The sequence below is a fragment of the Jaculus jaculus genome, chromosome 18, assembly GCF_020740685.1.
Source record: "Jaculus jaculus isolate mJacJac1 chromosome 18, mJacJac1.mat.Y.cur, whole genome shotgun sequence".
In the NCBI taxonomy this organism is placed as follows: Eukaryota; Metazoa; Chordata; class Mammalia; order Rodentia; family Dipodidae; genus Jaculus; species Jaculus jaculus.
The window spans coordinates 58,007,081-58,151,259 of record NC_059119.1 but is presented as its reverse complement, the minus strand read 5'-3'; the positions used below and the strand labels follow the sequence as shown (position 1 = coordinate 58,151,259).

At 46.6% G+C, this 144,179-nt stretch overlaps 1 protein-coding gene and 1 pseudogene across 2 annotated transcripts; one reads left to right on the top strand and one right to left on the bottom strand.

The window, feature by feature from the left end:
• Positions 1 to 44,624: 44,624 nt before the first annotated feature.
• Positions 44,625 to 48,407, bottom strand: Tmem17 (transmembrane protein 17). 2 transcript variants are annotated; one of them, XM_004660096.2, is made up of 4 exons: positions 48,268 to 48,407; positions 46,783 to 46,886; positions 46,566 to 46,679; positions 44,625 to 45,762 (listed from the first exon to the last, which is right to left on the bottom strand). In XM_004660096.2, exons 1-4 carry the CDS (start codon positions 48,365 to 48,367, stop codon positions 45,487 to 45,489), a joined length of 594 nt encoding a protein of 197 aa, XP_004660153.2. In that variant the 5' UTR covers positions 48,368 to 48,407; the 3' UTR covers positions 44,625 to 45,486. The 2 variants fall into 2 exon arrangements, with proteins under 2 accessions (XP_004660153.2, XP_044993467.1); XM_045137532.1 differs by lacking the exon at positions 46,566 to 46,679.
• LOC101607254 lies at positions 48,366 to 138,084 on the top strand (annotated as a pseudogene).
• Positions 138,085 to 144,179: the final 6,095 nt, after the last annotated feature.

Genomic DNA, 144,179 nt, shown 5'->3' with positions numbered 1-144,179 from the left:
CCACGTGTGAGAGATGAAGCATAAGAACCAAAAGATCCTCTGGTGTAAAAGACCAGAGATGGTTAAGAAACAGTGAAGGACTCAGAGATCAAAGGCCACACACATAGCAGAGCGAGCCAGCACCCCAGAGGGACCAGGAGACTCAGACACCAGAAGGATGGTGGTTAAAAAAGAGAGCCAACAGAGTGACCACCCGTGTGGTAGAACCAGGGTTTAAAGGAAAACCATATGTGCCACAGGGCAAGAAAGCACCTGGAAACAAAACACTTGTGGGGAGAAAAGAGATACAGGCAGGAAAATACTCAGGCAAGGAACAAGAGCCTTCCCTTTGTCCAGCAGAGAGGGGGGAATCTTCTACACTGGTGTTCAGGCAATAAACCAGTGGACGAAATGGGAGAACTTGTAATTCCCTTTCTCACCCTCCCAACAAGGCTGGGGAAGAGCAGGGACCAGGAGAGCCAATTCCAGGAGCTGTCCACCAAGAGAGCCAAGAGAGTGGTTGCCCAAGCCCTTTCCTAGCTGGTTAGGGTTAGAGCTTGTCTGATGGTTACCCAAGCCCTTTCATACCTTTCATAGCTGGTTAGGGTAGAGCTTGTCTGATGGTTACCCAAGCCCTTTCATAGCTGGTTAGGGTAGAGCTTGTCTGATGGTTACCCAAGCCCTTTCATAGCTGGTTAGGGTAGAGCTTGTCTGATGGTTACCCAAGCCCTTTCATAGCTGGTTAGGGTAGAGCTTGTCTGATGGTTACCCAAGCCCTTTCATAGCTGGTTAGGGTAGAGCTTGTCTGATGGTTACCCAAGCCCTTTCATAGCTGGTTAGGGTAGAGCTTGTCTGATGGTTACCCAAGCCCTTTCATAGCTGGTTAGGGTAGAGCTTGTCTACCGACTCACGTGTGTACCGGAGAGACCTGTTTGATCCGCCCACTCTATGACCTTCCTCAGGAAGGGCCAGACCACCTAGGTGTGTCAGACTGGAGAAAAAGTAGGAGGTGCTGTTGACGTGGCATGTCCTCCTCCTCTTTTACCCCTTTTCGACTGCCTATAAAAAGGGTTGTCTTGGGCTGGAGAGATGGCTTACCAGTTAAGCGCTTGCCTGTGAAGCCTAAGGATCCTGGTTCGAAGCTCAATTCCCCAGGACCCACGTTAGCCAGATGCACAAGGGGGCACACGCGTCTGGAGTTCGTTTGCAGTGGCTGGAGGCTCTCTCTCTCCCTCTTTCTCTGTCTGTTGCTCTCAAATAAATAAATAAAAATAAATTTTTTTTTAAAAGGCTGTCTTGACTGGAGGGATGGCTTAGCAGTTAAGGAGTTTGCCTGCAAAGCCAAAGGACCCAGGTTCGATTCCCCAGGACCCATGTTAGCCATATGCACACGGGGGCACATGCATCTGGAGTTCGTTTGCAGTGGCTGGAGGCCCTGGTGGCCCATTCTCTCTCTCTCTCTTTCTCTTGACCCCCCCTTTCTCTGTTAAATAAACAAATAAAGGCTATCTTATTCCTGTTTCTCCTTCAGAAGGAAGGAAAGGAAAAATAAGTCTTAGTAACAGTGAATTTCCCACCTCTGAAAGCATAGCTCCAAGTCTGGGATCGCATTGGCTCTTGAAAAGCCTGCTTGGGCCTGGGGAGGTTGCCCAAGTAAGTCAAAAACGCTTGCTACACCAGCATGGAAAACTGAAGACCCAGTTAAAATGTTTTTCCTCAGTGACTTTGATAAGTACTTAGAAAGAAACACTGGGTATGGTAGGCACTGTGACTGGTGTGATGTGTACAAACAGGATAATTCGATAAAGCAAAAAGTAAGGTCTGAGTGGCATGATTTCTCTTAGTAAACACACTGACAAATAAATGCCAACTATAGTTCTAAATATACTTAGAAATCAAAACATGGGGAAAGAAAAAAAGATCCAAATGCATTTTTAGGGCTGGAGTGACACCTTAGTGGTTAAGGCGCTTGCCCGCAAAGCCTGATGGACCCAGGTTCGATTCCCCAGGACCCACGTAAGCCAGATGCACAAGGGGGCACATGCGTCCAGAGTTCGTTTGCAGTGGCTGCAGGCCCTGACACAAACCAATCTCTCTGTTGCTATCTGCTTCTTCCCTCCCTCCATCCAACAAATAAAATTGTTAAATGCATTTTTAAGTTTGTTTATTTATTTATTTATTTGAGAGCGACAGACACAGAGAGAAAGACAGATAGAGGCAGAGAGAGAGAATGGGCACGCCAGGGCTTCCAGCCTCTGCAAACGAACTCCAGACGCGTGCGCCCCCTTGTGCATCTGGCTAACGTGGGTCCTGGGGAACCGAGCCTCGAACCGGGCTCCTTAGGCTTCACAGGAAAGCGCTTAACCGCTAAGCCATCTCTCCAGCTCCAATTTTAAGTTTAATAGACATATTCAGAAGCCCAAAGTCAGAATAAAACTTTCCAAATAAAAAGATACAAGAATAAGAAATAAAAAGCAAATATAAGCCCGGCAGCTGACCTTGTATCAGAGCTAATGTAAACTGAGGTCATGGTCTACCTTCTTTTGGTAAATGAAAGAAAATGTTTACCAACTTGGAATTTCATGTCCAGTAAAAGACCCTCCAAGAGAAAGTAAAGAGAGGAAGAAAGAGAAAGTGTGTGGGGGGGGAATCAAAATAGTAAAGGGAGCAGTTGAAGGAAGGGAAATAGGGGGACTGGTGTTGGTGAGCGCGAGCAAGGGAGAGGAATAGGAGGGAACTATAATCAGAATGCATTTGGGGGGCTAGGGAGGTTGCTGAGTGGTTAAGGCGCTGACCTACACAACCTCACAACCCTTCTTGATTCCTCAGTAGCTACATAAAGCCAGATGCACAAAGCACTGTATATGTCAGGAGTTCGTTTTTCACATGCACCTGGAATTTGTTCGTAGCAGCGAGAAGCCCTGGAGTCCTGTTCTCTCTCTCTCTCTCTCTCTGTCCCTGCTCTCTTCTCACTCTCTCTCTTTCTCTCTCTCTCTCTCTGCTTGCAAACAAATCAATAAATATTTTTAAAATGCATTATATATATATATATAATATAAATATATATATATGATTGTCAATAAAAACATTTTTAAAAACATTCCTTCAAGAACGAAAGCTAAAGACACTTCAGATGAGGAAGAAAGGAAATGCTTTAAAAATCTGAGTGTCTGTTTCTAAGAAACTGACATTGCAACGAAGAAAATTCTAGCCCTAGAGAGAAGTCCAGCAATGTAGGAAGAATCAAAATAATAGGGCAAAAAGCAAGGTAAATATGAGTGTTAGCAGAATACAATAATAGTATATTGTAGCGTTTTCACTATATTTTGAATTAAAATGTGCCAACATCGCCCCTGCCCTTGGCCCTGTAGCTGATGCAGCTAGGAGAGGCCAGAGCCTAGCCGGCAAGGCGCGCTGGCAGTGTGCAGGGGTGTTGTCAGGTGCGTGGGGAAGTGTAACGGCCTCTTCCTCGGGACTGGAAGATCAGCTGGGGAAACAAGATCAAGACAGATTCCAGCTAGAACACCTGAGGGCTGCCAGCTCTCGGTGACCTCGAGTGATGCTCTTCACCTCTCATGGCTCCATTAACTCTTTTATTTTATTTGCAATCAGGAAGAGAGAGAGAGAGAGAGAGAGAGAGAGAGAGAGAGAGGGCACACCAGGGCCTGGAGCCACTGCAAACAAACTCCAGATGCATGTGCCCCTTGCGCATCTGGCTTACGTGTGTCCTGGGGAATTGAACCTGGGTCCTCTGGCTTTGTAGGCAAATGCCTTAACCTCGAAGCCATGTCTCCAGCCCTCCATTAACTCTTTTATAAGTGAAGGATAATATTGATGCAAGCCAAATCGGGATGACTTTGTGCTGGCTAGTTGTTTTGAACCTGTTGTTTAGTGCGTGCAGGAATGGAGTGGTCAGAGTGATACGGGATGCTGGGGTGTCTTTGTGAGCACTGGAGCCTTATCTCGGCTTCTCGGTGGGCAATGACTCAGAAGCCGGGGTGCCGGGAGCTCAGCAGTCACACAGAGCTTGCAGTGGGTCAGTGTCTTCTGGATTCTCGTCCTACAGACTTCAAGGAATGTAAGCCACAGACCAGAGGATAAGATTTAGAATGATTTTATTAGACTATCGACAAAATTTAAGAGGAGGCACGAATGAAGAGCTCTTGCCCGAGAGGAGAGAAGGGGGGTTCTGGAAAATGGAAAAGGCTGCCTACAGACCCAGGTTGGGGTCTTAGAACTCAAGCGAAGGGAGGAAAGCAGAGCTCCTAGAAAACAGGGGTGGTCCCGGGTGGGTGATCAACCTGGTGTCTGTTGCAGTTAGCTTTGAGCTGCTGGCAGAAAACACCTGTCCAAGGGAAGCTTATGGGAATAAAGGGTTTATTTTGGCTTAAAGACTCGAGGGGAAGCTCCATGATGGCAGAGGAAAACAACAGCATGAGTAGAGGGTGGACATCACCTCCTGGCCAACATCAGGTGGACAACAGGAACAGGAGAGTGTGCCAAACAGTGGCAAGGGGAAGCTGGCTATAACACCTGTAAGCCCGCCCCCAACAATACACTGCCTCTAGGAGGCGCTAATTCCCAAATCTCTATCAGCTGGGAACCTAGCATTCAGAACACCTGAGTTTATGGGGGACGCCTGAATCAAAGCACCACAGTGACTTTCTTTTATGGACTAGATGAGGGCCAAACTAACCATCCCCCACACCAGGTGTCTAGGAAGGGAATCACATTTTTTTTTAAACTTTTTTGTTTATTTATTTATTTGAGAGCGACAGACAGAGAGAAAGAGGCAGATAGAGAGAGAGAATGGGCACGCCAGGGACTCCAGCCACTGCAGACAAACTCCAGATGCGTGTGCCCCCTTGTGCATCTGGCTAACGTGGGTCCTGGGGAATTGAGCCTCGAACCGAGGTTCTGAGGCTTCACAGGCAAGCGCTTAACTGCCAAGCCATCTCTCCAGCCCGGGAATCACATTTTAATCCTCCAGAAAAGGGAATTCTCTCTCTTATCTCTTCCTTAAGAAGGAAAATAGCTAGGGAAGGACTCCAATTTAAGGAAAAAGAAATCTAGGGAGGGAACTCCTTTAGGCCAAAGAACGGCCAGAACATTCTGATGTTTCTGACCTCTAGCAAGTGGAATGATCAGCCCAAGGCCATTTCCTTGCTCTCATTTTATTTTTTTGGGGGGGATTAGGGGGTGGGGGACAGGAGAGTGCTCTGTTACCCCTAAAGTGCCTCAAGAGGAGGCTCCCTACACTGTGAGCACATGGTCAATAAGTTCAATGATGAGGAATAAATGTAGGGTGCGGAGCTTGGGCTGCATCTGGAAGGATGGTAGGAGAAGGCAGGACCCTTCAGGCATGCATGGTGGGTGGGGACTGAGTTTGCTGCTGTTTCATGACAGCTTGCAGGACCTGCTTCCGGGAGCTGCTCTCGGCAGCCATTCCGTAGCCTGTGAGTCCGTTCTGGCAAAGGGACTGTTGCCCTCGGGTCTCAGAGTCCAGGGTGCCACGCCCTGGGAGAGCATTCTCAGGCATTTGACACAGAAGCAACAGCCGAAGCCCAGCTTGGTGAGGTCCTAGCCTCAGCTACTGGTCACAGAGAGGATGGGCGAGAATACAGATATTTTGTTCAGGAAAAGTAGGGTGGAATTCAGAGTTCTTTATGGAAAATATGATAGAGAAAACTACGGCTGATCTCTTTCAAAATCCTCCACATCTGATTTATTATCCATGCAGTCTTCTCGAGGATAACCACACTTACTGCTAACTTACATGCGTGGTTGTGCGTGGTGGCGTAGCGGACAGCCACGCGCTGCTGGGATGAACTTCCAAGCCAGGCGCAGCTATGAAGGAAGGGATTTATTTGAAGCTTACAGATCCAGGGGAAGTTCCATAATGGCAGAAGACGCTGACCACTTTCACAGGCCCATGCTGAGAGAGAAGAGCCACCACCAACACCATAAGTAAGCACACGTAAGGGTCTCCAGGCAAAGTTCATTCACTTTGCCTATCTTTAGACTGGAATTCCAAATCCACCCCCGCACCTTAGGGCTGGACCTTAAGACCTGCCCACAATGACGCCTCTTCCATCCAGGTGGCCTGAAATCCAAATTACAAGCTTTTAGTCAACTCTTGAATCAATAGGGCAGCATTAATTCAAGCCACCACAGGTGGCTTATGCCTGTAATCCCAATATTTGGGAGGCAGAAGCAGGAGAAAGTTCAAGACCAGCTTTTTCTACAAGGTTTGTAAAAGTCAGGGTTTCTGGAGAATCTGTTTTATTTTACAGATAGCAGAGAATACTGGGGAGATCCAGGATCCACCAACACAATGAGAAAAGATAGCTGGCTGCCTGTCATGAGACATGTCACCTCCACCTCATCTGCTGGGGTCCAGGAGACATTGCCAAGAAAGTGGCAATGCAAGTACTGCTCTCACTGCTAGCCTGACAACCAGCTCCATAAGATGGCGACAGACACTGTGGCCACTCAAAAATCACCAAAGCAAAGATGCAGAGGCTGCAGAAAGCTCAGCGCTAAGTCAGACTGCCCACAGGCCTGCGAAGGCTCAGGATCATGGCAGCAGAGAAGGAAGAAAAAGTATACAGGCCATAGGGTGGGTAGGAGTATCCTGAGGCACAGCCCTCTCCGCCACAGAAACTGCCTAAGGTTTGAATTACACCACAGAAAATATCAACAATCCCACTGAGGAGGGCTCTCAGGGAAGTTGGGGTGGGGAGAGAAGAAACAAGGGTATAAACTTTGTGAAAATAAATATATACATACATAAATAAATGAAAATAAATTTAATTTAATTTTAAAAAATACAAAGCAGGACTAGGGAGATTGCTTAGTGATTGAAGCATTTGCAAAGCCTAAGGACTCAGGTTCAGGTTCCTAGTATCCACCTAAAGCAGATGCACAAGGTAGCATCTAGGTCTGGGGTTCATTTGCAGTGGCTGGATGCCCTGGCATGCCCATTGTATCTGACCCCCCCATGAATAAATAAATAAATAAAATATTTTTTCAAATACAAAGCAAAACAAATTGGTACACGAGTCTTGAATTCATTTGCAGCAGCAGGAAGCCCACACAAATTTCTTTCTCTCTCTCTCTCATAAATATATATATTTATTTATGTTGATTTGGTTTTTTACTTTTTCAAGGTAGGGTTTCACTCTAGCCCAGGCTGACCTGGAATTCACTCTGTAAACTCAGGTGGCCTCGAACTCACTGTGATCCTCGTACCTCTGCCTCCCAAGTGGGATTAAAGGCGTGTGCCACCACGACCGGCTAAATAAATAAAAATATTTTTAAATTTAATTTAATTTATTTATTTTTAAAGCGAGAGAGAGAAAGAGAGGCAGAGAGAGGGAGAGAGAAAATGGGCGCGCCAGGGCCTTCAGCCACTGCGAACGAACTCCAGACACGTGCGCCCCCTTGTGCATCTGGCTTACGTGGGTCCTGGGGATTCAAAACCAGGTCCTTGGGCTTTGCACGCAAATTCCTTAACCACTAAGCCATCTCTTCCAGCCAATAAAAATATTTTTAAGAAAGCAAAACAATACAAAACAAACAAATGAAAAACACCCTACATGCATTAACTAACATAGGCTCTAAAATGTCAGTGGAATCCAAGAGATGTCTCAAAGTTCCCTTTCCAATAAAAGAAGAGTGGCCGTGGTGAGCGGCTCGAGAACCTTGCGGCTCTCCCTGCAGCCAGGGAGGATGCTCCTTGTGTGCTTAGCACAATAGACTCCAGGCTCAGCATCGGTTCAGTGTACCACTAGTGAGATAAAACTGGGGGACAGGAGACTGTCTATCGACTCTGGCTGGAGTATCCCCCATCTTCCTCCCAGATAAAGCTGTCTGGCTTTGTTCCAAGTTTCACAGAGCAGACAGAGGTTAGAGCTCGTGTCACGGTCTTCTCCCAATTTACCAATTTTGTGGTCTCAAGGATGTCGGGCAGTGGATGGTGAATTACTTTTGGGCTCGCCCGGTTTCTAATGCACCACCCAACCAGTGCTTAGAACTATGCTAGGCAGAACTGGCAGATACAGAAAAAGCACATGACAGAATTCTTGGCACACAGAGCTTTGAGAGGAGATCCAGGCTCACATATCAAAACAATTAAATCCAGATTAGAGCAGAGTAGTGATTTGCTTGTGGTGCTGGAGGCCAAACTCTGGGCCACGTACATACCACACAATCACTCTGAGACCCTGCCCGAGCGGCGCTTAACATCAACCTCCTTAAAGCCTGGTCACAGCTGGCCTCTTGGGGGGCAGACACACTATTGAATAGAAAGCAATCTCGGAGCGCCTGGGGCCATCATTGCCTCCAGCAGTCAGAACCAAACTGGGACAGGAAAACTCACACAAATCAGGTAGAAGATCCGAAGAGGTGACTGACTTTTTCTTCCACTAAAATGACATTAGATAGAATGGCCATCATTATTGTAAGACACTAAATACTTTAACAGAAGTATGGCCCTTGATTTTTTTAATAACCTTATGAGAGTTATCAACCCTTCTTCTTTTAATATTTTATTTTTATTTATTTGAGAGAGGTGGGTGAGAGAATGGGCTTGTCAGAGCCTCCAGCCCCTGCAAACGAACTCCAGACACATGTGCCACCTTGTGCGTCTGGCTTACATGGGTCCTGGGGAATCGAACCTGAGTCATTTGGCTTGGCAGGCAGGTGCCTTAACCGCTAAGCTGTCTCTCCTGCCCCAACCCTTCTCTTGTGAAAGAAAAACCAAGGCCCAGCAGTATCTAGCCCCAGAGCCAGAACTCAGCTGGTTAGCTCCAGGTTCAGCTCTGACTGCACGAAGCTCCACGCGGGCTTAAGCGGAGGACCGAGCTAGTCCAGGCAGCTGAGGACACAGGAGACCGCAGTAGAGATGGTGGACAGTGTGTGCCCCTGGAAGTTCTGGGAGCATGTCTGGAGCACAGCACCGGGGAGAACAGCCACACTGGGACACTCACCCAAGGGCTCAGGGCAGCAGAGCCACCACCCCCACACACCCCTGTCATGTCACGGCAGCTGCTGGGGCTGAGGGGCATGGGGAAGCACTGCAGCCTTCTGGAACCTTCCCTGGCTAGATGTCAGGACCACACTTTGCTACTTCATGGGGAGCAGGTGGGCAGACCATGGCCACCCACTTTCACACAGTTCCAAGAAGTAAAGGACCGAGGCCAGAGGGCAGAGAACATATGAACACGGGAACTAAGGTAGAACTATCACCTGGTAACCCGTAGTGGGATAGACTGTGCTTGCTTAGGAAACTTCCAGAAGAGGGGAGGAGTCCACACTTAAGCTGAATATTTCAGGAAGCATAGCAGTGAGAGAGGCTGGATGGGAGTATGATAGGAATTTGGAAGGAACCTGACTCCACATGCCCAGGGCAGTGCCCGGAGCTGGGCGCCCTCACTGAGCCCTGGGAGGCGCGGTGGAAGGGGCGGGCAGGCTGTCACTGGGATCTGTGGAGAAGTTTCCTGTCTTACTTTAAGAGTCCCGCCCACTGCTGTGCTTGCCATAGATCCCCTTGATTTCCTCCATATGAAACTGAAGCAAAAAGAAAACAAAATTATTCAAATCTTCCTTTTATAATAGTCAACACTTTCAAAATAGCTATTCAGGGGCTGGAGATACAGCTTGGTGGTTAAGGCGTTTGCCTGCAAAGCCAAAGGACCCAGGTTCGATTCCCCAGTACCCATGCAAAGCCAGATGCGCAAGGTGGCACAAGTGTCTGCCATTTGTTTGCAGTGGCTTGAGGCCCTAGCATGCCCATTCTCTCTCTCTCTCTTTTTCTCTCTCTCCCTCTTTTTCTGTCAAAGAAATAAAATAATTTTTTAAAAATTGTGTGTAAGAGATATTTATTTGTTTAATTATTTATTTGGGGGGAGGTTGAGGCAGAGTCTCACTCTAGCCCAGGCTGACCTGGAACTCACTATGTAGCCCAGGCTGGCCTCAAACTCATGGTGTTCCTCAGCCTCCCAAGTGCTTGTATTAATGGCATGTATTAATGTATTAATTAATGCATTAGTGTATTAATGGCACCTCCATGCTAGGCTCACAGTGATATTTAAATGAGAACTATATCTTGTGAGAACCGCTCTGTTTCTCTAAAATAGTTGTAGCCCAGTGTTCTGTGTCCACAGGCTTGTAAAGTCCTCCCCTAAAGCACAACCCACCGCCTTCTCTTCCAGCCACACTGAAGTTGCTTCTAGAACAAGTAATACTGCTGTGGTCTCCCTCCAGGCCACAGGAGCACGGTAACATCCCAGCACAAGATACCAGTGAGGGGGTCTCTGTTAATTAAACAAAACATAGCAAACCAGTAACAGGACAAGCAGATCCCTGGGGCTCCCATCTTCAGAAAGCTCTGCAGTTCGGGACAACCGGGCTAAGGGCCAGTGAGGGTGTTCTGGGAGCTGGTACGGTGATAGACATTCCCACATCCCAGGAACACCCTCCCAAGCCCCGCACCCCAGGGTGTCCAGGGCAATGGGCACCTTGGTCATTCAAACTAGCAGGAGGCTTGAGCTGGAAATTTCTTTCTTTGTCTCACTCTTTGCCTTCATTCCACCCCCTCAAAAACAGGCTTTTGAAATCGAGTATTTAACGTAAAATAATGCTAAGGAAATCAGTAGCAACCAATCATTCTTATTGTTTGTCTGTTTTGAGGTAGGGTCTTGCTCTAGCCCAGGCTGATGTGGAATTCACTATGTAGTGTCAGGGTGACCTTGAACTCACAGCGATCCTCCTACCTCTGCCTCTCAAGTGCTGGGACTAAAGGCGTGCCCGGCTCCATTCATTCTTTAGAGCAATTCAACCCTGTTAGAATTAGAGTCTGAATTAGAATTAGTGTAGTGAATTAAGTGTCTGGGTCCCCCCTACGCGGATTGAGGTCTGTCTTTCTGCAGGTGTCCTGTGCAGTAACCAGTGCCTAGGGTTTAGGATGTCAGTGGAGGTTGGTGGGGGATGAGCAATAGAAGGGGCTGCCTGGCCCTGGCCTATTTCCTGGATGGTTTCAGCAGTGAGCCAGCCCCAGGCCGCTGGCTTACGGCTGGTGATTCCCCCCAGGCCCTAAGCAATGCAGTGGGCTTCAGAGCTTTACCACAGGCACCGGGCAGCCTGTCTCGCAGGGCGCACATGTCACCAGCTCAGGGCATCTTTCCCGAAGGCCAGCCAAACAAACACAGGCGACCTTTCCTTTGGGCCTGGGAACCCTGAGAGGGCCCCTGCCTGCCCAGTTCCAGCCTCTTGGCCTTACTTCAACAAGTCAGGCCTGGGCTGTTTGCTGGGCTGCAGTGCTCGGGGAGGGCCTGGATTTCTCATTTGTCACCTCTGTGGGAGAAATTAACAGCTTTGCCAGACCTCGGATAAACAGGAAGGCAAGCTGTTAATGGGAGCCTAGTTGCCAAGCCCAAGCTCAAGTTCCTTCTCCTGAGCCTGTCAATTGTGAGCAGTAAAAAAGAAAAAAAAAAAAAGGGCTGGAGAGATGGCTTAGCGGTTAAGCACTTGCCTGTGAAGCCTAAGGACCCGGGTTCGAGGCTCGGTTCCCCAGGTCCCACGTCAGCCAGATGCACAAGGGGGCGCACGCGTCTGGAGTTCGTTTGCAGAGGCTGGAAGCCCTGGCGCGCCCATTTTCTCTCTCTCTCCCTCTGTCTGTCTTTCTCTCTGTGTCTGTCACTCTCAAATAAATTAATTAAAAATTAAAAAAAAAAAAAAAGGAGGAGAGTAGCATTCTCTGGGCACTTCTTGGGCTCCCTTGCAGCCCCTTGCATGCCAGTGTCGGGGGCTCACTGACAGCAGATCCGTAGCTGTCTGGCATTGCCTGCTTACCAGAGACAGCCAGGGGTTAAAGGAGAAGCAAAGAGGGATCACAATTGCCGCTGTGCCCACCGACGTGGCCGAGCGCCGGAGAGCAGTCCATGGCTGCGTGGAGGAAGGCGTGGGCCCGGGCGGAAAGGCAGCTGGAAAACGGAGGGGAATGTCAAGAGCGTGCCTGTCTTCACGGAAAGCTGGGCAGGGGGCGTCACCACGCAGGGTGCGTTCCCGGGGTGGCGGAGCCCAGGTCGGCCCTGGCACTGTCTGGCACGCCGATGAGCTACAGATCGGTCACACGTTGCCAGCAAGAGAGGAAGCCTCGGGCGCGAGGGAGGGCTGAACGGTTGAGGCACTTGCCTGTGAAGCCAAAGGACCCAGGTTCGATGCCCCAGTACCCATGTAAGCCAGATGCACAAGGGGGTGCATGCATCTGGAGTTTGTTTGCAGAGGCTGAAGGCCCTGGTGTGCCCATTCTCTCTCTCTCAAAATAAATTTAAAAGATTTATTGTTGAGGCCATTACTGAGCAAGGAACTTGAGCTTAATTAATCTTAAGCTTTGAGGAGTAAATAAATAAATAAATAAATAATCTCAGGCTTATCTTAGCAAGCAGCCAGCAGAGGCATTGAGCCAAAGGCTCCCATTATTTTAGGCCTATACTGGGGACGTCAGTCTCCCTGACAGGTCAGAGATGAGCATGTATGAGTTCTCAGTGTGTTCGTATGAATGTCCATGGAATTGTAGAAAACCAAACTAGTCAACACAAGACAGGCCTGATTTGGATCTAAGGGTCTGTCAAGGCTAGGGCTATGGAAGAGAAAATGCCAAGGCCTACTTATATCCCATTATGCACTCTTACCATGAGGAGCCCCTGCCCCCTGCCCCATGTCCCATGCCCCGTGCCCCGTGCCCCGTGCCCACTATGGCAGCTGAGGCCCTCCTGTGATTGCAGCTCTTGCACCTTCACCACATCTGTTCCTGTCTTCAGGACTTCCCTGCCCTCCTTGGATCTTAGAACTACCTCTGTTCCTACTTCACCTCCAAATAGCCCTGCCAACCTCCATTAAACTTCCCATTTCTTCCTGGGAGGATTTATTTTTTAAATTTTTTTTTATTTTTAATTATTTGAGAGGGACAGAGAGAGAAAGAGGCAGAGAGAGAGAGAGAGAGAGAGCGAGCGAGCACCAGGGGCTCCAGCCACTGCAAATGAACTCCAGATGTTTGCACCACCTTGTGTATCTGGCTTATGTGAGTCCTGGGGAATGGAGCCTCGAACTGGAGTCCTTAGGCTTCACAAGCAAGCGCTTGACCACTAAGCCATCTCTCCAGCCCCCTAGGATGATTTTTACTTACAGTTTCAAAGAAAATAAAAAAGGAGAGAGGGGGGATTAACTTATCTCCTATGTTTGTCACTTGGGCCCCAGATAAGCAAGCTATTGAGCTTCCTGTCCTGAGATACACCTCCACGGAGCCTCCATCTGGAGTCCTGTCCTTCTAAATCTGCCTTAACCCATGTGACAGGATGGGACTGCTTCCTCTCTCGGCCAGTGAGTTCTGCTCTGCCGTTTCCAGGACAGAGAGGACAGGAATGAGGAAATCCAAAGAACACTGACCCTGGCCACCGGTACTGGGGACCCAGCCAAGTCTCTGAGGGCACAAGGCAGTGAATTCCCGCCCTGTGGGGGGGGGGGGTCGGGGGGCTGATGGGTGCACTCAGCCCCTGAATTTAACCACATGGGCATCTAGACTGAAAAGGAAGTATGCTTGACTTAAGCGACCACACTTCTCCCCGGGCCCAAGTATCTTGTTGCCACTTGTATGGGCCTTTACCTGGGACCTAGGAAAGTCTGGGGGAATGCTGGAGCAATCACAGAAGATTCTCGTCTCACTTGTTTTCATTTCCTGTGCTTCTGGCAGGGATATCAAAATGTCAGGGTTAGGGTTATGGTCTTTTCCCCATGGCTTCATTTAAATATATATATATTACAAATGATTTTATTAACATATGTTGCAGTCAGGTTTACATTGCTGACATAAGCCACTCAACCAAGAGCAGCTTGGGGGGGGGGGGAGAAAGGCTTATTTTGGCTTACAGCCTCGAGGGGAAGCCCCATGATGGCAGGGGAAAACGATGGCATGAGCAGAGGGTGGACATCCCCTCCTGGCCAACATCAAGTAGACAACAGCAACAGGAGATTGTGCCAAACACTGGCAAGAGGAAACTAGCTATGACACCCATAAGCCCGCCCCCAGCAATACACCGCCTCCAAGAGGCATTAATCCAAAATCTCCATCAGCTGGGAACGTAGCATTCAGAACGCCTGAGTTTGACAGGGGGGACACCTGAATCAGCATACATCATTTTTCACATTATACACAGTAACGATTTTCCTGATTTCCTTTTTATTTTTTGAGACTGGAGTTCGTGTGGCCCAGGCTGTCGTCGAACTTGTTACGTGGTTGAGATGTACTTGAACTCCTGATCTTCCTGCTTCTGCTCCCCAAGGGCTGAAATGGCAGCCACGAGTTGCCGTGCCAGGCTGATGATACTTCCACGCATATGCAGAATATATTTTGACCATAGTGACCCTCTGTTGCCCTGTCTTGTCCTCCTCTCGGTCTTACTGTTCATTCTCCTCTTCCCTACTTGCCTTCCCTATACTTTCATGGTGTGTGTGTGTGTGTGTGTGTGTGTGTATGCATGTGTGTGTGCTCCCGTGAGTTTCATTAGGGTTACTTAAAGAAGTGTGGGAGCAAGTGGGTGTTTACAAGAGTATGGTCATCTTACCCCTTGATACGCCACTGAGGAAAATGTCTCTCTCTTTCCCCAGCGACCATTAAATGTGTATAAACCCTTGCGGAGGGCATGAGCCCCTCCTCTGTAAATGACAGGACATTGATGATCTTGTGCAGATAATCACAGCCATGGTGAGTTAAAAAAAAAAAAATCAGACAACTAAAGCAGGATAAGACCTGGCATCTCTTCTATTTATTTTTAAATTTATTTGAGAGAGAGAGAGAGAGAGAGAAATAGGCACAGAGAGAGAGAATGGGCGCACCAGGGCTTCCAGCCACTGCAAACGAACTCCAGATGCGTGCGCCCCCTTGTGCATCTGGCTAACGTGGGACCTGGGAAATTGAATCTGGATCTTTTGGCTTTGCAGGCAAGTGCCTTAGCTGCTATGCCATCTCCTCTCTCTCTCTCTCTCTCTCTCTCTTTCTCTCTCTAAGAATATTTTATTTATCGGTTTCAGACAAGAACATCTTTTTTCTTCCTGTGTCAGGAGCCACCCTGTTGGAAGTAATGCATATGTCCACAAAGGGTCCATTTTTTTTTTTCCTCTTGGGAATATTTGGGATGTATTCTCTCTAGAACACCTCCACAAACTAGGTGTGCCTCTGTTAGCTTTGAGGGAGGAGGATTCTTAGCAAGTGACCTTGGAGGACTGTTCAGCTAACTTGCAGGAAAGTCCCTTAAACCGCTCAGCCATCTCTCCAACCCGATCTTTGGTGTTAAAGTAGTGGCCCGAGCAGGGAGGACCAGGGTGGTGCATTTAGAATCAGTGTAAACATCAACCCTCTGATCCTGACTTGGCTCTCATGCTCTGGTAAGAACCGTCAGTTTTGATTGCTGAGTATTTTTTAAAAATACTTTATTTATTTATGTATTTATTTATGAGAGATGGGGAGAAAGAGAGAGAGAATGGGTGCACCAGGGCCTTCAGTCGCTGCAAATGAACTCCAGACACATGTGTCATCTTGTGCATCTGGTTTACATGGGTCCTGGAGAATCGAACCTGGGTCCTTTGGCTTTGCAGGCAAATGCCTTAATCACTAAGCAATCCCTCCAGCCCTGTTTGATGAGTATTTAAAGGTGTCTCTTGAAGATCCTCTCAGGCTGCTTAATGCTGAGAGATTAACTTTATGCAACTATGTTTTGGGCTTCCTCTTTTTCCTTCTGGGAGGAACGTAGCCAAATTTAGTGAGAAACAAGTTTTCATCTGAGTAGCAGCAACCAAGCCCCCTCCGTCAGGGCCCCATGCAAAGGTAACCTGACATCTTAGGAGGCAGTTATAAATTAGTCAGAAATTTTGATTGGAGGATAACAGACCACTGTGTCATGAGGAGTGTGTGCCATCAGGTCCTTTTCCAGTGTTAATTTGGCCCCTTTGGGAATTAAGAGAGCTATTGCTACCATTGTCCAAATTCTCCCTGGGTCTGGGTCTGGACTCTTAAGGCCAGCCTGTGCTTTCTGATATGTAAGGATTAAATACTTTTCTAACAGGAAGCCTCCAGGATGTGGCCTCCAGCAGAGCCTGTTTCAACGGACTAAAGGCATGTTGAGCCTCTGGCTCCCAGGTCAGGAAGTGTGTTCTTGATGCGTGGGCATGTGTTACTGACATAGGGGTGAGTTGCTTTTCTGCATTCAGAGATGTGCACCCAGGAAGTTGAGTCCCAAGAATTCCCTAAGTTGCTTGAGGGCCTTAGGAAGTGAGTTAGGAGACAGTGGGCTCTATCTTTCTTTACTTAGCTCCTTAGTCCCTTCGGACAAAATCAATCTCAAAATATGTTAGTGTCCTGGCACTGATGAGCCTTAGATTTGCAACTCCATCCCCTCTGTCTGCAAGGAAGTGGAGAAGCGCCTTACTACTTTCCCGTACTTAGCCTCCTCGGTAGGGGAACAGAGAAGGATGGCGTCTACCTAGGGGAACCTGAACTTGGGTTAACAGTTTTCATTCAGACAGTTGGTAAAATGTGAAAACTTGCTGGAGATCAGTTTTGAAGAGGCCAACAGAAAAAAAAAAAAAAAAGAAAGAAAGAAAGAAATCGTCCAGTTGCTCTCATCCTCCGGCACAATGAAATTATATCCGTTTCTATGCTCACGTCCACCTGCTCAGAGGATGACTCTCTCAGAAGCCCCGCTGGTCCCCATGCCTCCTTTCTTCCCAGCCAGTGCCTCTGTGGCATCTCAGGTACACTAGCATGACATTGACCTCACAACCTTAACGTTTCATTTTAAAAGCTGCGCTTTTTTTTTTTTTTTTTTCCTGTTTCCACTTTGGCAAGCAGACCAGATGTTTGGCCATATTTACTCCCAGCTAATTACACGTAGCTCCATGTCCTGAACTGTGCTCTTCTTTGCACCTGCTGAATTGCAAAAGGGGGAAAAAAAAACAAACCACGTAGTTGTGGGACGTGGGTCACGGTGAACCTCAGGTGGGGGTGCGAATCATTCAGGAAGCGTCCGTGCGGGCCTGCCTGGGACACCCCTGGGGTGTGTGCCAGTCTGCAGGACTGGAGGACTCTTCAGGACGGTGTTTCCATCACAGCGGCGAGGCAGAGGAGGAAAACTGGGAGACACGGGCAGAAGTCGGCTTGGCACTGGCGCAGCTCTGGAAATCTCTCAAGCTTTTCATCTTAATCTCCTCTGGGTCGAGATTGACATAAAATATCGACGGATAGCCAGAGGAAATAACTTTGAAATCTGGCCTTTTCTTTTCCCCCACCTCTGTCCTGGAAGGCTCTCTGATGAGACGTACGTGAAGCAGGCTCTGCAGTGAGAACAGTCAAGCGGGAGCTGTGTAGTAACCTTCCCTTGTCTGTGGACCTGGAACCCGAGGGCCAGCGGTGCTCCTGGAGGTTCACTTGGCTAGAGACAGATCACAGAAATATAAAAAGAAAAAGAGACAGATCACAGGGCTCTTGGCCAGCTGCAATTCAATGTGAAAGGAGATTGGAGGGAACTGAGAAAAGGAGATGCTGCCCCGGTCAAGGTGACGGCAGGGGAGGAAACTTGCAAGGTCTGTTCATCCTCGTGACAGTGTGAGGTCTTCCCGCTGGTCAGGCGGCACAGGTGTGAGCCTCCTGTCATTACAAATACCACGTAACATTCTGGGTGTGACCTAGGCAAGCTTGGTGGGCTTTTTATTTTTTAATTGATTTTGAGAGGGAGACAGAGAGAATGGGCAATCAAGGCATCCAGCTGCTACAGACGAACTCCAGACACGTGCGCCCCCGTGTTCACATGTGCGACATTGCACGCTTGCGTCACTGTGAGTCTGGCTACGTGGGACCTGGAGATTCAAACAGAGTTCTTAGGCTTTGCAGGCAAGTGCCTTAACTGCTAAGCCATCTCTCCAGTCCTTGCTTGTTTTTGGACTCCTATCTCCACTTCTCCATCAAAGGTATGTTCCCACTCACTCATCTATCTCATATATTTTTTTAAATTTATTTTTGTTTATTTTTATTTATTTATTTATTTGAGAGCAACAGACAGAGAGAGAAAGAGGCAGATAGAGAGAGAGAATGGGCACGCCAGGGCCTCCAACCACTGCAAATGAACTCCAGACATGTGAACCCCCTTGTGCATTTGGCTAATGTGGGTCTTGGGGAACCAAGCCTCAAACTGGAGTCCTTAGGCTTCACAGGCAAGCGCTTAACCACTAAGCCATCTCTCCAGCCCTATCTCAGATATTTTTTAAGAAGTAATTTTAAAGACTTTATTGTTATTTATTTATTTGAGAGAGAGAAAGAGAAAGAGGCAGAGAGAGAATGGTGCACCAGGGCCTCCAGCCACTGCAAACAAACTCGACACGTGCGCCACCTTGTGTGTCTGGTTCACATGGATCCTGGGGAATGGAACCTAGGTCCTTTAGCTTTGCAGGGAAGAGCCTTAGCCGCTAAGCCATCTCTCCAGCTCATCTGTGACATTTTTTAAGGTCAGATGAGGCCTTGAGAAAGGTGAGCATTTGCTATCATGGAGAGTAGAGCATAGGTGAGAAACAGGCCACCGTGCGCGGCAGATGTCAAGCTGTCGTTCTGGACGACGGGCAGCAGCGGGTGCGGGGAGATGGCAGTGGCTTGGGTTCTGTGCCCACTAAGGTTCTGTGTACCTACAAACTTGATCTGCTCACATAATGTCCTCTTCTTAAGGCGTGCTCTCATTTCTGCTTTTCCTCGTGGCTTTGACGGTGACTAAGATGACTGTCCTCACACAAACACCGCAGCATAAGGGTAGGATCCAAGTGTCAAACCAGTGTGCATATTAAAGTCAATTCCACAAGGAAGATGCTGAAGGCAAAATAGGAACTCTGGCCGTCATTCACCACAGTCAGTTTTCCATGAAAAGGAACACGTTACAATGAGGAGATAATATATCTTAAAGCAAGGAGTTTTGAGAGAAAAGTTTAGAAAACCCATGATACTTGAGTTTTTTTTTTTTTTTTTTTTTTGGTTTTTCAAGGTAGGGTCTCACGCTGGTCCAGGCTGACCTGGAATTAACTCTGTAGTCTCAGGGTGGCCTCGAACTCATGGCAATCCTCCTACCTCTGCCTCCCGAGTGCTGGGATTAAAGACGTGTGCCACCACGCCCAGCGATACTTGAGAATTTTTATAGCAACCAGTAAGGAAGAATTCTCACTGCTATCCCATCACTACAGTTCAGATAGGTAAGTCCCAACAACGTGGCTTTTGTGACAAGCTCAGTGTCCTCTTCCATTTGACTAGGAGACTTAGGAATTGGATCCTGAGTCTAGGGAAATCAAGAGAGAAAGAGACCAGATTCTCAACCCAATAAGAAGCTGGGTTTAGGGTTGGAGAGATGGCTTAGTGGTTAAGGTGCTTGTCTGAAAAGTCTAAGTACCCATGTTTGATCTCTCTCTAGATCCCACATAAGCCAGATGCACAAAGGTGAGGCAAGCACAAGGTCGCACATGCCCACTAGGTGGTGCAAGCATCTGGAGTTTAATTACAATGGCTGAGGGCCTGATGCCTCAATTCTCTCTCTCCCTCTGTCTTTCTCTCTCTAGCAAAATAAAAGAAAAAGAAAAAAAAAGAAACTGGATTTTAAAAGGTTTATTCTGAGGCTGGGGGCTTAGCTTGTCTATCAAGCCAGAGGGCCTGTGTTTATTGTCCAGTTCCTCCCCACAGCTCTTGTGTGGTAGCGCTGTCTGAGTTTTTGTTGTTGTAGAACTTAAGACCTCCTCAATCTTAGCACAACTTCCCTGATCAGAGGCCAGATTTTAGAACAGCAAAATAAGGGTCTGGAGAGATGGCTTAGCATTTAAGGTGCTTGCCTGAGAAGCCTAAGGACACAGGTTCGATTCCCCAGGATCCATGTAAGCCAGATGCACAAGGTGGCACACGCGTCTGGAGTTCAGTTGCAGTGGCTGGAGGCCCTGGCATGCCTGTTCTCTCTTTATATCTTCCCCTCTCTCTCGCTTTTTCCCCCTCTCTCTCGCAAATAAATAAATAAATTAAATATTTGAAAAAAAAAAAAAACAAAAAATCCCTACACACAAACTAGTGTAACAGCTAAGATCCAGCCATCCTGGCTTGGGATGCAAGGCTAACTAGGCCCTGACTCCATTTGTTGGGGGAACCAAATCGCTGATGCTTTGGCCGGCCCAGCCTGAGGAGCTTGACTGCTAATCCCCCAGGCGGGCCACATCTGCATCGATAGCACTTTGAAGACTTCCTACGTCCCCAAACACGGCTCAGGTATATAAATAAGTTAACTCCACGATGAGTGAGGCAACTACGGTCCCGTGGTTGCCCAGATCTACATCAGACACTAAAGTCATTATTTTTATGGTCTTTTGCCTTTAAAAACCACTGTACCCCTGAGCTTCTTCGTGAAGAGCATTTTCTGGCATGAGCCTGCTCTCAGTCACCGGCTTGATAAAAAGGACACCTAGTTGGCTACAGAAGCACGGTGGTCTGCACGTCTCTCTCTTGGGCTGCAGCACTAGATTAGCCTACTGTGGCACTCAACGAGTCAATAGGAGGAGGAGTCGACTCTTAAACCAGAAATCAAAAATAATGATGCCTTTCATAGAAACCTTTACCAGCTGACTTGAGGTAGGCACTATAAATCACACACTACCTACCCTCCACCCCCACCTAACAGGTATTCCAGGGTGCCCTAGCATCTAGAAAAGCAATTATGATAAAATATACCGAGGGCAGGTTTCCCCAAGGATGAGTGATGAATTTGCTTCTTCCAGCTCCAGAGCGTAGCTGCCTCAAATAATTAAAATGACAAGGGAAGGAATGTTTTTGTTGGAGAGTCGCAATGCTGTTTTCCAACATTTTTTTCCACTTGTATAACTTTGCTCTTGGCCCTGAATGAAGCAGAAAGTAGTTTTCTTTAGTGAAATCATAATAATCTCTTTACTGGCATGGGTGTATTCAGATCGGCTCCTGATATTTCCTGGGTTATGAACTGTAGCTGGGTTTGCTGTGTGCTGTGAGCAAAGTGGGTTATTTTTTCCTTATTATTTAATTTATTTGACAGTGAGAGAGAGAGAGAAAAGGAGAGAAAGAAGAAGAGAGAGATAGAGGTAGATGGGGAAAGAGAGAGCATGGGTGTGCCAGGGCCTCTAGCCACTGCAAATGAACCCTAGATGCATGTGCCATTTTGTGCATCTAGCTTACATGGATTCTGGGGAATCAAATCTGGGTCCTTATGCTTTATAGGCAAACACCTTAACCACTCACTAAGCCATCTCTCCAGCCCCAAACTGGTTTCTGTCTTTGGGAATATCACAGGTGGACTCCTGATGGCCCCAGGAATGGAATTGGCATTTTACCGTAGGCTTGAGAATTCTTGTGCCTTTGTCATAGCTTTTTCACTTTTCAATTTGATTTGGGTTTGTTTGCAAAAGAAAGAACTATTTGGCAAATTCCAGATCGTACAATAAAGGCAGGAGTTTACCAGGGCTGGTGAGATGTTTTTATAACCTAGGGGACTGTTTTTATAGCCTAGTCGACTAAAGTTTTCAAAACAAATTTGACACCAGTTAGATGTGACTGAGAGTTCGCATGGTGAGGAGCCATATACAAGCCCCTGAGGCATACTTATGCCTCACTCTTTATTATAAGCAAAACATAAAAGGATAAAAACAAAACGAGGTAAGCATGGTGGTTCAAATCTGTAATCCCAGAATCTGGGGGGCTGAGGCGGGCCATCAAGGTCTGCCTGCTGTATATAGTGAGCTCAGGATCGCCCGGGCTACCGAGTGAGGCCTCACCTCAAAGCAGCAGCTGCACCCACGCGACAGTGAAATGTCATTAAGCCTGTACGCTGGCAGCTCCGTCGCCACGTCTATGAAATCCCAAGTCGGTGAGTTTCTTAATTTTTAGGACCAAAGATTGATTTCAACACATGTTTATCTGCTTTTCTGAAAAATTTCATTGCCAGGAGTGTGGTGGTGCACATCTTTAATCCCGGCACGCGGGAGGCAGAGGTAGGAGGATTGCTGTGGGTTCGAGGCCCCTCTAAGACTACATAATGAACAGCAGGTCAGCCTGGGTTAGAACAAGACTCTGCCCTGACAAAGAAAATTTATTGTAAATGCTGATAAAGATCTGGCATTGTGGGCTGGAGAGATGGCTTAGTGGTTAAGTGCTTGCCTGTGAAACCTAAGAACACTGGTTTGAGGCTTGACTTCCCAGGACCCACGTTAGCCAGATGCACAAGGGGGCACACACGTCTGGAGTTCGTTTGCAGTGGCTGGAGGCCCTGGCGCACCCATTCTCTATCTATCTCTATCTGCCTCTCTCTCTCTGTCACTCTCAAGTAAATAAATAAAGAATTAAAAAGAAAATTTAAAGATCTGGCATTGTTTTGTCTTCCAAATACTACACATGTAGAAGACCTTGGCTCATAGATGCATAGAGCTGGAAAGGGTTAAAGAAGTCGTGAGTTTGTAGCAACAGTTTTCTTTGTTTTTTTAACAACCAGGTCCTTTTCTAGAGAAACCGGGGCTGGTGAGATGGCTTAGCGATTAAGGCACTTGCTTGCAAAGCTGAAGGACCCATGTTCAATTCCTCAGGACCCACATAAGCTAGATGCACAGGGTGGCCCATGGGTCTGGAGTTTGCAGTGGCTGGAGGTCCTGGCATGCCCATTCTTTCTCCCTCTCTCTCTCTCTCTCTCTCTCTCTCTCTCTGCCTCTTTCTCTTTCAAATAAATAAATAAACACATATAATATTTTTTTAAGGTGGGGGAGATGGGCTGGAGAGATGGCTAAGCAGGTAAAGCATTTGCCTGCAAAGCCAAAGGACCTCAGTTCAATTCCCCAGGACTCACGCAAGCCAGATGCACAAGGTGGTACCTGCGTCTGGAATGGCTAGAGGCCCTGGTGTGCCCATTCTCTGTCTCTCTCTCTCTCTCTTTGCCTCTCTCTCTGTCTCATAAATAAATAAATATTTTTTTAAAAAAAGATTAGAGCTGGGTGTGGTGGCACACGCCTTTAATCCCAGCACTTGGGAGGCAGAGGTAGGAGGATTGCTGCGAGTTCGAGGCCACCCTGAAACTCCATGGTGAATTCCAGGTCAGCCTGGACTAGCGTGAGACCCTACCTTGAAAAACCAAAATAAATAAGTAAATAAAAAGATTAGAATATTTTTTTTAAAGGAAAGAAAAGAAAGCCTGTGGGCATGTTCACTGGCACAGAGCCGATAATGATGCAGTGGTCTTCCCGGGACCCCCGTCTGACCACCACCGCACAGGATGGGTTTCTTAAAAGCTCCCCGTGGGTTCTCAGCTGAGAGTTCTTCAGTTCACACTTGCGGGTTTCCAGCTCTGCAGGGAAATGGTTCTCCGTCTTATTCCAAGGGAAGAGGGAGGCAAGTGTTTACGCCAGCCTTCTGTCAACACCCCACTGCTCCCCGTGTTCTGGACTCCATAGCACAGTTTGGCCCAAAGAGGCTCCCCACCAACCACCTTTGTTTTTCCTACGCTCCAAGTTTAAGCTTTAAGCGCATGAGCAGCATTGTTCTCGTCCCTGAATCTCTTGTGCCTGCCAAGCCAGAGGGCCTCGATTACCGCACAGAGCCGCACTAAAGGAAAGCCGTGGGTGTCTCAGTGTGAATCCTGGTTCTGCCAATTACCAAGTGCACGATCTTATTTAACCTACTGATGCTCGGTTTTCTCTCATTTGCAAAGTGGGAAATGACATAATTACAATAGAAACATAATACCACAATAACACAATTGTAGCTATGCACTGCATTGATCACATTTCAGCCAGTGATAGACTGTATATACAAATGAAGTCCTGATGTCAGGGTGGGGAGAGAGATTCTAGAGCGCTTACAGGGTTTTGTGTTCGCAACAAGCAGCTGAGCAAGGACACGCAGTTGTAGCAGAAGCAGAGACAGCTTCAGAGACAGTAACCTCCGGAGGGAGGAAGTGGGATGGAGCAGAGAAAAAGTACCAAAAGTTGAAAAGTTTCTATGACACATAGGATTTTGGATCCTTTGTGTAGCACAAGCTTTTCTATACATTTTCTGTGTGTTATGTGTAATCATGTGTATGTATGTATGTGTGTGTGTGTGTGTGTGTGTGTGTGTGTGTATATATAAAAAACACATAGAGCCACACTAAAGGAAAGCCGTGGGTGTCTCAGTGTATATATATGTTTACTTTATTTATTTAAGAGATAGAGAAAGACTGGGAGAGGGAGAAGGAGAGACAGAAAATGGGGCCTTCAGCCTCTGCAAACGAACTCCAGATGCATGTGCCACCTTGTGCATCTGGCTTACATGGGTCCTGGGGAATCAAAGCTAGGTCCTTTGGCTTTGCAGGTTAGCACCTTAACCACTAAGCCATCCCTCCAGCCCTGTTACAGGTAATTCTATAAACAACTCCTGTATTGCTTATCTCAGCATCTTGAATCTCCCCCTTGGGGGAGGTGTTTTTAGTGTTATAATGAGCAATGACTCATCTTTGGACAGTCTGTAGTGATCTGGCCTTGGATGATGGCCTGGTTTTAGTAAGTTTCTTGGAGGCGGGAATGAGGGGGTGTTCCTGCCTTCTACTTGGCCAACTTTTTTTTTTCATATGATGATTTTTTTAAAAGTTTTTTTCTAAGCATTTTCCTTCCTCCTTATTCCCTGCCTCAGGCCCATGAGGTTATATTGCTTAGTGATGTTCTAGCTATCTTGGTTTGGTTAATTGCATGCTGTGTTTGTAGGATGGTGAACCAGCATGTCTCAAGATGTATCTTATCCTTAAGACAACTGAGGACCACTAAGGACTCTGGAGGTGACAGCTCTCAGCCCCGAGTACCCAGTAGAGTATGCTGGACAGCGCCTAGGCAAAAGGACCCCCACATGGGTGCAATCTTTCACCCCACTTGCTGGGATTGGGGATCAGCTAGGCTTGGCTCTGGCCTCACTTCTGGGCCTGTACCCCTGAGCCTCCACCAGAGGAGAGACTCCAGAGCTAACTGTACTCCAAAGCCCAGGCAGTGAGTGAACACGGTAAAGGGACCAAGGCCCAGGTGAAAACATACACGCATGCGCGCACACACACACACACACGCACACGCACGTACAATCCCAGCCCATGCTTGCTAGAATCTGCAACCATCCACACGAGGTCCCTTTCTGCCTTGCCCCGCGGAGCCTCCACCTCCAGTAGGGACTTAAGAGCTGACCACACTGCAAATCCCAGGGCACCTAAACAGAACTCAAGTGTGAGCCTAACCCTGGTGTACCACCCCAGCCCTCACCTGCAGGGATTTGTCTGAGACCTTCCTTCTGGGCCTGCGCTCTGAGCCTCCCTGCGGCTACCACCGGAACAGGGACTCCAGAGCTAGTTGCGTTCCATTGTCTGGGCCAGTGGGTGAGGTGAGCTGACCAGGACCCAGGTGAGCTATGCCACAGCAAGGGTCCAGCCTGGGGCCCTGCTTGCTGAAGTTGTGACTCAGCTCGATCTGTGCTGATCTCACTCTCTTGCCCGAATGCTTGTGTGCACCTCCCTGGATAGAGACCCCATAGCTGATCACACTTAACTGCTTGGGCACTGAGTAGGCCAGGCCTCCCAGGCTCCAGTCCACACCCACCTGGAGACTGCATACACAAGGAGACCTTACTAAGACTCAGGTGTACCCAGCCTGAAGCCGAGAATAGACTACCATCTGACACCCATCTACATTCCTAGCAAGGACAAGGGACTATCTTGGGCTGGAGAGATGGCCTAGCGGTTAAGGAGCTTGCCTGCAAAGCCAAAGGAGCCTGGTTTGACTCCCCAGGACCCACATAAGCCAGATGCAACAAGGGGACACATGTGTCTGGAGTTCATTTGCAGTGGCTGGAGGCCCTGGTGTGCCCATTTTCTCTCTCTCTCTCTCAGTCTCTTTCTCTCTCAATAAATAAATAAATAATAATAAATAAAATTGATATATTTTTTAAAGGGACTCTCTTGAGATGGGCAATCCCAAAAGCAACAAACCACAGCAAGGTATTTTTGCCTGGCCCCTAGTGGAGCCCTCCAGTGAGAACCTAGAGAAAACTGCAGATATAGGACCCAGAATGAAGTGACAAGAAGCACAGTAAATGAACAATGAACAAATGACTGGATGAAATGGAAGATGAACAAAACAAACAAACAAAAAAAAAAAAAAACAGAGCAATAGATGGCTGAATAAAATGGAAGAAAATCAAAAGGAATTCAAAATATGGCTAAAAGACATGGATGAGAATCAACAAGAATACGAGCTCATTGGTCAGTGCAACAGACTCAGTGAGAACATGATCCAAAGCAGAAATGTATTCCAAGAGACATCAAGGAAGTTAAATCAAGAAATAAAAATTGACGTCGAGTGTGGTGGCTCCCAGCACTCGGGAGGCAGAGGTAGGAGGATCACCATGAGTTCGAGGCCACCCTGAGACTCCATAGTGAATTCCAGGTCAGCCTGGGCTAGAGTGAGACCCTACCTCAAAAAACAACAACAAAAAAAAAGTAAAGAAAAAGAAATGAAAATTGAATTCAATAAAGAGATGGGGGGATGGAGAGATGGCTTCATGGTTATGACACTTGCACTTTAAGGTAAAAGGATGGAAAAAGATATTCCATGAAAATGGAAATAGAAAACAAGTGTGGCTGTACTAATATCTGACAAAATAGACTTTAAAAGTAATCAAAAGAGATAAAGAGAGCCACTCTATACTCATCAAAGGAACAATTCAACAAGAGGATATTCTAATCATAAACATATAAGCACTGAATACATGTGCATCAAATTTTATAAATCAAAATCTGCCAGACATTAAGTTAGTAATAAACCCCAGCACAATATTAGGGAGAGACCTTAGTAAACTACTATCATCAATAAACACATAATCTAAACAGAAAGTAAACAGATAAATAATTGAGCTAAACACCACCATAGACCTCGTGGATTTAACAGATATCTACAGAACATCCCAAACCCTACAGAATACACATTCTTTTTTTTCAATTTTATTTATTTTCATTTACTAGGGGGAAGGGAGACAATGGGCATGCCAGGGCCTGTAGCCACTGCAAACGAACTCCAGACACATGTGCCACCTTGTGCATCTGGCTTTACATGGGTCCTGGGGAATCGAACCTGGGTCCTTTGGCTGTGTGGACAAGTGCCTTAGCCACTGAACCATCTCTCCAGCCCAAAATACATGTTCTTTTAGCAGCTCATGGAACCTTTTGTAAAATAGCTCATATATTTACACATAAAGGGAGTCTCCACAATTCAGAAAAATTGATATAAGTCCCTGTGTTGTTGTTATTTAAGTCCCTGTGTTATTGTTTCGAGTTAAGGTCTCACTGTAGCCTGGGCTGACCAGGAACTTGAGAGGGAACGAGGTAGTTTTGTTAGGCAGTTAGGGCGACTGGACCCTTGAAAGTAAAAAAGTGGGACTGTCCGTGGGCCTATCTGTGCAAGTTCCCTTTGTGCTAGAGATCAAAGTGTGATCTAACTTCTTATCTCTTCCAAAATCTGTTTTTATTCCCCCTATAAATAACCTGAGCCCCTCCTGGGAGGGAGGACCCTTTTCCTAGAATTTAGATCTAATCCTGACAATCGTGGTTGCTCAACTTCAGCCTCCAGAACTTGGCGTCATGGCTACCCACCATCTGAGCCAGGAGGAAAAGCCCACTCCAGTAAGGCTATAAGTGCGTTTACAAGGGGAGGGCAAGCTCTCTTGGTGGCCCGTTCACCACTGGTGAACCACCAGGTTCTGGTGAGTCTCCCCTTTATTTCAGCCTAGCTGAGCTGAGAGGAGGGGAGACCCTCCTGACCCATGCCCCCCCCATGCCCCCTCACCCCTCCTGCCCTCCGTGTGGTAGGAGCTCTTTGCACTTCCTTTACTTTCCTCTTAACTCCCTTTTCATGTTGCCTCCAGGCTCATCTTGTGGGCTCTCAGACCACACAGGTGTATCTCTTTTCCTCTTCTTGATTTTGTGCTTCCCCAGATAAATATAATAATTTAATATCCTTCTCAGCCTTATTTTATCCAATTCTTTCATTAAAAGCAGACATGAACTAAAGGTTTGGGGTTCAAGGACTCTATTCCTGAACCTCCAACATCCAATTTCAAATTCACTATGTATTCTCAGGCTGGCCTCAAACTCATAGCAATCCTCCTGCCTCTGCCTCCAGAATGCTGGGATTAAAGACGTGTGCCGCCACGCACTGAACATAGCATGGGATCTGCAGGACGGGGGAGGCTCAGGGCTGGCAGTGATGAACGTCCCTGATAATTTCTGATCAGTTTGCTGTGAGAAGATGGCATGTGGGCAGGGCAACCAAGGCCAGTGTCAGCAAAAGTGGGAAACAGACATCTTCATAGCGGATCCCAGAAACACCTCCATCCAAGTCATGTTAGAAGTCAAAAACAAAGGTCCTGGGGTCATGCATTTGTTGCTATTTAAAGATTATTCAGGGGGGCTGGAGAGATGGCTTAGCAGTTAAGGCGCTTGCCTGCAAAGCCAAAGGACCCAGGTTCGATTCGCCAGGACCCATGTAAGCCAGATGTACAAGGTGGCACATGCATCTGGAGTGCATTTGCAGTGGCTGGAGGTCCTGGCATGCCCATTCTCTCTCTCTTTTTCTCTCTGTCTCTGCCTGTTTGTCTCTGTCAAACAAATAAAAAAGAAATAGTTTTTAAAAAGATTATTTAGTATTGGGAAGTCAGAATGGTGCCGTTTACGAGGGAGGGGCCAGGCAGAGCGGGGACGGCGCTTGGCTGCAGATGCACACTGACGGCCCAAGTGCTGGCAGCTGGCGCAGATGGCTGAGGTGGGCTGCTTCAGGAGGGAGGGGCCAGGAAACCAGGAGCCTCTTGGCAGGTGCCATGCTGCCAGCCCAGAAGTGGAGCCTGGCGGTAGACTGGCAATCAGCACCAGAGAGGGAAGGAAAGCGAGAGACAGCTCAGAGGAGCCCCAAAGCCTCGGCGGGCTGCCACAGTGTGCTCAGAACTGGCATGTGCTGCGGCTAGCAAAACCTAGAGCCCGTGAAGAGGAGACCTGTGTAGGGGAGCAGGGTCTCTAAGCAGGGAAGGGAGGGAGAGAGAGAAGGAGAGGGGAGGGAGGGGGAAGGGAGGGGAGAGGAAGGCCCATGTGTAGAGAGAGAGGAAGGTGAAACAGAGATGCAGTCAGAGATGGAGAGCATGCATCTCACTTTAGGAAAGAGGGCCAGAAAAAGGAAGAGAATGGCTTCTGGGCGATTTTGTGTTCATCCTCTTAGGGAGAGGCCACTGCCAAAGCCTTCCCTCCCCACGGCCAAGGGGCAGGGAGGAGGAGATTGGAGAGCACTCTGAGATGTTGACATAAGATAGCACTTAGCGGGCTGGAGAGATGGCTTAGTGGTTAAGCACCTGCCTGTGAAGACTAAGGATCCCGGTTCAAGGCTTGACTCCCCAAGACCCACGTTAGCCAGATGCAAAAGGGGGCGCACATGTCTGGAGTTCGTTTGCAGTGGCTGGAGGCCTTGGTGGGCCCATTCTCTCTCTCTCCCTCTCTCTCTCTCTCTCTCTCTCTCTCTCTCTCTCTCTAGCTGCCTCTTTCTGTCTCTGTCTGTCTGTCACTCTCAAGTAAGACAGCATTTCACAAGGGCTGTGGTGGTCGGAGTCACATGGGTTCTGAATGCTTGTGCCCAGTGACATGCTAGAGCCTTGCTGGAGGAGATGTGCTTCTAGGCAGGGCTTAGGGGTGTTTAGTCTGCTCCCCCTTTCCAGAGCTCAGCTCACTTCCCGCTGCCGTTTTCCACATGCTGTGGCGGAGGTGATGTCCAGCCTCTGCTCATCCATGCCATCGCGAACGCCCTCCAGCTTATAGGCCATAATTCCGACCGTGTGAAGAGAGGAGTCAGGGAAATTTCCCAGAAGCCCTCGGCAGCTAATGTAGAAGAAAACCAGAGATGGGATGGCAGGGACTCACTTTAAAGTTGTCCTCAGACCCCAGCACACGTTGCCTGTACTCTCACATGCACACGAAACATTCACACACTCACACGACCACACACAAAACCTGAGCTTCTGACTGAAAAAAACCAAGAACCAAACTGTTAAACCTGCCCATGCAGATAAAAGTAAGCTGGCCCCGACACGTCGTATCTAACTCTCTTCTCTATACCAGCGATGATTTCTAGAGACTTCATAATTTACGAAAAAGTGGCAAGGGGACAGGGGTGGGACTTGGATATGATGTATTCTCGTTGGATAGGTCCTTAATGCTTATTTATATATTGCCTTATTAAAAAATATCTGGGCTGGAGAGATGGCTTAGTGGTGAAGGTGTTTGTGAAGCCTAAGGACCCAGATTCGATTCTCCAGGTCCCATGTAAGCCAGCTGCACATGGGGGCGCACGCATCTGGAGTTCCTTTGCAGTGGCTGGGGGCCCTGGCGCGCCCATCCTCTCTCTTTCTCTCCCCCTCTCTCTGTCACTAATAGATAAATAAATAAAATCTTTAAAAATATCCTTGTATCAATGCACAATTCCTTTCTTTTAAAGCTTTGCTTTTCAAACATTTTCATAAGTGAACCTAGCCCCTTAAAATGAGCACGCTGCTTTTCCTGTGAGCATTGCCAGTGTCTCTAGACCCGATATCCTCTACATTGTGAATGAGCCTCTCAGTGGTTTAGACAGAGATAAGCAAAACCTGCCTGCTCAAGTCTAAGGGCCAATTCTTTTGGACTCATAGGTGAATTTAAATACTTGGAAGGAATTGAACTGCACGAGAATTACAGGATATAAAATTATGGTAGGAATATCACTTAAAGGGGACAGGGGAGATGGCTGCAGGTAAAGGCACTTGCCACACAAGCATGAGGGCCTAAGACATCCTGAGTTTCAGTCCCACCCACCCTGGAAAAGCACACACCTGCGCCCCCAGAAACGGAGCAGAAACGGGCACACGGCTGGCGTCAGCCAGTCTGACTGAAAGTGGCAGCCTCAGCTCAGTAAGCGTCTTTGGCTCAGTGAGCGTCTGTCTCAAGGAAACAGCGCAGGAGGGTGCCATGGGAGGCCACCCACCACTCCCCCGGGGCCTCACATACACGCACGTGGGACGTACACAGTGGTACTCACACATGCACCACACATACTGCACACGCACACACACACAAGAATATCAGGTGGAGAGATGTCAGTGCGTAAGAGCACTATCTGTGCAAGTATGAAGGCCTCAGGAAGCCTAAAAGTCCACTCAAGTTCAACACCCTGAACTCACATAAATAGCTGGACGTAGCCACACTCATGTGAAATGCCAGTTTTGTGGGAAGCAGAGATCAGGGGCTTGCCAGGGCTTGCGGGGGAGGTGGGCAGGGGGGAGGGAGGAGGCAAGCTCTAGGATCAGGTAAGACCGTCAGAAAAGCAATGGAGGGAGACCCCCAACGTTTCCCTCTGGCCACCACAGGTGAGCCCACCTTACTGCAGGTGAGTACACAGGTCGTATGAGTGCACACACAAGAACACACGACACACACCACACGTACCACCCCCACATTGCGCATGCACATACAAAAGAGAACACCAATGACAGACGCTCACCATACGACGTTCCTTTCACTTAGCTCCTGCAAAGCCATACGAGTCCCCACTTTAACGCGGGGGTGCATGTTGCATGGGCGCGGATGCACATGTGAGAGGCGGCCAGAGGGTCTGGGGGGCTATCCTCTATTGCTCTGACCTTGCAGCGCTCCCTTCTAGGCTAGTCTGGCTGAGCAGCGAGCACCAGTGGTTCTCCTGTGCCCACCACCCTTCAGTGCCATCCCCCCCGCCCCCAGCACTCACTGTGAAGATAAAGACATTAGCAACCAGGTAAGTTACCTTGGCCAAGCTGACAGATTCAGCAAGGATTTGAGCACAGGTCTCTCTTCCTCTAATGCCAATGCAGATTAGCCCATTATGTTACTCCCACTCCTTTGTTCTAAGTATATTCATTTGCTCGCCAAAAATTCACCACTCAGTTAGTGTGTGCTGAGCACTGGAAATGTAAGAATAAATAAGACAATTGTCATGAAGCTCTTATAAGTAAGCACAAGGAGTCTAACAAAAAATATATATTAAAAAAAACTGTTTTGAGATGCAGTAATGTGCAGCAGAGACGATGGGAAATTTTCATAAAGGCTGTGACAGTTGGCCTGGGTATTAAATAATAAGCAGAGTTTAGGGGCTGGGGAAATGGCTCAGCGGTTAAGGCATTTGCCTGCGAGCCTAAGAACCCCAGTTCGATTCCCCAGGACCCACGTTAGCCAGATGCATAAGGGGGCGCATGCGTCTGGAGTTCGTTTGCAGTGGCTGGAGGCCCTGGTGCGCCCATTCTCTCTTTCTCTCTGCCTCTTCCTCTCTCTCTCCCTCAATTAAATAAATAAATAAAATGTTTTTTAAAAAATAAACAGAATTCATTATGTGGATATGATTGCTTCTTACAGAGGGCGCAATAAGGAGGGGGAGTTAAGAGGGCAAAGCTCAGAACAGTGTAGTGGGAACAGCCGAGTGACACAGTGTTCACTGGAGGGATGCGTCACAGCCAGATGAGGCCAGCTAGGGGCAAAGCAGCAACGGGGTTTGGGCCTGTGCTTTCGTAGGTCCTGGGGAATCGAACCTGGGTCCTTTGGCTTTGCAGGCAAGTGCCTTAACCACTGAGCCATCTTTCCAGCCTAAACAGGTAACTTTCTAACGATGCTTGGGAAATGTTTATTGACCCTAGGGAGCAATAATTTTTGTAATAGAATAAACTTTGACTTTTTGTGTTTTTTTTGGGGGGGGGGGTAGGATCTCACTCTAGCCCAGGCTGAGCTGGGATTCACTATGTAGTCTTAGGGTTACCTAGAACTCATGATGATCCTCTTAACTCTGCCTCCCAAGGGCTGAGATTAAAAGAGTATGCTACCATACCTAGCCTAAATTTTGACTTTTTAAACAAATAATTTTTTTTTTAGTTTTATTTATTTATTTGAGAGCGACAGACAGAGAAAGAGGCGGGGGGGGGGGGGAAGGGCACGCCAGGGCCTCCAGCCACTGCAAACGAACTCCAGATGCGTGCGCCCACTTGTGCATCTGGTTTACGTGGGTCCTAGGGAATCGAGCCTCAAACTGGGGTCCTTAGGCTTCACAGGCAAGCGCTTTACCGCTAAACCATCTCTCCAGCCCCAATTTTGACTTTTTAAAAAAGATTTTATTTATTTATTTGTGAGAGGAGAGACAGAGAGAGAGAAGAATGAAGATATCAGCATGCTAGGCCCTCTAGCCACTGCAAATGAGCTCCAGACACGTGTGCCACTTTGTGCATCTGGCTTTACGCAGGTACTGGGAAACTGAACCTGGGCCAGCAGGCTTTGCATGTGCCGTAATGCTGAGCCATCGCCTGAGCCCAGGCTTTTTTTTTTTTTTTTTTTTTTTTTCCTGAGGAAACAGCTCACTGGAGAGGCCAGGTACACCTGGAACTTACTGTGCAGCCTGGATGGATTCGAACATATGCTCCCCCTGCCTCTGATTCCCTGAAGCTCTCATAAGCCGCGTGTGGGGAGGCATACTTAGAACGCTAGCTCTCAGGAGCCAGGAGCAAGACAACCAGAAGCTCGAGAAGACTCTTGGCTATGTAGTGAATTTGAGGCCAATTTGGGGTACTATGAGGCCCTGTCTCGAGAAGAAAAGCAAAAACAACAACAATAACAAAACCTATCATTCTTTTTGGCCCAGCTATTAACCTGAAGTCTAAACCACTACTGCCTCTCTCTGGTGATTATTTTAGTATTTCTTGGCACTAGTGAAGGAAGCATTTATAAAATTGTTACTAAATGTGTATGCCACTGAGTAAGCATTCTTCTCTTTAAGACTGTACCATAGAACAGTGCATCTGAACTTTTTTTTCAATTAGAACATAAATAACTCAAGATCAGGAACTGAAAACCTTTGAGGATGAATTGATAATGCTACTCTCCTACGAACCAAATATCGTGCTATTAGAGTTCCGAAAAGTTGAAGACGAGGCTGCCATCCTCCTGTAACGGGGACATAGATGCTCTTGAGTCTGACTGAGGCCAACTTGTAAGGGTGTCATCTAGTGTCCACATCAGAGGTATCCTGGAGGCAATTCATCCTATCCGAAATGAAGGGCTGCCAGGCATGGTGGTGCATGCTTTTAATCCCAGCGCTTTGGAGGCAGAGGTAGGAGGATCACCATGAGTTCAAGGCCACCCTGAGACTACATAGTGAATTCCAGGTCAGCCTGAGCTAGCGTGAGACCCTACCTCAAAAAAAAAAAAGTAAAATGAAGGGCTAGAGAGATGGCTCAGCAGTTAAGGCACTTGCCTGCAAAGCCTAATGACCCAGATTTGATTCCCCAGGACCCACATAGCAAAGCCAGATACACAGTGTGGGGCATGCGTGTAAGCTCATTTGTGCCTGTGAAATGAGACAGAAGAGGAGCGCAGGGGAACCTTGGGCCAGGACGAGCCAATCCTGGCCCTGGTCGTCCAGCAGGGGGTGCGGCAAATCCAGACAACACGCAGCATGGTCTCTGCGGGTCCCCCAGTCAGACAGGCCCAGACAGTGGGGTTTCTGTGCTTCCCCCATGACCCAGCACCCCAGCATGGGTGATGGCTCATGGACACCGCATCTCTGCAGCTCGCTGCCCAAGTCATAGGCAACACAGGCCAATTGACAGACTCCCCACAAGCAGTTGTAACCTTGATATAACCTTAGGGAGGAGTCGTCCCAACTTTTCCCAGCCTTGTTGACCACCCGAATCTCTTGAGCTACACTCTCCACTCAGGAGAGGATGGTGCAGTTCAGGGAAAATTGCTACACAACCCTGGACAGGGTTTTCGCCTTACCAAGCCGTTCAATCTTCTTATAACCTTGGTGAGTGGTGCTGTGACCTTTCAAGTTTCAGCTCTCTTAAGACTTGACTTCCTGATTCTCTGAGCTTCCCTCCTCTCTTCCCTCCTCTTTCAATTTGGAGTAATTTACTAGACATGTACTAAGTATTTTGTTTGTCTGCTGAAATAGAAAACTACTATACATATCTCCATAACAAATTAGTGTTAGTTGAACTTAACAAATATAGTAAAGTCTTCTGATAAGCCTTTTCTATGACCCAAATCTAACACATTACATGCTGTTAAGCTTTACAGCCTAAAGTGTTCTATTTACATCATTGTTTTTCTGTCTCTATGCCTATTCTTCTATGCAAAAGCTTTATGTCAATTTACTTTTTAAGCTGTTTAAGACCAAACCAAATTTATTCCTTCAGCACATTTGAAACAATCCCTTAAAGACCTCTTTTCCTTGGCTATGTTTCCAATCTAGGCTTAACTATAATATTTCATGCTGTATGCTTCTGAAAAAATTCAATATTCAAGAATAAAGTAATCCAGAGCTTTACTTCATCACAGTCTTTTTATGTCCCAGGGCTGTCCCAACTCAATGACCCAGTTTTTATTGTCACATCTCACTGTGTGTTGCTGACTGTGACCAGCTTGCCTAATGCTTTCCTCGTCCCTTATCAGTTTTCCTTCAATTCAGATATCTATTTAAAAATGGTTTTGCCCTTCTGTAGGCTGTTTTTAAATTTTTATTTCTTATTTTTGGCTTCCCGGGATACTCAGTATTCCTATGGCAGGTACTCAACAATACAAAGACTAACAGACAACTAAAGTCCACAGGTCAGCTCTTATCAAAATTTTCATTGTATTATTTTTAGAATTACCAACAGTGAAAAGTGGATACTGCCATTTGACAATGGAAGGAAAAAGTTTCAGAAGTGAATTTGAAAGGAAGAAGCAGACAGACATCTCCCACAAGGAGTAGGGTTTTGTTCAGAGGTTACAGAGGGACACCTCAAATTTCAGCAGTCCTGAGACTGGAAATGTAAGGTGTGTTGGTAGATTATTGCTGGAGGCTTTTATCTAGCAAGGAGGGTGGATGGAGGGGAAAGTGAGGGCATGCAGGCTGCAAGCTGGAATGACAAGTCAGCAAGTAGTTTCTTGTGGCCTAAGACAGAGGGAGCGGCTGCTTATCTCCGGGCGGACTTGGACTGGCGGCTCAAGGGTTGTCTGCAAGTCTGCAACTTCTGGACAAGTCCCCTGGCGTTTGTCTGGGGTCTGCTTACTGACTCCTTCATTTGCAGACTCCTTTTATGTATGGAAAGGGGGTTATGGGCGCTCTGGCTACTTCCAGCTGACAAGTGGTATCGTGGTGGGGGCCTGGCATCTGGGGTGACTGGAGGAGCAGCATCATTTTCACTGCATCCTGAAGAGTGGACTGAGAGATAGCATTAAGATGTTCCAGAAGAAACCTCCTGCGTGTAGACCGCTGACAGAAAGCTGGAAGAAGCAATTCTGCATGCAGTTCAATGGGAGAAAGAGATGCCACCAGTGAAGATACCCAACAGTGGACACTGCAAGCCTTATAATTGGCTAGCCAGGCCAAATGAGCCAACGGGTGAAATAGTGGCACATCTGTCATGGTGGAAACCAACTGCCTTCCACTTGGACTGAAGGCCCATTCCATGGGAGGGAATGCATCCCTGATACTGAAAACTTAAAACAGGGGTAGTCATGAGCCCTAGGGGTGTAACATCTGCTGATGTCTGGCTAAATGTATATACTATGCTTATCAAACTGCCCAGTAAGCACTTCTCTTAATATTTATACCCTTATATTAATGCTACTCTCACTTTGGGTAGAGAATCTTCTCTTTTCAGATGGCAGTGACCCTGGGATGACTCAGAAGGTATCATAGTGCTGGAAAGAAGTGACTGGAATACTGAGTAACACCTCAATCACACCTTCCAAGATTCAGGGTCTAATGCGGAAGAGGTGGCAGAAAGAATTTAAGAGCCAAAGGAATGGTAGGACTCCTTACAACATGCTCCCTCCACACATAAAATGGCCTGGATATCCATGACCTCACAGTGCCTGACACTACCTACACAAGACTACAAGACTGTCATAAGAGGAGGAAAAGAGCATGGCATCAAAATAAAAGAGAAACTGATTGAGATGCAGAAAGGATATGATAGAAAATGGAATTTCAAAGGGGAAAGTGGGGGGAGGGAGGGTATTACCATGGGATATTTTTTATAATCATGGAAAATGTTAATAAAAATTGAGGGAAAAAAAGATGTTCAGGAAGAAATTTCTATTAAAAAAATTGAAATACAACGTGTGGTTGTTTGGATGTTCCCCCAATAGATCAGGAGTTTTATTCAAGCTTATAAGTTGGTATCACTGTGGGTGGATCCTAGGGTTCAGCCCTAAGGTGTTGGGGGTGGATCTGGAATTCCAGTCAAAGGTATAAGGAGTACTTGAACTCTTCCTGGAGTTCCTGGAGTGTGTTTGCTTATGGTGCTTGCTTTTGGTGGTGGGTTTCCTCTCTTGCCATTATGGAATTTCACCTGGATCTATAGGCTTCAAATAAATCCTGTCCCTCCCATAAACTATGTCTGGTCTGGTTCATCCCAGCAACATGAAGTTGACTGCAATGAAATTGGTACCAGATGTGGGGTATTGCCACATAATGAATCTGACCATGTGGATTTTGATCTTTTGGAACTTTTGTTTTGGAGAAATGGACATGGACTTGGTACTTGCAACTGAAGATGCCTTCCAGAGCAGTAAACCAAGTTTCATGAATTATTCTGGTGAGAGTTTTAGAATGCAAAGTGCAGGGAGAAATTATATTTGGAGGCTTGGCTTATGAACTTTCAAATGGGAAGGAAAGACCACAGGGAATTTTGTTGAATCTGGGCTACTGCAATAAAGGCTGGCTGCATTCTATTGCTTATGTCCAGAGAGTTTGATTAAGGTTAAGTTTGTAATGGACTGATGTACTTGGGCTAAAGATGTGGAACTGGCAGATATAAAATTTACTGGCACAGAGAATAGCTTTAGGCTACTGAAGGATGTCCTTAGGCTTCACAGACGAAGGACAGAAGTAAGAGCCCTACATGCAGCGGCTACCAAGTCCGAGTCTGAAATGTCCCCCACGTGCTTGCACTCACGCACGTGTTTTAAATTTAGACACACCAAGAATAGCAATTTTAGAACACAAGAAGTTTCAAGAATGTAAAAAGGAAGCCGCCCCAGGTCTGCTACTTAGTTATTTTCAGAAATTCTTTGAGAAGATTTAGTTTGGCCCCTGCTGTCTTGAGACTCATTTGACTAGAGGCTTATCTTGGGGGAGGGGGGAATTAGTGCTGGAGAAGGGCGCTCACCCCGATTCCTGCCCAGAGCGTCGCAAATAGGCCAGATGCCGCTGTTAGGTTCTAGGAAGCCCCGATACCAAGGAATGTTTGGCCATTCAAGGTGATGGAAGATCAGCCCTTATGTCCAGCTCCTGGATAAGTTGTTAGAGTTTCTTCCAACCCACTAACAAAGGAGGTTCTTATGAAAGCATGCATGTTCTGGGGTCATATTCCCTGACACCTCTGTTAAGACCCGTCACCTCCAGTCATCCATAGTGGGCTGTAGGAATGTTTGCCTTTCTCTTCAGGGTACAGGAAATGCTCATATAGACAAGTGTCCAGTGAAACTCCTGATACAGCCAACGGATTTTCAGCTCATATAGATAAGTGTCCAGTGAAACTCCTGATACAGCCATCAGATTTTCAGCTCGTATAGACAAGTGTCCAGTGAAACTCCTGATACAGCCATCAGATTTTCAGCTCGTATAGACAAGTGTCCAGTGGGATTCCCGATACAGCCATCGGATTTTCAGCTCGTATAGACAAGTGTCCAGTGGGATTCCCGATACAGCCATCGGATTTTCAGCTCGTATAGACAAGTGTCCAGTGGGACTCCTGATACAGCCATCGGATTTTCAGCTCATATAGACAAGACAAGAGTCTAATGGTACTCTTGATACCGCCATCAGATTTACAGCCTCCATCAAGCAACATCACGGACACAGACTTGTAGACCGACCCACAAAATAACATATAAATACAAATATTGATTCGGGGTCCACTTAGCCAAGTCCTCTTATATAAGACTAGTCAGATTTTCTCCTGAGATGACACCAAGATGATAGACTCAGTATTTCCCACGTTTTCACAAATTATTCCACAGCTCTCAAGCATCCTTGCTTCTCTGTGCACCTTAGATCTCTTCTCTGCTTGTTAATAAAATAAAAATACTGAATTTGAGTTTCTCTAACACACTGGCAGATGTCCAAATAGTTCAACAGAACTCCATTTGGCTCAAAAGAGCCCCAAAGACAAGGCCTGTCAGACAAACGTTAGTGAACCCAAAAGGTTCAAAAGAACCCCCAATAAACCAGAACAGCCCCAAAGACAAGAACTCAGACTTAATGTCAGACAAGTTGCTGATATTTAAATTAGCTCAAAAAGAACCCAAATGCTGGATGTGGTGGCGCACACCTTTAATTCTAGCACTTGGGAGGCAGAAGTAGGAGGATCGCCGTGAATTCGAGGCCAACCTGAGACTACATAGTGAATTCCAGGTCAGCCTGGGCTAGAAAGAGACCCTATCTTGAAAAACAAAACCAAACAAAAAAGAACCCAAATGGCTCAAAAGAACCTTAAAACCGACCAGGAAAAGGAAGAGAAGGGCCTGAGGTGCATTGATTGTGACCAACATAGGAATGGTCAGATTTGGGTGCACCTGTAAATTCTGAATTTTTATTTCTCTGCCTTTATCAAACAGCCAATTGCCTATTGAAATGGAATAAGAGTGATCCCTTGATGGGAGAGGTGGCTCAGTGGGTGAGTAAAGTGTTTACTATGCAAGCATGAGAACCTGAGTTCAGATTCCTGGTCCCATTGTAAAATGAAGGCACAGTGGTGCACGATTTTGACCCCAGCAGTGGAGAGGTGGGTCTCACTGGCTACCTAGTCTAGACGAATCAGTGAGTTCCAGGTTCAGTGGGAGACCACATCTCACATAATAAAGTGGACAGCAATAGAGGAAGTCTGTGCAGCGATTTCCTCCGAATTAAAACATTCCCTCCTGCATGGAGGATCTGGAAGTAGTTAACTCTGAGGTCTTACAGAGTTCCTGGAAGGAGAGTCCCATTGCTAGGGAGAGCAACTCTGACCCGCAGAGCTACTGGCAAGTTGTGCATTGAGCTCCAGGGACAGTTTTCCCCCATGCCAGTGTGAGTGTTGTTTGATCTGTTGTCTATCTCAAGTGAGCAGAAATATATTCCCTGGAAAAGTCATGTGACACTCCTCTACCTCAATTGCATATACTGACATTGGAAAATAGGCATACTCGAACAGAGAATATTGGTTCTGCCTTATAAGAAAATGGGGCACATATTTAAATGAACAACTTGGTCACGATCTCAGCAAATATTTTTGTTTCTTTTTAAAAAAATATTTTACTTTTATTCATTATTTTTTCATTCATTATTTTATTCATTATTTGAGACAGAGAGACAGAGAGAGAGAGAGAGAGAGAAATGGGCATGCCAGGGCCTCCTACCAATGCAAATGAACTCCAGATGCATGTGCCACCTTGTGTATCTGGCTTACATGTGCCCTAGGGAATTGAACCTGGATCCTTTGGCTTTGCAGGCAAGTGCCTTAACCACTAAGCCATCCTTCCAGCCCCCAAATATTTTTCTTTCTTTTTCCCTACCTAAGTGAATCTGCACTTTTAAGCAATGTGCTTGTTGAAACACAACGGAACATTATATTGAACTGTGTTGAACATTTTAATACGTCAAATCCATTTTCTCAAAAATTGTACCATCTTAAAAATTTTACAATGGGAAGATGGCTCAGCGGATAAAGTGCTCACCACCCAAGCTGGAGTACCCAGCGTTAATGCCTACGCCCCATATGAAAAGCCAGAAGCCACAGTGGGCTTCTATCATCCCAGCACACTGACACTGTGGGGAAGTGGGAGGTGAAGACGGGAGCTTCCCCAAGACATGTGGGAGCGCAGGAAAGACCACCAGCCCGAGAACACAGCCTCACAGACCCTGCCTCAGATGAGGACAGGTGAGGAGCAACCCCAAAGCTGTTCTCTGACCTCCTCGTGTGCACCAGGACACATACCTGCTCACATTCACATGTATACCAACACGCACAAATAAATCATTTTTAAAAAAAATTTAAATTGTGGGCTGGAGAGATGGCTTAGCGGTTAAGCGCTTGCCTATGAAGCCTAAGGACCTCGGTTCGAGGCTCGGTTCCCCAGGTCCCACATTAGCCAGATGCACAAGGGGGTGCACGCGTCTGGAGTTCGTTTGCAGAGGCTGGAAGCCCTGGCGCGCCCATTCTCTCTCTCTCCCTTTATCTATCTTTCTCTCTTTGTCTGTTGCTCTCAAATAAATAAATAAAAAATTTTAAAAAAAATTTAAATTGTGATAACGATTACCACTGTAGCTTTAATCTCTTAATCCTAAAGTAAAATTTAAGCTTGCGGCTCTGCTATTGGAAATAGAACTCTAGAGATAATCTTGAAGTAAAAACATCTATCTTGATCATCCACTTAATTTATCTGCATTGTATATTTAGTTTTTATATACACCTACTGTATAATACACATACTCATAATATGCTTTTTCTTAAGATCAAATAAATGTTCCTGAGGATTGTAGTAGTCAGGCAGACATTAAAGGAAAAAAAAAAAAACTTTAGAAAGTATAATATCAAGTGCTTGACCATAAACCATGATGATCAAGACTCTTTATGGCAAATCTTCAGTTAAGAAGAAGAATGTATCTAAGGAAAAGAAATATTCAAAAAGATTACACATATCGTGCAGTATTATGAGTAAAGATTATAAAATTTCTTTACTGTTTCTTGTTTATAAAGGATACTCTTACTGTGGAAACACCATTTATTATATTTAAATAGCTAGGTTTTCTGTTTGCTTTCAATGCTCTACTTTAGAATGAAGCTGAGACTTAAATCTTACTAGTTCTATTGTTATACAATGATGTCTGGTGACAAGATGTGATTCATCTGTAAGTGGAACTGTGTGATTCAAGCTTTTCAAATGTTCTTTTGTTTTTTAAATAACAAAACTTTTAGAAAGTCCCATCTGTGTAATGGGCAATATGTAAATAAATAAATAAAATATTTCATCTTTATTTTCAAAAAATGTGGCTTATCACAATTGCCCCTCCATATGATTTAAGATCCATATGAAGGGGAACAGGACGGATATATCAGGGCTTGGTCAGGACCATTAAGGGAAAAGCTGCTTCCTCTTTACCAAAAGAGCTAACTCCATGTTCCTACCTGAATGGAAATGGAGAATATTCCCTTTCTTAAGAGGTATTCCAATGGAGCCTGCCACTAACTCACCTGGTTAAGGGACCACTCCTCACCTAAAGACGTGCCAAGGAGGTGGGGCACCGTTCATGGGAGAAAGCGCTCAAACCCGGCGCTGCTCTCAAATCTTCACTGGTGAGCCTGTCTGCTTCTCTGAGCTCTAACTCAGTGTAACTTCTCTTTCTTTCTTTCTTTTCCTTTCTTCTCTCTGGATGCCGGCTGAGATCCTAAGAATGCTTGCTCTAACGCTTTGGGGCCTTTCCCACCTTCTTCCTTATTAAATCCCCTTTGCCTGAAGCCTTATCATCTGTTTACCTCCTTTCTCATGGTTGTGAACCACCACTGAGCAACGTTAAAACCTGCAGCAGAATTGCCTGTTTCTATCCGGGAAGTAAATGTGGACAAAATGCAAGTCTCAGAGAAATGCTCAAAGATCATCCTATTCTGCATTTAAGATTGTCACAGTACACCTGATGTATGGTTTGGTATAGGAAAGAACTCTCTGGATGAAGTTTGTATGTAGAATAAGACTTTAGTCAGGTACAATCAGAAGCATGACGTTAAGAATAGGTTTAAAAGAGCTATAAGAATTAATAAGGCAGATCATGGAAATCATAAGATATGCATAAATTACAGTAAAAGGAAACTGAAAAAACACTTTATGTAGCTACAACTTTTCCTTCACTAATATATGTCATTTCTGAAGGTATGTTTCCTTATAGAAAAAAAGAAAACCGGAGGGAAAATAGTGTCCCTTAAAACAATCCAAATAGCTGGGCATGGTAATACATGCCTTTAGTCTCAGAACTTGGGAGGCAGAGGTAGGAGGATCACTGTGAGTTCGAGGCCACCCTTAGACTACATAGTGAATTCCAGGTCAGCCTGGGCTAGAGTGAGACCCTGCCTTGGAAAAACAAACAAACAAAAAAGATATTAAAGATAATGTATGGAAGGCTGGAGAGACGGCTCAGCAGTTAAGAACTTTGCCTTCAAACTCTGTGGACCCAGGTTTGACTTCCCAGAACCCATGTAAGCCAGATGAATGAGGTGGCACATGCGTCTGCAGCTTGTTTCCAGTGGCTAGAGGCCTTGGTGCGGCCTTTCTCTATCTGCCTTTCTCTCTCTCAAATAAATATTTTAGGGCTGGAGAGATGGCTTAGTGGTTAAGCACTTGCCTGTGAAACCTAAGGACCTTGGTTTGAGGCTCAATTCCCCAGGACCCATGTACAGATGCTCAAGGCGGCGCATGCATCTGGAGTTCATTTGCAGTGGCTGGAGGCCTGATGAACCCATTCTCTCTATCTGCCTCTTTCTGTCTGTCACTCTCAAATAAATAAACAAAATTTTTAAAAATGCATAGATCTATCTAAGCATATTTGTTCTTAACCAAATCTCCTTAAGTATATTAGTTAGGGTTCTGTATGGAACAGAACCCATAGACGAATTGTATTAAAGGGGAATGCATTAGATTAGTTTATAGGAGTCCAACAATAGCAGTCTGCAGGCTCAAGAGTCAAGTAACCCCATAGCTGCTCAGTCCACGAGGCTGGACGCCTCGGCAGTCCCCCATCCAGCACTGGAGGCCTGGAGGCTTCCGGGGGAGCTGCTGGTCTTCAGTCCAGGATGGAAGGCAGCAAGCAGCTCTGGCAGTGGGGGATGGGGGGTCGGGGGGGGGGGGCCGGGGAAGGGATTCTTGTCTCCATGGCATCCTTAGATAAAGCCCCTCTCCGAGAGGGGCCACCCACTCTGGAGGGGGGTTCGACCTGGGGGAAGGACTTCTTCCTTCAGTCAGTCCTTCCTGGAAGCAACCTCGGAGACCACTCAAGGAATGTCTGTGAATTCCTCTGTAGATCAAGCTGACAACAAACTTCACCACCACAGTAGGGTCCTACTCCGTAGGGAAATGTGTTCCTTGAGGATCATGAGCAGAGAGCTCCTTCGGCCACCTTAGGTCTCATTGGTAACAGGCACCTTGGTTTTCAAATCAAGCCTCGTGAGAATTTAAGGGATACGTAGCAGTTCTTCAGTGGATAGTGACCTTGTAGATGAGATCACAAGGGTTAATTTATTGGGCCTTATAATACCTGCTATAGAGACGGCTCCCTCATATTTTCTTTCCTTCCTTCACTTCCAACTCTGTAATTAAAATGAACCCATAGCCCAAAAGAATTGTACAACTATAATCTGTTGCTGGTACTTTAACACAGAGTACATAGTTTATAGTTTAAAAAAAAAAAGAAAAAAGAAAGTAACACATTTTGCACACAACCACAAATACTGAACATGGTTTTATGAAAGTTGTATTTTATAACAAAAATATTCTAAACACAATACATGATATTCCACTTGCCTTTTTTTTTTTATCTTACTATAACAACTGACAAAGATTTAGAATACTAGTACCCATGAAAATTTGATTTATTGCCCGGCATAGTGGCGCACACCTTTAATCCCAGCACTCGAGAGGCAGAGGTAGGAGGATCGCCGTGAGTTCGAGGCCACCCTGAGACTACATAGTGAGTTCCAGGTCAGCCTGGGCTACAGTGAGACCCTGCATCAGGGGAAAAAAAATTATTTCTTGGTTTATAATACACAAGCATACTGACTAGGAGGCATTTTCATATGTTCCAAGAAACATGGCCAGCTGAATAGCTAAGATACAGATAACAGACAACTTTAAATGAAAAGTACACGATTCTAGTTATAGATCCTAACCAAAAATATTACAGAAAAATAGGTGAGCTACAACCAACAATAGATAGACTTGTAAATAAGTAAAAAGCTGCCAGGTATGGTAGCACACGCCTTTAATCCCAGCTCTTGGGAGGCAGAGGTAGGAGGATCACTGTGAGTTCGAGGCCAGCCTGAGTCTACATTAGTGAATTCTAGGCCAGCCTGGGCTGGAGTAAGACCCTAACTCAAAAACAAAATTTAAAAAAAATAAAGCAAAAGGTAAAAAAACATAAGAAATAAACATCAGGTGGACAACATCTAGGTTGCAAGTTCAATACACTACTTTGATGTACTGCATGAAGTCATTGTTGCTTCCAACTGGAAAAGCCATGTTTGCATGCTTGGTCTCAGATATTCTGTAATGCTTCCAGTCTTCTAGAACCATCTTCAAGCTTTTCAGTCATTAGTACTCCTCAAATCTCTTCTACACATGGCCTCCTCCTTACATCCCCTCTATTTGCGGAAAGCCGGTCAAAATCCTGGAGGCGAAAATGCGCTGCCAACTGATTAACCATTTTCTTCAAGGTCAGAAATGCTGAAACGGCTTGGAAAGCAAGGAAGACCGTGAAGATGATATGTATTGCTTTTTCCAAAGGCAGATTTGTTAGTCCTTCATTAAGGAGCAGAAAAAGAATTAAAGGCAACTGAAGGAGAAGACTCAAAAGCCAAAACCCAGCCAACTCCGGGACCTGCAGTGCATAAGAGGAGGGAGATGAGTAAAATACAGTCTTTCTTAAAATTTATTTATGCAAACAAATACCTAACCTTACTTTGAGCCTACAGAGTGGGCTCTGTGAATAATTCAAAAAGATAATGACATGGTCCTTGTCCTTACAGAACCATCTGGAGAACTGGAGAAAACTAAATATAATGCAATTACCACTTTAGTAAATAACAAAATGTCACAAGAAGCAAAAGGCTAGAAGAGGTGAAAGAAACATCTCAAGGTATACAGGCTTTTAGAGTTGTTCAAGGAAGAAAGGGAATAAAAATCCGTAAAGAAATGGCAAGAAATATAGTAAAATATGTTAGGGAGGGCCTAACGATGAAAGACCTAAAGAAAAAGAAATCACAGCATTATTCTAAGGCTTTAGAAACTGTTCGTGCTTAGGCAGGTCGATAATTCAGAAAACATGGGCTTGACAGAGAGAATGAATTTATAATATGCCCCTGTTTTCTTAGTAAGGACCCAAAAGGACAGATTTCAGTGCCGACGCTCTCCAAGGAGACAGAAAAAGTTATTAAGTGCTTACTGTGCTTAGGAACTTTAGATAAATGATGTTGCTTCCTCTCATAAACTTGCGAAGCACAGTCTTCATTTTATATTGAAAGAAACCAAAGCTCAAACGATTAAGCAGACAGAGTACAGTGACGTGAGGTCTCAGGAGGGAGCTAGACCTTTAACCCCGGGCCTGAGCTTCCAGCACTGCACACTGCTTCGCTGAAAGACTCACTGAACCTGCCGCAGAGCTGCGGGCAGGGAAGAGCCTACCTTCTCCTGTAGGTTGCCCACGTAGCCCAGGTACAAGCGAATGCCTTCAATCAGGGTCACTAGGACAATGACAGTGATCACAATGAACTTGTAGTAGTCAGGCAAGACCGAGTACTGAAAACAAGAGGGATACACGGGCCTCTGAAACGTCACGGGGAAGAGTGGCAAGGGCTTTTGACTGGCACTGCGGTGCTGCCCGCGGCGAGTGGAGATTTACCTTCATGTGAAGCATCGTGACGCAGCTCACCCACCACAGGGGGAAAAAGTAAGTGTTAAAGTAAAGTGACATCTGCAAACCCAGACTGGAGACCGTTTCATTATCTACAGAAGAAACAGAAGAGAAACAAACTTAATCCTGGTGGATGCCCCATAAACCTTTATGTTCCTGAGAAGTATAATGCTGTCTCCATAAAATTCTCAATCTCAGACCTTTATTTATTTACTAACTTGTTTGTACGTAATCATGGGCAGTACTACCGTTTACTTCACGTGCTGAACACTTGGGGATGTGTCTCACATTAATCACTGCTTGTTAGTGTAGTCTCCTGTCTTATTTTGCGCATTGCCTGTTTAGATTAAATAGGGTATTTCAGTTGGGGGTGCTGGTACACTCCTGTAATTCCAACATTTAGAGGCTGAGGGCAAGAGAATAGCAACTTTGAGGCCAGCCAGAATTACATATAAAACTTTCTCTCAAAAAAAGCTGGGCATGGTGGCGCACGCCTTTAATCCCAGCACCACGGAGGCAAAGGTAGGAAGACTGCCGTGAGTTCAAGGCCACCCTGAGACTACATAGTGAATTCCAGGTCAGCCTGAGCTAGAGTAAGACCCTACCTCAAAAAAACCAATCACATGGGTTTGGTTGACATGATAAGTAAAGAGGTGAACCTGTTTAGGATTAGCACTCATCATCATATTGAAAGCAGCATCGAGGTATTTCCTTACCAGGGTTAGGGGACTCAATATATATAGGTATAGATATAGATATAGATATAGATTTGTGTGTGTGTGTGTGTGTGTATATATATATATATACATATATATATGGAAAAGAGAGGGAAGTGGCAGGGCAGGGTAAGGGAGGGAGAATTTGGATGAAGGTACTGAGAAAGAGTACGGCAGGTGCCACTGGGGTGGATACCAGACTTTAAAACGACTTAATTAAGATATTTCTCCCCTTCTCTCTTGCTCGTGGGGAATGCAGTTGGTCGGCTCGGAAAGAGACAAAGCAAACCCATCAAACTGTCCGACCATGGTGGCGCCTGGCAGGAGCAGCAGCAGCACAGGACCTGGCGGACCTGGTGCCCACCCAGGAGGCTCTCCGGGCTTGCACGACGAACGCCCCAGGCCACGGTTGGCACCACCTCAGCGCAGAGACCCGACGGGCCTGGCACCGCCTCTCACCGCGCAGCCGGCGCCCGCCTGCGCGCACCGCATCCGCGAAGCCGACGCCGCCATTTTACATCAGGGCAGGCTCCCGGCCGGCCCCCCCCCCCCCCCCCCCCCGAGGCCCGCTGCGCACACCGCCACCGTGAAGCTGATGCCGCCATTTTACATCAGGGCAGACTTCCGGTCGGTCCCAGTGCGCAGCCCGCGCACACCTCCGCCGTGAAGCCGAGGCCGCCATTTTACGTCAGGGCAGGTCGCGGCCGAGTCCCCGAGGCCCGCACCCCGCGTTAGGTCCCCGGCCCCGGCCACTCACCGGGCGCCTCGCCGTACTCGGGCCCGGTCCGGCTGGAGTCACTGAACACGGTCCGGCTGAAGTCTCCCAGACGCTGACGAACGGGACCCGGGAGCTCCATGCCCGGGGCCGAGGGGACACCCTCCACCCCGGCCGGCGCCGCCTGCTGGGCGCGCGCAGCCGCCGTTCGTTCCCACGGCAACCGCGCGGCCCCGGATGCTCGGAGCCTGCGGCTGCTCGGCTTGGCAGGGTAGAGAATCCAGAATCTTCTACAGGGAGCCCCAGCCGGGGTGGACAAGGCAGATCCCCCAGGCCTTGAGCCCCGCGGTCTCAGTGAGGCCGGTCGCCGGCAACGACGCCACGCGCGCTTCGGCGCTTCTGCAAGGAAGCCGGGGACGAAGGCAGAACTTTGCAAGGACGGGTTGTGGGGCTGGACGGATGCCCCAGCGATTTAGGCGCCTGCTTACAAAGCCCAAGGACCTAGGTTCGATTCCCCAGTGCCCACATGAGCCAGCTGCACAAGGTGGCGCATGCATCTGAAGTTTGCTTGCAGCCGCTGGAGACCCTGATGCGCCCTCCCTCTCTCTCTTTCTTCTTTCTTTCTCTCTCTCAAATAAAGAAAAATAAAATCCCGAGTGCTGGGATTAAAGACCTGCACCACCACGCCCGGTTTATTTATTTATTTGTAATCAGAGAGAGGAGAGAGACAGAGTGAATGGGCACTCCAGGGCCTCCAGCTGCCGCAAATGGACTCTAGATGCATATGCCACTTGGTGCATCTGGCTTTTACATGGTTTCTGGGGAATCGGACCCTGGTGCTTGGGCTTTTCAGGCAAGTGCCTTAACTGCTGAGCTGTGGGTACTGGGGAGTTGCAAAACTCATCCAAGCGTTGAGGAAAGAGGCTCTTGAAAATCCAGTGCTACACGTGACATCTCTATCGTGCCCTCCAGGGCTCAGGAGAGAATGCAGAAGAGGAGGCAGGAAAAATAAAGGAGCGCGAGAGTGGGGCGGAGGAGGAGTACTTTGGGACACTGTCCTCCAGACATAAGAGGACTAATGCACTCAAGACCTCACAGTGGAGATCACTACCTCCATAAAACCTGCACGATACTGATCCAGTCCACACTTTGACTCAGAGGAGGAGGGGCAGCATGGGCAGAGAGGGTGGTGAGAATGAGCCATCAAGATAGCAGAGGAGCTGCTTCGAAAGAGCAGCAGGTTCACTGAAATTGGGGTGGGGAGGGAGGCCAGTGAGGGTAATGGAAGGGGCTTCTGATCAAATTATACTTTACTCATGTATTAAATTCTTAATAAAGACATACTGAGAATATAAGTGTCTCTGCTTTTATTTTATTTTATTTTTTAATGGGCGCACCAGGGCCTCCAGCCACTGCAAACGAACTCCAGACGCGTGCGCCCCCTTGTGCATCTGGCTAACGTGGGTCCTGGGGAATCCTGGGTCCTTCAGCCTTGCAGGCAAACGCCTTAAACGCTAAGCCATCCCTCCAGCCCTGTGTCTCTGCTTTTAATGAAATAATCCCAATTTTTAAGCTCCGCTTGAGCAAAATAATCATGGAAAGTTTATTTGATCTAGATGTTACTTTCAACATTCTCGGATGGAGGAAGGAGTGGGGATTTGAAGCGTTCACCCCAGGAGCTAGCTGAACAGGTTATGATGTTCATTCTGGACTACCAGGCCGTCATGGGAAGAACGTTCTTGGAAGCTGGGAGGGCAGGGTTCAGGTCCCCTAAAACTCAGTGTTATCACCGAACAGCTCTATGATTGATTCTAGACCTTGTTTTATACAGGAAGAACAAGGATATCCTACTATGGCGGTTACTGTGAAGAGTACATCATTAAATACGGCTCTCTATACATGGTGGGTATCATTTTGCACATTATTAAAACGGTATTTATAAAGAAGAAAGGGAAAAAAAAGAAGAAAGGGCTGGAAAGATAGATCAACAGTGAAGGCACTTGCCTGCAAAGCCTAACGACCGTGGTTCAATTCCCCAATACCCATGTAAAGCAAGGTGCGCAAAATGGCTCATGCATCTGGAGTTCTTTGCAGTGGCTAGAGGCCCTGGTGTACCCATTCTCCACCCCAACCCCTCCTGTCTGTATTTCTGTTTGCAAATAAACAAATAAAATATTTTTGTAAAAAAAAAAAAAAGAAGAAGAAGCACCTATTGTGAAGTTAAATAAGGCTAGTTTTAAATTTTCCCAATTCAGTTATACCTGCTAAGCAATATGCTTATTGCTTTCCTAGTAAAAACAGTGAACCAATTAAGTCAATCCATACATGTTAACCAAACTAATCAAAAGTTTCAATGAGGGTTGGAGAGATGGCTTAGCAGTTAAGGCATTTGACTGTGAAGCCAAAGGACCCAGGTTGGATTCCCCAGAACTCATGTAAGCCAGATGCACAAGGGGTACATACGTCTGGAGTTCATTTGCACTGGCTACAGGCCCTGTTGTGCCCATTCTTTCTCTGTCTGTCTCTCTTCTCTCTCTCTCTCTCTCTCTCTCTCTCTCTCTCTCTCTCTGCTTGCAAATGAATAAATAAAAATTTCAAAAAAAGTTTCAATGAATTATTTTAAATATTTTTTCCATAGCATTGTAAAAAGGTGTGAAATAGCATTTGGCTTATAATTATTTTATCAGGATCCTGAAGAAAGAAATTGATAGAATTATAGGTGTTTTCTTTCATTTTTATTATTCAAACTTCTTATAATGAATGAAGATTTAAATAAATTTAATGTAATACATTTTCATTAAGGACATAATATATATTTAATAATATTTTAAAATCTTATTGAAAATATATTAAGTGGGGTTTGGTGGTGCATGCCTTTAATTCCATAGCACTTGAGAGTCAGAGATAGCAGGATTGCCACGAGTTCAAGGCCAGCCTAGTGCTACAGAGTGAGCTCCAGGTCAGCCTGGCCTAGAGCAAGACCCTACCTCAAAAAAGTTAATTAATTAATTAAAAGGATGAGACAATGGTGATGTAAAAATAGGCTAGAATCCAGAAACTGAGAGGAAGGGGTTATGGTTTGCAAACAGTCTGTCCTTGCTTTTTCCACTGGTCCAAAGGGCTCACAAACTTTTCAAACACTGTTTTCTTAGTTGATGCTTAAGTTTGATAGGTGATCAGATTTGTGAAGTACTGAGATATACAGGAGAGAATCCATTTTCAGGGAATCAAGAAACTAGTATAATTTGGGTTTCCCATAATATGAGCTTCCTGCTTACTTAGAATGTAGACAGATCTATGGCATGTTTGTTTTAGCATCATAATCATGTGAGCAAGACTAATATTTAACTTGAAACAGCTGAGTTCCTACACCAACATTGATGTCTAGAGTACTTGCTGCTTCGTCAATAATTGTTGTGTATTCTACTGATGTTTCATTAGATTTATGATGTATTTTCCTAAAAATTTTTACATGAGTATAATTACTTATTTCTCCTTGATGAGAAGCCAAGATGTCTAGTAATATCTTACATGTCAACAAACTGATTTAGGGAGTTATTTGAATTGAACTCTTTGGCATAAGAAGGATAAAAATTCTCCCTATTGGATATTCAGTGAAAAGTTCAGAAGGAGCTGGAGTGATGGTTCAGCAGTTGGAGGTGCTTGCTTGCAAAGCCTGACTGCCTGGGTTCAATTCACCAGTATCCACGTAAAACCAGATGCACAAAGTGGCACATGAGTCTGGAGTTCATTTGTAGTGGCGAGAGGCCCAGGTACACCCATATTCTCTGTCTGCCTCTTTCTTTTTCTGTCTCAAATAAATACATAAAACTATGTAAAAGTTTAGAAATAATAACTTAAGTGAATATGTCATGTAGTTTATTGCTTTAAAATAAACTATGAACATGTGACTAAGAACACACAAATCTAAAAGATAAGTCATATATTTAGGTATAATATCTTCAGATATGATTCCACAGGGCCATCTACATTTTTTAAAATCTGACTCTAAATTACATAAAATCTAATCTTACAATCTTCCATCAAAGCTTTTGGAAATCTTTATACGATATATTCTATTCACAGCACTTTTCAAAGGTTTATTTAAAAAAAAGAGGATATGAATTACAGAGGGCAAAATCCCATGAAAGAAATTTTATACTGTATTAAGTGATATTTCAAGGCTGACTTTACTGTCAGGCCTCAAAGTCATCCCCATCGAGTATCTTTATTGGAAAAATGCTTTCTCTTTCAAAATGCTGTTTACATTCTAGTTTGGGGGGACTTGGGGGGGTTCGTGGCATTTCTTTGTGTCAGCCTGCACACTGTGCATCTGTGCTGTGCCAGGCAGCTGCTCCGGTCACACCGCGTGGGAGTTGGGAACTGTCAAGCTGAGGGAGAAAGATCAGCTCACCAAGCCCTTGAGGAAATCTCCGATCTGTCAAGTGAACTGTGATTCTGGGTAGAAGCAGATAGACGTTTTACTGAATTAAGTTCCATTCTTTAGTAATGACTGTCTCACTGTACTGAAAATGTTTCACAAATTACAATTACAGAGTGGAAGAAAATGAATCTTTGCCTGCTATTAATTATAATAAAATATTGCTTTCCTGCACTCAATTTTAATATAATCACCCTGTTCCCTCTGGCTTTTTGTTTGGTTTTGGTTTTGGTTTTCGAGGTACAGTCTCACTCCAGCCCAGGCTGACCTGGAATTCACTATGGAGTCTCAGGGTGGCCTTGAACTCACGGTGATCCTCCTACCTCTGCCTCCCAAGTGCTGGGATTAGAGGCGTGCGCCACCACACCTGGCTCCTCTGGTTTGGTTTTAGGTTGTGTTTCTAAGTTCTGTTTGTTCTAAGAGGTAGTTGACTGCCTTGCACGGTACACTTTGCATTACTTAGTCATGTTCAATTTTTATCATTAGTCACACTATGATTGTGCATGTTATAAATGGAAAAATTAGTGTTAAAAGATATATATTAAAAATATAAAGCCGGGCATGGTGGTGCACACCTTTAATCCCAGCACTTGGGAGGCAGAGGTAGGAGGATTGCCATGAGTTCGAGGCCACCCCCCTGAGACTACATAATGAATTCCAGGTCAGCCTGAGCTAGAGTGAGACCCTACCTAAAAAAAAAAAAAAAAAAAAAGAATATTCTTCAACTCCAACCCTTAATCCCATCCTCACCGTAAGAAAGGAGGTACTGGGACTTCTTCCCCTCAAAATCTAGGCAGATGCCCTCAAGACACCCAACACTCCTCCTCTGCCAGGTTGGCAACTGTGATCACCTCACCTCAGACCATTCCTGGACCAGTAGACAGCTAGATGCTTTCAGGGTGGTGTGGTCTGAATATGAGGTGTCCCTCACACGTTCATGTGTTTGAATACTTGGACATGAGCTGGTGGGTCTATTTTGGGGTTGTGTATATATATATACATATATATGTATATGTATGTATATATATATGTGTGTGTGTATATATGTGCATATATATGTGTGTGTGTGTGTATATGTATATGTATATCTGCCAGAGGCTCCAAACAGCATCCGTGTCTTCAATTGGCACCTCAAGTACCATTGCATCTGCTGGGTCGTATGACCCAAGTGGCACAGCAGCCTGGGCCTCCTGAAGAGTCTACTCCCGTTCCCTAAGCTGTCTGGTGCCAAGGGAGGAACATCCCGACTTGGGCAGGGGTAGTTTAAAGGCTCAGGAACCCAGTCCCCTGTTCCACCTTCAACCTCACCTCTAGAAACCTGCTTAGCCTTAAGTGTGCTTATTGCTCTAGAGGCAAAGATGGCTGGGCACTGAGGAGGCATCTGTATCGTCTCTCTTGGAGTCTCCTCCAGGGAAGAACATTGTCATCCCATAGGAAAGGCAGGATCCGGTCCCTCAGTTCTTTATTCCAAATGGCCAAGACTCAACACGTCCCCACCTCCTGGTCATGGAGGTTGCCTTTACACGAGAACACAAAAGACCCCAGGATGTCCAGCGTGAAGAAGTGAGCTAGTGCTTCTCTCTAGTAGGACTGTCTTCCTTTTGAACAAAGACTTTCTGTTTTTAAATTTAAATTTTAATTTTAATTTATTTATTTGAGAGCAACAGACAGAGAGAGACAGAGAAAGAGAGGGAGAGAATGGGCGTACCAGGGCCTCCAGCCACTGCAAACAAACTCCAGACATGTGTGCCCCTTGTGCATCTGGCTAACATGGGTCCTGGGGAATTGAGCCTTGAACCAAGGTCCTTAGGCTTCATAGGCAAGTGCTTAACCACTCAGCCATCTCTCCAGCCCATTGAACAAAGACTTTCTTTAAGAACAAAAATCAAAGCCAGGGCTGGAGAGATGGCTGAGCGGTTAAGGCGTTTGTGTGCGAAGCCTAAGGACCCAGGTTCAATTCCCCAGGTCCCATGTAAGCCAGATGCAGAAGGTGGCACATGCACGTGGAGTTCGTTTGCAGTGGCTGGAGGCCCTGGCGTGCCCATTCTCTTTCTCTCTCTCATAAATAAATAAAATAAAAATAAATCTTTTTTAAAAAAAGCAAAGCTAACTAGCGAATCCTGGGAGGCGAACTAAGTGGGAACTCGGTCGTCAATGACGAGAGTCAAGGCAGGTCCTTCTGACTGAAAAGGACAGCACGGGCTAGAGAGATGGCTTAGTGTTTAAGGGTGCTTAAGGCGTTCCCCTGCAAAGGCTGATGACTAGAGTTTGATGCCCCCCAGGACCCACATAAAGCCACATGCACAAGGTGGCGCATGCACCTGGAGTTCCTTTGCAGTGGCTGGAACCCCTGGTGTGCCCATTCTCTCTGTCTCTATTCTCTCTATCTCGCTGCTTGCAAATGAATAAATAAAAAATATTTTTTTTTAAAAGTCAGAACCCAGTCTTCTGCTTTCAGCTCCATGTGAGTAGCTTTATCAGTGGCTGCAGACTTGCTCTTTAGTTCTAAAAGGCAAAGAAACCCCCACAATGCCACACGCCACACACTCTCCATTTTCATAATTGCATAAGGCAGAATCGGTATGTCACATGAGTGTGGTATGTATCTCTTGAAAAAAAATGAGTTAGGGGCTGGAAGGATGGCTTAGCGGTTAAGGTGCTTGCCTGTGAAACCAAAGGACCCAGCTTTGATTCCCTAGGACCCTTGTAAGCCAGATGCACAAGGTTGTTGAGTTCATTTACAGCAGCTGGAGGCCCTGGTGCACTCATTCTCTCTTTCTCTTTCTCCTTCTCTTTCTCTCCCTCTTTCTCTCTTTCAAAGAAATAAATTCAAATAAAATAAAGGAGCCGGGCGTGGTGGCGCACGCCTTTAATCCCAGCACTCGGGAGGCAGAGGTAGAAGGATTGCCATAAATTCAAGGCCACCCTGAGATGACAGAGTTAATTCCAGGTCAGCCTGGACCAGAGTGAGACCCTACCTTGAAAAACCAAAAAAATAAAATAAAATAAAGAAGTCAGTCAAATAGACATTAAAGAGATTTTGTTTGTTTGTTTGTTGTTTCAAGGTAGGGTCTCACTCTATCTGAGGCTGTACTGGACTTCACTATGTAGTCTCAGGGTAACCTTGAACTCTCAGAGATCCTCCTACCTCTGCCTCCTGAGTGCTGGGATTAAAGGTGTGCACCACCACGCCCAGCCTTGCTAAGAGCTTTAATAGTCAGTAGGTGAAGTTTATTCAGGTCATATCATCAAGGCACCAATGTTCAACACACTCCTCATAACTAGGTCGGGTAGGTTCACAAGCCTAGAATGTACTGTCATAAACAGTTTACAGAAGCTAAAACAGGCTTACGTGACATCTAAGGTCATGCATAGAGAGCTGCAGAGCTTAGTAGCTGAACCCAGGCTGCCCAGTGCCAGATGGCATCTGTCTTCCTTTATCCTGAGCTTTAGACTATTCCAAGATTCTTGAGGAATTTGTAGTAACGTATTTGTGAGTAGCCATTTCAGGTAATGCCAAACAGCATTCTAATCCTAGTTTCCAACCCTGCTCCAAAGCTGCCTCCTGATGCAACATGACTACAAAGAGGCTTTTGAAAAAGATCCCTGCGATACTTCTCTGGGCTGGAATTGGAGAATAAAACTGCACACCGGGCTGTTATGTCCCACAGGCCTATTGAGTGAGTCAAAGGATCTGAAGTCTAAACCCTCAGAGGTTCCGTTTGAACCGAAGGCTGCACAGCCAACGCCAGTTGCTGACTCACAGGCCCAAATATTTCTTGTTCTTTCCCTCCAGGCATGAGAGAATTGACGACCTGGCTCTTATGTTTGCCCCGGATTATGCAATTACTTCCAACCAACGCATGTTGTTTGTGGCAGAGTAATTACCTGCCAGCGCAGAGACCCTGCAGACCAGCGCACCTCAGGACAGGTGAAAGTAGAAACAAAGCCCCCTGGGAGGTGAGGACTGCCGCCTCAGTGGAAGGCGCAGCTGTATTGGCCCACTTTCTGTTGTCAGTGACACAGAACCACAGGCCAGGTAAGTGACCCAGAAGAGAGGTTTGGACCATAAAAGGGGAGGAAGCGAGCCCAGAGGAAGAATGAGAAGAGGAGAGTGAAGGAAAGGATTTCCCACTCTTCGGTTAAGCCAAGGAGAAGGCCATTTGGTGAGGAAAGGAGACCAGCAACAGGGGATGGGGGCAGAGGGAAGGGAAATGCTGGTGGAGGGAGAAATTGATAAGAGCAACGTACAATGACGGACATGCATGAAAATACCACGCTGAGGGCTGGAGAGATTGCTTAGTGGTTAGGGTGCTTGCCTGCAAAGCCAAAGGACCCAGGCTTGATTCCTCAGGACCCACACGAAGCCAGAAGCACAAAGAGTTCGTTTGTAGTGGCTAGAAGCCCAAGTGCATCCATTCTCTCTGCCTCTCTCTCTCTTTAAATGAATAAAATAAAAAATAAAACATTAAAAAAAAAAAGAAAATACGGGCTGGAGAGATGGCTTAGCGGTTAAGCACTTGCCTGTGAAGCCTAAGGACCCCGGTTCGAGGCTCACTTCCCCAGGACCCACGTTAGCCAGATGCTCTAGGGGGCGCACGCGTCTGGAGTTCATTTGCAGTGGCTGGAAGCCCTGGTGCGCCCATTCTCTCTCTCTCTCTCTCTCTCTGTCACTCTCAAATAAATAAATAAAAATGAGCATTAAAAAATTAAAAAAAAAGAAAATACCATACTGGAACTCATTACTACGTTAACTTTAAAAAATAAATAAATCCATGTGTAGTGGAATATATCTTTAATCCCATCACTTGGGAGGCTGAGGTAGGAAGCTAGCTGTGAGTTCCAGGCCAATCTGGGCTACAGAGTGAGTTCCAAGTAAGCCTGAGCTAGAATGAAACCCTACCTTAAAAAAATTAAGAAAAAAAATGGGCTGGAGAGATAGCCTAGCAGTTAAGGTGTTTGCCTGTGAAGCCTAAGGACCCAGGTTTAATTACCTAATACCCACATAAAACCAGATACACAAGGTTGTGCATGCATCTGGAGTTCATTTGCAGTGGCTAGCGGTCCTGGTGCCCCAATTTTCTCTCTATCTGCCTCTTTCTCTCTCATAAATAAATAAATATTTTAAAAATTAATAAAAATGGGGCTGGGGAAATGGCTTAGCAGTTAAGGCGCTTGCTTGTGAAGCCTAGGGACCCAGGTTCAATTCCCCAGGACCCATGTAAGCCACATGCACAAGGTGGTGCATGCATCTGGAGTTCGTTTGCAGTGGCTAGAGGTCCTGGCCTGCCTATTCTCTCTCTCTCTCTCTCATAAATAAATAAATAAGTGTGGAAGTTTATTTTAAAAAAACTAATAAAAATTAAAGAAGAAGACACAAAATGGCCTGGATATCCATGACCTCACAGCACCTGACATTACCTACACAAGACCATCATAATAGGAGGAAAAGATCCTGACATCAAAATAAAAGAGAGACTGATTGAGAGGAGGAGGGGCTATGATGGAGAGTGGAGTTTCAAAGGGGAAAGTGGAGGTAGGGAGAGAATTACCATGGGATGTTGTTTACAATTATGGAAGTTGTCAATAAAAAATAAATTAATTTTAAAAAATGAAAGGAGGGTTCATTTAGCTCATAGTTGTGGCCCAAAGACAAGGGGCCACCTCTACTGATGACCTTCTTGTGGGTAGAGTCCTAAGGTGGCCCAGGTTCACATCACAGCGAGGGAGACCGTGGTTTTGTCTCTCCTCCCTTCTCCGAGTAACATGGGTAAACTGACTTTGCACTCTCTGAAGACCTCACAGGAGGATTAGATTTCAACACGCGTTTTCAGAAGGGATAATCCAGAGGAATGCATGTTGATTTTAAGCCTCCTGGTACTCAGTGGGGACCCAGGCCACACAACACTTATCTAGAGTCGAAACCACTTCCTGGGCTCCCACTAGCCGCCCCCAGCCGTTAACTTCAGAACAGGAGCTGGGGAGGGGGCAGTTTAACTTAATTCTCGTAGCATGCCAAGAAACAAATATTTTGGCAGAACGGGATAAGGAGCGTCAGAAGCTACGGAGGAACCTATCCATTTTCCTACATGGCATATAGGAGGAGGTATCTGGGACTCATTAACTTGTTAGATCTACATTACAGCAAATAAGTGAACAAAGGAGTCAGAACTGAGAAAAGCCAGAGCATGTTTAAAAACCCTCTCTTTTCTTAAAGTCCTACTTCACGAAATCCATAAGCAATTATTCAGTTGAGTTTATTATATTTCCTGAAGGCCCTGAAAGGAAAACACTCCAAGAAGAGGTAACGCTCACTCTCCAGCAATATGCTATGCGCCGTATTACCAATTCCTGGGAACGAAAGGGAGACATGTCAGATGATGAGGTACGTATAGTCATTTGAATGAGATATTACCCATAAACTCATGCGTTTTGTTTTAAAAGTATTTTTTATTTACTTATTTTCAAGGAGTGAGGATGAGAACGGACACACCAAGACCTAGTACCTCTGCAAATAAACACATGTGCCACTTTGCGTATTTGGCTTTATGTGGGTACTAACTAGGGAATCAAACCAAGGCCATAAGGGTTTGCAAGCAAGTGCCTTAAGCTGTTGAGCCATCTTTCCAGCCCCAAAACTCATGTGTTTTAAATGCTGGGTCCCCAGATGATGGCGGTTTGGGAGGTGAGGGTCTTGATGGAGGAGGTTTGACTCTGGGCGCATGCTCAGGGGTATTATAGCCAGCTTCCTCTTGCCAAGAACTCATCTCACCTTCTTGCTAGTTGGCACCTTCTGTGGTGAGACGAGACGTCCAGTCTCTGCTCATGCTCTGCTTTGCCCTGCAGTCATGAAGCTTTCCCTCAAGACTGTAAGACAAACAAACTCTTTCCCCTCATCTGCTGATTTTGACTGGGTGTTTTGTCCCCAGCAACACGAAGGTAACTACAACAGAAAATTGGTGCCAGGGGAGTGAGGTTCCTATTGCTAGAAACATGGCTAAGAAATTTTTGATCTTTCAGAACTGATCTGTGGGAGGGGTGTAGGAGGATTTGAAATCTTGGACTGAGAGATACCTTGAAGTGCTATCAGCAGAGTCTCGTGAACCATTCTGGTAAAGGCTGAAAGACCGAAATTCAGAAGGAACTGTGGACTGTGAGGCTTGGCTTATGAGGTAAAAGAGAGCTTTGTCTGGACTAGGCTAGAGGCAGTTTGTGTGAGAGACCAGCTGTGTTCTGAGAACTTGAACAGGGTTGGCTTTAGAAGAAATGGATGAGTGTGAGCAGGATTTGGCACAGAAGGAATTGAAAGTTTGGGGGCTGGGGAGATGGCTTAGCAGTTAAGATATTTGCTTGCAAAGCCAAAGGACTTTGGTTTGATTCCCCAGGACTCACTTAAGCCAGATGCACAAGGTGGCGCACGCACCTGGAGTTCATTTACAGTGGCTGGAGGCCCTGGCACGTTGATTGTCTCTCTGCTTCTCTCTGTGTGTCTCTCTCAAATAAATAAATAAAAATAAAGTTTAGAAATGAAAGTTTGGGACCAGAGACTGCATCCTGGTTCAGGTGTAATTGTTTGGGACATCATCACCCTTGAGACTGAGCCAGCTGTTTTGGATTGGGCCTAAAGGCAGAGTGCTAAAGTTTCCCTGTCTTCAAAGAGGGCTTTTTTGGGCTGGAGAGATGGCTTAGTGGTTAAGCGCTTGCCTGTGAAGCTTAAGGACCCCGGTTTGAGGCTCGATTCCCCAGGTCCCACGTTAGCCAGATGCACAAGGGGGCGCACGCGTCTGGAGTTCGTTTGCAGAGGCTGGAGGCCCTGGTGTGCCCATTCTCTCTTTCGCTCTTGCTCTCTCTTTGCCTCTTTCTCTTTCTGTCTATAGCTCTCAAATAAATAAAAAAATAAAATAAAATAACATTTAAAAAAAAGATGGCTTTATACCCTTGCCTGACTAATGGGCATATAACAAATGCAGAGAAGAAAGGGCCGTGGGATTCGCAGGGCCGTATTGTGAGGATGGACCCTGGGCTCTGTGAGGCAGGGCTGTTGAAACTTGTGTGGGGGTCTTGGGCAGCCATGCATAGAACCATGGTTTGCAGTGGACGCCCCAGGACTTTCGAGATGCCAAGATTACCGAATGGCTTCCAAGGGGAACCTCGAGCCTGGGATAGAATTTTCTTCTGGGCTGTGAGCGGCCCAGCTGGAGGGGGAGAACTACTCAAGAGCAAGCCTTCCTGAGCGTTCTGTTGACAGTCCCGGATGTCAGACATGGAGCTGCAGGGAGTGACACTTGTCCTGCTTGTTTTAGGCCTCGCTCCGGCTCTATCTTTCCTTGCCGTGCCCCCTTTGTCAGTAGGGATGTTTACTCTGTGCCACTTACGTGCATTTAACCCGTATTTTGATCTTACAGGCTTACAGTTAAGAGACTGTTTCAGATGAGACTTTGGGCTTCTTTTAAACAAAATTTTTGATATTTCATATTTACTTATTTATTTGACAGAGAAAGAGGGAGGGGGGGAGAAAATGGGCGCGCCAGGGCCTCCAGCCACTGCAAACGAACTCCAGATGCGTGCGCCCCCTTGTGCATCTGACTTATGTGGGTCCTGAGGAATCGCACCGAGGTCCTTTCCCTTTGCCGGCAAGTGCCTTAACCACTAAGCCATCTCTCTAGCCCAGACTTTGGACTTTTAAAGAGGGTTAGAAATGGTAAGGATTATGGGGATTTTAAAATTTGGGCTGATGCTTTTTTTTTCATCATAATATGGTGGCGAGTCTATGAGAATGTGGTAGCTTGAATCAGATATCCCCACAGACTCATGTGTTCTAAATGCTTGATCTTCAGCTGGAGGCAATGTGGGGCCTTGCTGGAGGATGTGAGACTCGGGGGGGGGGGGGGGTAAGGCTTAGGAGTACTACAGATTACTCTTTTTTTTCATATTACAAGAGTTCAACTCACTAATCCTGCTGCTTTTGTTGATTGTTGGTTTGACCCCAGATCAGCAGATATTTAGCAAGTGACCCTCTGGACCTGCTTATGTGGGGATTATGTGGATTAGGGTAGTTTAGGTAGGAAGACCCATTTCAACTATGGGTGGCACCATTCAATGGACTGAGGTTCTGGACTGGACAGAAAGGAGAAAAGACGCTGCATACAAACATTCATCACTCTGCTTCTCACCATGTGCTTACTGCAGCGAGCGGCTTCCAGCTCCTGCCCCCATGCCTTCCACACTGTGATTAACTGTAGCCTTGAACGTCAGTGCAAAATAAACCTTCCCTACCTTAAGTTGCTTCTTTTCAGGTATTTAGTCATAACAATGAGCAGGTGACTAATATGGTAATTAAAAAAGAGGGGACATAAAATGCTTTGTATTAATAAACAAACTGTAAATAATGTTCATTTAAAATCCTTTCATTGGGCTGGAGAGATGGCTTAGCAGTTAAACTCTTACCTGTGAAGCCTAAGGACCCCGGTTTGAGGCTCGATTCCCCAGGACCCACGTTAGCCAGATGCACAGGGGGCGCACGCGTCTGGAGTTCGTTTGCAGTGGCTGGAGGCCCTGGCACACCCATTCTCTCTATCTGCCTCTTTCTCTCTCTGTCTGTTGCTCTCAAATAAATATATATATATATATATATATATATATATATATATATATACATATATATATATATATTGTCCGTTCATTGTCTGTGTAGCTGGCAGGAGATAGGCCCCAGGATTTGGCCTGCCCATCTGGCCCACTCAGGAGTCCTGTAGCCAGTGTGAACTGCAGAAGGCAGGACCCAGTGCTAAATGCAAACAGCCTGGGTAGCGTCTCACTGTGACCTGCAGGAGGGCCTCAGAAACCGAACCAAAACAAAACAAAAATACCAACTAGTACTGGAAAGAGGGTGGACTTAAATCTGAATTATGTGAAAAACAGTAGCAACAACAACAGCAGCAACAAGAGAAGCCCAAAGATCACAGGAGAGCAGCATGCCAGGGCCAATTCCCGGACCCTGACTCCCCTACAGCGGAAGCCCAAGCCACCCAGACAGAGGAAGGCCGAGAAGGAATTCAGAACCCTGCTCTGAAAAGGGCCAGTGACGCGCTCCAGAAGTCCTGGGCGGGCAGGTGAATGAAGTCCCTTTACAATACTGCTACAGACACTTTCTAAAGTGAATGAAAATGGCAAACAAATAGTAGAAAAAAAGTCCAAAACACGGGGAATCGATTCAGTGAGGAAACTGATCACTGAAAGAGAACCCAGCAGAGGTTCTGGGAATGGACGAAACCACCATTCTCCAAGCCATCCACCAGCAGGGAGCGTCACCAGCAGACAGACGAGGTAGAAAGACCGACTCCCAGAGACCGGTGACAAAGTCAAGACAGTAATTCACACGGACACACACAAAGGAAGAATGAAAATCGAGGAACTACAGCCACCTTCCACTTGAGACCGCACGCCTGAAACAAACACTGTCTTCCCATAAGCTACTTCCCGTTGGGTGTTCTGTCCAAGCAACGAGAAGCTAATTGCTACATAAAACTGTCCCCCCCCAAGTTAATTATCACAGATGTTTCATCATAGTGACTAACACATCTGATTAGTCCAATAACAATAATAGCTTCACTTCCCTGAAGCAAGAAAGGAAGAGACATTCTGTCCCAAGGTCCAGAGTCCCACAAAGTAAAAAAGTTACAATCATGAACTGTTTGAACCAAAGTTATTTTCTTTTTGTGAGTGTGTGTGGGGGGCGGGGGGTGCATGCGTATATGCCCTGGCAGCTCCCCCATGCGCTTGCCGGTGGCGGGGATCCCTTGCCGGTGGCGGCTGGGGAAGAGCTCGGGGTACCCCTCTCTTCTGCCCCTTCTTAGCTCATGTCTGGCTCTCTTTGCTCGTATGTCGCCAGCCTGGGTGATTCCCTGGTCTCTGCTACCCTCTGTGGGACTGGGGTTACAGTTGCACTTGGACGTGCCCAGCTATTTCTCGTGGGCTCTGGAGATTCAAACCCCGACGCCCTCAGGCCCCCTCGGGCCCTCATGCTTTTGAGCATAAGTGCCTTGGCCACCAAGCCATCCGCGCCGCCTCGCAGCTGTGACCTTTCACATGGCCTCCAAGAAGCCCCGAGCAGACACGCACAGCTGAAGGAGGCAGAGCCGAAGATTCAGGGGAACTGACGAGAGATCATGAGAAAAGGTGAAAGAGAAAAAGGGAGGTCACCAGCAGGGGTGTTGCACGTAATTTTTTCTTTCTTTCTTTTCTTTTCTTTTTTTTTTTTTGGTTTTTTGAGGTAGGGTCTCACTCTAGCCCAGGCTGACCTGGAATGCACTAAGGAGTCTCAGGGTGGCCTCGAACTCACAGCAATCCTCCTACCTCTGCCTCCCGAGTGCTGGGATTAAAGGCGTGCGCCACCACGCCCGGCTTTGTACGTAATTTTTTAAAAAATATCTTTTATTTATTTATTTGAGAGAGGGAGAGAGAGAGAGGGACAGAGGAAGAGAACGGGCATGCCAGGGCCTCCAGCCACTGCAAACGAACTTCAGATGCATGTGCCATCTTGTGCATCTGGCTTATGTGGGTCATGGGGAATTGAACCGGGATCCTTTGACTTTGCAGGCAAACGCCTTAACGTCTAAGCCATCCCTCCAGCCCCGTGATTTGTTTAACCAATTCAATTGATCCTTTGTTGTTGAACACTTGTCTCTAACTCTTCCTTAAGTCTGTTGGCTCTGTGGTAAACCTCCCCCAAACCCGTGTCTCTGTACATGTTCTCAGAACACGTTCCATAAAGGCTGAGTGACGATATGCCATCTGTACTCCAAAAGCAGAGCTTTTCAGAGTGAAAAGCGGGTCCAGTTTTCAACACTCATAGTGGTTAATAGATAACTACGGGCGCGGACGTTCGAGAAAGGACACACACACGGCCACACTGGCCTCCTGAAGAGCTGTCAACAGTTTCCCCTCCCACAACGACACCCAGGCGTGTCGTCCTAAGCCACGGCCACTCCTCTCCCACCCATCCCAAGACCCACCTCCCAAAAGGTAGAAATGCACAGAGGCAAATGTGACGCGAAGATTCTGGAAAGGTAGCAGTGGCTGGCCCACGTCCTGTGATAGACAGGGGATAGATGAGTCACCCCTTAGCCTGGTTGCCAGGGATTTGACTGTCAGTGAGTTTGCTGTGGCTTCTGACCCAGATACATCCAACTGGATTAGCCTCCAGGCAGCAGTCACTGAACTTCCTCCGGTACACAGAGTCCCAGGCACATGCCCGTCTGGAACATTCCAAAGGGCATTTCCCTCGGCTCAAGCAGGGGCACACTGTCATAAGGTAGCTGTTAGAACAAGCCTCCCTAAGACAAGGGATAGCCCTCCCACTAGAGCCAAGGGCAAGGGATTACAGGTGCTATCAGTTTAAATTGTCCAATACAGGGCTGGAGGGATGTCTTAGTGGTTAAGGCGCTTGCCTGCAAAGCCAAAGGACCCAGGTTCAATTCCCCCAGGACCCACATTAGCCAGATGCACAAGGGGGCGCACGCGTCTGGAGTTTGTCTGCAATGGCTGGAGGCCCTGGCAGCCCATTTTCTCTCTGTGTGTCTAATAAATAAATAAAAAATAAATAAATTGCCCAATACAGAAAATTACAAGGAGCAAGTTGCACTTTCTCTTCAGATGTCTTCCTCTTTGTGTGTGTGTGTGTGTGTGTGTGTGTGCACGCACGCATGCATGTTCATACGTGTGTGTACAGGTGCGCGTGTGAAGGTGCAAGGCTAACCTGTCAGTCCTCCCTTTCCCCTTGTTTGATGCATGGTCTCATGTTGTTCGCCATTGCCTTGCCAGGCTAGCTGCCCTCCAAGCTTCTAGGAGGTTCTTCTGTCTCTGTCTCCCATCTTGACGGGGATGTTCTGGGATTGTGGACACACTGCCGCGTCCAGTTTTCAATGGCTCCGGAGGTCCACGCCAGCACTTTATGTACCGAGCACCATCTCGCCAACCCCGAATGACTTCCTCACCCACGGACCCTCTGCAGCCCCTCTCCCATCAAGAACGTTCCAGAAATGGGGCAGGAATCGAAATCTAGATCCACAGTGGCGATGTCTCCTAGCATCCACCTGGAGAGGAGTGCGCTATTGCACTTGCGCTTCCTGTATTTTTATTTTCTTATTGAGTTATGTTTTAGCTCGGTGGCAGCTGCTTGAGTCTGGCTGGCAAGGTTATAAATCGCTGTCTGGAAAAAGGCAGATGCTCCATGCACGTGCTGCCTTGCTACGGGTGGGTTTCTCAGGGCCCTAGTAACGGGCATCGCGAATGCAGACCCTGCTTGGATACCAGCCCTCGGATTTTTCTCTTTATTTTTTATTTATTATTTATTAATTTATTTATTTTGCTGTTGGCGTTTCTGACCTCCTAAATCAAGTAACTGCTGAGACCCAACCTATCTCCTCATTCACCCAGAGGCCACTCAGGAAATGCTTGGCTCATAATTGTTGACTCATATGCCAGGCAGGCCCGGATAGCAATCTAGTTTGGCACAATTCCACATGCGGGCCGTTGGTTGCTCCACCTGTGGAAAATACAAGCTGTCAGTAATGAGGTGCAGCTCAGCCTGCCTCCCTGCCCCAAGCCATGCTCTGGGTAATGTTCAGTGTACACACCTAGAAATTCTAGTTTGTTTGTTAACTGGGAAAAGAAAACGAGGAAAGATCAGAGCAGGCTGCCAGGAACAAGAACTATTTCTCTACGTGGAATTAAACTTCGAAAGATTTGCATTAAAGAAAAAAAATCAGGGAGGCTGGAGAGATGGTTTAGTGGCCAAAGTGCTTGCCTGTAAACCTAAAGGACCAACGTTTGGTTCCCTAGGACCCATGTAAATCAGATGCACAAGGCGGTGCATGCATCTGGAGTTTGTTTGCAGCAGTTGAAGGCCCTGGTGTGCCCATTCTCTCTGTTTCTCTCCCTCTCTCTCTCTCTCTCAATTTCTCTCTCTCTCTCTCCCTCTCTGCCTTATTCTCTCACTCAAACAGACTAATAAAAATAAAATATTTTTTTTTAATTCAGGGAAGAGGAGATGGCACAGTGGTTAAAGGCACTTGCTTGCAAAGCCTGCTGGTCAGGGTTCAATTATCCAGTACCCACATAAAGCCAGATGCTTAACATGGTACATGTATCTGGAGTTTGTTTTGCAGCAGCAAGAGGTCCTGGAGTGTCAGCTCTCTCTCCTTCTCTCTCTCTTTCTCCACACCCTCCCACACAAATAAATAAAAATATCAGAACCAGGTGTGGTGATGCATGCCTTTAATCCCTTGGAAGGCAGAGATAAGAGGATTGCTGTGAGTTTGAGGCCACCCTGAGACTACATAGTGAATTCCAGGTCAGCCTGTGCTAGAGCAAGACCCTACCTTGAAAAAACAAAAGAAATAAACAAACAAACAAAAAATCAGAGTATACCTTCTGTGGTGGTTTGAATTAGGTGCCTCCCACAAACTCATGTTTTCTGAATGCTTGATCCCCAGCTGATGGCAATTTGGGAATTGGAGCTTTGCTGGAGGAGTGCTGTTGGGGATGGGCTTATGGGTGTTACAGTCAGCTCCCAATGGCCAGAGTTCCCACAACTGTCCGGCTGCTGTTGGCCACCCAATGTTGGACAGAAGATGACATCCAGCCTCTGCTCATGCCACGTTTTCCCCTGCCATTGTGGAGTTTCCTCTCAAGTCTGGAAGCCAAAATATACCCTTTCTCCCACCAGCTGCTTTTGGCTAAGTGCTTTGTTCCAGCAAAGCAAAGGGAACCAGAGCAGAAAACCAGTACTGAGAAGTGGGGATATTGTTGCTAGAAACCTCACTGTCTTGATCTTTTGGAACTTATGTGTGGGAGAAATGTGGAAGGATTTGAAACTTGGGTCTAAGAGATGCATTGCAGTGTTGAAGGCAGAGCTTCATGGACTATTCTGGTTAGAGTTGAAAGACCAGAATGCAGTAAGAACTACAGATTGTGAGTTTTGGCCTATGAAGGGAAAGAAACTTTGCTGGGAGTAATCTAGAAGCAGTATGTGCTGGGCGCGGTGGCGCATGCCTTTAATCCTAGCACCTGGGAGGCAGAGGTAAGAGGATCACCCTGAATTTGAGGCCAGCCTTAGACTACATAGTGAATTTCAGGTCAGCCTGGACTAGAGTAAAACCCTACCTCAAAAAAAAAAAAATGCTGGAGGAATGGCTTAGTGCTTAAGGCATTTGCCTGTCTGCAAAGCCAAAGGACCCAGGTTCAATTCCCCAGGACCCACATTAGCCAGATGCACAAGGGGGCACACACGTCTGGAGTTTATTTGCAGTGGCTGGAAGCCCTGGCGTGCCCATTCTCTCTCTCTCTCTCTTTCTTTGTCAAAATAAATAAAAATAAAAAGTATTAAAAAAAATAGAAGCAGTATGTGTGAGCAGCTTACTGCGTCTCCCTGCCTGTGTCCTGAGAACTTGGGCAGGATTGCGTTGTGTAAAAATGTATGGTATGAGCAGGGCTGGAGAGATGGCTTAGTGGTTAAGTGCTTGCCTGTGAAGCCTAAGGACCCCGGTTCAAGGCTCGATTTCCCAGGACCCACGTTAGCTAGATGCACAAGGTGGCACATGCATCTTGAGTTTGTTTGCAGTGGCTAGAGGCCCTGGCACACCCATTCTCTCTCTCTCTCTCTCTGCCTCTTTCTCTCTCTGTCACTCTCAAATAAATAAATAAAAAATTTAAAGGTATTGGTATGAGCAAAAGGATATGGCACAGGAAGAAATGAAAGTTTCAGCCTGCTGATAGCTGCAATTTTTTGAGAGGTTACAACCATTGAGAATGGGCCAGATGGTCTGCACTGGGGTAGCCAAAAGAATGTAGACCTTTCTTTTGAAAGTAAGGGGCCTGAATGCTGAAGGAGTTTTTCTGCTCTTCAAAGTCAGCTTTATTCCCCCCCCCCCGGATTAACAATTTTGGTAGCTCCCCTCACCCCAGTACTATGGAGTATAATAGATGCTGTAAAGAAAGGTCAATGGATTTGCAACATGGTTTTGATTTTAGGAGATGGCCATGAGCAATATGAGACAGGGTTGTTTGAGGTCCTTAGGTGGAGGCCCAAAGGCACATGAGGATGAACCATGGGTTGCAGTAGAGACCCAGTGGATCGGCCAGGATTATGGGATGGCTGCCAACGAGAGCTGCCTACACTGGATGGAGCATGCCTCAGGCTATGAGCAGCCTAGCTGGAGGGCTGGAATTGGAACTCCAGACTTTGTCACTGGCTAGAGACATCAGACCGCGAGCTAGGGAACCTGATGTTTCATTCTGTTTGCTTTAGATCTTGTATTGGTTCAATCTTTCCTTGCTGTACCCAGCGCCGTCTTTTGCAGCGTGAATTTTTATTCTGTGCCATTATGTTTTATTTTTATCTTTATTTTATTTTATTTTTTGGCGTTACAGGCTAACAGTGGGCAGCGCTCTCAGTGGTGGGGCCATATGTAAGGAAACTCTGCAAGGAGATACCCCCTCTTTCCCACCCCACCTCCCCAGCTGCCTGTGCAACCTGCTGGTGAGGGCCTTTACTCGTAGATGCGTCTGTCCTGCCTGGCTACCCTTGGTTGGCATTGGAACCAAGTGTCCTCAGCTTTCCAATGTGGACCGAAGAGCAGCAGCTCTCCAGGAAACCTTCAGGCCTTCAGCGCTGGGCGGGGTTGGCTGAGGCATTAAGCTGTGTGGGCTGAGCAGCTACCGGGCTCCTTGACTCTCAAGCGTAAAAATAGCTATTGTGGGACTCTCATAAGCTGCTCCAGGAAATTCCTCTTTTTACAATACAGTTCATTCTGTCAGTTCTGTGCCTTTAGAGAATCCTGACGAACGCATCCTGGCATCCTGTGGCTCTTCCTTTCTTGCCAGTGCCTCTTCCCCAGTGTCCCCCGAGCCCTGGGAGAGGCGTGTCGCAAGCCTCCTCTCGTGCTGTGCCCTCAGCAATCTCAGTTTCTGCTCTGATGAGCGTTGAGGCTCCTCAGTGTTGATGGCCGTCTGCCTGGAGGAGACTCTCAGGCCAGCCTGGAGCACACCACTGGTACTTAATCCGCCACTCTGTGGCAGTTCCTGGGCCCTGATGAGTGTGACAGAGATGACTTATGCTAGACAGCCAGCTTTTCTTCCTTGCTATTCTGATGGGACTTGGGTCTCCCTACTGACATATATAGATATACATATATATGTGTATATATATATATATGTACATATATACATACATATATATACACATATATATGTATATATATATATATATACACACATATATATATACACATACATGCATACATACATACATACACAAATACATGCATACATACATTCACACATACATGCATACATATACACATACATGCATACATACATGGCATATTTTATTTTCTGGGCAAAAATGGGTCAAAGGGGATAAACATAGACATTTAGGAGAGTTGTCTTTGATGGGAATACCCTCTTCTTTCAGCCAAAGAACAGTGGAAGTGTCCCTCGAGGGCCTGTGATGTTGCAAGCCATAGGCTTCTGACTGGTTCTCAGTACCAGGCATGAGTTCCCGCCCACTGCACAGACCTCATATCCAATTAGAGAGCAGCTAGTAATCTCCACAAGCTACGTGCCGCTATTGTACCAATGGTTACATCTTGCCTGGCTGATTGATTTTTTTTTTTTTTTCTCCCTGAGATAGGGTCTCACTCTAGTTCAGGCTGACCTGGAATTCACTATGGGGTCTCAGGTGGCCTTGAACTCCTACCTCTGCCTCCCGAGTGCTGGGATCACAGGTGTGCGCCACCACGCCAGGCTGATTTTGTAGCTTGTAGGACATGGTGGTTTGATTCGGATGCCCACCCCTCGCACCATAAAATCGTGTGTTTTGGATGCTTGATTCCCAGTTGACGGCAGTTTGGGAAGTGTGCCGTTAGGGGTGGGCTCTGGGGTATCTTAGTCAGCGACTCCTTGCTCACTCACTTTGCTGCTGCTGTTTTCCGCATGCTGCGGCGGGGGTGACATCCAGCCTCTGCTCATGCCGTGCTTAGCCCTGCCACCATGGAGTTCCCCCTCCATGGTGAACGCTTTTGTCCTATTAGCTGTCTTTGGTCAAGTCTTTTGTCCCAGCAATGAGAAGGTGCTGGTGGCTTTTGTCCCTGGCAGCTGGTGCGGCACTTCGTGGCGCTAGGAGAGCCAGGCACAGGGGGGAGGTGGTTGGAGGTGGTTTTCTTCTCAGTTCCAGTGTGATCTCTCAAGGTCCTGTGACTACAGACTGTGCCGCCTTATAAGCGCTGTGCTTGAGCAGTTCTCCTATCTAAAACTTCCCATTTCGTCTTCCATCATTGCACATAATAGGCCCCATAGATTTTCTATGTCCTAGCCTAATGTTGTAACCATCCTGGCAGAACTATCCATCTTCTTTTTTCAAAAAAAAAGTTTTATTATTTTAGAGTTATTTTCTTTATTTTATTTCAGAGAAAGAGAGAGATGGGGGAAAGAGAGAGAATAGGCACACCAGGGCTTTCAGCCACTGCAAACCAAAATCCAGACACATGCGCCACCTTGTGCATCTGGTTTATGTGGGTCTTGGGGAATTGAACCTGGGTCCTTTGGCTTTGCAGGCAAACACCTTAACCACTAAGTCATCTGTCCAACCCAGAACTAACAATCTTCTAAGGAGAGACTCTTGAACACCCTCTTCCTTTAATTCTAAGACTACCAACACCCCCCCCCCAGTTGAAATCTACCTCCAGAGGAGAAACTGGTTCCCCAAGAAAAGATTTCACACAGTTCTGACATCTTGCCAGACAGACCACCTTGCAGGAGATATGGGAGCAGAAGCAATGAGGGGTGAGTTGTGGCTGGGACCCACAGCTTGACCAGGGCTTCTTGGGTTACGCATGCCTCTTGCCCTCTGTTTAAACCTGAACTTCATGTAAAAGACCCTGAAGATGGGAGCTGCCTAGGAGAGGCGTGCCCTGGGCCCCTTGTTTCCCTTGATGTGGCCACGTTGAATTAATCTCCTCCATCGGTTTTCACTGTCTGTTCAACTGGCCTATTGAAGACAGATGGACAAGCTCCTCTTGCTGGGCTTTTAGGAGCCCGGATTTGTTCCTTGCAACTCGGGTAACAATTTGTCTCCCTAGCTGATGTGCTTGAAAATGCAAGACATTTTTACTACTGGTCAGGTACCTTGGTCTTAGGAAAATGTCTGTCACATACGAGTCTAGTCAATATTTGCCAAAGGAGTGAATGAATCTTACTGTTAGGGTAGAGTCAGATACCAGACAGACTCCAAGTGTTTCCAAGGTGCTTGGAAGAGGATGCACACCTAGGGTTGCAGTTCACCTTCATAGACACACGATGGCACTATTTAGTCTGAAAAGCAGACAGGCTTGCCGGGGCGGCATTTCTTCCCTCTCCTCTTTCATGGAGCTCTGAGAAACTGACTCAAAGCTCGATACTTCATCCTATTGAATGCAGTAATTTGCTCAAGAAACCTGACTGAAAAGGCTGGGTCGATCGGCTCTGTCTTCTCTCTGGCCCAGAGCCCATATTCCTACTGTTTAGGCTTACCTGGCAGTTTTCATAGACCTTCCGGGATGACCTTGCTAGCTCTCCTTCCCCTGACCCTGACCCTGACCTGAACCTAACAGGTTCTTCTTAGCACCAGCAGCCAGATGGATGCCTCCTTGAGAAACTTTCAACACGGAGAAAACGTTTCCTGGGGGTGGATTCTGAGATGTCCTCCCTAGCATCTTAGCCTAAGGAAAAAAGTATGCAGTGGCTTGGAAATGGTGCTTAAAGCCTACTGGATTTTTTTTTTTTATTTCCCCAGACTTTTGTATTTGGGGAACAAATTTCCAGGGCTTGGACAGAGCTGCAGGCTGCTTCCAGTATTGGGGATCGGGGCTATGAAAACAAGCAGATAAAAGGCACTTCGAAGTTCTTCCCTACCCTGAATGGGAATGGGCCTAAAGAGGATGGGGTGTTAATTTGCCAGCAAAACCCCTCTTGCTTTCAGCTGACCTTTTTGTCAAGGAAACGCCTCGGAGCTACGGAGCTACGAACTGTGAGGCCAGGGTTTGCTGGGCCTCCCAAGCTCTTGCTCCCCCAGCGCTCCTGAATTTGAGGACTGGGGTCTGGTCTTAGCTGTTCTCTGGCCCTGAGGGCGGGGGCCAGTTGTTATCTCGAAACTGAGGCTGGGACCCAGAAATGAATGATGACCACTTTAGGGCCTCCTCCTCCCCAGATCCTGTGAGACTCTGGCATAACGACTTTGTAGGGAGTGGTGAGAGCTGCAAATTCTAGAAGGTCATTCAGGGTGATAATTAGAGCAATCATTAATTTCTGAGGCCTGAGAAGTGACTCACTTATCTCTGATGGGGGGGGATCAAAGGCGGTATTTATGGCTCAGCAACAATCCTCTCATTATTTCTTCTGCTGTAATAGATAATAAAAGGCTCCTGTCCACCTCTCCCTTACCCTGTCCTCTGTTTCGACTTTCCCTGGACAGAAATGGACACGTTTCTTCCTTCTTTTTCCCTTCTCTGGCTCTTGAAGACTGGGTTGTCAACTGTTTGGTGGAGTGAAGGATTCTGATGCCTCTATCCTCAGGCAAGGACACAGGCGGGTCCAAGGTGTGTAACCCTGTGAACTGAACATCCTTATTTTGCCTGGGGGTGTGTATCAGTGCTTGGGAAAGCTAGAAAGCTGCGGGGCTGGGCAGGTGGCTCAGTGGTTAAAGACACTTGCTTGCAAAGCTTCATGACCCAGGTGTGGCTCCCCGGCACCCAACGTGAAGCCAGGGGCACCAAGTGATGCTTGCATCTGTACTTTGTTTGCAGTAGCAAGAGACCCTGCAGAACCATTCTCACTCTCTCCTTGCAAATAAATAAATTTTAAAATATTTATTATTTATTTATTTATTTTTAGAGAGGGAGAGGCAGAGAGAGAGAGAGAGAGAGAATGAATAGGCATGCCAGGGCCTCCACCCACTGCAAATGAACTCTAGATACATGTGCCACTCTGTGCATCTATCTAGTTTATGGAAGACCTGGGGACTTGAACCTGGTTCCTTAGGCTTTACAGGAAAGTGCCTTAACCTCTAAGCCATTTCTCCAGCACTAAAAAAAAAAAAAAAAAAAAAAAAATTAAAAGAAAGAAAGCCAGGTCTGGAGAGATGGCTTCGCTTGTAATGCATTAGCCTGCAAAGCCAAAGGATCCCAGTTCAATTCTCCAGAAGCCACAGAAGCCAGATGCACAAGGGGCCATATGCATCTGGAGTTCGTTTGCAGTGGCTGGAGGCCCTGCAAACCCATTCTCTCTCTCTCTCCCTCCCCCTCTTTCTCTCTCTCAAGTAAATAAATAAAATATACTTAAAAAAAATAAGCCATGTGTGGTGGTGCACACCTTTAATTCCAGCACTCGGGAGGCAGAGGTAAGAGGATCACTGTGAGTTCAAGCCCCGCCTAAGACTAGACAGTGAATTCCAGGTCAGTCTGGGCCAGAGTAAAACTCTACCTCAAAAAAAAAAAAAAGCAAGCCAGCTGTCACTTAGTAGCCATGTAACCTTGGGCATGTTACTTGTCCTTTTCATACCTCCATTTCCTAATTTGTAAAATAGGAGTAATAATAGTATAAAAATAATAATAGTATCAATAATAGTATCAAAAGCTGGCTTATGAGAATGGCAAGATAAAATATACAAAGTGGGGCTGGAGAGATGGCTTAGTGGTTAAGCGCTTGCCTGTGACGCCTAAGGACCCCGGCTCGAGGCTTGATTCCCCAGGTCCCACGTTAGCCAGATGCACAAGGTGGCACACACATCTGGAGTTCGTTTGCAGTGGCTGGAGGCTCTGGTGCGCCCGTTCTCTCCCTCTTTCTCTCTCTCTATCTGCCTCTTTGTCTCTCTATCTGTTGCTCTCAAATAAATAAATAAAAATAAACAAAATAGTTTATACACACACAAAGTGCTTAGCATCCAGCCTGTTACCAGATAATAACAGTGATATCTGCTCATACTTCCAACTTCATGTTTTATTTCTAAGACCTTGGGCATGGAGTGCTGTGTGGCCTCTGGGAGCTGCCACGGTAAGAATCCTCCAGAACCCAAGATTGCCAGTGCGGCAGGAATCCAGTGACACAGAGGACACTGAGCAGCCCTGCTTGCACTGGACAGGTCAGCCTTGGTTGTGACCAGCAGCATGCTAGGCTGTGACAGATGACCATCTCTGGCCGCTGCTCCCTAAAGGCTAGCATCTGTCTTCTGGCTGTGACAATTCAATGTGTCAAATGTTCCTGGGGAGCAAAGTTGCCCTAGCAATGGAGGCACTAGGGCTGGCACACAGGAAGGGGGAGAGCGCCCCGGCAGGAAACTGAGTCAGCCAAGCGTCTGTCGTGAGCGCACTATGTCAGAAACAGACGGACACACTTGTGTCTTCTGACCATGTCGGATTTTACTGCCTAATAATAAATTCACAAGCTACGCCGGTTTTATTGGCTGAAAGCTACCAAGCGGTCCATATTTCCCTTGCCAGCTGGCAGAGGCGAACACAGATTCTTTTATCCCAGTCTTCATTACTAAGGTTACCTCTCAGGATCACACACTGCACTACATACCTACATGGAGAGAGAGAAGAAGGAGGAGAAGAAGGAGAAGAGAGGATGGAGAATGGCTGCAAGATGGTTAAAGAGGCTGCAGAGTTCCAAAAAGTCTTCCTGGAGGTAGAGAGGAGACATGGAGGGATAAATGGCTGCAGAAGCTAGAAATGACAAGCCCAGCTGCAGAGCCGAGCCCTGCTCAGCCCGAGATGGTGCTGAGAGGTGCAGGACTTCTTTGTCACATCTTAGTCGGGCGTGGTGGCGTACAACTTTAATCCTAGCACTCGGGAGGCAGAGGTAGGAGGATGGCCGTGAGTTCAATGCCACCCTGAGACGACATGGCGAATTCCAGCCTGGGCTAGAGTGAGACCCTACCTCAAAAAAAAAAAAAAAAAAAAACACTAAAATTTTATTTTTTTTATTGATAGCTTCCATAACTATAGACAATAAACCATAGTAATTCCTCCCTCCTCCACATTCGCCTTTGCAACTCCACTCTCCATCATACCCCTTCCCCTTCTCAATCAGTCTCTCTTTTATTTTTGATGTCATCATCTTTTCCTCCTATTATGATGGTCTTGTGTAGGTAGCGTCGGGCTCTGCGAGGTCATGGAGATCCAGGCCAGTTTGTGTCTGGGGGGAGCACGTTGTAAGGAGTCCTACCCTTCCTTTGGCTCACGTTCTTCCCACCACCTCTCCTTTTATCGTTCCATCAGGGCCTTTGAGGCAAGGTGCAGGACACCAGTTCTGCACGGCTGTTTGACAGATGGGTGATGGAGCTGGATGTCCGTGATAGTGCAGGAGAGAGACGGGGCTCTGGGCTGAGAACTCCCCAGACTCATGACTCTCAAGTCTTGTGTCCTTGCCCATTTTCAGCAAAGAAATGAAAAGTATGGACAGTGAGAAGAGTAAGTTATGCAGGATTTATAAAAGGAGAGTGGAAACAGGAGAGAGAGAAAAAAGCATGAACACTTCCAAGCCAAGAGGAATTCTTCACCATCCCCAACTACCCACAGCTAATCTCTCTCCTCATGAGCAGAGGGTGGGCATCACCCCCTGGCCAACATCAGATGGACCACAGCAACAGGAGAGTGTGCCAAATACTGGCAAGGGGAAACTGGCTATAATACCCATAAGCCTGACCCGAACAATACACTGCCTCCAGGAACCACTAATTCCCAAATCTCCATCAGCTTGGAACCCAGCATTCAGAACACCTAAGTTTATGGGGAACACCTGAATCAAACCACCACATTCCGCCCCGGCCCCCATAAACTGATAACTATCCATGGTGTAAAATGCAATGCATTTAGTCCAGCTTTAAAAGTCACCATAGTTTTTATCAATCCCAGTGATGTTCAAACATCTCTATAGTCCAAAGTCTTTCAACTGAGCTATAGTACTAAAAATTTAAAAAAAAAACACCATAAGTGCACAGAATAAACACTCACACTGAAAAATATGACGTTGGGCATAGCAAAGAAATATTCAGCCAATACAACATTAAAACAACCAGGGCAAACATCAAACTTGCTAGCTCCAAGTCCAATAACTCTAGTCAGTGACAAATCTCCAAGTCCAATAATTCTAACCAGCAACAAGTCTCTGGAGTTCCAATTCCGCCCCTCCAGCTAGGCTACTCACAGTTCTGGAAAGCTTTATTCCTGGCCCAGCAGCTTTCCTCAGCAGCCATCTCGTGGTCCCGGCATCTCCACTGGGTCTCCACTGCAACCCACGGTCCATCCTCACGGCTCCATCAGATCTCCATGCAGGCATCCAGCAAACCTGCTTCACACTGCCCATGGCCATTTCCAAAACATAAGACTGTGTTGCAAACTCAATCACCCTCTCTTTCTGCATTTGTTATACTTCATAATATCAGGTGGGCTGCCAATTGCTAATCCAGGAGACAATAAAGCAGACTGAAGAACAGGACGCTCCTTGAGCATTCAGGCCCCTTCAAAAGACTGCATTCTTTCTGTTGTCCCAATGCAGTCAGCTGGCCCAATCTCAATGGTTGTAATCTCTCATACAATTGTATCTGAATAGGCAGCAGTTTTGGCCCAAAGATTTCATATTTTTCTGTGCCATATCCCTCTGCTCATACCAGTTCATTTCTCTGCAAAGCAACCCTGCACAACTTCTCAAGACAAGGGCATAACAGCAAGCTTCTCACACAAACTGCTAGTAGCCCAGTCCAGGCAAAGCTCTTGCTCACCCTCACAAGCCAAACCTCGCAGTCCACGGTTCTTACTGCATTCAGGTTTTCCAGCTCTGACCAGAATAGTCCATCAAGCTGTACTTACAGCATTGAAAGGCATCTCTTAGGCCAAGGTTTCAAATCCTTCTGCATTCCTCTCCAAAAGGCCAAAAGCCACAATGTCAGGTTTCTAGCAACAAACGACACAGGTTTACCTTGCTGGCAGAAAACACTTGACCAAGAGCAGTTTATGGGGAAAAAGGGGGGTTATTTTAGCTTATAGACTCAAGGGGAAGCTTCATGATGGCAGTGGAAAACAATGGCATGAGCAGAGGGTGGACATCACCTCCTGACCAACATTAGGTGGACAGCAGGAACAAGAGAGTATGCCCAACACTGGCAAGAGAAAACTGGCTATAATACCCATAAGCCCGCCCCCCAAAATACACTGCCTCCTGGAGGCGTTAATTCCCAAATTTCCATCAGCTGGGAACCTAGCATTCAGAACACCTGAGTTGATGGGAAACATCTGAATCAAACCACCACACCAACTTAACAAAAGAGGTGAAGAGTCAGGCTTCAAAAAGTACCCAGGTGCCCAAGCCTATTCTCCATGACTGGAGACCCCCATGGTGGGCTCAAGGCATCGGTAACAGAAGCTCCAGCTCCGTGGTCCCCTCTCCACATTGGGATAAGGAAGTGAGGTCTTCTTGCCAGAAACACAGGCTTTTGCCAGAGTGTTTAGGGCGGAGTCTGGAGGACCGGTGAAATCAACAAGACTGGAACGATCCTGCAGAAAGCAGGTGCAGCAGGTGGGCTGGAACAGCCCGCGGCTCAGGGGCTGCTGTTATTCACCTGTCTGGATCTGGGGCTCAGGACGGGCTTGAATGCAAGAATTTAACCTAGGTCCAAAGAGCAGGACTGAAGGAAATATGCCATTGTAAATACACGGTGCTCCACGTTTTCGGGAGAGGGGGAGTAAAGAGGCTAAGGCAGGCTTTGGAGAGGAGCCAGGACTTAGCTCCTAGAGCACCTCTGATGCCATTCTCTGCAATGTCACCACCCACCTCTGCACCCTGACCAGTCTCTGCTGCCCTCCTACACACACTCCTTCCTCTCACCTGAGTAACCTTGAGGGCGGGTGGCAACAACGTCCAACTCAGTGGCTGGCATGTTTGGATTATGTTGAAAGGGAGGAGAGTGGATTCATCACCTGTCCTTCTCATTCCGAGAGTGGGGCTTCTGCTGTCAGCTTAAAAATAATGGGACAGTGGTCGGGAGTGGTGTCGCACGCCTTTAATCCCAGCACTCGGGAGGCAGACGTAGGAGGATCGCCGTGAGTTCGAGGCCACCCTGAAACTACAGAGCGAGTTCCAGGTCAGCCTGGGATAGAGCAAGACCCTGCCTCAAAAAAAAAAAAAAAAAAAAAAAGGGACAGTCAGAGCACCGGTTGTGTGACGTGCTAGTTGAGAGATGGCCGGGGCACCGGGGGCAGTCGACAAAGGGGCTGAAGTGTTCGTCCCCAGGGTTTCCTGCCTGCGCTGCAGGAGCGTTGCAGTCAGGTTCACGTTGCTGGCAGAAAGCACCCGACCAAGAGCAGCTTATGGGGGGGCAAGGGGCTTGTTTTGGCTTCCAGACTTGAGGGGAAGCTCCGTGATGGCAGGGGAAAAGAATGACATGAGCAGAGGGTGGACATCACCTCCTGGCCAACATCGGGTGGACAATAGCAACAGTGTGCCAAACACTGGCAAGGGGAAGCTGGATAGAACACCCATAAGCCCGCCCCCAACAACACTTGGCTTTCAGGAGGCTTTGATTTTCAAATTTACATCAGCTGGGGACCTGGCCTTCAGAACACCTGAGTTTATGCGGGACACCTGACTCAAACCGCCACAAGGAGATTCAGGCTCCTAACAAGTTGAAACCACCTCATGGGGACGATCTCTGTGGGAACACCTTGTGAGCCCCCAGTTTCTCCATCTGTGATTAAGGGGAGTCAAGGCTATGGCAGGGGGTGAACCCGGAACAGACCAGCCATGCTGGGCAGAATAAGAGAACCGAAGGTTCCAGAATCTCTAACCACCCCTAGAGCTGCAGAAGGCTGCTTCCTCCTCCATCCCTGTTGCCCTTCTAACCTTGCACAGAGGGACGGCCTCTCTGCCACCCCCGGGCATAATCACAGGCTCTGGCTGGAGTTTTCTCCTCTTTCCATGTGTATTAAATATTAACTTGGGTTTTGTTTCGGTTTAGCTTTCTGCTTGCTGAGCCTACACGTGCTCAGAGGGGATTAGTCTCCCTCGTGTGCTTAAAACACAACACCCTTATTGATGTAGGCAGAGCTGGCTAACTTGCTTTTTTTTTTTTTGATTTATTTTTTTATATTTTATTTCCTTATTTATTTGAGAGGGAGAGGAAGAGGCAGAAAGAAAGAGAGAGTGGGCATGCCAGGGCCTCCAGCCACTGCAAATGAACTCCAGACACATGCACCACCTTGTGCATCTGGCTTATGTGGGTCCTAGGGAATTGAACTGAGGTCCTTAGGCTTCCCAGGCAAACACCTTAACCAATAAGCCATTTTCTCAGCCCAAGATTTATTTTTTTAAGATTTATTTTTATTTATTTATTAGAGACAGAGAGAGATGAAGAGAGAGAGAGTTAAAGAGAGAGAGAGAATGGGCATGCCAGGGCCTCTAGCCACTGCAAACGAACTCCAGATGTGTGTGCCACCTTGTGCATCTGGCTTATGTGGGACCTGGAGAATTGAACCTGGATCCCCAGGCTTCACAGACATGTGCCTTAACTGCTAAACCATCTCTCCAGCCCTTGCTTTATTATTATTATTATTATTTATCTCTTCACTCCAGCCTCAATCTCATATTCCTTCTCTAACTACCATCTCACTCCTATGATTTCTGGACACTCCCAATATATATTCCTATTGACATCTAGGCTAAAAATTATTATAGTATTATAATAACATATAGCATACATAATATATAATTGACATATGTAATATAGCACATACAAGGGGTGCATTTTTATAAGTGCATAAATAACCTTTCGGTATATGTTGCTCACTGGGTCTTACCTTTCCCCAGTGTATGCTCTGAGATTGCTCTAAATTGATGTAAGTAGAAGTCCACCAGAATACACTTTTTGTCTGCTGAATGGTACTTATGCATATAACATTTTCTCTATTAACTTTGTTTTAATATATTTTATTTATTATTTGAGAGAGAGGAAGATATAGAGAGAATGGACACACCAGGGCCTTTAGCCACTGCAAATGAACTCCGGACACATGCACCACTTTATGCATGTGGCTTATGTGGGTGTTGGGGGATCAAACCTAGGTCCTTAGGCTTTGCAGGCAAGTACCTTAACCGCTAAGCCATCTCTCTAGCCCTCTATTGACTTTTCTTTAAAAAAATATATTTTATTTTTTATTTATTTGAAAGAGAGTGAAGGAAAAACAACAACAGATACATAGAGAGAACAGAAACAGCAGGTCTTCAACCCCTGCAAAGGAACTCAAGACTCATGTGCCACTCTGTGCATTTGGCTTATGTGGGTCCTGGAGAATCGAACCTGGGTCTTTTGGTTTTGTAGGCAAATACCTTAATCATTAAGCCATCTCTCCAGTCCTCTAGTGACTTTTCTTCTAATAAGTTTCCAGATGTTTCCAACTTCAACATTTTACAAACAACTCTGCGCTGGACATAGTTGTACACATATTGTTGGGGTCTGGGCAGGTTTCTTTTATTTTTTATTTTTTTATTATTTTTTTATTTGAGAGCGACAGACACAGAAAGACAGATAGAGGGAGAGAGAGAGAATGGGCGCGCCGGGGCTTCCAGCCTCTGCAAACGAACTCCAGACGCGTGCACCCCCTTGTGCATCTGGCTAACGTGGGACCTGGGGAACCGAGCCTTGAACCGGGGTCCTTAGGCTTCACAGGCAAGCGCTTAACCGCTAAGCCATCTCTCCAATCCAGGGCAGGTTTCTTAAGGAAAGCATTCAGGAGAGAGCCATGGCTGGGTTAGACCTGCCTGTGGCATCACTTAGCACATGCACACTGCTTCCCAGAAAGGTTAAACCAGGTGACAGTCTCAGACAGCTTCTGCTTCCCTTCACCTTTGGCGGTGTTTGATCTCCAGCCTTTAAATATTTGCCAGTCTGACAGTGTGACCCATACCCACATCGAATCCACACCCTCCTCGGTTTTTCTCCTATTTCCTTCTATCAGCTTCAGGCTAAAGTGTCAGCATGTTTTTTTTGCTGCCTCCAGGGAAGCAATATGATGAAGCAGGGATGGAGAAGTGCCTCTTTCTGCCATTTGAATTTCAAAAGCCTGACCTCCTGGAGAACCAAAAAGGATTCATGGCACAGAAAAAGATCCAGAAGAGAAGCTATGAAAACATACAGAAGAGCAAGCCGCCCCTCAAGCTGGACCACTTGACCATGGCGGACTGCTGGGTGAAAAAGGGAAGAAAAGGGCCAAGGAGGTGTACCCACAGGACGTTGGCCAGGTTAAAAGTGAATGCAGGGAGGGCTGGAGAGATGGCTTAGCGGTTAATCGCTTGCCTGTGAAGCGTAAGGACCCCAGTTCGAGGCTCCCCAGGTCCCACGTTAGCCAGATGCACAAGGGGGCGCACGCGTCTGGAGTTCGTTTGCAGAGGCTGGAAGCCCTGGCGCGCCCATTCTCTCTCTCCCTCTATCTGTCTTTCTCTCTGTGTCTGTCGCTCTCAAATAAAATAAATAAAAAAAAAAAATTATAAAAAAAAAGTGAATGCAGGGCCTGGAGGGATGGCTTAGTGGTTAAGGCATTTGCCTGCAAAGCCAAAGGATCCAAGTTCAATTCCCCAGGACCCATGTAAGCCAGCTGCTAAAGGGGGTGCACACGTCTGGAGTTCATTTGCAGTGGCTAGCTGGAGGCCCTGGAGTGCCCATTCTCTCTCTCTCTCCCTCTTTCTCTCTCAAATAAATAAAATTAAAAAAAAAAAAAAACATTTAAAGAATAGAGATGGTCAAGTTTGTCCATACAACGAAGGATAGCTAGACTTAAAAAAAAAAAAAGTAAATGCAGGGGCTGGAGAGATGATGGCTCAGTGGTTAAAGGCACTTGCTTGCAAAGCCTGCCAGCTCCAGTTCAATTCCTCAGCACCCAACAAACCCAGATGCACAAGGTGGCACCTGGAACTCGCCTGCAGTGCCTGGAGGCCCTGGTGCACCCCTTCTCATTCTCTAGCCCCCCCCTTTCTCTGGATAATAAAAAATAACTTTATAAAAAACAGAGTACGGCTAGAGAGATGGTTTAGTGGCTAGGGCACTTGCCTGCAAAAACCTAAGGGCCCAAGTTCAATTCTCCATTACCCATGTAAACCAGGTGTTCAAGGTGGTGCACGCATCTGGAGTTCATTTGCAGTGGCTGGAGGCCCTGGCGCGCCCATTCTCTCCCCCCACCTCTCCCCCTGCCTCCCTATCTCTCAAATAAAAAGTAAATTACTTTCAAAAACGAAACAGAGTAACCTGGGCAAGCGAGGTCTGTGGTTGCCCGTAGCAAATATCTGTGACCAGATATTTCAAGTTTTTCATGAGAATCCAAACTGAACTTGTTTTTCTGAAATGCTGCTTTTAAAAATAGTACGGGGAAAAAGAAAAATTGAAAACACATTTTAAAGCCAATCAAAGACTATAATGAACCTGCCAGTACCTACCCCCAAGTTTCAGCAGTGGTAAACAGTGGCCGATTTTGCGTCATTTTTATTCTCATCACGCACATCTCCCACCCTGAAACTTTAAACAAAATCCCAGATTCACCATTTTCTTTGTACAGACTTGCGTGTGCGTGTGTGTGTGTGTGTGTGTGTGTGTGTGTGTGTGTGTGTGTGTGTGCGGTTTAAGGTCTGCTTTATTAGATTAAGAGGAGGAAAGTGGAGGAAGGGCAGGAGGGGGTAGAGAGCATCCACATGGGGATACCAGCCCCTCTCCCCACCGGAGCTGAGCCGGAGGAAGGCCTATGAGAGCGGCGAGCTGGAGGTCCAGACCTCCGGAGAGGGGAACAGCCGAGAAGAATGGACTCTTGTTTTCAGTCATGACACAGCATCATAACGTTCTCCATACTGCAAGTAGAACAAAATAAGAAAACTCCGATTTTTTGAGTTTGTCCTAAAAAAAAAAAAAAAAAAAAAAAAAAAACGACAAAACACTAGCACATGGGTATTCCTCATAAGTGATTTACTGACAGATTTTGTTTCCTTCTGAACTGAGGGGTTTTGTTCTTAGCTCAAGAATTTTTTCGTACATTCACTTAGTATTTTGTTTAGTCATTTCCTGGCTTTATATTTTGTTTTCATTTTTGTGCTTCCTCATCTTTTTTCAGTGTTGTCTTTTGCTTGTCATAGCTTGTATTTAAGTATGTGTGGTAAGTTTTTTTTTTTTTCCAGCAATAATAGGTGATTAAACAATGAACATTTCTATGTTTAGCCCTGAACAATAACAATCAAAACTTCAACCCTCTTGTATGAGGAAGTTTTAAAAAAAAGGAGAGCGTATACCAAACAATGGCAAGAAAAATTTCAAAGAAATTTTTAAAAATTGTGCAATGGAAAAGACATACTTATTAATAAAATATTAAGAACAGCCGGGCGTGGTGGCGCACGCCTTAAATCCCAGCACTCGGGAGGCAGAGGTAGGAGGGTCGTCATGAGTTCAAGGCTACCCTGAGATTATAGAGTAAATTCCCAGTTAGACTGGGCTAGAGCGAAACCCTACCTTGAAAAACCAAAATACATAAATAAAATTTTAAGAACGAATATATACCACCCCAAAGTAGAGCCGAAAAGTACAAAATTTGGTGGGACTGGGGTATCATAGCTCAGAGCAGTAGAACGCTTTCCTAGCGTACTTAGGACCTGGGTTCGTCCTTAGAGTCGAGAGACAAAGTAGTTACAAACACAAGGAAATTTCATCTTAGAAAAGCAATTATTAGCTGGGCGTGGTGGCACACGCCTTTAATCCCAGCACTCGGGAGGCAGAGGTAGGAGGATCTCTGTGGGTTCGAGGCCACCCTGAGATGACAGAGTCAATTCCAGGTCAGCCTGGACCAAAGTGAGACCCTACTCAAAAAAACAAAAAAAAACAAAAAAAAGAAAAGAAAAGCAATGATTAAATTATTACAAGAAATGTTAATGACCTATCCTCATTTTGGCTTAGATTCTGCTGAGTGATGCCAGGAACCCAAAGCCATGGCAGCTTAGTGGGATGGGCTGTTTCCTTAAGTCGCGAGAAGCCAGGGTAGAAGATCTCAAGAGCCGGTGGGAAGGTTGCAGAAGTCATCAGAGACTCCAGCGCTTCCCAACGTCACGTCCTGCGGTGCCTGACCTCATTTTATAAAATGCGTGCTTGTCTTCCCAGGCTCCGTCTCTGCGTTCCAGGCACAAGGGGAAAAGTTCAAAGAAAGAAAGAAAGAAAAAAAGCATATGCCAGCTGAATTAGTCCTTTTGAAGTTGGAAAACAAGCTTTTCTGGAAACCCCACCCAATAGCCTCCCTTTTAGATCTCACTGGGCCTAACTATGCGCATGGCCATCTCTGATCACAAGCGAGGCTTGTCTGCGTATTTGTCTTTCACCTGGGTGCGTTCCCATCCTGAACACCATCGGATTTATCATAGAAGGGAATATGTGCAAACTGTATTAGATGACACATCAAGTAGCAATGTCTGCCTCTCGCTTTTTTTTTTAAGGTAGGGTCTCGCTGTAGCACAGGCTGACCTGGAATTCACTATGGAGTCTCAGGATGGCCTTGAACTCATGGTGATCCTCCTACCTTTGCTTCCCGAGAGCAGGGATTAAAGATGTGAGCCACCATGCATCTGCCCCTCACATTTTAATAAACCAGCATGGGGCTGGAGAGATGGCTTAGCGGTTAAGCGCTTGCCTGTGAAGCCTGAGGACCCCGGTTCTAGGCTCGATTCCCCAGGACCCACGTTAGCCAGATGCACAGGGGGGCGCACGCGTCTGGAGTTCGTTTGCAGTGGCTGAAGGCCCTGGTGCTCCCATTCTCTCTCTGCCTGTTGCTCTCAAATAAATAAAAATAAAGAAAAAGAATTAAAAAAATAAATAAACCAGTGTCATGTGCTGGATGTTTGTGGGTTCCTGGCAGGCTCATGTGCTAAGGCTCCAGCCCTCGGTGAGATGGTATTTGGAGATGGGCCTTTGGGAGGTCAGTGAGTTTAAATGAGGTCAGGCAGGTAGGGTTCACATGATGTGATCGATGCTATCTCTTCACGAGCACACCAAGGGAACACACTGCAAAAATGCAGCCATACCTTTACACACACACACACACACACACAATGGAGTTCAGCTTCTCTGTGTACAGGAAGGGAAAGGGGGAAAGACAGGCTGAGTCGCCTCACTGTGGAAATCCTCTTGAAGTTCCACATTGAACAAAATCGGGGCTCTATTACTAAAGAAAGGGAACACGAGGTGAGCAGCCGGCACTCTCTGCCATGTTCCTCAATGCAGAGACCATGCCTGATCTACTAGAATGTTCTAGATACGCTGCGAACCTGCTTGGGCCACAGTAACTTGGAAAGCTTAGTCTAAGTTCATTTTAGGCCAAGCAGATGTTGCTCCTGAGATCCACGCTGGCCTGAGCGGATGCAGATAACAACTACAGTGACCAGAGCGAGTAACCTAACAATCTTACAAAGTGAACAGTGCCAGTTTACTGGAAATATCCTCAGCAGATGTAAGGGTATGTGTGTGTGCGTGCGTGTGTGCGTGCGTGTGTGTGTGTGTGTGTGTGTGTGTGTGTGTGTATGTAGGGGATGTACTGGGTAGACTTTCCCAAAGTCATACAGTGAACAGGAGGTAGAGGTGTGGTTGGACCCCAAAATTCTGCTTCCACATTATTCTTTTCTGTTTGTTTGTTTTCTGTGTGTGTTTTTTGTTTTTGTTTTTGTTTTTTTGTTCGTTTTTTGAGGTAGGGTCTTGCTCTAGCCCAGGCTGACCTGGAATTCACTATGGAGTCTCAGGGCGGCCTCGAACTCATGGTGATCTTCCCATCTCTGCCTCCTGAGTTGCTGGAATCCACCTTATTCTTTTTTTTAATATTTTTTGTTCATTTTTATTTATTTATTTATTTGAGAGCGACAGACACAGGGAGAAAGACAGATAGAGGGAGAGAGAGAGAATGGGCGCGCCAGGGCTTCCAGCCTCTGCAAACGAACTCCAGACGCGTGCGCCCCCTTGTGCATCTGGCTAACATGGGACCTGGGGAATTGAGCCTCGAACCGGGGTCCTTAGGCTTCACAGGCAAGCACTTAACCACTAAGCCATCTCTCCAGCCCATCCACCTTATTCTTAATGTCTTAGTGCCACTGCCTTTCCCTTTCTTTGTCTTGGTCTGGCCGACTATAAATAACACTCTAGACTTAGGGGCTGGGGAGACGACTAAGCAGTTAAAGGTGCTTATTCAGAAAGCCAGATGGCCCTGGCTTAGCCCCCCAGGATCCACATAAAGCCACATGCACAAAGTGCCACATGCGCTTGCCAGCACTGTGACAGCTGGCTGACCCGGAGATGGCCTCCACCTCACTGCACTTTGACTTTTCAGCGCCAGGCGATGTGTGTGGTGTCGTCATCAACAGACACTTCTGGTCCTGGTGGGCTAGCAAGATCTTTGGTCATGGTCTGTATTGTTATTTAGGGGTCTTATAGGCCTCCCTGACCAACAGCTCACTGTGGGTGGGCGGCGAGGGGAACGGGATTTACCTTCAGGGTAAAGCTTTCATTACCCTAGCAGGAACCTCCACCAAAACTCTCTCACACACACTCCTTTTTAAAAGAAAATGATATCTTTTGCCAGGTGTGGTGGCACAAGTCTTTAATCCCAGCACTTGGAAGGCAGAGGTAGGAGGATCGCTGTGAGTTTGAGGTCACCCTGAGACTACAGAGTGAATTCCAGGTCAGCCTGGGCTATCGTGAGACCCTACCTCGAAAAATCAAAAGAACAAAAATCTAACAAAATTATATCTTTTAATTAGCTATAAAGAAGCAGGTTTCCATAGTACTTATTCACAGCATCTTTATAGTTTTTGTTTCTGATTTTTAATATTTTTATTTATTTATTTGAGAGAGAGAGAGAATTCACATGCCAGGGCCTCCAGCTGCTGCAAACAAACTCCAGACACACAGACCACCTCCTGGGTAATCAAACCTGGGTCCTTCAGCTTTGCAGGCAAGTGTGTTCACCACTAAGCCATCTCTCCAGCCCCATCTTTATAGTTTTGCATCCTTCCTCTCCCTCTCTTATTATAGTTTCTTTCTTATTGCTGGGATGACCAAAAGCAGCTGATGGGAGGAAAGTTTTTGTTTTGGTTTACAGTCTGGAGGGGAAGCTTCAGGATGGCAGGGGAAAGCTTGGCATGAGCAGGGGCTGGATTTCACCTCTGCCACCGCAGATGGGCAGCAGCAGCAGGAGAGTGAGCTGAATTCTAGCAGCAAGGAGCTGGCTATAACACCCCTAAGCCCACCCCCAACAACACACCTCCTCCAGCAAACCTCCGCCTTCTGAATTGTCACCAGCTGGAGATCAAGCAATCAGAACACGTGAGTTTATAGGGGACACTTGATTCACACTTAGGAGCTGGTTTTGGTACGGCACACCTATGATCCCAGCACTGGAAAGGTAGAAACAAGCACCCAAGAGTTCAAGGCCAGCTTAGGCTATACGAGACCTTGTCTCAAAACACCATAATAGAAAAGTCTTCTTAGAGAGAGGGTATGCCCATCAGAAAGTCTTTGAAAACACCATACTTATCCCCTTTGATCCATGCTACTCTCAGTCTTGAAAATCTGCTTCTTACAGATGACAGTGAATACCAGGGAGAACCAAGATCTCTCCACACAACAAGAAAAGATAACCGACTGTCTAGAATGAGACGAGTCATCTCTACCACATCTACCAGGGCCCGAGAGATGCCACAGAGAAAGTGCCGATTTAAACATGTGTGCTGCTCTCGCTGCTGGCCTGACAACCTCCCCCAGTGGGATGGTGGTAGACACTGAGGAAACTCAAAACTCATCAAGGCAGAAATTCAGAGGACACAGAGAGCTTAACACTGAAGAGACTCATAACATGTCTGCCAAGGCTCAGGGGACATTAGGGCAGAAAGACTGTGAGAGCCACACAGTGACAAGATGTATCCTGAGACATTGTCCCCACCCACAGAGGCTGACTGATACATTCATGACCCCACAGTGAATACCAGTAACCCACTGGGGAGGGTCTTCAGTGGTAGGGGAAAGAAGGTTTAGGACCAGATTATGGGATTATGACCAACATGCATTGTGTCCATACTATAATACTGTAATAATAAACTTCAAAACCAAATATTTTTAGAATATTGAAAATCACTGATCTAGGGAATTGCATATAAATCACAAATATTACATTAAAAATATATAGAATGGGGGGCTGGAGAGATGGCTTACGGGTTAAAGCGCTTGCCTGCAAAGCCAAAGGACCCAGGTTTGATTCCCCATGACCCATGTAAGCCAGAAGCACAAGGTGGTGCAAGTATCTGGAGTTTGTTTGCAGTGGTTGTATGCCCTGGCATGCCCATTTTCTCTCTCCCCTTCTCTCTCTGTCTCTCAAATCAATAAATAAATAAAATTTAAAAATATATATAGAATTGGGTTGGAGAGATGGCTTACTGTTTAAAACATTGCCTGTAAAACCTAAGGATCTAGATTCAACAACCCAGAACCCACGTAAGTCAGATATACATGGTGGCGCATGCATCTGGAGTTTGTTTGCAGTGGTTAGAGGACCTTGTGTACCCATTTCTCTCTCTATCTTTATTTCTCCCTCTCTCTCTCTCTAATAAATAAATAAATAAAAATAAAAACATACAGCATGTATTTAAATAAATAATAGCTTCCCTTTTAGGGCCTGTGACTTTCCCCATCATAAGCTTTAGACTAATTTTTTTGTCTGTTTTGTTTTTTGAGGTAGGGTCTCACTCTGGCCCAGGCTAACCTGGAATTAATGATGTAGTCTCAGGGTGGCCTCGATCTCACGGTGATCCTTCTACCTCTGCCTCCGGAGAACTGGGATTAAAGATGTGCCCCACCACGCCCAGCTACATTAGACTTAAAAAAAAAACATTTTATTTATTTATTTGGAGAGAGAGAATGAGAGAATGGGCATGCCAGGTCCTCCAGCCACTGCAAATGCACTCCAGATGTATGTGCCACCTTGAGCATCTGGTTCATGTGGGTCCTAGGGAAATGAACCATGGTTCTTTGGCTTTGCAGGCGAGTGCCTTAACCACTAAGCCATTTCTACAGCCCCCTAGATTAGAATTATTTTTTAGTACCAGGTAAGAATCCTTTCACATTGAACGGGCTTCTAATCCAATCTGAGAACAGCTGATTAACCCCATGATCACCATGCCGCCATGGCGCCAGTGGGAACGTCTTGCCAGGCTGATGGTCCGTGTAGCTTGCAGAGCCCGCTGCTGGGTTAAGACTGTTGGTGACTTTCCTTCCCAGAAGCCTGCAGGGCACTTTCCAGCACTGCCACAGCTAGTCAGCAAGGAGGAAGCTTCCAGCTCGAGTTCAGCTCGATTTCTCAGTGTCCCGAAATGAAAACGCGTGGTGTCCTCAGCGACAGGGACTTACCCTGGAGCTCTGGTGGACAACCGAGAGCATTGGCAGTGACCTGTTCATTTGGGGAGCCTCAAAGGCTTCCCTGACCAACAACTCGATGAGAGATAGCCCACCCCTAGCATTGGGATTTTCCTATAATAACCAGCGGCTCTGGGAAGAGCATCATCTACCCTTGCAGGGCATTTGGACTGTCACTCTTCTTCAACTGCATTTTTAAATTAGCAACAAAGAAGTAGGTTTCCATGCGGCTTGCTCACATGTCTGTAGTTTTTGTCAACCCTCTCCCCAGTCTCTCACCATGTCGCCATCGCCGCTTTTCTGTCCCCTAACAGTGCCCTTAGTTACTTGAGCTCTACCCCTGCCCTGGAACCCGCCCGGCTCCTTGTCCCCTCTTCAATGGCCCCTTTCTAGCTTACCGGCCTCTACTGACTTACATATGAATATAAAAATTCTGATTTTTGGCTTATTTTATTTTTTTTATTTGACAGAGAAAGAGGGAGAGAGAGAGAGAGAGAATGGGCGCACCAGGGCTTCAAGCCGCTGCAAACGAACTCCAGACACATGAACCCCCTTGTGCATCTGGCTAACATGGGTCCTGGGGAATCGAACCTGGGTGCTTCGGCTTTGCAAGCAAATGCCTTAACCGCTAAGCCATCTCTCCAGCCCTAAATCTAAAAATTCCAAGCCAGGAACCGCATGTGAGAAAACATGAGGCATTTGTCTTTCTGAGACAGGACTATCTCACTTCATAGTCTCCAGGTCCGTCCGGTTTCCTCAGAATTTCATAATTTCATTTTTCTTTACAGCTGAACAAAACTCATGCGTGCGTGCGTGTGTGCGTGCATGGTGTAGCACATCTCATTCATTCAGCAGCTGATGGACATCTAGGCTGATTCCATTTCCTGCTTACTGTGACTACAGCAACCATAAGCATGAGGAACAAGGTTCTGTATTGCAGAGTCTCTGTAGTATATGCCAGAAGTGGCCCATGGCTGGTTCATACTGGTAGTTCTATTTTTAGCTTTTTGGAGGAATTTCCACACTGATTTTTGCATTTCCGCCAGAAGTGAATAAGGGTTCCTCTCTCCACACACCTTCTCTAGCACTTGTCACTTGATTTCTTGATGACAGCCAATCCAACTGGACTGAGACAAACATCTCAAAGTAGTTTGAACCCGTATTACCATGATGGCTGATGTTTAACACCTTTGAAAGTACTGTCAGGCCTTTCAAGTACAGCCCTCATGATGTCGGGAGATGATGCTGCCGTGCTGAGTCTCTGCAGTGTTTTTGGTTTTTGGTTTTTTTGTTTTGTTTTGTTTTGTTTTGTTTTTCAAGGTAAGGTTTCACTCTAGCCCAGGCTGACCTGGAATTCACTCTGGAGTCTCAGGGTGGCCTTGAACTCACGGCGATCCTCCTTCCTCTGCCTCCCAAGTGCTGGGATGAAAGGCGTGCGCCACCACGCCCGGCTTCCAATTCCAGTGTTGATTGTGGCCTTTCCATTGTGGAGCTTCTTGAGTACGTATGATCTCTTCTTCAGTACGAAGTGTTCCATGCAGGACTCTCTGTAGGGCTGACTTAGTGACCACTAAGCCTAATTCATAATGCTGGCTTTTGCCATAGAAATTTTTTCTTTCACCTTGCACTATATGCAGGATAATTTTGCCGGGTATAATAGTTTGGGTTGGAAGCTGTGGTCTTTCAAGTAATTCTGATGGGCTTACCTTTGTAAGTGATGAGTTGCTTTAAATCTTACAGATTTTAGCACTCTCTCTGTGTCTTTGTTTTGCGCATTTAGTGTGTTAACTATAATGTGATAAAAGTGACATGGGGGAGTTCTCCTCTGTCCTGTCTATTGACTACTCTGTATGCCTCTTTTCCTGGTCTCTCTTTTGTAAAAATTTCTCCTACAGTTTTATTGAAGGGTATTTTTTTCTATGTGGTTGGCCCATAGTTCCTCCCCTTCTTGTATGCCCATGATTTGAATGTTTGAAGTATCTCACATATTCCTCATGTTCCATTCTTATGTTTATTTTCTTTAAACTTTTCTTTGATTTTTGACCTCATGATCTATTTCTTCTGTCAAGTTCTGATAGCCTGCCTTCTACATTATCTATTCTGAAAAGAGAAGGTTCTCTACCAAAAGTGAGAGTAGCATTAATATAAGGGCGTGAACATTAACAGAAGTGCTTACTGGGCAGTTTAATAAGCATAGTATATACATTTAGCCAGACAGCAGCAGACGTTATACCCCTAGGGCTCATGACTACCCCTGTTTTAAGTTTTCAGTATCAGGAATGTATTCCCTCCCATGGAGCAGGCCTCCAGTCCAATTAGAGGGCAGTTGGTTTCCACCATGACAGATGTGCCACTATCACACCCTTTGGCTCATGTGGCCTGGCTGGCCAAATATAAGGCTTGCAGTGTCCACTGTGGAGTATCTTCACTGGTGATTTCTCTCTCTCCCATTGAACTGCATGCAGAATGGCTTCTTCCAGCTTTCTGTCAGCTGGTCTACATGGAGGTTTTCAGCTCAGTTCCAGCAGGATTTCTCAGTGGCCTTGCAGCCCAAGTATGTGGAGTCTTCAGCAATAGGGTCTTACCATCTATTCCTGGTGGGAAACCAAGGGCCTTGGCAATGGCCCGTAATGTTTTGGGGGCATCAGGGACCTCCCTGGCCAACAACTCACTGGATACATTATCTATTCTGTTAATAAGGCTTGCTCGGGATCCTTTGTAAATTGTTTCTTTCATTTTCTTTCCATTTGGTTTTTCTTTAGCATTTCCATCTCTTTATTGAGTTCCATTTTATTTATTTATTTATTTATTTTTGTTTTGTTTTCTCCAGGTAGGGTTTCACTCTAGCCTAGGCTGACCTGGAATTCACTCTATATTCTCAGGGTGGTCTCGAACTCACAGCGATCCTCCTACCTTTGCCTCCTCAGTGATTGGATTAAAGGTGTGTGCCACCATGCCTGGCTTAAGTTCCATTTTAATTTCTTGATTTGACATTTGTATTGTTTCTTGGCATTCATTCCTGCATTTGATGATGTCCTCACTGAGTTTTCCCACTGATCTCTTTTTTATTGATTATCATCCATCTCATTTAGTCATCTATTTGAGTATTTTTTTTTAAATTATTTTTCTTGTTTCTCTTCCGTTTCAGTCAGCCATTTGATCATGGCCTCTCTTAATCCATTGAATGCGTTTATTGCAATTTCACTTTGGAAATTCTATATCTGAAGTTTCCTCCTAGCTTTCACCAGAGGCTTCTCCTGGAAGACCAGGCATTCTTGTCAGGGACATCTTGTCTTGATTTCTCCTGTTACTTGTTTGGCGCTGGTGTTTGCCCATCTGGAGATGGCCCTTTTGTCTTGTTGACAGCGCAGCAAAAGCAGCTCTTGCAGAGGAGTCTGTGTTGAGAGGTAGGCATGGGATGGGGGCCCGTCTGCAGTTTAGGCTGAGCGCACTGAACGTTCCTCATTGTGAGTGCAGTCTCCAAGCCACCTGGGCTGGACCTTGGGCAGCCTGGCTACCCAGTGCCCAGGGCTGGTGGGTAAGATCAGCTAGAGTGCTGGCAGCACCCTGACAGCCGGTGGGAAGTGAGGTCATTGCCAAAGGGGGCTGGTCCCAAGTCCAAGCTGCTGGGTGCCAGGGTTGTATCCATGGGGGGGGGGGGGAGAGGGGAAGTGCTCACGTGGGCCCTGGTGAGACCCTACTTCGAAAAACAAACAAACAAAAAAATGATTCTTTCCATGCAAAAAAAAAAAAAAAAAACTGAATGAGAATTTTAGTGAACTAGTCTATGTTTTTTAAGTTATGTGTGTTGGTATATGTTCTCAATTAAGTATGTAAATCAATAGAAAATGGCTGTGATATATGAGTTTATTTCTCCAGGAAAGAAGAAGAGAATGAAAGGAAGGTAAGGAGACATTGTCTCCCTCCTCTGAATCTTTATTTTGACAAAGTATGAATGCAGAACTTAGATAATAAAGACTTCAAAAATCTGCATCTATTATCCATTATCCCATTGTGCCAAAGTGCAGATATATGTTCTCATAAGATAATTATATAAACCTAGTAACAAGTTTATAGATGAAGAAATTTCAGATAAATTTTCACTGTGATTTTTTTCTTTTTAATGCTGCTTAATTAGCACCATTACTTTTGTAATTAAAGGCAGTAAAGATACCTTTATTTTGAAAGGAATCAAACAGGATCTAAAGAACCCTGTTCCCGCCATGGGTAGGGACACCTTGGAACTCAGCTGGGGCTCCAGGTGTAGTTTAGTGGCAGAATGCTTGTCAACTGTACAGGAAGCCACGCGCCCCGTCTCCAGTAGCACACCGCGAAGTTAGAAATATGACATGAATCAAGAGAAAAATAGATCCTGCTCCTATTTTTAATTTATAGCATATTCCCATGTAAATATAATAAAGACAAATCTTCCCAGGCTATAAATAGTGCGTTATAATATTAGTAAGCTTTTCTAAACAAGAAGCTTCCTGTTAAAACATTGATTTCCTTCTCCTGTTATGAAAATCACCAATCATAGTAAAACAAATGAGCAGTACAGAGGGGCAGGGGCCTCTATTTTCCATGAGATAAGGAAACTGCTACAGGTCACAAGCAGGACCCATGAAGCAATCCTGCTGGATATGGTGAGAAGGAACCAGAGCGGAGAGATGGCATGCACTTCCCGAGGCCCAGGGCAGGACCCGGTCTTTCCAGCGTTCTGTGGTAGCAGCTTGGCTAATGATGCTTTCTTTTGTTTTGTTTTGTTTTGTTTTGTTCTAGATTATGTGGTAGCACAGATAGGTCTCTGGGGACTTGAGGAGAATCCTGTTGGGAGCAGATGTGCGACAAAGGAGGTGGGGCTGCCAGAGTCACTTTCCTGATCTTGCTTCTGTCCAAAAGGGGAGACCTGTGGGGATGGCAGGGGGGGGCGGGAGGTGGAGATGGGGGTAAGGCAGACGTGGTAGTCACCAGACTACACCCAAGAACTTAGAAGCCTGGGTCACGTGGACTTTCTGGACACAAAACACTGTGCAGACACAACCCCCAAAGAGAAGGAAACAGCTTGAGGGTTGTTTGAGGCAACAACGCCTGTTAAAACTGCAGGGTAGAGCTGGAGAGGTGGCTTAGCGGCTAAGGCCATTGGTCTGCAAAGCCAAAGGGTCCTGGTTCGACTCTCCAGGACCCACGTCAGCCAAATGCACAAGGGGGCGCATGCATCTGGAGGCCGTTTGCACTGGCTGGAGGTCCTGGGGTGCCCATTCTCTCTCTCTGCCTCATTCTCTCTCTCAAATAAGTAAATAAATAAATATTTTTTAAAACACTGAAAGGTAGTAGAGTCTCTCCAATCTCCTTACCTCCTTTTTTACACTTCAGTCATCAGGAAACTTCATCCAAAGACAGGTGATAATCAGGTATCTAAGCCTACGAGTTTTGGAGGCCCAAACTATACACCCAAAAACTAATTTGAAAATAACAAACACTAAAAAATAATCATCTAAGGAAGCAAACCATATGCTAGAGAAATTTTCCATATTGTCAAAACTATTTCAGACAACACCCTTTCTAGAAAACAATTCCAAAGGCAAGACATAAGAATTCAAAGATAAAGATAGCAAGTGAAAGAAAATGAGGGAAAGCAAGCTAGGATAAAAATGGAAAAACCATCCATGGTAAAGCTACTCAGAAGCACCCAGCCTGACAAGAAGTACATGCCAGGGCTTGAGAGACGGCTTAGCGGTTAAGCGCTTGCCTGTGAAGCCTAAGGACCCCGGTTCGAGGCTTGATTCCCCAGGACCCACGTTAGCCAGATGCACAAGGGGGCGCATGTGTCTGGAGTTCATTTGCAGTGGCTAGAGGCCCTGGTGTGCCCATTCTCTCTCTCTCTCCCACCCCCTCTCCTCGCTCAAATAAATAATAAAATATATTTTTAAAAAAGAAGTGCATGCCAGTGCAGTAGAGGCACATGGCCTTGGTGGATGAACAGTGGCTTTCTGATTGGCTAAGAGATCCACTCAGTGTAAAGGAACCCATATTGGGAATTGGGAACCAGATCTGAATCCTATGGAGACAAGGATTGTGTTCTCCAGTGTCAAGCTCCCACTAGTCTTTGGCTAAAAGAGGGGTTATACCCATCCAATTCTCTGTAAATGAATAACTCTTATCTGTTGCAGTCAGGTCTGCATTGCTGGTAGAAATCACCCAACCAAGAGCAGCTTCTGGGAAAAGAGGGTTATTTTGGCTTACAGGCTTGAGGGGAAGCTCCACGATGGCAGGGGAAAATGATGACATGAGCAGAGGGTGGACATCACCCCCTGGCCAACATCAGGTGGACCATAGCAACAAGAGAGTGTGCCAAACATTGGCAAGGGGAAACAGGCTATAACACCCATAAGCCTGCCCCCAACAATACACCACCTCCAGGAGGCATTAATTCCCAAAACTCCATCATCTAGGAACCTAGCATTCAGAACACAGTTTATGGGGGACACCACATATCCAATTCAACCTTCACTCTTCACTGGAGAATCTGTTTTTCTTATTCAGAAAGTAACAAGCCCTGAGGAGATAAACCGCCCCTCACATCTCAGTGGAGGCCCAGGTGAAGCCAGAGGAACTGGGAAGACGAGCCAGAGTCTGGCTGCTTCCATGGTGAGCCTGACCATCAGCGCCAGGGTGAAGGAGACAGACTCTGAGGACACTTAACACATTCCAAAGCAGAGATCCAGAGGCTCCTGAGAGCTCATCACAGAAGTAGACTTAAAACTCACCCACCACAGCTCAGGGAATTTTTCAGAAGAGGGAGTGGAAAGACTGTAGGAGTCACAGGTTGGGACCCAGATGCATTGCCTCCCCTCCAATAATTCCTGCTCCCACAATGTGTAACCCACAACCCCATGGGGAATACCAGGAGGGCCCTCAGTAGAATTGGGACAGGGCAGAGGGTAAAGATGGTACCAACACATGATTTATCCACACAAGGTATGTTCTTTCAAACAAAAAAAAGGACTGGAGGGATGGCTTAATGGTTAAGGCACTTGCCTGCAAAGCCAAAGGACCCAGGTTCGATTCCCCAGAACTCAAGTTAGCCAGATGCACAAGGTGGCGCATGCATCTGGAGTTCGTTTGCAGTGGCTGCAGGCCCTGGTGCGCCCATTCTCTCTCAAACGAACCCCAGACGCATGCGCTACCTTGTGCATCTGGCTTACGTGGGTACTGGGGAATCAAACCTAGATCCTTTGGCTTTGCAGGCAAACACCTTAACTACAAGCCATCTCTCCACCCAAGGAATTATTATTATTATTATTAAGCTTGCAACTTGAGTCTCTAGCAGCCTGCTGGGAAAGGTGTCAGTGGCAGGTGGGTCTTTTGGTCCAATGCCAAGGTGTGTTCAAGAGACACTCTGAATTCTGTGGGCATTTGCTGCAGTTGGATTCTCTCTGCTGTGAATGCTGAATTGGACCAGCTTCTTCCACCACTGATGGAGTTTCCCCCGGATGCTGTAAGCCTGAAACAGACCCTGTCCTCCTGTGAGCTGCTGCTGGTCGGGCTGAGAAGTTAACTGCAAGACTAATTGTGCCCATGTTCACATACGAACTTTACTTGCCACCTTTTGATCAGCATTCTAGTCTTCTGAGCTTCCCCCAGAACCAGTCACTAAATTCTGCTCATCGCATTCCAGGGCCTCTCTAGGCTGTCTGCAAACTCCTCCGCATTCCTTCTACAACCCTCACAACCATGTGGCTAGATTTAGTTATAGTAACAACCCTGCTTCTCTGGTACCGAGTTTCTCTATTATTTGTTGTCATTGTGACATCATGCCTGACAGGAACAAGGAATAACGGAGAAAAGATGTATTTGGACGTATGGTTTCCGAGGGTCTCAATTCATCACAGTGGGCTGAGTTCACGGCAGCTGGACCATGTTAAGGAGGCAGATTCTCATAACCATGGCAAACCTGGGGGCACAGAGTTGCGCTGGGCAGTAATCTTCCAAGGCCCGCTCCTAGCTGCCACTTCCTTTAGCCAAGCCTCGGCCTCCACAGCCTTCCAGAATAGTCACCAGCTAGGGACCGAATGCACCTCAGGGTATATTCCAGATTCAAACTCGGATAGCTTACAACAGCACAAACTCACTGTCAGGGACGGAACCTAGAAGTATGAAGTCAAGGTGATGGCAGGGCCATACTCCCTTCAGAAGGAGTTAGGCCAGGGTTCTTCCTAGCCTAGCTGTCCATTAGCTCATGGCATAGTCACAACAGTTTGCACATAATTCCCCCTGTGGCTCTTCACATAGACTTTCTTCTGTGCATGTCTGTGTCCAAAAAAAAAAAAAAAATCCTCTTTTTTTAGCAACATTAGTCATTTAGATTGGGCCTGCTCTAGTGGCCTCATTTTAAATTAGTTACCTCGGTAAAGATTTCCTTTCCAAATAAGGTTGTATTTCGAATTCTGAGATAACACAGACATGCTGAGCACTAAGTCCAATAATCCACCAAAGACAGAGCTGAAGGGCTGGAGAGATGACTCAGCCGTCAAGTCTGCTTCCCGTGCAAGCACGGGGGGGGCTAAGACCATTGGATTTCGGATCTCCACACCCCATGACAACAGCTAGGTGCGGCCGGGCAAGTCTGTAACCCCAGTTCCATGCTGGGGATGGGGGGATGCAGAGACTAGAAATAAAAGAAATACAGAGGTGGTTGAGTGATAGAGGGGTACACTCAGTGTTGTTCTCCACAGGTCTGCATCAGTACATGCACTGCATACACCACACGGACCGCAGCATGCAGACTCCTCACATGCAAAAAAAATAAAAATAAAAAAAAAATATATATATATATGATATATATTAGTTTATATACTAACTATAAGAATTAGTTTATATGCTAAATTTATATAAGTAAAAGTCAGGTAGAAGCAGGAGGATCATAAGCTTTAGGCTAGTTTGAGCTACATAGAGAATAAAACTATCTCAAAACAAGAAGAAATCATATTTTTATATATGATTGCATATATTAGTCATTCTTGCCAAGCGCCTTGGTAAATAAGAAGTATGGGATTTCTATTATTAAATTCATAACCCAATGTTTTACTTAAACTATGTTTACTTATAGAATTCTATAATCAATTCAGGATATAATCATAATATAATGAATGGAATTATATATATATATATTAAAATAATTTTTCATGGGAATGATGGGTAAATATTGTACATATGATATGAAAATTTCCTTCACTGTGTTGTGATTAACATATATGGAGGCTATAGAAAGCTGTAATACTATATTAAGGCTTGGCTAAAATTTGCCATGATGAAATCAGAGATAAATTATAATCCTCAAGCTAAGAGTACAGTTCAGCTGTGAATTCATTTAAAATTTGAATTAACAAGGCAAAACAGTGCCAGTGACGTAAGGCCATGGGCTATTATTCAGGCTGCAGTTCCTAAGTAATTTCAGGGTGTTAGGATAAAGATACCCACAATAACTAGTACTATATTGCTAACAGATGAATAAATAATTAATGATTTAATGTTATTATTATTATTTATTATTATTATTATTTTGGTTTTGCAAGGTAGGGTCTCTCTCTAGCCCAAGCTGACCTGGAATTCACTACGTACTCTCAGGGTTGTCTCTAGGGTGATCCTCCTACCTCTGCCTCCCCGGGGCTGTGATTAAAGGCGTGTGCCGCCACGCCCGGCTTTAATAATTCATGATTTGAGATCAGCCTGTCATAGGCAAACAGAGCTTGTTATAACTATAGATTATAAAGATGATAAGAAAAAACATTCTATTATTTCTCTTATAGGTCCGTGGTGGCTTGAATCAAACGTCCTCCATAGTCTCACACGCTTGGATACTTACTCCCCAGCGGGTGCTGGGGGCTCTGTTCAAGAGAGTTGTGGAACGTTCAGGAAGTAGAACCTTGCTAGAGGAAGTGGACCACCCGGAGAGGGCCCTGAGTTGTTACAGCCCAGCCCTGCTGTCTGTCTGTCTGTCTGTCTCTCTCTCTCTCTCTCTCTCTGTCTGTCTCCTCCTGCTGATGAGACAATATGATGCTAGCACTTTCTGCTCCTACCACGCTCTCTCCACCATAATGGAACTTACTCTCTGGTTCTGCACACAGCATCTACCTCTTCCCTTCCCTAATCTGCTTCTGGTCAAGAATTTTTGTCCCAGCAACCAGAAAGTAACTGAAAGGAAGTGGTAAGACAATAGTAACTCCTGCTATTCCATCAGCACCCAGTTTTAGAAGAATGGCAGCTATGACTACTGAGCCATCAAAAGAAAGAGTTTCAGAGTGGCCGGGCGTGGTGGCGCACGCCTTTAATCCCAGCCCTGGGGAGGCAGAGGCAGGAGGAGCGCCGTGAGTTCGAGGCCACCCTGAGACTACATAGTGAATTCCAGGTCAGGCTGGGCTAGAGTGAGACCCCGCTTTGTAAAACTAAAAGAAAAAGAGAGAGAGTTTCAGTGTGTGCTTTAGGCAATCATAAGTGAAGACCACACGGTGACTATTTTTACTCTAAAAGCTAGTATGCAGGCTACTGGTAAGATACTATTTGATTGTGAAGGGTTTAACGATGAATATTGACATAATTAGCAAAATCAGTGGTCCTGAAGTGTTTTGTGTCTAAATTAATGCTGCAAGTAGTAGAATGAGGCCACTCAGTATGTAAATAAAGTACACATGGTCTTACGCTTAGCTTGTGGCCCTCCCTTCGGCTTTCAGATTGAAAGTGCAGTTTCTGGGGTGAACCTCCAGACCAGACACAGTTAGGGAGGAAGGGATCTACCCAAGCTTACAGAACCCGGGGGAAGTTCCATAACGGCACAAGAAGCTGGCCTGCTCCACAGGTCCCAGCGCAGAGAAAATGCCACCAGAGCGCCACACACAAGCACAGCTCCCCACCCCCCCCCCCCCCCAGCTATTGTCACCTGGCAGAAGCTTTTTGTGTCTGAGTCACATGGGCCGTGGCCAGGCGCCCCTCCCTACTCTGGCCACCAGAGCTCGGCCACACTTGCCTCACACCTGCCTTCCCCATGGACCGGCACCTGTCTGGCCCTCCCGTAGGGCTAGTAATTAGTAACGATTTGGTCTTTATTGTCGCATGACCTACAGACACTGACACTCACTGTACCCCTGTCCCACAGAGGAGAGAATGAAGCTCAGGAAATCAGCCCCCGGGACAGGGTGTGGTTGCCTGCTCTGTTGTTTCCAGAAGGTGTTGGTTGGCCCCATCAGAAGTTAAACAGTAATTTGGGGTGTAAACTGGAAGAAATCCTTTCCCTGAGGGCAGTGCGCTCAGAACTCCTAGGATTACATGTGGGGGATCCTTCACCCCAGAACTCTTGTCCAGTTATGTCCTCTCTGTGGAAGGATGGGCACCTTGAACTTGGCACCTCCCGCCATGTCTCTGAGGGGAGGGGACCGCCTGAGAAGGCTTTCTCCCATCAGCTTGGGTAGAGCAGACCCTTCCTGGCAATGCAGATCCACAGACATCCAGGTCCCACTGAGGTTCCCTCTTATCTACCCGACCTGGAGCATCTAATGCAAGGAAGGAAGAGACCTAACATGCCACTGACAACACAGTCCTTCCTCCCGGCATGGACTGCAAAGTAGAGCCATGAATCATTCAATACATGGCCCTGGGACACCTGGGTATCCATGTGAAAACGGAAAAAGTTGCATACTTATCTTATGCCACACACTAAAACTTACTCACTGTGAATCAAAGATTTACAGCAAAAGAAAACCACTAATGTTGTTTAGAAAATATAGGATAGCTTTATGACAACTGTAAAAAGGCCTTCTTAAACACTACAAAGAGGGCTGCAGAGATGGCTTAGCAGTTAAGGTGCTTGCCTGCAAAGCCTAAGGACCCAGGTTTGACTCCCCAGAACCCACATAAGCCAAACTCACAAGGTCACGCATGTGCAGAAGGCACACGTGTCTCGAGTTTGATTGCAGTGGCTGGAGGCCCTGGAATATCCATTCTCTCTGTCTCTCTCATGAAATAATTTTTTAAAAAGATTTATTTTTATTTATTAGAGACAAAGAGAGAGAGACAGAGAAGGAAAGAATGGGTGCACTGCAAACGAACTCCAGACACATGTGCCACCTTGTGCATCTGGCTTATGTGAGACCTGGAGAATCAAACCTGGATCCTCAGGCTTCACTGGCAAGCACCTTAACCACTAAGCCATCTCTTCAGCCCCATAAAATATATTTTGAAAAGCTAATGAAACTTTTAAAAAGACTACAAGGAATAAACCACAAATAAAAATGTTGCCAAAAGTTATCTAAGAATGCTTTTCTAATTTCACCAAGCATAATAACCAAAGTTAAAGGACAAAAATATAAACTGGGAAGCCGGGCGTGGTGGCACATGCCTTTAATTCCAGCACTCGGGAGACAGAGGTAGGAGGATCACTGTGAGTTCAAGGCCACCCTGAGACTACAGAGTGACTTCCAAGTCAGCCTGGGCTAGAGTGAGACCCTACCTCAAAAACAAAAAACAACTCTCAAAAAATATACATATAAACTGGAAAATATATTTATATTGCATATAAGTGACCAGAGGTGAGTCATTAGAGCACACAGAGGGAAATGAACTTTAAAAGTACGTGTGAGGGCAGGGTTAGAGTGGCTGCCTAGCATGCATGAGGCCAAGCACAAAAAAATTAAAAACCAAAAACTTAGGAAAGATGGGCAAAAGAATGAGCAAGAGCTGGGCCTGGTGGGTCATACCTATAATCCTTGGGAGACAGAGACAGAAAGACCATAAGCCTGGGCTGTTTAGTGAGACGGTCTCAAAACACATACACAGAGAGCGAGGGCGAGAGTGAAAGAGAGAGAGAGAGAGAGAGAGAGAGAGAGAGAGAGGGAGAAGAAACTCACAAAAGAGGAAACAATATCTTAGAAACGTACAAAAAGTTGTCTAATTGCACTACTGGCTGGGGAAATGCTGGTTAACATTACACGAAATGCCAACTCACACCCACGTGACTGGCAAAAAGAAAGAGGTCTGCCAGTATCATGTGGCACCATGAGAGAACAACTCTTATCCTGCCGGCAAGGTGCTGGATAAGGACGTCCTCTGGGGGTGGGGGGCGTGAGCGGATGAGAGACCGGAGCTGGCTTCTGTCCCACCCTCGGTTATTTGGAAACGTGGTGTCCCACTTCATCTTTCCAGCGCTCTCCTCAGGAAATCCCCCTTTCTGTCTTTGGGGGCCATCCGCGGCTCCCTGCTATCCGCAAAGAAGCACCAGGAACTCTTGAACTGGCCATCTTAGCCTTTCGTGACGTGGCTGCCAGTGCCTTTCGCTTCTTCCTGCTTTCCCTATAAAACTGTAAGGCGAAGGCTGGAGGGATGGCTTAGTGGTTAAGGCGCGCTTGTCTGCAAAGCCAAAGGACCCAGGTTCGATTCCCCAGGTCCCACGTTAGCCAGATGCACAAGGGAGCACACGCGTCTGGAGTTCGTTTGCAGTGGCTGAGGCCCTGGCGTGCCCATTCTCCCTCTCTCCTTCTTTCTCTGTCAAATAAATAAAAACAATAAAGAATAAAATGTTGAAAAAAACAAGTGTAAGTCTAGGCTGAAATGTCTCTTTTATCCGTAGTCACGTGAAATATTCAGTAGGAAGAAGAGTGGCTGAGGGATGTCTGAGGACACCTTTGTGTCACAGAAGAGAATACTGGGGCCCAGAAAGGCTGGGGTGCTCGTGCAGGGTCACCCGGCAAGAGGGAGCCACCAGCGTTCCTGGGGCTTCTCTCTCTGCGCATGTCTCTTCCTGGGCTGAAATTCGCTGCGGGAGCCCAGCCCGCTCAGCTCCTGACATGTCATCCCAACTGACACAGCCCAGGAGTGACAGACACCATTCGTCACGAAGCAAAAAATACCCTACGATGCTAGAGGAAGAAAATACTTGCTGTGCCTGCAGCCCACTGGTCCCCAGGCACCATGGCCTGAATCGGATTGTCCTTGCGGTCACCTTGTCAGCGGGGAGCAGCCAGAGCTCTCTGTTCCCGAGACTGCGTTTATCTCGTGGGTGTCCCCTGCCATCCCCCCCCCCCCCGCTGTCAAAAGAGATTACACAGAAACACGGCCTAGGTGCAGGCTGAGGCCAGGGCAGGGGAGACTCAGGCACACGTCTGTCCGCCAGCAGAGCCTCTGTGAGCCTCACGTTCACGCAGGGGGATCTAGAAACCCGCCAGAGCCTGCCTTCACCGGGCAGGCAGCCCTGTGCCCAGTTAAATATATACACTCTCACACACACGTACACACTCACATGATACACAAATACACACATGCACACACATAGCCACACACACACTCACATACGCACACACACAAACGGCAGGTTGCAAGGAAGATAAGAAAAAAAGGAACAAAGCTTTTTGCTGCTTTTTGAACAGGCAGAGTGCAGTTTCATTTATTTTTTAAATATTTATTTATCTATTTATTTCAGATCAAGAGAGAGAGAAAGTCAGAGAGAGAGAATGGGCACATCAGGGCCTCCAGCCACTGCAAACTCCAGACACATGTGCTCCATTGTGCATCTGGTTTACCCGGGTCCTGGGGAATCGAACTGGGGCCCTTAGGCTTCGCAGGCAAATGCCTTAACCACTCAGCCATCTCTCCAGCCCCTGCAGTTTCATTTTGCACGGGACCCCACAAGTTACAAAGCCCCTTCTCCACCCCTCATCCCCACACCTCTACCTCCCCCTTACCCCGCCCCCTGCCCCCCTCCAGCCCAGCACTTTCTAGCCCCACAGCTGCCTGGTAAAGCGAGCTGTTCTGGCTGAGGCCACGGGTCCCAGCTGGTCTAGGCTGTAACAAACCCCAAACTCAGTAAGACTGCTCCTCAGAAACACAAGTTCACAAAACCCAGTTCCAAAAGATGTGACTCGGGAATGTGGGGGAGGCCTGAGGGTCCCACCCTAACACGCTCCAGGTCTGCCAAGGCTACCATCTGCGGCCCACACTCCAAGGGCCACTGGCTCCTTTTGTTTTCCAGACGAGGCCAGAGAGGCGGGGGTTGAGGAACCCTGTCCAGTGCCACTTACTCTTAAGGCAGGCACCGCAGTGCCCAGTCCTCTGCGCTCCGGTGTCACTTCTTGCCCATCTCAGAGATGGCAGGCGTTAGATCCTGCTCTGAAAGCCTCCATAATGGCTCATGGAGCAAACAAGGATCCTAGCAACGCAATGACTTCTTCTTACCCTCCCTCTAATCTATGAGGGGATGCGAGTATTCACTAAACACGTTTAGGCATTTTTCCCCCACCAACCTTCAGCCAGGAGCCTATGGCACACGTACAGTTATTATCCTGGCTTTACAGATGAGGAAACCGACACTCAAGGGCAGTAAATTAGCCTGTGGCATATACACCGTGTCCTGTGACCCAGCTTGTGGGAGGCGGAGGCAGGACAGTCACCAGGAGGGAGAGGCCAGTTTGGTCTACACAGTGCGTTCCAGGCCAGCCTGGATTACAGAGTGAAACTTTCTTGTTGCGGTTACTTTTCGTTGCTGGGACAAACACCCAGAGGAAAAGGCTTATTTCTGGCTCACAGATTCCATGGGAAACACCATCAATGGCAGAAGAAGCTGGCTCCCTTCTGTAGATCCATACACAGAGACACCACCAGACAGCCAGCAAGCGCGGACCACTGAATTCCTGCTGCTCGGAACACACCTTAGAGCTGGACTTGGTCATCTCCAGAGACACACCTTCTAGAAGGCTGTGGGAGACTTGAGCTGCAAGCTGAATCAAAAAACTTCAGGCTGTAGGGGACATACATTCACATTCAAACCACCACACCTTGTCTCAAAAAAAAAAAAAATACACACACAAAAATAAATTAAAAGTATATGGGCTGGAGAGATGGCTCAGTGGTTAAGGCCTGTGAAGCCAAAGGATCCAGGTTCAGTTCCCCAGGACCCACGTAAGCCACCTGCTCAAAGAGGTGCATGTGTCTGGAGTTCATTTGCAGTGTCTGGAAGCCCTGGCACACCCATTCTCTCTGTATATCTGCCTTTCTCTCTCTCTCAAATAAATAAATCAATAAAAAGTATAGATAGCCGGGCGTGGTGGCTCACGCCTTTAATCCCAGCACTTGGGAGGCAGAGGTAGGAGGATCGCCATGAGTTCAAGGCCACCCTGAGACTACAGAGTTAATTCCAGGTCAGCCTGGACCAGAGTGAGACCCTACCTCAAAAAACAAAACAAAACAAAAAAAAAAAAAAAGTATAGATAACTTGACTGAAACCATACATCCAGAGCTCACAGACAAAAATCGTACAGCTATGCTCTGGATCCACAGTGCCAGCACCTCACTCTATAAAGAAACAAGTTATTTATTAGTTAAAATATAATTAAAACATAATAATTTGAGGGCTAAAAAGATGGCTTAGAGGTTAAGGCATTTGCCTGTAAAGCCTAAGGACCCAGGTTTGATTCTCCAGGTCCCATGTAAGCCAGATGCACAATGGTGGCACATGCATCTGGAGTTCATCTGCAGTGGCTGGAGGCCCTGGCATGTCCATTCTCTCTCTCCCTCTCTCTGTCTCTAATAAATAAATAATAAACAAAAATAAAATCTTTTTTAAAAGTTAAAAATATAATAATAATTTGGGACTGGGAAATGGCTTAACAGTTAAGGTGCTTGCCTGCAAAGCCACAGGACCCAGGTTCGACTCCCCAGGACCCATGTAAGCCAGATACACAAAGTGGTTCATGCATCTGGATTTCATTTGCAGCAGCTGGAGGCCCTGGCATGCTCATTCTCTCTCTCTCTCTCTCTGTCTCTCTATCTCTATCTCTGCTTCTCTCTCTTTCTCTCTGACTCTCTCAAATAAATAAAAATACAAAATATTTTTTAAAAATAATCACTTTAAGCCGGGCGTGGTGGCGCACGCCTTTAATCCCAGCACTTGGGAGGCAGAGGTAGGAGGATTGCCATGAGTTCAAGGCCACCCTGAGATGACAGAGTGAATTCCAGGTCAGCCTGGACCAGAGTGAGACCCTACCTCGAAAAACCAAAAAAAAATAATAATAATCACTTTAACCAAAGTACCCTAAGTGAGTGGAAAAGGTTGCTCCCCAAAGCAATAGGTTATTATAGAAAAACTCCAGTGACAGGGATAGGATACTTCCCAGTGATTTGCTGGTCAGCCTCCAAAACAATACACACTGTTGCCAACACTCTTGGTTGCTCTCCAGAAGTAAATGGTAAGACTATTGCTGAAGATACCTTTTTTTTTTTTTTAATTTTAATTTCACTGAGAAATCAAGGTGGAACTGAGCCTACACAACTAAACTCAGCAGTGAGGCTCATTCTAATTGGATGCATAATTTAGAGAGAGAGAGAGAGGGAAAGCTGGTGTTTCCTTGTCCCCTCCCCGCAGCACTGGCTGGGGAGGGAGAATTCCTCCTGGCTTGGGATGTCCCACATTGTTTCTTCTCTCCTGTTTTCATTCTACCTTCATAAATTCTCCATAATTTACTCTTTTCTGAGTCTGTGTTTTTAAATTCTTTGCTAGATGTGGTTAACAACCAGAGGCTTGGAGTCATGAACCTGGGGAATTCTATTCCCTCCCAGAATCCAATCCTGCAACAATAACAGAGAAGGTTACTATGCAGGTTACTAGGGGAGAGGAGTCATCACCCATCTCACCCAGCAGTGGACCCTGTGAGCTACACAGCCCAGCAGCAAGACATGGGATACCTGCTGGTGATACTTGCTTAATTTTTTTTTTTTTTGGTGGTGCATGCCTTTATTTATTTATTTATTTTTTAATTTTTCTTTTTTTTAAGTGTTATAGAGTTTCTTTTATTTTATAAATTGATTAGAATTTCAACATAGGAATTTTGGACATATAAGACAAATTTTCAATCAAATTTGATTAATTTAATATTTCTTCAAATATTCTTTCTACACTTTTGTTTCTTCTTCATAATTTTAATTGCATCATAGGTATGTCGGTTTGATTGGGGAGATCCATATGTAAAATAGGTCTTAATTTTTATTTTTATGTTATTTTTTGAGGTAGTCCAGGCTGACTTGGAATCGGAGTGGCGTCAGACTCACGATGATCCTCCTACCTCTGCCTCCCGAGTGCTGGGATTAAAGGCGCGCGTCCCCACGCCCCGCACCGGCATGACTGGTACAGAAGAATCCAACTGCTTTCTAATTGGATGTGATTCCTGCTCCATGTCTGCTACTGAAAACCTAGTCAAAAGCCTATGACTGAGAAAGTCATGGGCCCTAATAAGGGAAGCTACCACGGCTGTTTGGCTAAACGGATGTGTTGTGTGCCCATCAAATTGTCCCCTAAATAGTTAGGTGCTATTTGTTTGTTTGTTTGATATTTACTTGAGAGAGAGAAAGAAAGAAAGAGGCAGGGCTGGAGAGATGGCTTAGCGGTTAAGCACTTGCCTGCGAAGCCTAAGGTCCCCGGTTCAAGGCTTGATTCCCCCAGGACCCATGTTAGCCAGATGCACAAGGTGATGCATGCATCTGGAGTTTGTTTGCAGTGGCTGGAGACCCTGGAGCGCCCATTCTCTCTCTCTCTCTCTCTCTTTCTCTCTCCCTCTATCACTCTCAAATAAATAAATAATTAAAAAAAGGAAGAAAGAGCCAGGCGTGGTGGCGCACGCCTTTAATCCCAGCACTCGGGAGGCAGAGGTAGGAGGATCGCCGTGAGTTCGAGGCCACCCTGAGACTACATAGTGATTCCAGGTCAGCCTGGGCTAGAGTGAGACCCTACTTCAAAAAAAAAAAAAAAGGAAGAAAGAAAGAGGCAAATAGAAAGAGAATGAGGATGGGCATGCCAGGGCCTCTTGCCACTGCAAAGGAACTCCAGATGCATGCACCCCTTCGTGCACCTGGCTTTATATGGGCATGGGGGAATCGAACCCAAGCCATCGGGCTTTTACAGGCACCGTTAGCCACTGAATCAGATTCCCTAAGAAGCTCCCTGCACAAATGCCCTCGAGCCATTCTCACGGCTTGCACGAGGTCATCCTGCCCTCCGTGAGAGCAGGGCTGGCATCACTGACCTAAGAGTTGGGAGGTCTACGGGGATGGGCAAGGGACCCGTAGCGGTTCAGGGATGAAGAGCAGGTAGCAAGAAGATAAGCAGGGCAGGTGGAAAGAATGTAAGAGCCAAAGGAAGGGCAGGACTCCTTACAACGTGCTCCCCCCAGACACAAAATGGCCTGGACATCCATGACCTCACAGTGCCCGACACTACCTACACAAGACCATCATAACAGGAGGAAAAAGATCATGACATCAAAATAAAAGAGACTGATTGAGAGGGGGAGGGGATATGATGGAGCATGGAGTTTCAAAGGGGAAAGTGGGGGAAGGGAGGGTATTATCATGGGCTATTGTTTATAATTCATGGAAGTTGTTAATAAAAAAAATTGCAAAGAAAAGAAAAAGAAGAGCAGGGCAGGGCTGAAGGCCCACTCCCTCCCCCAGGGTCACCCCATTCACCGTCAACTTTTGACTACACAGGGCACGTGCTTATCGCGTCACGGTTTCTGCGGGTTATGAATCCGCGAAGGGCTTAGCCAGCTCCCCAGGTTCTGTCAGGGGCTGGGCACTCATCTGCACACTCAACCAGGGAACAATCATGTCCGAACTCCCGTCACTATTAAAATTTCTGTCAGGGGCTAGAGAGATAGATGGCTTAGCAGGTAAGGTGCTTGCCTACAAAGCCAGAGGACCCAGGTTCGGCTCCGCAGGACCCACGTAAGCCAGATGCACAAGGGGGCACATGCATCTGGAGTTCGTTTGCAGTGGCTGGAGACCCTGACGCACCCATTCTCTCTCTCTCTGCCCCTTTATCGCTCTCTCTCCCTCTTTCTCAAATAAATAAATATTTCTGTTAGACTAAGGACCTCAGTTCCTTGTGCCTGTTGGCTGCAGACTGCCCTCCATTCTTATAGCATGGGGTCTCTTCAACAGGGTAACTTGGTTTGCCCATCCCAGAAGGGAGACACTCTGTTGGCAAGAGACAAGTCAGTATTTTGTATGAACGCATATAGAAATTGCATCACTTACCAGTTTTCATTGGTTACAGGCAACCCATACAACCCATAAATCCTGTTCACACGAAAGGGGATCTTACAGGCTCAAACGTGGCTTTCCCAGGTCACTGTGAAGGTCTACTTATTAAGGGAGGACATTAGATGATATTTTAGTGAGCAGCTGGTTAGCTTGAGTTACACACAGCTTGTGACCCTGTCTTCCTGGGGACCCATAAGTGTTAGAGGCAGGCCTGCATCTGAGCCTGGGTCCTGGCTGTCTCGTCACACATGAAGGACGTGAGGACAGAAAAGCAAAACTGACCTTCTGCCCCTACACAGCGCAGTGTTCGGCACGGAACAGGCCATCGGCAGTTTGTGTGGCATCCACTTAGCTGCCCGGTACCAAGGGTCACACCTTTCCCCCGGCCTCTCTCAGGAGATTAGGAAAGCTCAGTGGTTGGGCTTCCTTTTGAGCATGGGGTCTGGGAGGGTCCACGGAGTGCAGGAAGGAAACAAGAGGAACAAAACCCGCTATGCCAAGGAGATAAAACCCTCCAAAGTTCTTCCTCTAGGCAACACGAAGATTCTATTGTCTATTTTATGATAAAGATAATAGATATGGGCTGGAGAGATGGCCTAGCAGTTAAGGCACTTACCTGCAAAGCCAACGGACCCAGGTTCAATTCCCCAGGACCCACGTAAGCCAGCTGCACAAGGGGGCACATGCGTCTAGAGTTGTTTGCAGTGGCTGGAGGGCCTGGGGCACCCATTCCCCATCTCTGTTTCTCTGCCTATTTCTTTCTCTCTCTCTCAAACATATAAATAAAAATAGATTTTTTTTTAAAGGGAGCTGGGGAAATTGCTTAGTGGTTAAGGCTCTTGCCTGCAAAGCCAAAGGGCCCAGGTTCGATCCCCCAGGACCCACGTAAGCCAGACGCACAAGGTGGCACATGCATCTGGAGTTCATTTGCAGTGGCTGGAAGCTTTGGCATGCCCATTCTCTCTCTCTCTCTCTCTCAAATAAATAAAAATAAAAAATATATTTTAAAAACCCTGGGTTTGAGCCACAGGCCTCTCTAACACTTATCCAGCACCCTTGTAGGGACATCAATAAGTGGAGAGGCGGTGGCATGAAGGCAACCTATTCTGAAACTCAGCCTTGAGTTTTTCTTGAATGGAAAACCTGCCCTGGGTCCAACCCGACATCCTACTAAGTGAGCTACCGAGGCCAGGCAACTGACCGGCCCCTCCTAGCGGCTGCTACCACGTCGCCAAACTAGACCTCAGCCCACTAACTATGGGCAAACCTCAGGAAAGTCCAAGATCACAGCCTTGGCTCGTTGCTGAGCAGCAGCATGCCCAGAGGCACAGTTGCCCTTAGCCTTTAAGTGCAGTTTGCTTGTGGTCAGAGCTGGGCCTATACAGTCCAGGAAGGCCACCCTGAAGGACGGGGAGGGGCAGGAAGGCCCTGCGCAGGCGCCATGCTGCTCACTCCTGCTACACCTGCCTCACCCCCTGCGTGGCTCACCGGGACCTTCCCTTCCCCGGGGGCCGTCACTGCCCTCACTCCTGAAACACTGGCGTTTCTGCCTTAGAGAACTTTCTTGTGAGCCAGGCAGTTGGCACAAGGGCAGTAACCAAGCCTTAGGAACAGTCTTGAGCAAGCCCGTGATTCCTTTCCACCTGTCACTGCTGGTCTGGGTCGTAGAAAGTTCTTCTAACATTTCCTCCCTGAGTTTATGAGCCTGACCTCCTCTCTCTTTCCTTTCCAGCAATACTGGAGTAACTGCTTCCTAAACCATTTTGCAGAAATGTAAGGGTGCTCGGTTGCGTGCTTGGGCCTCTTTTTTAGCAATACATCTACCAACCCTCTGCATGACTGGTGTTGGGGAAAAAGAAAAATAGGAAAAGTTACCAACTCATTGTGCATAATGTGGAGGAAATGTGTACTACCAATGGGTTTTTTTGAAAATATTTATTTATTTATTTGAGAGAGAAAGGCAGAGGGGGAGAGAGCGAGAATGGGTGCACCAGGGCCTCCAGCCACTGCAAACAAACTCCAGACACGTGCGCCCCCTTGTGCATCTGGCTAACATGGGTCCTGGGGAATCGAGCCTCAAACCAGGGTCCTTAGGCTTCACAGGCAAGCGTTTAACCACTAAGCCATCTCTCCAGCCCTTTTGTGTTTTTATTTTATTTTATTTTATTTTTTAATTTTTGTTGTTATTTTATTTATTTTAGAGTGACAGACAGAGAGAAAGAGGCAGAAATAGAGAGAATGGGCACGCCAGGGCTTCCAGCCTCTGCAAACAAACTCCAGATGCGTGCACCCCATTGTGCTTCTGGCTAACGTGGGACCTGGGGAATCGAGCCTCGAACCGGGGTCCTTAGGCTTCACAGGCAAGCGCTTAACCGCTAAGCCATCTCTCCAGCCCCCTTTTGTGTTTTTAAATCAAAGTAATAATTACAAATATACAAGTTACCTTAATGAATCACAAAGCCACCCCAGGGAAGTTTGGTTTCCTTGCTGCAAGAGTGAGGTTCCGAAACCTTATCCGAGAATCTAGAAGCCATCAGCCAAGTGTCCATATTTCTCTGTGAAATTGTCACAGCCTCTGTGAATGTTCTATTCTAATGCATGCCTTCAGTTGTACGAAGCCAGATTGCTCTACGGTGACATTGAAACATACTACTTTTTAACTAACCCTGTACAGTTTGCTTGTTTATAAATCATTAAAAACACTACAATTGTTGAACAGTTAAAATGTAGGCCTCAGGTTCATAACTTCAAGTGTTTTCTTGAGTGTGCAGACAGCTATTTCACACTTTGTTAAATGTAACTTATTTAATGAAATCAGAAGTGGTAGACAGTAGACGTTGGTGCAATGCAAACATTGTGATGCATTTACCTTAATAAAATGCTCAGCGTCAATTTATCACAGCGCATGTTTGGCTGTAGACTGCAAATAGAGATCAGTTTGCTTCTTTCTGTGCTGGTAACAAGCATTGCACAGACATGGTTTCAGGTAAATAAATCTATTCTACAGTTTAAAAAAAAAAAAGCCGAGCATGGTGGCACACGCCTTTAATCCCAGCCCTTGGGAGGCAGAGGTGGTAGGAGGATCACCCTGAGTTCAAGGCCACCTTGAGATTACATAGTGAATTCCAGGTCAGCCTGAGCTAGAGTGAGACCCTACCTCCAAGAAACCAACCAGCAGAACAGAGACATAGAAGAAACACAGTGAGACATTTCCCTTTCACACACTTCACCCCAACAGTTCCTTCCGTGGTTTTTCAAAGATTACATGTACAGAGGCAAATACATAAATATTTTCCTTTCCCATTTTCTACATCTCTATATTGTGGTGGCACAATAAACACATGATCCACTAGATGGATTCATAGATTATATACAGTAGCTCACCCTCAAGGTTAGCTGAACTTTATTCTCATGTGTGAAGCCCTTCAGTCAATCCCTAGTATTGCAAAACAAACAGGACTCAGTGGGCTGGAGAGATGGTTTAAAGGTTAAGGTGTTTGCCTGCAAAGCCAAAGGATCCCAGTTCGATTCTCCAGGACCCATGTAAGCCAGATGTACAAGGGGCCACATGCGTCTGGAGTTCATTTGCAGTGGCTGGAGGCCCTGATGTACCCATTCTCTCCCTCTCTCTCTCTCTCTCTCTCTCTCTCTCTCTCTCTCTCTCTCTCCTCTCTCTCTCCTCTCTCTCTCCTCTCTCTCTCTCTCCTCTCTCTCTCCTCTCTCTCTCCTCTCTCTCTCTCACTCTTCTCTCTCTCTCTCACTCTTCTCTCTCTCTCTCTCTCTCTCTCTCCTGCTTCTCTGCCTCTTTCTCTCTCTCAAATAAATAAATATATTTTTAAATGCTCAGTGGTTTTTTATTTTGTTTTAAATCCAGGATGCCTAAACTATATCCTGGACTAACTAATTAGAATACGTAGGAATAAGCTCCAAGGATCAGGACTTAAAACAAGACAAAACAAAACAATAGTTTCATTTATTTAAGAGAGAGAAAGCAGCAGAGAAAAAGAGGCAGACGGAGAGGAGTGAGCATAGGCATACCACGATCATCTGCTCCTGAAGCGAACTCCAGATGCATGTGCCACTTTGTGCATCTGGCTTTACACGGGTACTGGAAGATTGAACCCCAGGTGTTAGACTTTGAAAGCAAGTACCTTTAACCCCTGAGCCGTCTCCATGGCCCCAGGCATTGGGATTTTTAAAAGCTTCAAGTGCAACCAAAGTTGCAAACTAATCGTATTCGTGTTCCCTAGAGAAGCAGAGCTGGCTGGAGGGATGGATAGTATTGCGATGGGGCGTTTCGATGTGTTTTGGTGATATGAGCTGGGTAATCTGACAATGGCTACCCCCACCCTGGAGAAGCTGAGAACCAGGGAGCTCCTCAGTCAGCAAGACGGGAGGCCTCGACAGCCTCTGTCTGGGGCTGAAGGGCTGAAGGATTCCTGGGGACCTGCCGGGTCTACAACCCCCGTGGAAACAACAAAAAGCCAGGGATCCAACGTCAGTGAAAGACAGCAGCGACAAGGTGCTCACCCAGGTCAACAAGAAGCAAGGACAGCTATGCAAAACCACTGTTGTCTCCCGGAACCTCATTACACACCCTGCTGGTGGATGGGCTGCCCACTGTGGGTGAGAGCCTTCCTCCCACCCTCAGACAATACTTCCTAGAAATGCCCTCAAAAACTTTCCTAAGAGGGCTGGAGTGATGGCTTAGCAGCTAAAGGCGCTTGTCTGAAAAGCCAAAGGACCCAGGTTTGATTTCCCAGGACCCACATAAGCCAAATGCGCAAGGGGGTGCATTCATCTGGATTTCGTTTGCAGTAGCTGGAGGCCCTGGCTTGCCCATTTTCTCTCTCTCTTTCTCCCTGCCTCTCTCAAATAAATAAATAAAATAAAAAATATATATTTTAAAAACCCTTCCTAAGGGGCATATCTCTAACCTGATTCCAGATCTACCTAAGTTGATCACAGAAATTTCTTTCACACCCTGTTATAAAAAGAACTTGTAAATTGTGTGAGGTAGCACACATGTGTGTTAAATCCCAGCATTCAGGGGTCAGGAGTCTCAAAAGATTGGTGCATTTGAGGAACCACCCTGTGATTTCATTTACATTTCCTAGCATGGGCTGGGGAGATGGCTTAGTGGTTAAGGCACTTGCCTACAAAGCCAAATCACCCAAGTTCAAATCCGCAGGGCCCACATAAGCCAGATGTACAAAGTGGCACATGCATCTGGAGTTCGTTACTTTTTCTCTCTCTCTTTCCCTCTCTCAAATAAATAAATATAACATTAAAAAAATAAATTTCCTAGCAATTGAAAGACAGATAATAATACCAGAGCTGACCAAAATCACATACATGACTATAATAAAGTGAAGTGTGGGCTGGGGAGATTGCTCAGTGGGTAAAGGTACTTGCTGGTAAAGCCTGTCAGTTTGGGTTCTATTCTCCAGCACCCATGTAAAGCCAGGCGCACCAAGTGTCACATGCATTTGGAGTTCATTTATTTATTTATTTTGCCTGTTTTGTTGCACTACTGGGAACTGAACCTGGGCCTCTCACATAGCATGTTAGCAAATTGCCTTGCGCTGACCTATGTCCTGAGCCTCGGGGAAGCTTTTAGAATGGGTTACTGCTGGAAGCTGTGGTCAAGCCTTGGACCTCAGCACTTGGAAGGCTGAAACGGGAGAATTGCCAGCCCTAACCACTGAGGCCTGCCTGAGCTACCAAGTGAGATCTTGTTTCAAAATCCAAGAAAGAAAGGAAGGGAGGGAGAAAGGGAGGAATTGAAGGGAAGGAGGAAGAGAGAGAGAGTGGAGGAGGGGAAGGAAGGGAATGAACATGGCATGTCCGGGCTGTGGGTCGGCCACCAGGGACACGGGGCCTGGATGGGAAAAAATCGCTGGTTTCTCTAGATATATACAGGGTTCTCTTCACTGCCCAGACATGCCAGTATTCTGGGGCACCCAGGGCTAAGAATCTTTCCAGTACCAGCAAGGTCCCTCTGCCTCCGTAGTGGCTGCTGAAAGTCGATTAATTTGCCTGTATTTCATCCACCCCAAGACACAACCAACTACAGGCTATACCATTATTTCAGATACCACTATGCAAGAAAGGAAAACAAGATGCCCCAAATGGACACTTCACACAAAACCTCATAAACCACCGGAGAATAATCTTCCCCCAGCCGTGACTGGCTAGGATGCGCCTGGCTCGGTCCTTGCCCTGTTAGGAGTAGCGAGTCTCTCCTGAGGATTTAGGTCACAAGCCTGTCCTCATATATATTTGATGTCTTATTCATTCTGTCAGTACGGTCGAAAACATTCAAGCAAGAAGTTCATTCAGGCAGTCTCAGAACTGGCAATGGCCCAAAACACTGACTGGCAAGGGGCATGCTTTCTGGAAGTCAGCCCTTGCTCCTCTGATAGCCGTGGTAGAGCAGCAAAGGAATCTGCTCATCCTGAGACACATCTCGATCTACACAAGGTTAACATGTGAGGAAATACATTGCGTAGAGTTGGTGATCTATAGACCTGACAAGGGTGTGAGTCAAGGGCTTAGGAGGTGGCACAGTGGTAAAGCACCAGCCTGACATATACAAGCCCCCACCCACAGCTCAATCCTCCGCACACCAGAACTAACAAACAGCGATCCTGGCCGAACTGACAATCAACTTATCCAGGTTTCTCCCGAACTTGCCTGGCTTCACAAACTCTAAAAGTCATTCTTCATATAAGATTCCCCAATCTGGGCTGGCGAGATGGCTTAGTGGTTAAACGCTTGCCTGTGAAGCCTGAGGACCCCGGTTCGAGGCTCGATTCCCCAGGACCCACGTTAGCCAGATGCACAAGAGGGTGCACGTGTCTAGAGTTCATTTACAGAGGCTGGAAGCTCTGGCATGCCCATTCTCTCCCTCTCTCTCTCTCTCTCTCTCTCTCTCTCTCTCTCTCTCTCCCCTTCCCTCCCTCCCTCCTTCTCTCTGTCGCTCAAATAAATAAACAAAAAGAATTAAAAAAAATAATCCCCAGTCTCAGACAAACTCCGACCACTCTGCCTGCGCAGCCTTCTGAGGGCTCCTGTCCTCTGCTCTAACAGACTGTGCTGGTCACAGGACTTCAGAGGAACAGAACAACAGAATATAAATGATTACAAGAAAGCCAGAGAGATGGCTCAGTGGTTAAGGCGCTTGCCTGCAAAGCCTGAGAACCAGATTTGACTCCCCAGTACCTACACAAGCCACAATCACATATGTGCATCCGGAGTTTGTTTGTAGTGGTTAGAGGCCCTGGTGTGCCCATTCTAGCTACTTCTCTTTCTCTTTCAAATACATAAATAAAATATTTTTTAAAATAATTTTATGAGGGCTGAAGGGCTGGCTTAGCAGTTAAGGCATTTGCCTGCAAAGCCAAAGGACCCAGGATCAATTCCCGAGGACCCACGTTAGCCAGATGCACAAGGGAGTGCACATGTACGGACTTCATTTGCAATGGCTAGAGGCTCTGGTCTGCTCATTCTCTCTCTCTCTCTCTCTCTCTGTCAAATAAACAAATATGTAAATAAAAATATCTTAAAAATAATTATGAAGCCGGGCATGTGGCACACGCCTTTAATCCCAGCACTCAGGAGGCAGAGGTAGGAGGATTGCCATGAGTTCAAGGCCACCCTGAGATGACAGAGTTAATTCTGGTCAGCCTGGACCAGAGTGAGACCCTACCTCAAAAAAACCAAAAAAATAATAATAATAATTATGAGAACCAGGCATGGTTGCGCATGCCTTTAATCCCAGCACTTGGGAGGCAGAGGTAGGAGGATTGCCATGAGTTCGAGGCTACCCTGAGACTACAGAGTGATTTCCAGGTCAGCCTGAACTACAGTGAGACCCTACCTCAAAAAAAGCAAAAAAAAAGAGAGAGAGAGAGAGAGAGATAATTTAAGGGCTCAGTAAATAAAGGCATGTGCTTACAAAGTCTACTGTCTCAGGTTTAGGTCCTTAGCCACCCCACATAAAGCTGGACAGGCATTCATTTGTAGGGGCCCTGGTGCATGCATGTGTATGCACAAACACCACACACACACACACACACACAGAGTTGCAAACGTATAAATAAAAAGTGTTTTTAAAAGGGGGAATTAATTAGATTGAGTCACATACTAGTGGCTGCCTGGCAGCCTGGAGAGGCAAGGAAATTGGTAGGCGTTCAGTCCAAGAAGAGGGAACCCTCCGCATTTAGGCGGACCCAAGATGCACCCCAGCCGCCGGCTTAAGGCTGGGAGCCCTCCGAAGCGCCGGTGCATATTTAAAGGATGTGGGTTTGCTCTCTGCGGATGACAGCAGCAGAGAAAAGAACCTGCTGGAAAAGGATGTGCATGGGAGTTAGAACTCCCCTCTTCTGCCCTTTCCCCGCCCTCCACGACCACGCCATGGCAGAGGGGGTCTTCCTCCTGCAGTTCTCTGACCCACAGGTCCATCTTCTTTGAAAATTCTCAGACACGCCCAGAAACGTGCTATGCCACTTAAAAAAGCAACTTTGTTTTTCAAAAATATTTTATTTTTATTTATTTGAGAGAGAGAGAGAGAGAGAGAGATACAGAAATAGGCAGGTAAAGAGAGAGAATGGGCGTGCCAGGGCCTCCAGCCACTGCAAACGAACTCCAGGTGCATGCGCCCCCTTGTGCATCTGGTTTAAGTGGGTCCTAGGGAGTTGAACCTGGGGTCCTTTGGCTTTGCAAGGCAAGCACCCTAACCGCTAAGCCATGTCTCCAGCCCCATAAAAGCAACTTTCTAAAAATATTTTATTTGTTGGAAAGAGAGAGAACAGGCATGATGACCTCTTTCTGCTACAAACGAACTCCAAATGCATGCATCACTGTGTGCACGGGCGCCAGGGGCTGCTGATTTTTGCAATCGAGCTCTTTGCAAATGCGGAGCCATCTCCACATCCCCCGTACCACTCTTCTAGGCATCCCTCAGCCCAGTGAAAGTGACTGCCCATGTTAGCCATGGCAGGGAAGGCCACCAGCCCAGGACTTCTGATCTGGCGCCTTGAGGGTTGAAAACCATAACCCAAGAAACACTTGGACTTGAGTTTCAACTCGGGGGGGGGGGGGGGAGGATAAACATATCTGGATATTTGGACTTGGGAATCCAAGGACCTGAGAACATCGTGCGAGAACACCGGGCCAGGGTTGGACAATCAGGGTTTTTTGTGGGGTTTTTTGGATGCCTATACACTAAAATCATTTCATAAAATCTTTCCAGATGTATATTTGCTGTGTGGGTGGAGGGGACGCATGAAGGGGTTAAATTCAGAACATCTTGAGCTGATATGGCTGAAGAGGTCCTAACCGAGGAAGGAGGCTACCCTGCGGGGGATTTTAGGGTGCACGCGACTTATCCTAGGTACTGGCCTAGCATTTGAGATGCTTCCAAGAGACCAGCGATGCCCACAGCGGGCCTCTAATCAGAGAGTAGGCAGTCCTAATGCACAGTTGTCTAAATGAAGCAGAAACAAGATAAGCTCCACCCAATACCACTGCTATTCTCACCGTTCTGTACATGGCAGAAGGGCACGAATGGTTCCTTAAAGAAAGGCAAGAAGACTGCTTTAACACCTCTTTTATTTGTGTGCTAAATAACTGTACTCGGAACTGCTTGTTTCCACATTCCTCCTGCATGGGTAGGCGTGATTAGGCAATCCCGTCCCTCTCGGTGGCCCCTCACAGAGCCGGCATGCAGGCTTATTTTCCCCGCGAGTTCCCCAGCACGGAGGGAGGGCCTTTGTGTGTGTTTTAACACTGAGCCCCATTATACAGCATCGGGCAAAGCTAAAGAAACGTTTTTGCCACCCAAGCTAGGCAGAGAAGCTCTGCTTCAATGGATTAAGGATAAAAGAAATGCCATGGCCTCTCCACCTCTGTCCCCACCCTGAAATTCCCAAAACCTGTTTCAAGACGATGGAGCTCTGCCAATGTGGTGGCGCATGCCTTGATTCCCAGCACTCGGGAGGCAGAGGTAGGAGGATTGCCGAGAGTTCGAGGCCACCTTGAGACTACAGAGTGGATTCCAGGTCAGCCTGGGCTAAAGTGAGACCCTACCTCCTCAAAAAAAAAAAAAAAAAAAAAAAAAAAGAAGGAGGAGGAGGAAGAGAAGAAGAAGAAGGAGAAGAAGAAGGAGTCTTAAATGGCAGGACCTCCTTTACAAGACTCAGGCTCAAAATTCCAAAGGGAATTTGCTCCTGCTTTTGTTTTTCTTTTGTTTTGAAACAAGTTCCCATGTGGGCCTGACTGGCCTTTCCTGCTGCCAACAAATAAATTCTTTAACTCCCACCCCACACATACCCCGTTACCATCTCCAACCCTTTAAAGTTAAAGACATTCCCCCCTCTGCCCTCCCCTGCTGCAAAAGGAACAATACGTGCCCTGAATGATGCCAGGCTCGTGGGTCAGCTCACTCCTGGGAATTTCCCTAGGCTGTGGTACCACTTTGCATGCCCAATTTGTGTGCTTTGTATTTGTTTTTTTTTTTTAGTTTATTGCATGAGCTTTAACAGGATAGAAAGAGTTCCCTCACCGCCGCCCTCTCCCCCCGCCCAATCCCATGCCAGCCTAGAAGCTCTCCGTGGGCTAAAACGCAGAGTGTGTGAGCCAGGGCTGGAGTATCCCCACTAACGCGTGAACACGTGCTGGACAGGAAACGCAGAGCTGGGCCCTCAGGCCTCGGTGCTGAATGAGACAGTCACGGCGCTTGGCCGTAAGAGCTGTGGAAGGCAGACCAGTATAGTCAGCAGACAAGGTGGCAGTAAGTGATGCGAAATGCCACAAGACACAAAGCCGTAAAGACTTCTAACTGGGAGAGAGGGTCAGGCAGAACCCTCCAGTGTGCCAGGAGCCTGAGCCCTGCTGCTCAGGTGGAAACAGAAACCTAGAGGCTAGTGGTAGCCTTAAAAAATACGTACAGGAGGGCTGGAGGGATGGCTTAGCGGTTAAGGTGTTTGCCTGCAAAGCCAAAGGACCCAGGGTCGATTCCTCAGGACCTACATAAGCCAGATGCATGAGGCACATGCGTCTGGAGTTCGTTTGCAGTGGCTGGAGGCCCTGGTGCACCCATTCTCTCTCATAAATAAATAAAAATAAAATAAAATAATATGCACAGGAGCCAGGCGTGGTGGCACATGCCTTTAATCCCAGCACTCTGGAGGCAGAGGTAGGAAGATCTCCATGAGTTTGAGGCCACCCTGAGATTATTGAGTGAATTCCAGGTCAGCCTGGGCTACAGTGAGACCCTATCTTGAAAAAAATTTTTTTTCTTACAATCAATACCTGCCCATTGCAGCTAGCAATGCCATTGGAAGGAGAAATCAATGCTCACTGGCCCACAGCCCACAGACGATCATTGATAACTGCCATGGGTCTTCCATGGCCCTCCCCAGTCAGGCATTAGCTTGATTTTTATCTCCCCTCAAATTTTAGGGTACACTCCAATTCCCAATGTGATTGTGTTTGGAGATTGGGTCTCTAGGCGGTGAAGTGAGCCTATAGAGGGGCCTGGATCTAAAAGGAAGGGGCAGAAGAGAGAGAGAGAATGGGCACACTAGGACCTCATGCTACTGCAAATGAACTCCAGACACATGTGCCATTTTGCGCATCTGGCTTTATGTGGATCCTGGGGAATTGAACCCAGGCCAATAGGCTTTGCAAGAGCATGCCTTTAACCACTGAACCATCTCCTTAGTCCCCTAAACATGTACTTTTTCAAAAAGAAAATGGTCACCTCTCTGTCTTTTGGCTAAGATTAAGTATATAAAAAGAAATAATACATGAGCCCTAGGGGTGTAACATCTGCTGCTGTCTGGCTAAATGTATGTACTATGCTCACCAAACTGCCTAGTAAGCACTTCTCTTAATGTTCATACCCATATATTAATGCTACTCTCACTTTTAATTAGAGAAGCTTCTCTTTTCAGATGGCAGTGACCTTGGGATGACTCAAAAGGCACCATGGTGCTAGGAAGAAGTGACAGAGGAGTGCTCAGCACTGCAATATCTCTATCACACCTTCCAAGGCTCAGGGGTCACTGTGGAGGAGGTGGCAGAAAGAATGTAAGAGCCAAAGGAAGGGTAGGACTCCTTACAACGTGCTCCTCCAGATACAAAATGACCTGGATATCCATGACCTCACAGTGCCTGATACTACCTACACAAGACCGTCATAAGAGGAGAAAAGATCATGACATCAAAATAAAAGAGAGACTGATTGAGAGGGAGAGGGAATGTGATGGAGAGTGTAGTTTCAAATGGGAAAGTGGGGGAGGGGGTAATTACCATGGGATATTGTTTACAATCATGGAAGTTGTTAATAAAAAGTATAAAAAGAACAAATGAAAGAGCTGGGTGTGATGGCACACGCCTTTAATCCTAGAACTCTGGAGGCAGAGATAGGATTTCTGTGAGTTCAAGGCCACCCTGAGACTACAGAGTAAATTCCAGGCCAGCCTGGGCTAGAGTGAGACCCTACCTTGAAAAACAAAACAAAAAAGAAAGAAAAGAAAGAAAGAGTATCCAAGAAGGCCATCTGCTTAAGATTTTAAAATCTTGAAATGCTGAAGATGAGCAAACATCTTTGAGCAGGCCTCTCACAAAATTTGTGAGTAGATACTTCCTAAGTTCTTTCTGAGTGGTTTCTATTACTGACAAAAACAGAAAATAAGAACATTATTCTCACTACATTTGTAACTTGGGAAGGTAGAATGCAACCCTGGCAAAATATTATATACAAAGCCAGATGAAAAAGATGAGAATGTGTGAGGCTGTCTTAACCCTGAGGTACTGTGTGGGGAGAGGTGGCCAAGAGCAATTTTCTCCACTCTGTGTTCAAGCGAGGCATTGAAAAGAAGGTGGGGGTGCTTGAGCCTTGTCAGATTCTTAAGAAAGGGGTACGCCCTGGAGCACGCTGGGCCCATGAGGGCTTAGGACAGAGCCACTGGCAGAGCTCAGCCCTGAGTCGTGGCAGAGGCCTGTGATCGATGCCCCTACTACTGCACCCCAAAATCTTCAGGCCCCTGCCAGCTCATTAGTCTGACTAGGTGCAGGCGACTGGCATCCCTCCTGGCAATCCAGACAGCTGGTCTTGTGTTTCCTTTCCCCTCCTGCGCTCTTCCTTGCGGGGACCACCACAGCGGGCATCAGAGTTGACCATGCCTCCTAGCTGCCTCGAGTCACTCTGTGGTGTCTGGGCAGCAAGGCAAAGCAGGGTGGGGGACCCAAGACAGCAGTCCGTGGAGGAGGTGACGGAAGATGGAGCCCAGGGCGGGGAGCGATTTTGTCAATGACACACGGATCCTCCATTCAGGTCTCTTCCCACCGCGTGAATTAGGAACACCGAGCAGTCTGCACATCTTGGTAGGAGCATGCTGCCTGGCCATCCTGGCAGAGTAGCGAGTGTTGCCATCCGCTCCACGTCATCGGAAAGAACATCCAGCCAGACACAGGTCACAGGAGGAAGGGGGTTATTCTAGGCCTACAGATCCGGGGGGAAACTCCATGCATGGTGGAGGAATCTGGTTCCCTTCCACAGAGCCCAGTACACAGACACCACCACACAGGCAGCCTCACCAGCCAGAGCTCAAGCAGCTCTGAGCACACCTGCCAGGGCTGCACTGAAGATCTGCCCCCCATTGCCAGGCCCCGTCTAGCAGGGATCTGCCTGCAAGGGGCCTCGCAGCTTAAGCTCAATTTTCATGCTACACCTCAGTCTGCGGGGCCAGATATTCAAACTATCACATTCAAACTACCACCATGAGTGTCCACAGGCAGGGATGAAGTAAATTTACCAATGAGAATATACAAATGTTAAATGAAGGCAATCAGGTCCCCCCCCCCTTCCCAGAATCTCCCGCATTCTGAGGCAAGTCCATTCACAGACACCAAATACAGCTCAACTTAACAGTAGGAAACTCTGCTTAGTTTGAAGTGCTGTTTGCATTTCATCTTGCAAAGATTTACAACCAAAATAAAATATCATAGAAGGCCTAGCATCCAGCTAGTTATGACATGTGAAGTAAATATTCAGACTATTTATAACAGCAAAAGTTAGAAAAAAAATTGTCCATTAAAAAAGGATGGGGCTGGAGAGATGGCTTAGTGGTTAAGCGCTTGCCTGTGAAGCCTAAGGACCCCGGTTCGAGGCTCGCTTCCCCAGATCCCACGTTAGCCAGATGCACAAGGGGGCGCACGCGTCTGGAGTTCGTTTGCAGAGGCTGGAAGCCCTGGCGCGCCCATTCTCTCTCTCTGCCTCTATCTGTCTTTCTCTCTGTGTCTGTAGCTCTCAAATAAATAAATAAATAATGAACAAAAAATATTAAAAAAAAAAAGAAGAAGAAAAGTGATGCAAGAGCTCTCATCTTATTTGTACACTGAAGACGTAGTTTAGAAAGTTGATGATGTATAGAACAGAGCACCGAGAGAAGCCTGTCTTCGGCGCTGAGTCCTCGCCACCAAGCTCATCATGCTGCCGGCGGGCACCGGCAGGGCCCGGGTCTCCCGTGACCTCCCAGCTAGCTCTCAACACACGGAGGCGCTCACGTGAACAGACGGACCCTCCCTTGCAAAACAGATTGGAAGCCAGACCTGGTGGCTCACACCTGTAATCCCAGCACTCTGGGAGGCTGGAGGCCAGCCTAAGCTGCAGAGTTCCAGGGTAGCCTGGACTAGAGTGAGACCCTGCCTCCAAACAAAGCAAGCAAACAAACAAAAAAACAAAATAATAAGTTAAAGAAATCAGAAACCCTTACCCAGTATCTTACGTTTTCACTTAATGTTTTGATTGATTCAGTTACCTTCACTGAGCACCTACTATGTGCCAAGCAAGCACTGCCAGGTATTAGGAATCAGCAATGAACAAGACAGATATATTGTTCTGGAGCTTACCTTTTCGAGGGGGAATATATTAAAAGATATACAAAAAATTAAACATTTGGTGATCAATGGTGAATGCTTTGGAGGAAATCAGGCTAAGATTGAGTGAGAGAAAGGAGAAAGGGAAGGAAGACAGGAAACAATGGAGAGAGTGAGAGTGTTGTGTTATTTTGCTCTTCTGAAGAGATGTGGGGAATGTACTGCAGAATATGAAGGATTATTGACCTGAAGGCAAGAAGCAGTAGGTGTAGGGAAACTCCCTGCCTTCTTCTATTGACCTAGAAGGAAACAGGTTTCTGAAGCAAGAAATTCTGGCTATCTACCCACTTCCTACCAGAGACAAGAGACTACTTTTTTAAAAAAAATAAAATTTATTTTTGTTTATTTTTATTGAGAGCAAGAGAGACAGAGAAAGAGGCAGATAGAGAGAGAGAGAGAGAAAAGAGACTACTTTGATCCTGGTGGGCAGGAGGTCACGCCAGAGGAATCCCAGTCAGAAAGCTTTACTGACCAGCCTGTATCAGCTTTCTGTTTGCTTTCCCATGAGCCATTTCCCCTGGAGGCTCAAAATCCTTGTTCCTCTCTTATAGCTAATCTGAAAGTGCGCTGCTCTTTCTTGAAGATGCTGTATAAGCTGGAATTGAAAGCCACCTCTATGAGAACTGTTCACTCTCTGGGTATGTCCCATGTGTATATGAAATATATATGTTAATAAGCTTCTGGATTATTGTTGTCTTGGCCCTTTTCTACATGTGTATGTGAGGATTGTATGCATGGATGTGCATGTGTCTGGGTACACACATGCAAAAGTACATGTTCGCATGTTTGCATGCATGTGAAAGCCAGAAGTTGACATCAGGTATCTGTCTCCTCAACCAGTCTCTACTTTTATTTGCTGAGGCAGGGTCTCCTGCTGAAACCAGAACTCACTAGTTCCTCAAACTGGCTAACCAGTGAGCCTCAGGGCCCCTCTGTCACTACCTCCACAGCACTAAGATTAGAGTGCATGCCATAACCACCTTGGCTTCCCTTGTTCATTTTTGGTCATATAATTTTTTTCTCCAACTAAGAAACTGTGAAAGAAAAGAAAAATATTGTTTCCTGCCCCCCCCCCCAGCCCAGCAGTGGTGACAGAAACACTTGCCAAAGCCTTAAATGATAGAATGAGTGGAACATTCAAAGTTGGTCATCTCATATAAAGCAAGATAGCACTTCATATGAGCAAACAGAAATTGTGGGCAGAATTGAGTGAATACACCTTGGGAATATCATACAGAATAAGAATTATATTGGAGCAGGGCATGGTGACGCACACCTTTAATCCCAGCACTCGGGAGGCAGAGGTAAGTGGATTGCCGTGAGTTCAATTCCATCCTGAGACTACATAGTGAGTTCCAGATCACCCTGGGTTAGAGTGAGACCCAACCTCAAAAAAGAAAGAAAGAAAAGAAAAGAATTATATTAGTTACTTTTCTGGTTGCCGTGACCAAATACCTGAAAAACAGCAATGCAAGGGAGGACAGATTTATTTGGTCTTTGATAGTTTGAGGAGATATGGTCCATTATGGCAAAGAAGGTGTGGAGGTCATAGGTCATAGATGTGGTATCAGCTTGCTCATATCTCAGTAGACCAGGAAGGAAGCAAATAGAAATGAATGCTGGCACTCAGTTCACTTTCTCCTTTTTCCTCTTTTTATTCAGCCCAGAACCCCCATCCATGAGATGGTGTTGCTCCATGTTGCTGGGATGAACATCTAAACCAGACACACCTCACAGGAAGAAGGTAGAGCAAGGAGACATGTGACCAGCACAAAACCAATAATCATTAGGTGAATACCAACATCTGCAGGACAACTCCGACATCCAGAACCAGTGATGACAGTCTCTGGATTTTCAATTTCTGTCCCTCCAGCTGGGCTGTGTGGCCTTGGAAAACTTCCATCCTGTGCTGACAGAGCTCCATGGTAGCCTTTCCACAGTTCTGGTAGATCCAAAACATCCTTGGGTCTCTACTATAAAAAAATGGAATGGCCTCACTGCCTTCTCTACCAGGGACATCGCCCTGCTTCATATGCTGCATTTCAGCAGTGGCTCCTGGAACCATGTGCACTTCATGATCTTCTTTCATGACTTTTTTATGCTTCTCAAACCAATACTAGGTGTGCAGGGACACAGCCATTTTGTTAATCCAGGGAGGAAATAACTCTTGACCTGGAAGAACAGGTTACCTTCTTCCTTTCAATCATCTCCTTTTAAGAGTTTGCATTCCTGAGCAGGGCATGGTGGCACACACCTTTAATCTCAGCACTTGGAAGGCAGAGGTAGGTGGATCACCACGAGTTTGAGGCCACCTTGAGACTCTCCAGAGTACATCCCAAGTCAGCCTGGGCTAGAGTGAGACCCTACCTCAAAAAACCAAAAAAAAAAAAATTTGCATTCCTGCTGGGCATGGTGGTGCACACCTTTAATCTCAGCACTTGGAAGGCAGAGGTAGGTGGATCACCATGAGTTCGAGGCCACCCTGAGACTACACAGTGAATTCCGGGTCAGCTTGGGCTAGAATGAGACCCTACCTTGAAAAAAAAAAAAAAAAAAGAGTTTGCATTCCTGCTCATTCAGATCTTTCCTGAAAGGGACTTCACCTCAGGCATCCTTTCCATGGTTTCAATGAAAAGCAGTTGGCCTACACTTAATGGTAGTCATCTGTTTAACAATAGCAGCTTTAGTAACCTAAAATCAGTCCCCATGCCAGTAACTTTAAACTTACTTGAATTTTCAACCTTAAATTGTACATCTTCCCATTTTGTCTTTTCTACCAACAACACAAGTCCATTGTCGCGAGCACTCTCAAAGATGATTGGTTGAGAGGATTCCGCCGGCGAAGGCCAATGATACTCAGACACTGGTGTACTTGCGAAGGAGTTTACTGGGATGAAAGTCACACACAAGCAAGTCGAAACTATCACAAATAATATTATAGCTAATATAATATATAACCAAGGTATATTCATCGCTACTAACACAAGAATATTTCTAACGAGTCTAACATGTATACGACCTGACAACGCAAGATTTGAGCGACGTTTTACGACGTTTTACGACCTGACAACGTGAGGTTCGAGCTGCGATGTTGTTTACTTCCGGTTCGCGGCGCTCTAAGCCGAGTCTTGGTCCGCTGGCGTAAGCTAGTGCTTTAGCTTACGGATGATCATTCGGACAGCGTTCGGACAGCGTGTCGGGCTGATGAATTCGGATCGGTGATGTACTCGCGGGGGTCTCAGTCAGGACTGCTGAGTAGCCTTTCAGTCAGTCATAGTGTCGGGGAGACTGAGACAATGGTTGTTGAGCAGCTGGGGTTTTTATACCTTTCAATGCTTATCTAATAGTTTCACACACACATCTGCTAATCTCTACTATGTCACTGCACACAGAGTTTTGCTTACAAGCTTTGACTTTGCATTTTTTACTCTCACAACAAACTTGTTTATCCTAAACTGGCCCTGGACCATATGCTGGTCCTTACATGCTCATAACATCCATACTTTAAAATTCAACCTTGATTAAAGTCTCTGGGCTTGGGCATCCAAACACAGCCAGCGTTTATGGCAGTGGCCCAGTTCCAACAAAGTTCCCTGCTGTCTTTCTTTCCGCTTTGAAAGTTCATGAGCAAGCCCTCCAAATACAATTCTCCCTTCATTTAGCACTTTAAAACTCTCATCACAATATTCCATACGACTTGGCTTACCCCTCTGGAAGGCATCTTTAGTTGCAAGTACAAAGTTCTGTCCCATTCTTCCAGCACAAAAGTTCCAAAAGACCAAAATCCACATGATCAGATTCATCTTGAAGGGACCAAACTGATGCCGTGACAGCCTTCAGTAAGGTGCCACCCTAACCAGGCCTAAGTTTCAGTTTCCTGGAGAGGCATTCAAGACTTCTGGGAAAAGACAGGCTGGTAATCAACAGTGACCCTGGCATGTTGCCAGAGAAGATAGCCACCCAGAGGCTGAGTCAGTTCCTGGAGACATGTCCAAACATGCCCAGACATGTCCTTTTCACGCCTTTCACAACCTTTTCTCGCCTTTCTCCCCAACCAATCAAAGACGTACAACTGTAACTGCTGCTTGCCTAGCCAATCATTTTAAAAGATCACCTAACCCCGCTTGAAATTCCCCTAGTTGTGCTTAAAAGGGGCTTGTGTGCTCCTCTTGGGGTCACCATTTTGTATGAATGGTTGACCCCCACATGCTGGATGATTCTGCAGAATAAACGCTCTTTGATTTTGCATACTATTTGAGTCTGGGGTCTTTCTCCAGTGATTTTCGGACCCTTACAATCTCAGCAATGACCCCACTCCTGGTATCAATTTCAGTCACAGAGTTGCTGGGATGAACATCTAAACCAGACACAGCTTATAGAAGGAAAGATTTGTTTCAGCTTACAGATCCAGGGGGAAGATCCATCAATGGTAGAAAAAGCTGGTTCCTACCCATAAATCCAGGCAGAGAGACACCAGCAGCGGCTAGCACTACAAGCAAGCACCAACAGCAGGGGCCTTGGCAGAGCTCAGGCTTCTCTGCATACCTTTGGGCTATAAATCAGATCTTCCCCAAAACATACTTTAGAGCTGGACTCCAGGGTCCATCCCCAGTGACACCTCCTCCAGCCAGGCAGCTGGAGGAAAGCTTTAAGGGAACACCTGAGTCTACCGGGGGACGTACATTCCAGCTACCACAGATGGTAGTGCCCACAATCAGGGTGAGTCTTTCCTTTTCATTTAGTCTTTTCTGGAAATGCCCTCACAGACACATCCAAACGTGTATCTCACTAATGCTCTTCAAGTTTCCTACTCCAGTCAACATGACAATCAAAATTAATCATCTCCAGGCATGGTGGCACACACCTTTAGTCCCAGGACTTGGGAGGCAGAGGTATTAGGATCGCCATGAGTTCAAAACCACCCTGAGACTACCTACTGAATTCCAGGTCAGTGTAGGCTAGAGTGAGACCCTACCTTGAAAAGCCAAGAAATAAAATAAAATAAAAATAATAATTAAATAAAATATTAAAGTCCTCAATTAAAAAAAAAAAAAACTGCCAGCTGGAGAGATGGCTTAGCGGTTAAGCACTTGCCTGTGAAGCCTAAGGTCCCCAGTTCAAGGTTCAATTCTCCAGGACCCACTTAATCCAAATGCACAAGGTGGCATAGGCATCTGGAGTTTGTTTGCAGTGGCTAGAGGCCCTGGTGTGCCCCATTCTCACTCTCTCTCTCCTCCCCCTCTTTCTGTCTTTAATAAATAAATAAATAAAAATAAAATAAATTTTAAAAAATGTGTTAGCAGCCAGGCATGGTGGCGCACGCCTTTAATCCCAGCACTCAGGAGGCAGAGGTAGGAGGATCGCCGTGAGTTCCTGCCATCCTGAGACTCCATAGTGAATTCCAGGTCAGCCTGGGCTAGAGTGAGACCCTACCTCGGAAAACAAAAAAATAAAAATAAAAATGTGTTAGCAAAGTAGAGCTAGGTGTCTGGTTCATATGGACTAGGAATAAGATAGCTTTTTCAAAATAAAATTATTTATTTGAGAGAGAGAGAATGGGCATGTCAGGGGCTCCTGCCACTTCAGAAAAACTCCGTACACATGCATCACCTTGTGTGTCTGGCTTTCTGTGGGTACTGGGGAGCTGAGCTGGGCCATCATGCTGTGCAAGCAAGCACCTGTAACTACTGAACCATCTCTCCAACCCAAGGCAGTCTTTGTTTGTTTTTGTTTTTCAAATAGGTAGTTAGCTAAGGACTAGACCCAAGAAACATATATGTCATGCCTTGGTAGGACTAGAACTCAAGTCTGTTCCAGTCTCATCCAAGACCGCCTCAGGCAGCCACGGCTGTTTCCCGTTCCTTTCTCAACTTTCCCCCACACTTAGCTCCGTGGGACAGCCACTCTTGAGTCAGCCGTCCTCCCGGGGCCATCAGCCAATTAGGATCCTCCTGATGAGACATTCTACTTGGATGCCTGATCATCAGAAAGGGACCCGGGCTACATATGAGAACCCCTTCCCCCGGAGGCTGCTTCCTTAGAAATTTTTTTTTTTTTTTTTTTTTTTTCCGAGGTAGGGTCTCACTCTAGGCCAGGCTGACCTGGAATTCACTATGTAGTCTCAGGGTATCCTTGAACTCATGATGATCCTCTGCCTCCCAAGTGCTGGGATTAAAGGCATGTATCACCATGCCCAGCGAAACTTTTTATTTATCTATTTATTTATTTGAGAGGGGGAAAGAGGCAAAGAGACAGAGAGAGAGAGAGAGAGAGAGAGAGAGAGAGAGAGAGAGAGAGAGAGAATGGGCACTCCCGGACTTCCAGCCACTGCAAATGAACTCCAAACGCATGTGTCCCCTTGCACATCTGGCTTACATGGTTCCTAGGGAATCGAACGGACATCCTTTAGCTTTGAAGGCAAGCACCTTAACCTCTAAGCCATCTCTCCAGCCCCTTCCTTGGAAATTTTCATTACCCATGAGAGAGAGAGAGAGAGAGAGAGATTGAGAATGGGCATGCCAGGGCCTTCAGCTGCTGCAAACAAACTCCAGATGTATGCACTACCTTGCAGATCTGGCTTATGTAGCAGGTCCTAGGGAATCACACCTGGGCCCTTTGGCTTTGCAGGCAAGTGCTTTAACCTCTAATCCATCTCCCCAGCCCAAGACCTCATATTTAATAATGTTTTTGTTCTTAAAAGCCCCACACAGTATGGACTTAAAGAAGGGTTGATGGAAGCTTATATAGCATCCTGACCACAGAAAACCTAAGGCTTGGGGCCTTGGCCTACTGGAGTGTGAAATGACCCAAGCTGGGAGAAGTGTGGGAAGGAGTCTCCTATACTTGCAATAAAGGTGCCTTTGAGAAGCCATCAGAATAGGTGATTGAGTCCTTGTCACATTCAGGTCTCCAGTCCTGTAATCCCAGGTAACTTTACCTGGTTGTTAAGATTCCCAGGAGAGGGGACTGGAGAGATGGCTTAGAGGTTAAGCGCTTGCCTATGAAGCCTAAGGACCCCGGTTTGAGGCTTGATTCCCCAGGACCCACATTAGCCAGATGCACAAGGGGCGCACATCCCCGGAGTTCACTTGCAGTAGCTGGAAGTCCTGGCGCACCCAATCTCTCTCTCTTTCTCTCTCTCTCTCTGTCTGTTGCTCTCAAGTAAATAAATAAAAATAAAACAAAAAAAAAATTAAAACAAAGATTCCCAGGAGAGGATTCATGACAGCAGGGTTTCTTGCGCTGGCAACCCTGTTGGCAGACGAGAACTTGGGGAAAGGCTGTTGCCTAAGTGTTCCAGAGTGTTCCAGTTCAGAGGAACTGAGAGAAAGTACAGTCAGGGTGACTGCACCTCTGCGGCAAAAAAGGCAGGAACATCTGCATTTGCTAGAAATCAAAGATGATCTGACTTATCTCTTGCCTAGTTCCCTAGACCTATTTTTCCACAAATAACCAGGACCTCTCCTGGTTATTCATAGGATTTAAACATTGTGGTTGGTCAAGTTCAGCCTCCCTCTGGTTCACCTGAGCCGGAAGACAGCCCACCGCTACAAGGCTATAAATACCTTTGTGAGAGGAGCCGAGCTCTCAGCACTTGGGGACTTCCAGCTGTGGATGAGTGTTTCCCACCCAGGCCCAGAGGGGTTGAGCTAAGGGGAGCCCCCACCTCCAGCCCTTACCCTCCACATGGATTCTCTGTCTTCTCTAGCTCCCCACGTGGCAGGAACTCTGAATTTTCCTTTCTCTCTTTTCTTTCCTCATTTTTTCTAGGTCCTCCACATGGGATCGCTAGCCACATGGGTGCCTTTCCTTGGCTCTGTGCTTCCCTCAATATATATAATAACGTAATAATTATCCTCCTCAGTCTTTTTATAATTCAATTCCTTCATAAAAATTAGAAAGAAGCCGGGCGTGGTGGCGCACACCTTTAATCCCAGCACTCGGGAGGCAGAGGTAGGAGGATCGCCACGAGTTCGAGGACACCCTGAGGCTACATAGTAATTCCAGGTCAGCCTGAGCTAGAGTGAGACCCTACCCCGAAAAAAAAAAAAAAAAAACTTAGAAACAAACCTAGGGTTTGGGGTTCAAGGACTTTCCTGGACCCCAAGCACCCCATTATAGAAACAACACACCAAAGCAGGATATATTGGGGTTGCATTCCCTAAGCTCCTTCACCTATCTGTCGAAAGGGAGTTATTTCCATTTTAGGACTGTGTAAGGATTAAGTGGGATAATGTGTGCTTCCAGGCTATTAAAGCATTATACAAATACTCATCTTTGGCCTGGGAGGGAAGAGAGGGGGCTGTTCTGTTTAATGCGGTATTTTCAGAGTGCAGCTTGTAAGCCATCAGCAGGTCACTAGAGAGAAAAAAAAAACAACACTGGGATAAGGAAGGAAAAATACAAGGCTTGGAGACATGGCATAGTGGTCAAAGGCACTTGCTTGCAAAGCCTGTCAGGTCAGGTGCAATACTCCAGTACCCACATACAGCCAGATGCACAAAAAGGCGCATAAATCTGAACTTCATTTGCAGGGGCAAGAGGCCCTGGCATGCATCCCTGTCATTCTCATTCTCTTCCTCTTTCTCTCTCCTTGCAAATATATTACAAAAGAAAAAAAAAAAAACAACAACCAAACACTCTAGTCTGTTCTTAGCTGAAGACCCTGCAGGACAGAGTAACATAAGATTACAAACAACAAGAACCTCAAAAAACATTTTTGGATTAATAAGTATTTTTAAATTTTTCTTTTTGAGCCGGGCGTGGTGGCTCACGCCTTTAATCCCAGCAATCGGGAGGCAGAGGTAGAAGGATCATCACCATGAGTTCAAGGCCACCCTGAGGCTACATAGTGAATTCCAGGTCAGCCTGGCCCAGAGTGAGACCCTACCTCAAAAATAAAAAATAAAAGTGGGGGCTGGAGAGATGGCTTAGCGGTTAAGCGCTTGCCTGTGAAGCCTAAGGACCCCAGTTCGAGGCTCGGTTCCCCAGGTCCCACGTTAGCCAGATGCACAAGGGGGTGCACGTGTCTGGAGTTCGTTTGCAGAGGCTGGAAGCCCTGGCACGCCCATTCTCTCTCTCTCTCCCTCTACCTGTCTTTCTCTCTGTGTCTGTCGCTCTCAAATAAGTAAATAAAAAACTTTAAAAAATAAAAATAAAAAAAAAATAAAAGTGGATGTCGAAGTGTTAAAATGTGAGGAGGAACCATAGACGACGCTGAAGACAGAAGAGATGATGAATCAAGGAGCGAGGTGGTGTCTGGAAGACGGAGTCTCCTTTAAAGACTCCAGACCGATCTGCCCTGCCCATTCTCCCGGGGAGATTCTGACGTCCAATACCGTTACGTAATGACTCTGTGATGTTTTAAGCCACTAAACTTGGCTTAAGGTGGCTAAACTTGTTATAGTAGCAAAAGAAAGACATTTGACATTGCACAGGGAGGTGACGGGTAGGGAAACAAGCAGCCAGACCCAATGCTGCCACCAGCTCGTAGCGTCTTCTTGTGAATTCTTCAGTTCTTCAATCCCTCTGAGACCGAACTAGGATTAATGATTCCTGTCCTAGCCAAAGAGGAAAGCTGTTAGCCAATTCTGGATTTGGTGGCTATAGGGACAATAGTTAGCCATCACAGGGAGCCGCCATTGATGAAAATGGAAAAGGCCATGGACAGACCTCTTGGTAGCTTTGGTCTGTCAGGAAAGGGCATGGACTCGTCCTTCTGATAGGTTTGGCCTCCTGGGGAGGTAATCAACAGGAGTCTGAGACCCGAATGCTTACAAGCCCCCAGGCCTGCCGAAAACAGCGAGGAGGGACAAAAACTGAGCCAGGCAAGTTGTGTTCGTGGATAATGCTGGCCACATTCTTCCCCCCCCCCAGACTTCCTTTCTAGAAAGGAACCCACTTTGAGGGTGAAACCTTGTTGATACCCTGATGGGGCGCAACTGCCTTTGATTTCCTGCCCCACTTCACTGAATGATCACACCTGCTTTCTGAGGCTACTCGTGCTGAGCCATATTTAATTTAGCCGGAGACTCAGATGAAGCATTGTTTAATAATATTGGCAAAGGCAGTCTCTGCTCGTGGGGTGGTTTCAATGTATATACTCCAATAGACTCAGGTGTTTTATTAAAGCTTGGGTCCAGTGGCCTGACTAAGGGACATGGAACACCTCTCCTGGATCTGTAAGCTGAAATAAGTTCTTCCTCCTGTAAACTGTGCCTGCTTTGGAAGTTCATCCCAGCCACGAGGCTGACTCCAGCCACTTATGATATGGCTCCTCCCCAGAGCCTGCATTGGCATGAACCCTTGCCACAGGCAGGAACATGTTGTAAAACCACACTACTATCAAGTGGCAGAGCCATCTCTCCAGCCCCGTTGCATATATTTTAGTAAACAAGTGGCGGTGTAAGAGATGGAATGGCCGGGCATGGTGGCGCACGCCTTTAATCCCAGCACTCGGGAGGCAGAGGTAGGAGGATCGCCGTGAGTTCAAGGCCACCCTGAGACTCCATAGTGAATTCCTGGGCTAGAGTGAGACCCTACCTAAAAAAAAAAAAAAAAAAAAAAAAAAAAAAAAGAGGTAGAATGGACATTAATCCATGGACAAGCCAGGAGTTTCCAAGGTGGCCCCCAAGATACTGTCTTCTGTTCCTCCGTGAGAAAACTGGTCTGTCTACGTCATGCCCAGAGGCAGAGCCAGATCCTGGCTACAAAGAATCCTGCATTTTGTATTTAGCTGAAAGACAGTTTGAAAATCCAAGACCTGCACCTTATTTCAAAACTAAGTATCAGCCGGGCGTGGTGGCACACGTCTTTAATCCCAGCACTCGGGAGGCTGAGGTAGAAGGATTGCTGTGAGTTCGAGGCCACCCTGCTACAACACAGTGAATTCTAGGTCAGCCTGGGCTAGAGCAAGACCCTGCTGCAAAAAAAAAAAAAAAAAGAAAGAAAGAAAGAAAGAAAGAAAGAAAGAAAGAAAGAAAAGAAAAATCAAAAGCCACCATCCCTGGGGGAGGAAGAGAAGGAAAATCTCTTGGGCCTAGGATCCTGGACTAATATCCAGCAGATGTGCGCTAAATCTGAGGGAAGGGCTCTCTTGTTCCCACACACAGCGGAGTGTGGCCACCACGGAAGGGACAGAAACTGTAAGAAGTCAGCCTCGGGGCTGGAGAGATGGCTTAGCAGTTAAGCGCTTGCCTGTGAAGCCTAAGGACCCTGGTTCGAGGCTCGATTCCCCAGGACCCACATTAGTCAGATGCACAAGGGGGCGCACGCGTCTGGAGTTCGTTTGCAGTGGCTGGAGGCCCTGGCGCGCCCATTCTCTCTGTTTCTCTGCCTCTTCCTCTCTCTGTCTGTCGCTCTCAAATAAATAAATAAAAAATAAAATATATTTAAAAAAAAAAAAAAAGAAGTCAGCTTCGGCCCACGTACAGCTGCACCAGGGAGTCAAGTATGCCCTAAAACCCGACTGCGATCCTAACATTGAGCCACGACACGGCAGTAGTCAACATCAGAGCACAGGCCAAGACTGGAGAGCGCTCCCTCGGGCACATCGCGGTTCACAGCTTAAAAACACGGAGACAGGGCTTGGGGGGATGGCCTAGCGGTTAAGGCATTTGCCTAGAAAGCCAAAGGACCCACGTAAGGGAGTTTGTTTGCAGCAGCTGGAAGCCCTGTCATACCCATTCTCTCTCCCAGTCGCTCATAAATAAAATAAAATAGGGCTGGAGAGGCGGCTTAGTGGTTAAGCGCTTGCCTGTAAAGCCTAAAGACCCCAGTTCGAGGCTCAGTTCCCCAGGACCCACGAGAGCCAGATGCACAAGGTGGCGCACACATCTAGAGTTCATTTGCAGTGGCTGGAGGCCCTGGCGCACCCGTTCTCTCTCTCCCATCTGAGTACCAGCCAGACCCGACCCTGCTTAGCTTCTGAGATCAGACGAGATCGGACACGTTCAGGGTGGTATGGCGGTAGACCCATTCTCTCTATCTATCTGCCTCTTCCTCTCTATGTCGCTCTCAAGTAAATAAGTAAATAAATAAATAAACAAAAAAAAAATTTAAAAAAAAAAAAACAAAAACAGAGACAATCCTTTCTTTCGGAAGCATGTGGCTGCAAGGTGGTGGCGCAGATTTCCAAGAAGAGGAAGTTTGTTGCTGATGGCATCTTCAAGGTTGAACTGAATGAGTTTCTCACACGAGAGAGAGAGAGAGAGAGAGAGAAAGAGAGAGAGAGAGAGAGAGAGAGCGAGCTGGCTGCAGATGGCTCCTCTGGAGTTAAGGTCCTGTTGGGGCAGACACCAAGAACAGAATGTTCTCGGGGAAAAGGGTCGTCACATCCCAGAGAGGACTGCAGTCGTCCAGAAGAGGTTTGCGCAGGAAAGGTGGTCGCAGGCGTTCTGAGTGCCGCTGCCCAGGCCAAGCACAGGTTAGAGGCTCCCAGGCGGGCTCGCTGCGCGGGGGGCCTGCGGGGGTCTGCTGGGGCGTGCTGTGGATCCTCATGCAGGGCCAGGGCCAAGGGCTGAGGGGTTGTCGTGTCTGGGAAACGCCGAGAACAGAGGGCAAAATCTATGAGCTTTGTGGACGGCCCGATGATCCACAGTGGGGGCCCTGCTAACCACTACGTTGAAACCGCTGTGCGTCCCGCACTGGTCAGGCAAGGCGTGCTGGCCATCACAGTTAAGATCATGCTGCCCTGGGATCCAGGTGACAAGATTGGCCCTGAGACGCCCCTGGCCTGACTGCGCGAGCATGGTGGAACCCAAAGATGAGATCCTGCCCACCACCCCCCATCTCAGAACAGAAGCGTGGGACACCAGAGGCACCTGCCATGCCTCAGCCAGTCCCCACAGCGAAACAGGGTCTCGTTGGAGGATGGATGTGGCTTTGCAAAGACATTTAATAAAATCTTGCATAAAGACAGTAAAAAAAAAAAAAAAAAAACAAGCAGAGGAAGCATTTTAACTTCTGTGCACTTCAGCTCCCACACTCAGCACCGAGTGACAACAGCCTGAGCTTAGGTGAACCTGGAGCACCCATTCTCTCTCGCACCAGCAGCAGGACGAAGACCTAAACTCAGGTCACGTGACCAGACTGACAGCCTCCCCTGCATTATGACTTGACAGGAGAAGAGGCGGGCATATTTCTGGGAGTCAATTATCATTCTCCATATGACACCCAGCATTCAATTGGAGATGAGTGATTCAGAAAGTGAAGAGGGAAGCCGGGCGTGTGTCCTTTAATCCCAGCATGTGGGAGGCAGAGGTAGGAGAATCACCATCAGTTCGAGGCCACCCTGAGACTCCATAGTGAATTCCAGGTCAGCCTGGGCTAGAGCGAGACCCTACCTCGAAAAACCAAAAAAAAGTGGGGCTGGAGAGATGGCTTAGTGGTTAAACACTTGCCTGTGAAGCCTAAGGACCTGGGTATGAGGCTCCATTCCCCAGGACTCGTCACATGCACAAGGGAGTGCATGCATCTGGAGTTCACTTGCAGTGGATAGAGGCCCTGGAGCACCCATTCCCTCTGTGTGTCTGTTGCTCTGAAATAAATAAATAAAAATAAACAAATCTGCTTATAAACAATAAACAATCTGCTTATAAAAAATATTTGATTGATTGATTTATTTGAGAGTGGGAAAGAGGCAAAGTAAGAGAGATAAAAGGGGCACACCTGGGCTTCCAGCCACTGCAAAAACTCCAGATAAGCCAGGTGTGGTGGCACAAGCCTTTAATCCCAGGACATGGGAGGTAGAGGTAGGAGGATTGCCATGAGTTCAAGGCCACCCTGAGACTACATAGTGAATTCCAGGTCAGCCTGAGCTAGAGTGAGACCCTACCTCGAAAAACAACAACAAAAAACCCTCCAGATGCATACACCACCTTGTGCATCTGGCTTACATAGGTCATGGAGAAACAAACCTGGGTACTTAGGTTTTGCAGGTAAGTACCTTATGTTAAGCCATCTCTCCAGGGCAAGAAACCCATTCTTTTTTTTTTTTTTAAATATTTTATTTTTATTTTATTTATTTATTTGAGAGAGACAGACACAGAGAGAAAGACAGGTAAAGGGAGAGAGAGAGAATGGGCGCGCCAGGGCTTCCAGCCTCTGCAAACGAACTCCAGACGCGTGCGCCCCCTTGTGCATCTGGCTAACGTGGGACCTGGGGAACCGAGCCTCGAACCGGGGTCCTTAGGCTTCACAGGCAAGCGCTTAACCGCTAAGTCATCTCTCCAGCCCGAAACCCATTCTTTAAAAGGAAATAAAAAGGTCTGGTGTGGTGGTTTGAGTCAGGTGTCCCCCATTAGCTCTGAATGCTAGGTTCCCAGCTGATGGAGATTTGGGAATTAGCGCCTCCTGGAGGGAGTGTAGTGTTAGGGGCGGGCTTATGGGTGTTATAGCCAGTGTCCCCTTGTCTGTGTTTGGCACACTCTCCTGTTGGTATGGTCCACCTTATGTTGTCCAGGGGGTGATGTCCACCCTCTGTTCCTGCCATCATTTCCCCTGCCATCATGTAGCTTCCCCCTCAAGCCTGTAAGCCAAAATAAACCTCTTTATCCCACAAGCTGCTCTTGGTTGGGTGATTTCTACCAGCAATGGAAACCTGACTGCAACAGCCAGAGAGAAGGCTTAGCGGTTAAGGCGCATGCCTATGAGGCCTAAGAACCGAGGTTTGACTCTCCAGGTCCCACATAAGTCAGATGCACATGGTGGCACATGTGTTTGGAGTTTGCCGTGGCTATTGGCCCTAGCATACCCATTCTCTCTCTCTCTTTCTCTCTCCCCTTCTCTGTCTCTAATAAACAAAAATAAATCTTTAATAAAAATAAAATAATGAAAAAAGAAATATAAAGGGCTGGAGAGGTGGCTTAGTGGTTAAGGAGCTTGCCTGTAAAGCCAAAGGACCCAGGACCCATGTAAGCCAGATGTACAATGTGGAGTTCCTTTGCACCAGCTGAGGCCCTGGTGCACCCATTCTCTTTTGCTCTGCCTCTATCTGCATCTCTCTCTCTCTCTCTCAAAAATTAAAAAAAGTAAATGCCTCTCTTATTTAAAAAAAAAGAAAGAAAGAAAGAAAGAAAGAAAGAAAGAAAGAAAAGAGAAATGATATCCATGGTTAAGCAGTCAGGCTCTATGACACAAGAGAAATTAGTCAAAGAGATGCATCCCTACCAATCCTCCACCCCGGCCAGCAGTGCCGGCCTCTCCGTGGCCTGGTCATGGACGACCTTGCTGTCTTTCTTCAGGGAGTCCCAGAGGTGCACAAGGAGAAGGTGTTTCTGTGTCCAGGGACACAGGGCTGTGTGATCAGAGAGCTAGCTCCTTAACTTGGAGATGGGACTAAGCTGCGCATGCACTGCTAGAGCTGGAAGTGTCCTGGTAATTGTCACCTACGGTCCTTCCCTTTCAAAAAATAAAATAAAATAAAAAGGGACAACCATTTGGCAGGCATCGAAACATTTGCCAGGTACCTAATTAGTTCCACTTGACCTTGCATTGTAAGACTCTCCCAGAGCCTATTTGCCTGCTCAGGCACGGGGAGAAGGTAACAGGAAGGAAGGAAGGAAGGAAGGAAGAGTCTTCCCCCAAGTACTGTGATGATAGAGCAACCTGCACCTGTAACCACAACCTCACAGCGAAATGTCACCAGGGAGGGAAGAGAAGATGGTGTGCAAAGGGCAAAGAACACAGAGAGATTGCTATAATTCCCAATTTTGCCCCAAAATATAAGCTTTGAATGTGGGTCCTATTCCCTTTGTCTCTACCTACCCTGTTCTAATCCCAAGCCTAAAGTGCTTGCCAAACTGAACACTAAGAGCTTTCTCAACTCTGCCTCACGCTGCCCCACGGGAAGGGGAGTAAATGACGTGGGAATGCACGGAGAGTCATGCAGAGCTGAGACATCACATGTTACTTGATGTGGTCTAGGTTAAAGGCCTCTTAAAAAAAAAATTAAGGTGGGCGTGGTGGCACACGCCTTTAATCCCAGCAGAGGTAGGAGGACCGCCATGAGTTCGAGGCCATCCTGAGACTACATAGTGAATTCCAGGTCAGCCTGGGCTAGAGTGAGACTCTACCTCGAAAAAAAAAAAAGAATAAAAAGGCCTCTTATTTCAACTGAGCCCCAGTTGGCCTAGACTATGGAGCCCTAGGGGTGTAACGTCTGCTGCTGTCTGGCTGAATGTATAAACTATGCTTATCAGACTGCCCAGTAAGCACTTCTCTTAATGTTCATACCCTTATGTTAATGCTACTCTCACTTTTGGTAGAGAACCTTCTCTTTTCAGATGGCAACAACCTTTGGATGACTCAGAAGGCATCATGGTGCTGAGAAGAAGTGACAGAGGAGTGCTCAGCACTGAAATATCTCTATCACACCTTCCAAGGCTCAGGGTCTATTACAGAAGAGGTGGCAGAAACAATGTAAGAGCCAAAGGAAGGGCAGGATTCCTTATAACGTGCTCCTCCAGACACAAAATGGCCTGGATATCCATGCCCTCACAGTGCCCAACACTACCTACACAAGACCACCATAAGAGGAGGAAAAGATCATGACATCAAAATAAAAGAGAGACTGATTGAGATGGGGAGGGGATATGATGGAGAGTGGAGTTTCAAAGGGGAAAGTGGGGGGGGAGGGCATTACCATGGGATATTTTTTATAATTATGGAAGTTGTTAATAAAAATTTGAAAAGAAAAAGAAAAAAAAAGATGTATGGAATGGTCCAAACAGCAAGTCTAATGAAGTATCAGCACTCCAACTCTGGTCTTAACTTTCGGGGAGCAAGAAGTGTTTTGCTTGAAGCCTATGGCAACTCTTAAGACTTTGATATTGTATTTAGTAAGTACAATATGATTGAGATGGGGAGGTAATATGATGGAGAATGGAATTTCAAAGGGGAAAGTGTCAGGGGGGAGGGAGGGAATTACCATGGGATTTTTTTTTTATAATCATGGAAAATGTTAATAAAAATTTAAAAATTAATAAATAAATAAATAAAATAAAAATAAATATTTTTTTTTAAATAGAGGAAAAAAAGACTTTGATATTGAACTTGAGACCAGATACCGAAACCTGGGCCACCAGAGGAGAAATTCCAGCCAGGACTGGTTTCCTGTCGGGAAGAGCAGCCTCTGTTGTTCACCAAAGATAGCAAAGAGTCAAGCCCCTACTTCAGAGATGCCCAGCCCCAGCCCACAGATCCTAGGGGGGCAGCAGCGAGTCTCACAGTCTCTGGTGCCCTTGCCTATCCTTGGGGAGAGCGGCACACGGGAGATTTATCAGCCTGGGAAAAGAACCCAGAGAGCAGAAACTAAATTAAGAAGCCTCTTTCTCCATATGTTTACTTGAAATAAAAAAAAAATGAGTCACAGATGATGGATAACCATACTCTCTTTCCTCTGTCGCCAAGGGCTCCCTGCCTGAGAAACCTGTGTACGCCTGTCACACGTCCAGCTTGGGTGCACGCTGAGCAGGTACACGGAAAGGAAAGTCCCCACAGGAAGCTTGCTATGGGCTTAGGGTTGCCAAGGCAACAGCAGCCTCTGTCTTCCCTTGAGAAGACAGGCTTGGGGAAACCCAGAGGTATTTGATGTCTCAGTCTAAACAAGAGGCGTTGAATCTAGACGACATCAGGTAACCGCTGATGTCTCAGCTCCGTGTAACTCTTAATACATTCCCATCTTGGTCACTTTCCACCTCTTAGGGGAGACAGGTAAAGGCTGATTCTACTTCTTTGAAATGTGGGGAACGTGAGGTCCAGAGACTTGTTTTTTAATTTTTATTTATTTATTTGAGAGTGACAGACAGAGAAAGAGGCAGAGAGAGAGAGAGAGAGAGAGAGAGAGAATGGGCGCGCCAGGGCCTCCAGCCACTGCAAATGAACTCCAGACGCCTGCGCCCACTTGTGCATCTGGCTAATGTGGGTCCTGGGGAACCAAGCCTCGAACCGGGGTCCTTAGGCTTCACAGGCAAGTGCTTAACCGCTAAGCCATCTCTCCAGCCCCAGAGACATTTTTTAACTTGCCTAGATTTATAGCTAAGAAATAGCCTAGAGCTCGCCTTTAATCCCAGCACTCGGGAGGCAGAGGTAGGAGGATCACTGTGAGTTCAAGGCCAGCCTGAGACTCCATAGTGAATTCTAGGTCAGCCTGGGCTAGAGTGAGACCCTACCTCAAAAATTAAATAAAATAAATAAATAGCCTAGATCCAGCCCAGAGCCTTAAACGCTGAGTCTAGTACAGAACGCTGAATCCAGTACAGAACTCTGAGTCCTGCACTAGAGCCTATCACTAAATCAACAGGTCTCTAAGTGTTCTCATCCAGGGTTGTGGTATATACTTGCAATGCCAGTACTTGGGAGGCAAAGGCAGGAGAATTGCAAGGTTCTAGACCAGCCTGGAATAGAGAGTTAAGATCCTTTATCAAAAAAAAAAAAAAAAAATTAAGGGCTGGGGAAATGGCTTAGCAGTTAAGGTACTTGCCTGTGAAGCCTGAGGACCTCACAGATGAGAAAGACCCGCACGAGCAGGCAGCATCGGAGCTGGTTGCGGCTGAGGTTCTGCCCATCCGACTAAGCCTCAAATCCAAGACTTTGCTGTGACCCCAGCGGGCTGCCCTCCCCCTCACCACGTCTGGAAAAAATGACTCAGGTGCCAGTGGGCTAGCAATGCCACCTGCATAGGCTGAAGACATGCGGGCTTTCCCCAGCTCCCTATCAAACAAAGGTCATGGTTTGTGAAAGTGTGAGTGTGTAGTCACTGGTCGACAGGAAAAAAGGGTTTGAAGGCTGTCGGGGAGAAGGCTGCCTTCTGGAGGCCACTCTGTGGGGAGGTCCAATCCAGCCCTGTCCCTTCATGGACAAGTGCTTCCCATTCTGATTGGCTTTAGCAATTTCTGTGTCTGAGTGACAGCCAACTTGCCTCACCAACCCACGGTTCAGGCTAACAGAGCGTCACAACCACGTAATGACAAGAATCAAAAGGGAGGCTGGAGA

Coding starts and splice junctions, on each gene's coding strand:
- Tmem17 (XM_004660096.2), bottom strand. CDS start 48,367: ATGGAGCTCCCGGGTCCCGTTCGTCAGCGTCTGGGAGACTTCAGCCGG. Junction 46,680..46,782: donor TCACGATGCTTCACATGAAG/GTAAATCTCCAC, acceptor TCTTGTTTTCAG/TACTCGGTCTTGCCTGACTA. Junction 45,763..46,565: donor TGGGCAACCTACAGGAGAAG/GTAGGCTCTTCC, acceptor TATGCACTGCAG/GTCCCGGAGTTGGCTGGGTT.